The sequence below is a fragment of the Hibiscus syriacus genome, unplaced genomic scaffold (assembly GCF_006381635.1).
Source record: "Hibiscus syriacus cultivar Baekdansim isolate YM2019G1 unplaced genomic scaffold, ASM638163v2 tig00004810_pilon, whole genome shotgun sequence".
Taxonomy (NCBI): Eukaryota; Viridiplantae; Streptophyta; class Magnoliopsida; order Malvales; family Malvaceae; genus Hibiscus; species Hibiscus syriacus.
Window position 1 is genome coordinate 1483 of NW_024062033.1, and position 144179 is coordinate 145661.

General features: G+C 33.8%; 4 protein-coding genes, 1 non-coding gene and 6 pseudogenes across 6 annotated transcripts; 7 read left to right on the forward strand and 4 right to left on the reverse strand.

Annotated features, from left to right (window-relative positions):
• The first annotated feature begins 4986 nt into the window (after window positions 1–4986).
• LOC120198824 (E3 ubiquitin-protein ligase RDUF1-like) lies at window positions 4987–6304 on the forward strand. Its single transcript, XM_039200086.1, has one exon. The coding sequence runs from the start codon at window positions 5021–5023 to the stop codon at window positions 6143–6145; it is 1125 nt and encodes a 374-aa protein (XP_039056017.1). The 5' UTR covers window positions 4987–5020; the 3' UTR covers window positions 6146–6304.
• A 4311-nt stretch (window positions 6305–10615) lies between these two features.
• On the forward strand, window positions 10616–13469 carry LOC120198815 (E3 ubiquitin-protein ligase SDIR1-like). 2 transcript variants are annotated; one of them, XM_039200082.1, is made up of 9 exons: window positions 10616–10676; window positions 11731–11890; window positions 11988–12042; window positions 12161–12213; window positions 12304–12532; window positions 12678–12792; window positions 12871–12919; window positions 13002–13127; window positions 13208–13469. In XM_039200082.1, the coding sequence occupies exons 2-9, from the start codon at window positions 11813–11815 to the stop codon at window positions 13331–13333; spliced, it is 831 nt and encodes a 276-aa protein (XP_039056013.1). In that variant the 5' UTR covers window positions 10616–10676; window positions 11731–11812; the 3' UTR covers window positions 13334–13469. The 2 variants fall into 2 exon arrangements, with proteins under 2 accessions (XP_039056013.1, XP_039056012.1); XM_039200081.1 differs by having other exon boundaries at window positions 10674–10793.
• A 31744-nt stretch (window positions 13470–45213) lies between these two features.
• TRNAL-UAG lies at window positions 45214–45293 on the forward strand. Its single transcript has one exon. It is a non-coding gene; the product is annotated as a tRNA-Leu (tRNA).
• A 14731-nt stretch (window positions 45294–60024) lies between these two features.
• On the forward strand, window positions 60025–62838 carry LOC120198826 (abscisic acid 8'-hydroxylase 2-like). Its single transcript, XM_039200087.1, has 7 exons — window positions 60025–60336; window positions 60422–60740; window positions 60823–61242; window positions 61334–61423; window positions 61518–61703; window positions 62017–62135; window positions 62485–62838. Exons 1-7 carry the CDS (start codon window positions 60086–60088, stop codon window positions 62579–62581), a joined length of 1482 nt encoding a protein of 493 aa, XP_039056018.1. The 5' UTR covers window positions 60025–60085; the 3' UTR covers window positions 62582–62838.
• A 19168-nt stretch (window positions 62839–82006) lies between these two features.
• LOC120198819 lies at window positions 82007–94521 on the forward strand (annotated as a pseudogene).
• LOC120198814 (suppressor of disruption of TFIIS-like) lies at window positions 83131–83911 on the forward strand. Its single transcript, XM_039200080.1, has 4 exons — window positions 83131–83293; window positions 83404–83528; window positions 83626–83743; window positions 83825–83911. The coding sequence occupies exons 1-4, from the start codon at window positions 83171–83173 to the stop codon at window positions 83909–83911; spliced, it is 453 nt and encodes a 150-aa protein (XP_039056011.1). The 5' UTR covers window positions 83131–83170.
• A 551-nt stretch (window positions 94522–95072) lies between the features above and the next one.
• LOC120198829 lies at window positions 95073–96955 on the forward strand (annotated as a pseudogene).
• Window positions 96956–97719: 764 nt separating this feature from the next.
• On the reverse strand, window positions 97720–113462 carry LOC120198820 (annotated as a pseudogene).
• A 1002-nt stretch (window positions 113463–114464) lies between these two features.
• LOC120198827 lies at window positions 114465–117350 on the reverse strand (annotated as a pseudogene).
• Window positions 117351–120111: 2761 nt separating this feature from the next.
• On the reverse strand, window positions 120112–122585 carry LOC120198828 (annotated as a pseudogene).
• An 8319-nt stretch (window positions 122586–130904) lies between these two features.
• LOC120198830 lies at window positions 130905–135544 on the reverse strand (annotated as a pseudogene).
• Between the last annotated feature and the right edge of the window lie 8635 nt (window positions 135545–144179).

The window sequence follows — 144179 nt, forward strand, 5'->3', positions numbered from 1 at the left end:
AAATCATCAGGAGCTACCTGATGATTTAGAAAAAATTAGGGTACTAATCGATCAGAATACTGGCACACATGTATGAATTTTAATGTTTAAAAATCGATTTTAGATTATAGTTATATAATTAGATTATTATTTTGATAAAAAAATATATATTATTTGTTTTAGTTTGAATGAGTGACATATTCTACTGATGATGTGAGGGCGGTAATCCCACCTGAGTTGAGGGGTCCATTAGATGTTTGGATGGCGATGGTCCCTCTGATCTGTTATGCGACCATCGAGTGGCACTCCACTGATTGCGTGCTCCTGCAGTTTGGTTGTTTTCAACCAATTTCGGAAGCACCTCGCAATATGAACGAGTTGCATAGCTTAGATAGACGCGGCAAGACAGATACAGATTGGCTGGTGAGGCATCATGAGTAGGTCGTGTTGTGGGAGGATCGACATCGGCGCCTTCCACGTAGAGAGCCCATTTTTTACTGACTTCTTGATGTATGCTGAGGATTATTATGAGTGGTTCAACAATAACGGGAAACCGTTTCTACTTCCCGATGTGCACGAGGGCAGACCTTTCCACGACGTCGATAGAGACGTTCACCGACACAACACCATCGTCCCCCAACTCGTGGACGGAGAGCAGGTGCTTCCGGTTCATCCTCAGCTAGACCAGCAGGATCTTCACAGCAGCCACCGTAGCCATTTATGATGTCGTAGCCATATATGATGCCGCCATCGCATTTTCATTATCAGATGCCGCTGCCGCCGCCTTCACATGGTTTTATGACCCCGCCGTCGCCACTGTCACAGATGACCCCTCCTGAAGGCTATTATTGGTCTATTTTTGTAGATTCGACTTGGGGTTCATATGCTGGATATTTGGCGGGTTCAGCCTCATCACCCACGGCCACAGCACAGACACCTCCTGTACAGTTTTCACACTCAGCGATGTCTGGGTTTTCCCAGTTTTCGTAGGCCGGTGGGATAGTCAGTCATACACCTCCAGGGTCCTTATTCTATGGAGGTGCTTCATCATCATCAGCTCCTCATCAACCTAATGTATCTTCTCAGAACGACGACGACGACGACGATGGTGATGATGATGACAGCGAGGAGTCAGAACTAGTGATACGAAGAAATCCTCCTCGAGGACCGACAGCCACCGCCCTGCGAAACACATTTGCGTCGCAGGCATCGATAGATTTTTTTTATATTTGTATTTACTTTATTTTGTTAAATTGTAGTTTTTTTATTATTTCTCATTTAATACTTACTTTATTTTGTTAAATTTGTTGGACTTTTTTTAATATATTTCAGTTAATTTTGTTTATTACCATTTAATATCAGTTATTGTAATTTGGTTATCATTTACCATTTAATACTTATTGTAAGTTTCTTGTATTTAAAATTATATTCAAATACCAATTTGGTTATCATTAACTTGAAGTAAATGTAAATTAAAGTACAAGAATTATTATTTGATAAACAAATACATCATTTCCTCATCAATTGTTACTTGATGACAACAGAAGTGGACATGTTTTTCTCGTGTGTCCTGGGTTTCTACAATGCCCACAACTTCTGTACTGTCTAGATCTTTCTCGAATATCCATATCGCAATAAATTCGATTGGATTTTGGACGACCACGCTCTCTCAATAAACTCGGATTTGGTACAATCGGAAGCCAATCTTGAACCTCATCAGGGTCTTTGTCATTACCTATGGGGGGAACACAAATTCATATACCTTAAAAACTTCAGATAGTAGGTATACGAGATCCACAAAATGGTTATAGTTTTGACGTGTGTGCGAGCAAGACGTTATCACATGAGAGCATGGATACTTCAGAGCTTGAAAAAACCCGTAGTCGCAAGTTCTGTCCCTTAGATTTGCTCTTAACGACACATCTTCAATCCCTTGAAGAGGTCGCGGCAACTCTGTGACACGAAACATTTCATGCCTTCTAGAGAATCTTGTTACAGACATTCTATTTGATGCAGTAATTTTTTTTTGTAGATCTGTAACTAATCTAGGGTGATAGACATGACCGCCTTGCATCTAGGTTTGAGCTTGTCCCCCAAGCTTCGCAAAAAGCACCCCCAAACAAAAATATGTAGTTTTTACCAAAGCCGCTACAGGTAAGTGACGTGCACCCTTTAAGGTTGAATTGATTGCCTCAGCTAAGTTGGTCGTCATGTATGCGTTCGTCCACATTTCTTTATCGATGTGGCTGATGTAATCGTATCTTTCCTCGTTCTTCGCCCGTAAATCTTGAAGCATTGATTCAAACGTTCGATGAAGTAGTTCGTAACATGATCAAAAAATGTATAACTTACTAACTTGCTTTCTTTGCAAAATTAAAATGATTAAAAAATGTATAACTTACTAACTTGCTTTCACTTACCCATGCACACAATTAATTGTCGCTCATCATTCTTCTTGTACCTTCCATAATAGTTCGCAGTAATGTGTCGGAGACTACCTATGTTGGACAAAGGGTGATTGCCACATTGGACCCAAAGACTCCATTGTTGCTTTGATCCCAGCTCCGCGATTTGAAATGACATAGATGTTTTCCCTCGTGATAACATGTGCACGTCAATTTCGGAGGAAAAGAGCCCAAAAATCTGTATCTTCTCCTTCGACAAGAGCAAAAGCAACTGAAAGAATGTTGTGATTGTCATCTTGGACAACTTGTTCAGTCAGCCCATAGTGGGAGCTTAATGATTGACTCCGAACAACACGCACTTGAACAAAATATGCATACATCTCAATAGCGGCGTCTGAATAATTACTTTGAGCTTCAATTATCTTTTGAACATCATCATTGTTTGAAAGTTCGAACGCTGTATAAGTTAATGGCAACAATGATGTTGGAAATATGTACTGCAACGACGACATTCTTCTACTACTTCCAACATGAATCTTCCTCGAAATCTTCATTATCAGCTCCTCAAGAGTTATGTTTCTTGAATGATATTTTACGCTCATTTGATACGAAAACAACGCCAGTTTCATTTTCTCGAATTTCACCATCATAATAAACAATAGCTGAAAGTCACACCATTCTTTGAGTTTAAAAGTGCGACAATATTATATCTGCAAAAAAAATAACTGAAACAAACCTGATTAAATAAATTATATATGAACGAAAATATAACACAATACATTTTTTACACATCAACGTAAATAATTTAAATAATATAATTTTATATTATTACCTGCACCGCAAAATTATTTCGACGTATGCTCTTGCTTTTCAATTTTATAAACATAAAAATTAATTGGAAATAATTAATATAATATTTTTTCAAATAATGATAATAAATAAACAATAAGTATAATTAAAAATTATAACAAAATTAACTTATAACGAAAAATCGCATGAACTTCTAAATCAAATATGAGAATATTGCCAGAATGATTACTTGTTGACGAAATTGTTGTATTAATTTATAAGTTGAGAGGAGAGATGAGAGGAGATGTGAGAAACGTAACCAGAGGAGGGTATTTATAAACATATAAGGCGCGGTACCTGCACCGCGTTATACATAATTATTATATAGTGCGGACCAGAGACAACGTTAAATATAATTTTGGTACAGCGTATAGCGCGACCCCTAATCCGCGCTATACCCTTACGTGGCGTATAGCGCGGTGTAGGGGGCACGCTATACCCACGTGTAACCCAGTCAGCGTATAGCGCGGTACAGGAGGCGCGTTATACTCCACGTGACGTCAAATTAGCATATAGCGCGGTTCAAGGGACGCGATTTACTACTACGAATGTTAGACCAAAAAATATAATATGACCTATTATATCGATAAATATATTGATCACCGGTGATTTTTTAGGAAAAATACCTTAAACTTTGACCCATACACATTGCTTGGTCTGCTCTTAGAGACATCTTATTAGTAGTACTATCTGTTTATTATCATTATTTTGTAAGTATAAAAAAGTATTTTGGGTAATAATTATTTTATTGGCATTTTTTTATTTTTTAAAAAGAGAAAATTAATAAACAAAAACACTAGTAAATGTCATCATTATAAATTGTGATGCACAAATTGTCATTTATAAAATAAATCATAATTATGGACTGGTTTACTGCTTTGACTGAGTAAATTAGACTTTTATTTAAAATATAAAAAATCATACCTAATAATGATCGTAAAATATTGAAGTTACCTTGTTACACTTCATATTAATACTAAAAGTGATACTCAAAATAAAAAAGTCATTAAATTTGTATCTTATTTATCAAACCTATTAAGCGATCCTAATAATAAAAGAGAATATTATTTTCTCTAGAGATATGATATTCGAGTAACTACGTGTATAGAATATATATACATTATTAATAGATAAAAAAATATATATATATTATCTTATTACTTTAAACTATTTTAAAAATATATCTTATTTATATATAAAAAAAAATTTGATTTATATTTTCGATAAATAATCATTTAGTTTTATATTTTTAAAAAATAAACTCAAATTATATGAGGAGTTTGTGGCCACAAAATTTATAGTTTGTATAATACCAATTGATAAGAGCGTGGGTCCATCTCACGCGCCAAACAAACACAAAACAACTGAACAAGACCTCGATTGCCTCGGTTTAAAGAATCTTCCCAGTAGTTCCTGCCAGCTGTCCACCCACGCTCCAGCACGTCACACGCGCCTCTCATTTCTCGTCTAAATTGTTTGAATTTCAAACTCGGCGTCCCGACGTTTTTACAGCTTAATTTTTCAGCTCTTTTTAACCCGCTCCTATACCCCACTACCCCAGTTTTTAACTTTAACATCAGTCTCCTATTGAACGGTCAATTCCTTAACGCCGTTAAGTTTTTTCTTTTCTCCACTCCTAAACCGCCACGTGGAATATGACACCTTACGGCGTTTAAACTTTAAGCCCGCCTCGTCTTGCTTTAAGAGCGAGTGAAGCTCGTTTCAGACCCGAAAAATCATTTTTTTATTTAACTTTTTCTTTCTCGCTTTTGCTTTTCTTTCTGGATATGGAATTCTCGCCGGAGGATTCAAGCATGTCTTCAACGTCGTCGTATTGGTGTTACAACTGTACCCGTCTAGTTCGTGTGTTGGATTTAGATGGTACAAACGACGCGGTTGTATGTCCGTACTGTGATGGTGGTTTCATCGAGGAGATCAATTCGTCGGATAATCACAACAGTCGATTTCCTGCCTTGTATATGATCGCCAACAACGATAACATCCGTCAAAATTCGAATCGGATGCGAAATCTCGTCTTTCGTAGGAATCGTCGAGGCTCCGTTGACCGGTCAAATATCAATCCGATCATTGTCCTACGTGGTTCAACCGATGATGAGAACAGCACCGCAGATGGAAACAACGGCAGCGGCTTTGGATTCTTCTATGACGATGGATCTGGTTCCGGTTTAAGACCGATACCGACTTCGATGTCCGAAACTTTAATGGGTATGGGTTTCGATCGGTTATTGGAACAGCTTTCGCAGATCGAGATAATCGGACTGGGTCAACCCGAAAACCCGCCAGCTTCGAAGTCAGCAATCGAATCAATGCCGATCGTTGAAATAGAGAAGACCCACGTTTGCTCAGAAACTCAGTGTGCCGTTTGTAAAGAACCTTTCGAGCTCGGTACGGAAGCTAGGGAGATGCCGTGTAAGCATATTTACCACGAGGATTGTATTATCCCATGGCTGTCTCTTCGAAACTCGTGCCCGCTTTGCCGGCACGAATTGCCGTCGGATCGGAGCGAGCCAAACGACGACGTTTCGGAGACGGTTGGGCTGAGTATATGGAGGCTTCCCGGTGGGGTTTTCGCGGTGGGAAGATTTAGGGGAGAAAGGGAAGTGCCAGTTGTTTACACGGAGATGGATGGGGGGTTTGGAGAATCGGGTTCGGAGCATGGAGCACCGAGGAGGGTGACTTGGGTCGGGGTTAGAAGAAGAGAGAACGGGTTTAGGAGAGTTGTTAGAAATGTGACATCGTTTTTGAGGAGAGGTTTGAGGTCTCCGAGTCAGACTCAGTCTCATAGTGGAAGGGAAGAATCCGGTGGGTTGACCAGGAATGGTTCAACATCAATGTTCCGTAGGTTTACGAGAAGCATAAGTTCAAGCTCCAATTCTGTTGTGCTGGAATAATTATTTTTTTATTTATTTATAAAAGCAAGTAATTTTTGTTTTCTTCAAATTCATTATGGGTTTTGAATTTATGAAAAAGGATTGTAAATACCATTTAATTGTCGAATTTGTGATATAGTGAATTAGCAATTTTCATGTTAATTTCTTCTGGATTGTTTCTGATACACAGCAAGAAGAAAGGATACCCAAAAGAAGAGTTTTGAGGAAAATGATTATGGTGAAATTGCACATGCAAAAAGGGTTTGGGATTATTTAATAAAAATATTACGTAATTGACACTATATAAACCTGATTGAATATTCATGTTGGTTATTTATTGGTTTAAAATATTCCAAATTGTGAGTATTTAAGTCAATAAAATCTAAAAGGACCATACACGATCCTTAATTCTCAATGCAAAATTAAGAAAATATGAATCAAGCTGGCAAACATATATATGAAGTGTTGGCATATATAATCCAGAGAAGGAATTAGTCAGATTCTCCTGGTGAATCCACTTGGCCGCGTTACCCAACACCTCATCCCCACCACATGGTGTGGACTACTTCCATTGTCCAAGCCCTACGAATTTCCTTCAAAAAAAAAAAAAAACGGTGAAGCTGTCTTATAACAACTCTCAAAAGTTTGAAACAAGACCATTAGGCCAATGCCCAAATGAAAGGTCACGTGTTAAAACAGGGTTAGGGTTTTAGTTTAGGAGCATTGAACATTTGGAGAGACAGAGAGAAAGAAGTTCCACCGACCCAACACAAATCACCGCTTCCACACTTCACTTGTTTTTAAATATCAACTGCTACTCAACCATCAATTTAGTGCCTTGCTAATTGCAATCTATCATCAATTTATCATCCATTATTTCATCCAACCGTCCGTAATTTACTATAGACACCATTCGTTAGTTACGATGAATTAACCAATGGATCATTTAAACCTATATGATGTAGGCTAAAATAAAAGATAATTAGGATTTTACTTTCTGTCTATCAATTACATCATTATTTATGACAATTACATCATTATTTCTAATGTAGGCTAATTGCAATCTCTTTGGGTTTATCCATTCTCTTAATTTAATCATATTTATCATACTATTTTATTATAAATCATATGACGGAAACGATTAATATATAAAATAATAATTAAATCAACCATTATTGTCAAATAATTCATGATAACGTTCAATTTTCATTAATCATACGATATCATCTAGAGAATACTGTTTACTCTTTTATAGAACTATGATTCTATATCTATAAATACAATTATATCATGTAGAGTTACATTCCCAACATACCAACCACCAGCTTACTACCTTGAGACACATCAGTTCTTGATGTATCAAAGAAATTAACTTGCTCTAATAATCAAGACATACTATATCTTTTTCGAACTTTAGATAACAGAATAATCTCAATATAAATTATTTAGTTAGGATACGCAAAATATAATCGTTAATAACCATTGCAAAAATATAATCATTATAAACAATGCTAAACTATATAATTTAAATATTTTATAACAATAAAATTGACTTTTCCATGATGTAAGATCAAGGACAGATGTAAAATTTTATGTTAGGAGTACGAACTTATAAAATTTTATGAAGGACAAAGACATATTTTTAATAGAAAATAAAAAAAAATTAAAATATATATGAATTTGAAATTTATCATTCCATCCACCCCTATAGGTCCATCCCTGTGTGAGAGTCTGTTTGCATTACTAAAATTATGAATCCTTGTCCTATGGTAGCAACTTAATGAAAGCTTTGGTTATGTTAACTTAATCAAGTAATAAAACTATTTTTGGGAAGTTGTTTATTAATTTTTAAGGGTAAAGTATAGTAATGGTCACTGAACTTTTTAAAACTTACATTTAGGTCCCTCAACTTTTAAAACTTACAATACATTCCTCTAACATTTAGTCCGTTTGCAATATGGTATCCGAGTAACCGGTCGTTTGATGCCGTTCGCAATATGGTCACTGAACTTTTCAGGCACTTGCATTTATGTCTCTCAACTTTTAAAACTTGTAATACAATCCTCAATTTTATTCTAAACCTCAAATTCTAAAATAATTCAATTATATTCTAAACCTTAAATTCTAAAATACTTTAATTTAGGGTTTAGAATAATTAAAGTATTTTGGAATTTGGGGTTTAGAATGTAATTGAAGTGTTTTGGAATTTTGAATATGAACATGCTATTTGACAGTGTTTACTTCAATATAAATTTGAGGTTTATTGCACGCACATCCAACGGCTGCCGTACTTTGAACATGAAAAGTGCACCTATCACGGTTATTACATAAACGATGAAGTAAAAGTAACAAGGCCAATTTATCTTGTTCGTAGCTGCCGCACTTTGGTATGACAATCCAATATGTTTGGATGGAAACATAGCATGCACATCTAACAATTGTGAAAATAGTAAAGAGTTTTAGTTCATAGGACTACAACATACAACCAAACAATAACTAAAATAAACCAAGAATATCAATTAATAACTTATTCAAAAGGAGGACTTAATAAATAAAGGGAAAGAGGTTCGATCATAGTCACTCCAAAAAATAAGGCGTCAAATTTCAAGATAAACTTTAGATGCCAAATACAACATTACCAGTTGCAAATGCATTAATGGCCTACCCTTTTAACATATAATTGTTTCTAATGCTCCATGTTTAATGTTCCTCAATAGCCAAACATGTTGAGAATCTAAAGTAGATAGCGGAACTAAAATCATAAGACCCATAATTCTTGTAAATTCATGGCATGTCAGCAATAAAAGACATTGTAAAACATAAAGAACACTGCAATAAAAATCTATATGCCAGAAATAAAGATGCAAATGTGCAATGACCAGGCAACATATCAAGTAGCTGCTCCAAATATACTACCCTGTCATAGTGCCTTTCGAGTTGCATGCATGCATAATTGTCTTCTAAAGCTATAATTCAATACATATTCAACTGTAAAATTTCCAAAACATGTAAAAAAAATCAATTCGTTCACACTATATCAGTCCCATAATCAACTTTTAAAACTTATTAAAAAGAATACGAGCTCACAAGACGCCGAAAACCTCAGGTCGGATCAATGCAATTCCCAGTAAACTAGTACCAACAGTCTCTCGGATTGAGCCTAGCGATTTCACTATATCGATACTCACAACCAAATCCCTGATTTAAAGAAAAACCAAACAAGAAGATCAAAAAAAGTTAGCCTAGGACCCTCTTTCACTTCTATTATGATGGATTGAATATCTTTCATAAGGAGTACTAAAAGTTTTGATTAAGAAGAAAGAAATAAAACTGAATATCCATATCCTTGACATGCAGTTCCAGAAACATAAAAATTTCAACAAAAAACACACAATGCGAGATGAAAATGAGAAAGTGCGAAAGAGAAAAAACTTACTTCCGGATAGCCCAAAAGAGAAAATAAATACCTTCTTGCAAGTGAGGGGAGAGACTAAGAAATAAACGCAATTGGTGTTGCGTTCCAACAATTCTTCCTCCATTTTTTTCTTTGTAAATAAAAAGCTGAAAGACAAATCACTGTTTGGGTTTACAATTTTACATGGCGGAAAACTGAAGAACAAAAAACCAAACGAGAGTGCATGTGAGCGAAAGAGACTGAGAGGTGAATACGTTGTTTGGGATTTCATTATATTTTATCATCTGTTGGAAAATCTTTAACCACAAGGATTAAACGAAGAAATTATTATATGTCATTTATATAAAATAGTTCCAGCTTTGTTGGTGACTTTCAACAATGATACTTAGTTCATCTTAGTAGTATTTGTCAATCCTGCATTTCTAACCCCATTTTTTCTCACAAGCATTTCATCGAACATCTATGATTCACCTGAGTTGACATGTATATAACATTACACCTTGAATCGTTGATGGTCTCGATAGTCTCTTGGTCGAGTCTTCTCTTAATGGACCCTTATTTAAGTCAACACCTCCACATAATTCAAAGTTAGATTAAAATTTTTCATACATTCCCGACTGAAAAGTTACACGGGAAATGAGAAGAGAGAAACAAAAAAGAAAATTCGAGATCAAAAATGAATTTAGGGTTTCGAATGAAATAGAAGACTATGTTGAAAGTTTTAAAAGTTGAGAAACCTAAATACAAGAACCTAAAAAATTCAGTAATCATATTACAAACGACGTCAAACGCCGATTACATCATAGACCATATTGCAAACGGTTACTATACTTTACCTTTTTTTTAAAGAGAAGGATGAGATATTTGGAAGTTTGGATGCCGACTTAGCGATGAATCATAAATCACAAATCTTAGTGGGTGCATAAATGAGAGATCCAACGGCTGATGTTAATTCATCAAGCTGTTAACAAGATGTGGCAACGGTTAGATTCAAATTGAGTGCACGTGTCATTTTCTAGAGCTTTCTCTCTTGATATTAAAAAAAGAAAAATGAAGAACAGACAAGTAAATTGCTATTTTCAGTTTTGGACAAAGACACGGAGGGTTCAATCGCGCGACAGCACACGAAGAAACAAGGTAAGAGAAACAAAGAAATTTTCTTGCATTCCTTATTTTGTTTCCTCTCAAATCTCTCCTATTTTGCAATTTGAAGTATGGCCGTTGGATCGATCCATCGATCTTCGATTTCCTTGAGTAAGTTTTCTGTGTTTCTTCGCATCAAATTCTGTTTGTTTGCTGAGAAAACGGTGGAAAGATGAGACTTTTTCTTTTGCTTTTACCTTACGCTTTCTCTTCATTCACTAAAGACCTGGAAAATCGATTTTTCCCTTTTTCTTGTGATTTTGATTCATATAGGCCAATGTAGGCCTCTGTGTTATTTTTTTGTTCATTTCTTTTAAATTCCTTTATTTCTTTTGCTCATTTTTCGGTTGATTCAGTCTTTGTGTGTTTTTTAAAATAATGTTAAAAGATTTAGAAAGGAAGGAATTTGAATTAGAAACTCTGAATCTTTTGCTTCTGAGTATCGTAAAGTATGTCTGAATTAATTGTTAACTATACTTTAGAGGATGGGGCTTTAAAGGTAAAATTTAATTACTAAAGTAGTGCAAAAAGGAATATGTCATTGCAATTTATAAGCAATTCGATGAAATGGCTTTTTTAAGTTACTTTATGTGAGAACTGAGAAATAAAGATATGGTGGTATTAAACCTTGAACAAATTTTGTATTGGATATCTTTAGTGGGTCATATTTGTTAAGCTTTAACACCATTTGAAATTTTGAATCAGTAAATTGGATGGTTTGGTCTTCACTGGTTTTATCTGTAATGGCTTATTGGGATTAGTACTAAATCTACTATGACTTTGTTTCCACTGAAAATTTCATGATATTTTATTCCTTTCCCCTGTTGGATTCCAATTCCTTATGTTGGATTTCTAGCGTTTTCTGGTCATGCTTTGGAATATTGTATTGGTTTCTTTTTTATCAGGGAAAGTGGTTTTAGCTTAATAGTAGACAATGGCAATTCTAAATTGAGTAAATTTCAATTTAATAAAGGATGATTTACTGGCTATCTGTGTTTTATTTGATTGTAATGACTTGTAACAGTGATTCACATTTGTAATGTCATAGGATTTGAACGGTTTCAAGAGAAGAAGTTGTTTGTATCTGCCGCCGCCTTTTAGACTATTGTAATTTCTGCTTTTCTGCAACTATGAGTTTTGTTTTCCAAGGGACTAGAGGGGATATTGAGAGCGGGTTTTCAGGATTTATCCCTGAACCTCCGGCTGTGGTATGCTTGCTTTTCCACATCAGCACATTTTATCTGTCAGTTTTTTTCATCCTATATAATGGGGTCTGAACTCTCATTGCACTATTATTTTTACCAGCGTATACATGCTGCTCGACCAGTTAACTCCAATTCACTGGCCTTTCTTGTTACAGGTAATGTTTCTAGTTGCATATGTATTTGTCCATTGCATTTGTTAGAACTTTTCCTCTAATAGTTCCTTGTTGTGCCTTTAACTTGCATTTCTAATATATTCTTGTTTGTTGTCAACAGTTCTTTTGCTGTTCATGATTTTGAACTCTCATCAAATGTCACCAAACTTTCTGGTATGTACACACTATACATTCAACGGGAGCATGATGCGGCGTCTGTTAATTCATTGCATCCTTGTAGTTAACTTCCGTCTCTTTGTGCAGCTTTGGCTAGTAGTGGGTGTTTTTCTGATGGCTACGAGTCTAAGGATGTATGCAACTTGTCAGCAACTTCAAGTTCAGGCCCGAGCTCATGCTGCAGCAGCTAGTGGCTTACTTGGTCACACTGAGTTACGCCTGCACATGCCACCATCAATCGCTTTTGCCACTAGAGGACGCTTACAAGGACTAAGACTCCAACTTGCACTTCTTGATCGGGAATTTGATGATCTAGGTATGGCGCTATTTTCCAAATTTACTTGTAAGATTCCATGAGTTGGTTTTAACATGCATGGACAGCAGGACAGATACTCAAATGAGTTTTGGTGGTATTTCGTTTGGTTATATGAAGATTATCATTTTCTTTCCTTATGCTCCAGATTATGACACCCTGAGAGCATTGGATTCTGATAATATTTCCACAACCCCTTCAATGAGCGAGGAAGAGATAAATGCCTTACCTGTGCACAAGTACAAGAGTCCTGGTCCCGAGTGGTATGCCTTGCCACTAGCATCCGAGTTTCTTTTGACCGAATTCGTAATCAATCACATTGATTTCTGTTATTTTTACAGTGCTGGATCATCACTGAAGCAGGCATCATCTTCGTCTGCCTCTGTTGAGGTATTGATAATCATAGAGGGTGTTTATGTGTTCAAGATGTCTTTGTCTGTGTATTTTTCTGAATTATACCTATATATTGCAGGCAAAGCAAGATTCTAGGACTGCGGATGGGAGTATGAAGGAGTTGGAAGATGACCTAACTTGTACCATATGCTTGGATCAAGTTAACAGGGGGGAACTTGTTCGGAGCTTGCCATGTTTGCATCAGGTTCTATTTTACTTCTATGTTGTCATCTAATGATTATACGATCTCAAAATAAATATATCGATAACGATCTCATCTTGCAGTTTCATGCCGGTTGTATTGATCCGTGGTTGCGGCAACAAGGCACGTGCCCAGTATGTAAGTTCAAAATGGGTTCAAAATGGCAGGAAAACAGGGAGAGCGAGTCGGATGATTCAGACATGGTTTAATTTCCCACCTTAGTAATATAAATATGTATGCATCAAAGTATATGAAACACGTCATATTTGCAGATACAAACAATTTATGTTCTTTTTTTCTGAAGTGGTGTATCATAGTGCAGGAATTCAGGGAGTGATTGTGAAGGATCTTTATCTGACTGATTGGAACAGTAATAGTATTTGATTAGTTATCCTCTAAACATGTCCGGTTTTGGTTTACTAGTCCAACCGAGTTAGAATTTGTTCTTAGTTAATTTATAATAATTTTTTTAAAAAATGTTTTATATTTAACTTAGAGCAAAGTAAAAATCATCCAACTCCTGAGTAGCTATACGAGAACCCTAAACATTTGTATAGTAGCTTAAAAGGAAGGTTGGTCAAAAGTCGGCTATCCTTGGCTATGAGACTCATCCATGGGTTCCTTTTTCGTTGGAGAGAGCTGTTCTCACCAACCCGTGCATGTCCCAGTGAGGAGGCTTTCATGGCAATAATAATCACCATCAATGTAAAATCTGGTATTCATTTGCTTCATTGCCAAGATATAGTGTAAAATCTGAGATTCAGTGACTTTCATTGCCAAGCTATGGGAAGATAACCTTTTCTGATCATATATACAACTAAACCTTTTCTGTCAAAATTTGTTCACATATCTATGGCTAAATTAATGTTTGTCTGCTGGCATGAAGTTCGACAGCTTCGGAGTGGATGGGCGGGTGGGTTGTTGTACGTCGCAGAATGTTCCATTCAACCTGGCCCGTCTTATGTGTACAACTTCACCACTACTGGCCTAATAGGCAGCGTTTTTATGTAAAAAAACCTCAATAATTAATTAAATAGAAAAACAACCCCAAAATAGCATTATTTAGAAAAATAACATTCAAACTGCCAACGTAAGATTGCATCGCGTTTTACAAAATGCATTTTAAAGACTTCACGTTTTGCAAAACGCGAAATCTATTAACTTTTCAGATAACTTCAATTAATTTATGGAAAAAGTGTACTATAGATGCTTGGAACTCGTGTTTCATAAAACGTAAAATTTTAATCGTTTTTTTTGTAAAATGTGAGATTTGGAAGTTATTTTTCTAAAAATAAATTACGGGTTCTTTTTTTAAATACTGTTTTGGGGTTATTTTTTTAAATAATTAATTATTGGGGTTTTAAAAATAATAATGCCCCAATAGGCACCCTCTTCTGGCATGGCCACTTTTCATGGCTTAGAGCAACTACTTATGAACCACTTATCATCCTCCCAAGGCCAAATGAGTCATACCCTTTTGTCAAACTCTACAAGCAAATTTGAAGAACCGTCCACTTCTTAAACCAGGCTTGCCTGCTATCAGTGCAACAAATTCACATGCCAAGGACCGAATGGACACGAAACTCCCAGCTTCGATGAACAACATCTCGTTTGCTCTCCGCACAACTGCACTGCTCCAATCCTACTTCCCCCCCGCCCCCAATTTAATGGCGTTTAAACCACTGATTTCCCAGCTTTCCCTCTTCATCCATTCAATTACACGGGTACACCACCTAATAACACACTCATAAGTAATGGCAGTAAACTCGTGGTGATACCGTTCGATACGAGTGTGAAGTAGTGTTGCAGGATACGAGTATTCTCAGTGCCGAGAGCCACCGGTTCCATCTCCATGGCTATAATATTTATGTTGATGGTCAGGGTTTCGGAAACTTTTGACCCTGAAAATGACCCTCCCAAGTTCAACCTGGTTGATTCTGTTGAAAGGAACGCTATAGGTGTTCCCTCTGGTAGTTAGGATTGCAATCCGTTTTCAAGCTGACAATCCTGGTAATTAACAATAGATCATACAAAATATAAATATATGCATTTAATGACTTGTAAACTATACATATATATTATATAATATATAATGGTGCAGGATTTTGGCTGATGCACTGACAATTTGATGTCCATTTGAGCTGGGGATCAAGAATGGAATGGATAGTCATAGTCTTGGATAGGAAGCTCCCAAACCAGAAGCTGCCTCTTCCACCTTTGATCTTCCCTCCCTTGGATTTGAACCATGAAGCTTCAAGCTTGACATACATACATGACTAATTTTTTTGTTAAACCACAACAACTTAAAACTCATCATAATTTAATTTCCAAAATAACAAAATACTTATATTTACTGCAACTAAATTTCGTAACAAAATAATAATGATAAATACAAATAAAAAAATTACCAATCTAAGCATCACACATGATGGTACTTGTAACTCTCTATAGCACTTGGTGTGTCACTTTAAAACTTATTGTTAATGTATTCAGAATATAGAAAAGTTGTTTTTTTCTTTAATTTCCTTAAAATGGCTTGAGAATGTCACATGAAAACATGTGAACTGGACAAAGCATGGGCAGATGAAAGCATGGTATTATTATTTATTTATTCCAACGAATTAAGAAACATGGTAGTAGTCCATTAAAAAAAAGTTGAAACAGGGCCACAAACCTAAAGAAACTTTTTTCAATTCTGATTCAAGCTTAAAAATAATAATTAATTAAAATTAAAATTTAATTTGATCATAAGTTTAAATTTTAAATTAAATCTAAAATTTATTTGAATTAAAAATTAATTTAAACTTAAAACTGATCCAAATCTAAAATAAAAAATATCCGAACTCGATAAAATCCATCCTGAATTCATGAGTCTATCTAGTATAAAATGTTTTCTACCTTATCCAATGTCTTGCTGGTAGCCAACTGGATAATGCTTTCCATTAATCTCTTGGGAACCTCTTGTCTGACAATTGGTCTTATTTTACACCTTCATGGTTTGCCATTCATGGAATGCAATTTGAAAATATACAAAGGCATATTGGTGTGAATCTGATCAAGATTCACACCAATATATAAATGCTGAAATATGAACCAACAACAATATCGATTGTATTTCAGGTTGTTCCAAAAATGCATGATAAAAGTTCAGAGTTATTCAAACACTAATCACGTGTGCATGCGTTGTCTGTGTGTATAATATAAGACATGCAAGGATGATTGTGACAGAGTCGTTATCCTTCTTTTCAAAATACATATTGAATAGTATAACACTGCTTTTAAAGTTCAGTACTTCTCTATTATTTTCAATGTCAGATTAATGCAATTTGATACTCCTGTAATGACATAATGGCTTATTTTTCATGTCATTCAGTATAAGAATTGGATTCACTAAATGAACAATTTATAGGTAATGCATTAAATGAATATATTTATATCCAACATAACACATCTGAGTCAAAGTAATATAACTTGGGGGCTATGGAGAAGGAAGAATATAGATGTTTAGTGTCAAAATCTACATATATAATATGTTCTAATAACTACTATTTTCATGACCACAAAAAAGGGGGGGGGGAATCAAATCATTTGCTATTTTTGCCTTTGTTAATGTGCAATGGCATTTCATATACCAGAATATTGGATCACATTCGAATCTTTTAGCTTATGCTTTGGTGTTTATAATCACTTCCTTATTTGAATTTTAACTATTTGATTAACAATTTTTTTGTTCATTTTCATCCTTCAGACTAAACAAAGCCTAAATTTCTCTATGTTGCATTTCTATATGCATATTTCTATAGACATTTTAGTAGATAAATACAAAACTTAGCCATATCCTTTTTTTTTTACATATATCAATGATGTAAACCCTAATAATTAAGCATCCTTCATGTTGACCCTACTACTATTTTACAAGAAAAAGTACAAGAACTTCTTGTAACTTGGAATTTCAGCTGACCAAAATAAAATTAAAGAAGTACTGCCAAGATCTCCAAGATTATTAGATTACTGGCTCTTCATATATATATATATATATATCAAGAAAACCCTAGACAGTTTATTAGATTATCACTTGTTTCAGCAGCAGTCCCCAACAAAGCGAAAGGAGCATGACTAGAAGAATCGGTCAAAAGATGAGAAGGATGCTAGAGAGAAATCATAAATACCTTTGCTATAGTCTTTATTTCACCCCTGGAGTGGCATCTGTAACAGGAGTTTCTCATGGATCGAAACTGGGAATTTTTCAGTAGAGAAGTGAGAGTATAGCCAACATGTTTGCTGATGCAGCATCATCAAGATTCCCACATCTGAAAGGAAACTTTGTCTCTCCAAAGACACCCTTACCCAAGTTTGTGAATCTTGATAATGTCGCATCTGCAAACACTGACCCTTTGATTATCACAGATGATGAGATCTATCTCTCCCCATGCAAAGTGAAGAAATATGGATAAAACCCTAACCCTTTTTAAAGGAAAAAGAAAATCAACCTATACTAAAAAGTGGTAAACAAAAGCAAATAAAGCAAAACAAACCCACCCCCAGAGATCATTTTGCAACTGCCCAGAATTAAAAATAAAAAACACCCAAAGTTCAAATTAAGGGGGGAGAAAAAGAATACCCTAGCTATCTAGGTTGGGTTGACCATGGCATCACATAATTGCAGAAAAGAAAATAAACCAGCTATAGGAGAGAAAATATTGTGATCTAAGAGAAAATAATGACTCTTTCAACATAAACCAAGTATATATATACCTATATATATATACATAGGGAGTCGTTGTGAGGAAAATTAATGGGGGTGAAGAAGGTATATATAGAGAGAAATCTTAATGAAGCAGAAGAACAATATCTTTTAGGGGAATCCATGTTTAAACAAATACAGGTGTCCAATGGGGAACTGTTTAGTTGAGTTTCAGAGAGTGAGAGAGAGATAAAAGATTCAAAGCTGATGAGTTTTTGATTAATTTATAAGAAAGTGATGCTGGGTTTGGGTAATCAGAGAGTTAATTAGAGTATATAATGATGATTCTGCAATACAGAAATTAATTATAAGCTAACAGTCTGGCCCTTTCTTTATTATTATTATTCCCTTAAAACAAGCCTTCAATTATGTTGATTATATTATGGGAAGAACAACTTTATTAGGGATTTTCAAAAGGGATTCCTGTACACACTAAAATTAAAATCTAGTAGTTTAATGATTGATTCAGCTTCTAATCATTTAGATTTGTATTAACTGGATCAAAACTTTAATTTCATTAGAATTTTAAGTGTTCAAGACTAGTGTTTAGGTTTATTAAAAGTAGTTATGTGATAGTAATTAAAAATAACTTTGTGAAATAAATTGTAATTAAATAACTTAGTGAGCAATTAAAATAGTTATTTAGAGTATAACTTAGTGAGAAATTAAATATATTTTAAAAGAATTTAAAAATAAAGATTATAGATTTTGCATTTAAAATTCCATAAAATGAATATTTATCTATTTGATCTGTCTTATTTATTTGTTTCCTAATTTTTTGTTAGCTTATTAATCTATTTAGATTCCACGTGAAGCTAATAAGGTTGCGGATGCTCTTACCAAACTCAGGAGTACGGATGACAATGGCTTTATCTTCAACAATCCCCTTTCGACCATCTTGAGGCTTCTTACAAGAGAAACTTAAGGATCTTCTTATATAAAATCATGATGTAATTTGTTTCTCTCTCAATTCAAAAAAAAAAAAAAAATCGATTATCCGACTTAATTAATTTTAATTTACTTATAATCTCTAAAAGTTAATGTTTAACTATGTTAATTATATGAAGAACTACTTTATTAAGGATTTTCAAAAGAGATTCTTGTACGCATTAATGTTAAAAGTTTAGCTTCTCTGGACCTATAATTTAATAACTTATATAAAACATATCCACTTTTATGTCATTTTAAAATGGATTTTTGTTAAAAAAAAATTCTTTTGATCTCATCTTTAATGGCACTATTATGATGATGGTGACGAGAGTTCCATTTTTTAAGGTAGGTGAGTTCAATTTTAAGTTGATTGAAATATAACAATATTAAGCACGTTATTCGTTTTAATTTAAGAGACGAAATTAAGATTTTTATTAAGTGGGGTAAATTTAAATTTATAAATGTTTGAAGGGGTTTAAGTATAATTTTTCATTATATTAATGAGTTAATTGTGTCATATGTCCCTAAACTATAATTATCATTTTAAATTGGTCCCTGAACTTTTTAATATTCCAATTTCATCCCTAAACTATGACTCTCATTCTAAATTAATCCTTAAAATTTTGAATATTCTAATTTCATCCCTAAACTATGACCCTCTTTTAAACCAGTCCCCAAAAACTTCTTGAATATTCCAATTTCATCCTCAAATTCATCGAGGCATTTAATTAGTTTCAACCATAGTTTAACATAATTTTTTGTTTTTTTTTTCAAACATATAATAATATAACTTGACCTAACAATTTTATTAGCAAGGGATGTGATTAATATATATGTATAGTTTGGGATGAAATTGGAATGTGCAAAAAGTTTGAGGGCCAATTTAGAATGAATGTCATATTTTGGGGATGAAATTGAAATATTCAAAAGTTTGAGGACTAATTTAAAATGATAGTCACAGTTTAGGGATGAAATTGGAAAATTTAAAAGTTTAGGGACCAATTTGAAATGATTGTCATACTTTAGGGACATGTATGCAATTAACTATTAATTAATTAATTAATGTTAAATAGTCTGGGTAATTACAAGATAACATTTGTTTAGAATTTTTCTTAATTGTTGAAAATACACACACCTACAAATAGTGGTGCATCTATAGCGTACTCAGGACAGGGACGTGCCCACCCTGAAATTTGATTTTTCTTTGATTAGTTACTTATTTTATTGAAGGTACATATCCTGAAAATTTATTTGTGCCTACCCAATTCAAAAATTTTATGTTGTTAACATATGTGTGTCCATTCTAAAAAAATATTTCTATATCCGTCACTGCTTACAGATATAGTTGCTCGAATCCAATACTTTTGAAGAGAATAACACTTTCTTTTACTATAAGGTCACTTGATAGATTCATTTCAAATCGAACTTTCCTTTTTCTAACTATAGATTTTTTTAATAGTTTGAAATGATTATAAGGCTATATTTATTCAAAATCTTCTTGATCAATTGACAACATACACATCCTATAAACGTAGTTACTCAAGCTTAAAACCTTTAAGAATAATAAATTTTCTTTTATTATTAAAATCACTTGATGAGTTCTTCTAATGATAATTTCTAATTTAAACTTATACAAGGTGTTCATGTTTATTTATTTATTATTATTAATATAGTTATTAGATTACGTGAACTTTAAAATGATTTATATGACACTAGAAATTCATAAGCAACTTGGATTTTATTTTCGAAGTGATAATATTTTTTTTGTTACATAAAGTTTAGGTAAGGGGTGACTCCCCCAATCTACAGTCAGTACATACTTATGACTCAATTGAGATTTATATAAGAATTTATAAATTACTCACAAAGAATGACGATGATAGAATTCGAAGTTATAATAATTTGATGCATAATAATAATTAAAAATAAAAAGTGAAGATTCGAAATTTATAACGAATTTCTTTTAACAATATATATATATATATAAATAAACAAGTGACCACTTGGTTTCAATATTTTTCTTCAGTGGAACCATAATCAATGGATAAAAGGAGTAATGATCGTTGCCAACTATTCCACTCCTGCTTTCCTCATATTTGATTTTTCTAATAGATTATGGTATCATTTGTTAGTTCAATCGATCAATCAATTTAAAATAGTTAAATAAAATATGAAAAAATGAAAATAATTTTAATTCCATTTAATCCACCAATTTTAACAATACTATATATTATATCCAAAAAACAAGTACGCAAAAAAAAAAATACCATTAGACATCTTACACATTGGTTGGGATATAGAAATTTAAAATAGACGGACAAAATCACACACACATATATATATATATATATATATATATATAATAATAATTGTTATCGTAAATCAAAATCCATGAGGTAACGAGTTTAAATTAGTTTGGGATGCTAAAGGTACTTTATATATATAATATGCTTAAACTCTTTAATTTTTTAAGTATTAGATTAATGAAGGATGTAAATTTGAACACCTTTACTCTTAAATACTATAATAATAATTGTGTTAATTAAATTAAAATTTAATAAATTAATATATGATTTATTTTTGAAAGTATATATAAATATATAATCTATTAGGATTTGATTCGAATTTAATTTAATTTAATTAATAAAAATAGAAGGGAAATTAAGTCAACAATGGCGTCAGGGATCCAGGAGCCGAGTCGTTTCACCTTCTCGCCTGGGCGTCACCGTCTTCGTCGACAACGTGAGCAAGCGAATCCATCAAGCTACGCTAAAAGCTGCTTTCCAGACGCATGGCCAGGTCCTAGATGCCTTCATTGCGTAAAGAAATCAGAAGAAAAGATCAAGTTTCGAGTTCGTCAGGTTTACAAAGAAGCATGCAAGAAGGGCTCTGGCAGAAGGGTACAGAAGAATGATGGATGGGTTTAGCATCAGAATTTTTTGGGCAAAGCGTTATAACTCTCAGCCGAGTGGAATTTATAAACAAGCTCCATTACCTCCTAGAAGGGTCTGGACATGAAGAGACGAGAGGTCGTTTAAAGAAGCCCTAAAGGGGGTAAGCAAGTAAGCTACAATGAAGGCGTCAGACAATTTAGCTGATCCTTTAGGGAAGGGTATGCCTCGGTCGCTCCAGCACGATAATCCTTTGTTAGTGAGTGTAGGAGAATTCTACTCAGATAACCAAAGTATGCTAAATCAAGATATTGTTGGCATTCCCACTCAAGAAGTAACATGGAGACAAAGATGTTTGATAAGTACCATCAAAAGTATGTATAACATTGAGGTGGTTCGAGCATTCTTTCTTTCTGAAGGGTTCAAAGTGATCGTAAGCCCTTGGCATGAACTGCTAGTAGTAATCTGTTTCAACTCAGTAGAGGAAAAGAATAGATGCCGGAGAATGAGAAAAGAGCTACTTGCACAGTGGTTTAATGACCTAGAGTTGCTTGAAGGTTTCGATGGTAAGAGGAAAATAAAAGTATGGCTAATATTAAAAGATGTCCCTTTGCTAGTCTGGGGTGACTGATTCTTCTCGGAGCTGGGTAGCAAATGGGGCTCCGTCTTCATGGTTGATGAAGAGACTTCTAAAATGCTAAGGTTTGATGATCGTGTTCTATTGGAACTTTAGAAGATTTCGATCATTCTAGAACGTTTGAAAGTTGTCATCAATAGCGTTAGACACACAATCCTTCTCTCAATAGAAGTCTACAAGGAAGTCAGGCAGTTCTTAGATGGCGGCGGGCCGACCGGAGATTATCAGCAGGAAAGCCCCATTGTCTCGAAGTCTCCTCTGTCCAATGATGAAGCATTTAATGTTATGTCTCTAGTAGATGGTGTGACCGTCAGGCAGGTGGATCCTTCTAATGATGGTCTGTCCAAACCGTTGTTTCCCAGTCCCATAGGTCCACTCATTGAAGAGTCTCCATTTCAAAATGCACCTTCTAACTCAAGCTGGACAGGCCTTAACGAAGTCCCAATCTTGGCCGATGAAAGGCCCATTATGGCTCTCAGAGAGCCCGTGAATAGAGAGCCAGTTATGAGTAGAAAGGACACGTAGTCCATTTCTAATGAAACTAGCTTGTTGGATGTCCAGGTGGACTTATTGGAGGAGATCCCCGACCAACAAGGTAGGCCCCCGTGCAACATCGTGTTCTCCGCAAGCCCAGCAACAATTCCTTCTGCAAAGGGTCGATCATCACCAGCTCAATAGATCAGCTCTGTTAATCGAAAACGCAAATCAACAGCTCCAAAAAACAAGGCTCGGTCAAGTGATGCAACGCGAATGGAAGCTAAGGCCACTTTGGAAGTGAGTAATCTACTGGGGGTTCATTTTGACGCTTCGGATTCGGCATTCCTAGCTCAATTGGAAATCATTGAGAGTGCTGATCTTTCAGAGGCAGGCAGGTCATTCTCCTCTTGCACATCGTGTTCTTATTTATTGATTTTATGAATTTTGCTTTATTATCTTGGAACATTAGAGGTTTGATTAAGTTAGAGAAGGTCAGGGCACTGGAAACTACTTTGACTGACTGTTCATATCCCTTTCCCTCGGAGCCTTTGGTGGTCTAATATCTATAACATTACGAGTCTGAGATGTCACATTGACATTTCAAAACCTTTATTCTTGCAAAATAACATAACATTTGGATTTATATTAAGAAAATAAGATCATATACGATTAAATTGTGTTTTATTATAAAAATTTAAGTAAAAAACGTTTTTATGAACAATACTATACTGTATGAACAATGCTGTGAACAGTACTGTGAACAACACCATGAATAATACCGAATGTTAAAATTTTCCAAAATTGAACAATGGTACCGATACCCTGCTACAGTGTACCGATACCCTTGCTACAGTAACTTTCGGCAAAACATATAAAACTCACAAAATACTTAAACTTTCAATACTATAAGTTACCATTTACATATATACGTTTAAAACATTACAAAACTTGTCAGAGCATATACCATTTAAAACATTAATTACATGCCGACTGCTTTCACTATCCAAAATACATATGATTCAAAATTCCTTTCTGATTTGTTTTTAGGTAAGAAGAAACGGTAAGAAGAAACTGACATGTCTTGCTTCACATTTCTCTTTATTCTTCTCGAAACCTACGTGTGAAACAACCACATGTTAAGTCTACAACTTAGTGAGGCAAATAAACATATAATGGAAATCATAAAACATTTCCTATAACAAAATGTATACATGCACATATACCATCATTATCATGATCTCTATCATAATCATTAACTAATTTATCATTTGATCTTGTACTTATCATTTATGTATATCATGTATCATTTCATATAACCAATTCACACATATACATATATCATTAACATGCTTATTGGTACTTATATTACTATCACTAATTTCTTTTTATCATATAAGCATATACTGAATATTTCTATACATATCATGAAGCACATACATCATTTCACAAAAGAGCACCCATAATATCACATCAATTGATTTATTTACTCTCTTAAAATCCCATGTATTAGTCCATGTATACTTTTGAGAACTTAAAGTATGTGAGTACATTGAGGTTGTACACTACTATGATGTCACCACAACTCGTATAAATATCCCGAAGGACTTATCCAGAGGTCATAAAGAACCTCGACAACTGTCCATTGGTCCTGAAGAACCTAGGTAAACTGTCCATATGTTCCTTAGAACATAGGTATACTATCAATATGTCCCGAAAGACATAGGTAATTCTGTCCATATGTTCCGTAGAACATAGGTAAACCCTCGACTCTTGGCATGCCAACTATACCCCTAGCTCTTATATCACATAACACGGGCATTATCATTTATGACAGTTCACATCACTTGTATCATATAAACATGAAATCTCATATCTCGTTCTCATATAACTTGTATATCATTCTTGTCATATAACCTATATCACATAGGTTCATATCATGTGACATATATTACATGTGCATGTAATCACGTAGTTTACTTTCATGTCACTTTTCATATTCATATGTCACATAACTCGTATCACTTTGCATGATTTCACATAAACATATTTATCATATCTCATTCACATATTTTTTTCCATATAACTTATCTTACATATTCATATAATCACTTATGTCTATGTCTCCTAACTTAAATAATGTTCTCATAGAATTTCATAACCTTTTTCGTGTACTCACTTATACTATATAGTATAAATTATACTGAGTCAACTTATATTCACATGTTCATTTCATTCCTTTTGCCTTTATCACATAACTTATTTCATATTCTTTTACCATCATATAAATCATTTGTATTGTTTCATATAACTTATCACACTAACATATATTTATACAAATCATATAACATACATAATAACATGTTAACACATATACTCATTCATACATATAAATCATGTATCATCTATCAAATAATGTAAACACATATAACTTATATATATGAATGAGTATATGTGTTTACATGTATCGAATAAACATTGGCTTGCGATGTGCCAAGACCCTACATTTTTAACCTTAATTTATTTGAGAGGTTTTGGATCCACATTAGAGACAAAGTGATGAAGTTTTTCAAGTCTTTCTACACGGGTAAATTACAGGATAGGTATATCAATCACACCTTCTCGACGTTAATACCAAAGAAAGAGAGCCCGTCTCGAATTGAAGACTTTCACCCAATCTCACTTGTTGGCAGCATGTACAAGATCCTAGCCCGTGTCTTATCTAACAGACTTGTTGTGTGCCTGCCCGAATTAATTGGCAAGAACCAGTTTTCTTTTGTAGCCAGTAAGTAGATTTCTGACTGCTCCCTGATAGCGAACGAGCTGATTGACGAGCTAAACCAAAAGAAAAAACCCTCAATTATCTTCAAGGCTGATTTTAAGAAGGCCTACGAAACAATTGATTGGGCCTTTCTCGACTTTATTTATGGTTCGCCTACTAAGTTCTTTTCCATCAAGCGAGGGCTAAGGCAAGGCTGCTAGCTATCACCATTGTTATTCAACCTTGTGGGTAAAACCCTTAGCTCCCTTCTACATTGCGTCTCCTTATTGGGATTATTTAAAGGCCTATCCATAGGAAAAAAATAATCTTCGCATCTCTCACCTCCAATTCGCGGGCAATCCCATTATCTTTTCTGAAGAAGATGAGGGCCATGTTCAAAACATCAAGAGAATCCTTAGAACTTTTGAGCTAGCTTCGGGTTTAAAACTCAATCTCAAAAAGGCAGCTTTATTTGGGACTAACGTTGAGGAAAATCTCTTGGCAGAGTAGGCAGCTTCTATTAATTACATTGCTGATGTATTCCCTACTACTTACCTTGGTTTTCCCCCAAGTGCTCCCAAGAATTCAAAAGCTATTTGGGATCCAATAATCACTAAATTTAATAGGCGCCTTGAGGGTTGGAAAGGCATGACTCTCACTCCTGGTGGTCGTATCACGCTAGTAAAATCCACCTTAGCAAGTCTTCTGGTTTTTTTCATCTCCCTTTTCCAAATGCCAATAGCCTTCGCAAGTTCTCTCAACAAACTCTGTAACACCCCCAACCCGTATCCGATCCGGATACGAGTCTGAAGTGTCACATTGACTTTTCAAACATTTATTCGTATAAAATAGTGAGTAATTTAAAAACTTTGATAACATTTAACTCATTCAAAACGTTTACAAAATATATATATTTTTCATACAATTTATATCTTTAGACTACATGCCAACTACACTCTATATACCGTACATATATTTTCTGATCTGACAATTGGGTAAGGAGAACTGACCTGTCTTGCTCCTCTTAGCTCTTTACTCTTCTCACTTCTGTAACCTACGTGTGAAACAATCACACGCTAAGTCGTTGACTTAGTGAGGCATAAAACATATAATAAAACTCTAACTCGTAATCATGCTTGAACAATTCCTACTAACATATCACCTGTAAGCATCATACCCACATATACATGTAATGATTCCTACTATGCACCTTTCATATAGATATATATATATATATATAATTATCTTCTTTCCTATCATTATCATATTATTACCTTTCATATTTCTATTCTCTTGTTCATATAATCAATTAACTCATATCATATATCTTATAGCATATACAATAATCACTAACACACATATATCATCTACGGTACATTCCATGTTATCTCTTATTAGCCCATGTGCACCTGTGAGAACTGTAGATATGTGAGTCTATTGAGGTTGTGCACCACTATGCTGTCACCACAGCTCATATAAATGTCCCGAAGGACCTATCCAGAGGTCACAAAGACCCCGGTAACTATCCAGAGGTCATAAAGATCCTCGGTAACTGTCCAGAGGTCATAAAAATCCTCGGTAACTGTCCAGAGGTCATAAAGATCCTCGGTAACTGTCCAGAGGTCATAAAGATCCTCGGTAACTGTCCATATGTTCCTTAGAACATAGGTATACTGTCCATATGTCTCGAAAGACATAGGTAAAACTGTCCATATGTTCCGTAGAACATAGGTAAACCCTCGACTCTTGGCATGCCAACTATACCCCTAGCTCTCATGACACATAACATGGGCGTTATCATTTATTTCATTTCAAATATTCACAGGTCACATATATCATGTTTTCATATAATTTCTATCATTTCTCACCCAATCACCTTTATTCATATAACCATACTTATCATATCTTGTTCACATAAGATCATATACTATGGGCATTTATTTATACATTTCGTATCACTTGTTCTTTCTCTTCTGTCACATACCACAGGTATGTGTAACCATATATCTCATATCATATCACATGTATTCACGTAGATCGTTTCATATGACTTATATCATTTCTCATTTGTTCATGTAACTTGCATGTCATATCATGTAACATAACTTATCTCATAACTTATTTGATATTCCTATATATTCTCATCTTATAACTTATATTACCTATGCATATAACCTTATGAGCTATTCTTATATTACCCTATATCAACCATACTTTGTTTATCTCACTTTTCATATCATTCATTCAAAAGCATGTTAACACATATAATCATGCATACATACAATTTATGTCATGCATATACATATAATCATATATTCATGCATTAAACATAGGAAATAGACTTGTCACAAGTCTTGTTTCCATTTAGCACCATAAATGAATTAATATGCACTCACTTGGCCTCACTAGTCCATTTCAATCTCTTATCTTCCCTTTTTATCGATCTTACTTGTCAATGATTCCGGAACTCGTTTAGGCTCTGAATCTACATAATTATACAATTTAAGACAATTATTAGATACCTACACCTTTTAATTGGATACTAGCAACTTAAACGAACTTATTAAACCAATATTAACATTTTCCTTTAGGGGGGAATCGGTTCCCTCCTGTGGGGGTATCGGTTCCCCTCTGGCATTCTGGAATTCTGTCGTTTGAAGGGGTATCGGTTCCCCTTGAATGGGTACCGATTCCCCTTGCCCAGAAATCATATTTTTAGCTCGAAAATCACTTCATTTTCTCTCAAACACTTCATATATCATCCCCTTTTCATTTTTAACTCTAGTACACATACTTAAACCAATCTATATTCATTTATTTCATCTTAAACCTCAAAATCCTATCATCCATATAAGATTCAAAAATCATACCAAATTTTCAATGTGTTCTAAATCAAATTCTATCACTCCAAATCTCTTAATTTAACCATTGACAAGTCAAATTTAACTTCCAATTCTACTTATCAATTCTTTTCCAAAGTTTCATATAAAAACTCCAAATCTTTAATCTCTCTTAACTCCTCCATTCTTTGATTTTTACTGTAACCCAAGCTTTCCTTATGTTTATCCATCAACTAAAGATCAAAACCAAGCTTAAAATTCAAATAATAATCAACTAATAAAACTCTCACCTTTGCCTTTCTCTCCCACGCATGAAGAAGAAGAAAGGAGAAGAGAACTCTGGATATTTCTCCCATTTCCCACGTGTATATAATTCCTTAAATGATCAAATGACCATTTTACCCTTTATTTCCTTTAACAATTACAAAATAACCTTCATCATATGTATCCAATAATCATTGGACTATTTTATTCTTATACTTTAGTCACCAAATTCTGAAACTTTACAATTTGGTCACTAACCCGATATTGAGGATGTTACAAACTCATTGCTAAATTTATCTGGGGGGATAGTTGATGGCAGAGGCATTCACTTGGTTAATTGGGATCAATTGTGGAAACCAAGATTATTCGGAGGCTTAGGGCTCGTCGACCTTAAAGTAAAAAATCGAGCGTTGCTCAATAAATAGGTGTGGAGATTCGGGAAAGAGCACAATTGCCTGTAGAGAAAAGTCATCGGTGAAAAATATAAGTACGATCATGATCCGTGCGCCTTGATCCCTAATCCGATTTCGGGCCGTAGATGTTCTTGGATATGGAGAAACATCACTCGTCCTCTTTCAAATCCAGACGATCATTATACAAATAATATAAGGCTTACTCTTGGAGACGGAAAATCAATCGACTTTTGGAACGGCTTGGACTGAAGTCCGCTCCTTGAGAGCCATCTTGTAACACCCCAAATTTTGTCTAGTGACTAAAATGTAATTTTTGAAAGTTTAGTGGCTAAAGTATAAATTTTGAAAATTTAGGGATTAGAATTGTAATTTTTAAAAGTTATATATTTTAGCCTATAAATGAACGGTTTGGATTAAAAGAGAGATTTTAGTGGGAATTAGATTTTCGGTACGAGATTTGTGTTAAAAACTATAAAGTGGTAAAGTTCGGTATTTAAATCGAATATTCGGATTGAACCGAAACTTTACGAAAATTTGAAAGATGTTAGAAAATGGTTGGAAATATTATTTTCATATTTTAGATCATAGAAATTTGGCTCATAACAGTGCAATTTTTCAGATTTGACCGAAACAGTGAAATTTTAGTGACTAAAATGTAATTTTTGAAAATTGCATGGTCAAAGTGAAAAGTCAAAGCCAAGTTGATTTATCTTTGACTAAGGAATATTTTAATGGAAGACAATACAATGGAATTTGGTAATTTTCAAGATTTATTAAGGGTATTTTTGAGATTTTTCATTAATTGATTATTAAATTCAATTAATTAGAAAATGCCATATGTTTTATCTTTTAAATACTAGACTAATCATGAAAATTAAGCCATTTTCAGCTTCTTTCTTCACCTGAACCTCCCAAGCAAAAATAGGTATGATTTTCATTTTGATTTTTCAAGTTACATGATTAGTTTTTGGATTAAGCTATCGGTTGATATAAATATTTCACGGTGAAGATGATTGAGTGATGAGATTTGATGATTAGGGTTTTGAAGAGTTTAGTGGTTTTAAAGAGTTGTTGAAGGATTTTTATGTTTTTGATGTTAGTGATTATTTCTAAAGCATGTATAATTATTAGAATTAATTGTACATGTGTATATAAGATTTGGCCATGTTAGGGTTTATGGAGAATCATGGGATTTTGATTCAATTTGATGTTATGATGATTGGAAATACATGAATTTAATCATAGGAGGTTGAATTCATGCTTCAAATTGAATAAAAGTCCCCCTAGGTGAGTTAAAGTATTCAGCCATAGGGAAGAAAATTGGGGGAAAATGTTGAAAATTTTCCTATGGATTAGAAATGATATTAGAAGTATTCCATGTGATTTGGAGATTGGTTTGGATCAATTTGGAACCTTGGAAGTGTAAAAGGGCTAGTTTACAAGTTCTTGGAATTGTAGGATATTATTGTAAGAATGTAATATTTGAGAGATTTAATGTTGATTTTGATATTTGTAATACTGGAAATTAAGTTGGAATGTTGTTTGGAACCAAATTGCAAATTTGGAAAAATTGGAGGGGGAATTCGAAAGGTCCCAAAACCTTGGGGATTTGTTTGCAAGTTATTTAAGGTAGAGGTATTATTTGGGTAAATTATTGAATGCTGAAAAATTTATTAGTGTGTTGAATTTTGAATTAAATATTAAGTTGAGGTTGAATTATAAATTTATAAGTTAGGTGATTGAAAATCGAAAATTAGGAAAGTTTGAGTTGAAATTACAAATATTTGAAATATTGAAGTATTGATTTGAGAATTTTATTAAAGTGTTGTAATTGTTTTAATTAATGTGTAATGATATTAATGGTAAAGGACCATTATGAACTAAATGGAAAGGTTGATATGAACTCTAAAAAGAATTCACAATTTATGGCTTATTTGTGTAAATTAGCAAAAGACGAAAGGTTAATGATGAAAATAAATATTCATGGATTTGAATGAATATTTTGATAAGTTAGAAATTATAATGGAGATATGATTTAGTTTAATATCGTTTTAATCCTGATTTTTATTTTATAAAATTTCGAATGTTTAAATCAGCTTATGTTAGTACTATACTGATATGTAGTTTGAATACTTTATGTTATTATTTGGTATTGTCAGACCACGATAAATCTAGCAATCTGAACGATTCGAAAGGAAAAGAAAAGCTCGTGATTAGAAATATCACGTAAAGGGTACTATAGTGAAGCAAAGGTGAGTGCATTTATTTATTTAATTATTTTGATCGAGGACGACTTGCGATAAGTCAACCTCATTCCAATTTACAACATGATTTATAAAGTTTATAAAGAATATTTTTATAATATTTTATATCAGTTTTATGAATGATTTAGGGTATGAACTGCCAAAGTATAAAATTTTTTATGATAGATTTTATTATGATACATGAGTCTATTGTATGTTATAATGAGAATTGTTGGTACACTTGGCATGTCATTAGTGAGTATTTTTCGGTTATTAGCTTTGGTACATTCATGTACCAATGTTATCAGTTTTCATATCAACTTTGGTACATTCGTGTACCAATGTTCAACACAGTTGGTGTTCATGTTATGATTGCACTGAAGTGCTTCATATCTCAGTATCAGTTATGATTTGCATCGTATTGTGCATAGTGCGCACCTTACTCACATATCTTATATTCTCATAAATATGCATTGGTCTATGAAAATGAATATGAAAGTTGTGAATGATTTCCAGTTGACAGAAAGCATGATATGATTATGTTATCATATATTGTTTATCAATCTTTTCGTGAGCTCACGATTTAAAGGAAATTTCAGGTCTCAGTGAAGAAATCGACTTGGATAAGTTGGTTTGTCAATTTAATGTTTTAATTAGAATTATTTTATTTATGTTTATGATATTTTCAGATTTTTCTCACCTTAGATTACTATTGCCTCACTAAGTTATACTTAGCGTGTGATGGTTTTTATGCGTAGGTTTTAATGAGGATAAGTTCAAGCAGTAATGAGCCACCAGAGCATCTTTTTGGAAAGACATACCTATCATTAGTATCAGTAAGACATCTATGATGTTATTTTTTTTACTTTTAGTGGCATGTATAATTATGTCAACAATTCTATTTATCTTTTTTATTTTAAATAATCTGTAATAGCAAACTATAACTACTTTAGTTTATTTTACTTAGTTTAGTTTTATCAGTATTTATGCATGAAAATAACATATTATATTATTATGTTATGAAAAGATTTCACGAAAAGACATTATTTCGTAAAATCACTGATTAACAAATGAATTTATTTTCCTACGACAATTTAGTTTATTTTACTTAGTTTAGTTTTATCAGTATTTATGCATGAAAATAACATATTATATTATTATGTTATGAAAAGATTTCACGAAAAGACATTATTTCGTAAAATCACTGATTAACAAATGAATTTATTTTCCTACGACAAAGTATTTATTTATAAGTTGAGATATTCATAAAATAGTTTTTAAAGTTAAAATAGAAACGTTTTAAAATGAAATAAAATTTTAGGCAAATCTCAGGTTAGTAAATGTTTTATGAGTTGATGTAACATCTTTGATTTGTATAACGAGTCGTATATGGGTTAAGGGTGTTACATGTCTTCCCTTACATCTGTTCTATTGCTACCAAAAAGGAGGGTATTCAAGTTGGATTTTGGTGCTAAACCAGGAGGTTTTTGGTTGTGGAATACCAAACTTCGCTGGTCCCTATTTTCTTGGGAAGCAAACACTTAGGAGCAATTCATGGCAGTAATTAACAGAGCTTCTATTGCAAACGCCTCCTCCTATTATGTTGGGTTGTTGATCTCCTCAGATAGATGTTATTATCCAAAGGTCTAATACGAGTCTCTTTCAACGAGAGGTTTAGAAGTTGATAGTATATGGAAGTTTGTTTGGTCCAACCTCGTTCCTCCCAATGTCGAATCGTTCGTTTGGAAGGTCATTCATGGTAGAATTCCTACTTTTAACGAACTTCTTAAGCGTGGTATGAATATAGGTGCAAATAATCGTTGTGTGTTATGTTGTAAGTATGAGGAATCCATTCCCCACCTATACGTTCATTGTGAGATTTCGTGGAAGGTGTGGCCAAGTGGTGGAGTATTTGGAATGTTGAGTTCACAATGTTAGGAAATAACCCGAGTACAAGTAATTTCCCTATAACCAGATTAGTGAGAATGCGAAATAAAAGCGGAAAAATAATACCCGAAATTGATAACGGAGTTCAACCAATTTGCTTACGTCTCCGGACTGCTGCAGATCTTTTACTAAGAGAGAAAATTTACAGGTGTTTACAAAACACTCACTGCTCACTAGAAAACTCTCTAGTATTGGGAGAAAGAAATGATTTGGGATTTTGGGATGATTTTGAAGCTAAATGGGTTAGGGTATTTATAGTTGAAGCTTAGGGACTAATCTTATAAATACCCTAAAAAATGCAATGACTAAAGTTGTAATATTCCTATTTCCATTTCAACAATAGCTGCCCATTTATTGATTTTCAAACAGCCGCCCATGTTGCCAAATAATTTCACTAGTAGCCGGCTGCCACATCCATTTTTGACCAACAATCTTCCACTTGAAGACTGATTTTAATCTGTCTTCACACCTTGATCAATGCAGCAGTATTTCTGGTTTTGTTATTCTAGCATGCCAACTGAAGCTGAACACAACTTCAGTTTTTCCATAGTCACCGTCTTTGTCAACATGTCTGCCGGATTTTGAGCTCCACTAATCTTTTCAAGTTTTAAAATCCCATCTTCCAGAAGAGACTGGATAAAATGATATTGCAATTGTATGTGTTTCGTCCTGGAATGAAAAGACGTATTCTTTGCTAGATGGATAGCACTTTGACTGTCGCAATACAAGACATTGTTTTTTTATTCTTGCCTAACTCTTCCAAGAAACTTTGGAGCCAAACCATCTCCTTGCTAGCTTCCGTAACAACGACATATTCTGCTTCAGCTGTGGAGAGAGCAACTATCTTTTGTAGTTAAGAAACCCAACTCACTGCGGTTCTTCCTAGAGTATAGACATACCCTGTAGTGCTCATTCTGATGTCAACATTTCTGGCTAAGTCAGCATCTACATAGTCTGTTAGTATCATATCTCCACCTTTGAAACAAAGTGCTTTGTTTGTAGTACCCCACAGATATCTGAGGATCCATTTGACTGCTTCCCAGTGTACCTTGCCCGGATTATTCATGTACCTACTAACAACTCCCACTGCTTGAGCAATATCTGGTCTGGTACAAACCATGGCATACATCAGACTTCCAATTGCTGAGGCATACATCACCTTCACCATGTGTGCACGTTCTTCCTCCGTCTTTGGTGACTGTTCTTTGGAGAGTTTGAAGTGAACACCTAAAGGTGTACTTACTGGTTTAGCATCTTGCATGTTGAACCTGGAGAGTACTTTGTTGATGTACTCAGCCTGTGATAATATCAAAGTCCCCGAATTTGTGTCTCTCTTGATCCTCATCCCAAGAATCTGCTTTGCAGCGTCCAGATCCTTCATAGCAAACGGCTTCGATAATTTTTTCTTCAAGTTTATAATCTCTTGCATGTCTGAGCCTGCAACGAGCATGTCATCAACGTAAAACAATAAAATAATGAAGCTATTGTCGAACCTCTTGATATAGCAATAATGATCTGCTTGGCATCTGGTAAAACCATTGCTACCCATGAAGCTATCGAACTTCTTGTACCACTGTCTAGGAGCTTGTTTTAAACCATACAAGCTCTTCTTCAACCTGCATACCAGGTTTTTCTTGCCTGCCTCTGTGAAGTCTTCTGGCTGCCTCATATAGATTTCTTCCTCAAAATCACCATGAAGGAAAGTTGTCTTCACATCTAACTGCTCAAGATGTAAATTCTATGCAGCTACAATTTTCAACAACAATCTAATTGTAGATAGCTTCACAACTGCAGAAAAAATTTCATTGTAGCCAATACCTTTTTTTTGCTGAAATCCTTTGACAACCAATCTTGCTTTGTAGTGTTTGCTCCCATCGTGCTCTTCTTTGATCCTGTAAATCCACTTGTTATGAAGTGCTTTCTTACCTGGTGGTAATTCAGCTAATTCCCATGTCTGATTTGACATAAGCGAGTCCATCTCATCTTTTATGGAAGACTCACACTTGACTGAATCCTCCACCTGCATTGCTTCCTCATAGTACTCTGTTTCACCATTGTCAGTCAGCAATAAGTAGTACAAAGAAGGCAAATAACGCTGGGTTGGTTTAGGAATTCTGGAGGAACATCTCAGTTCTAGTGTGCCTGGTTCTTCTTGAACTGCTTCAGGACTGATTTAAACATCATTTTTCAGAAATCTCCTCGAACTCAGCAAATTCCTTTGTTTCAACTTCGGTATTGGAGCTACTTGATTCTATGGTTGCCCTGTCTTTGTACATCATATTCTCATTGAAAATAACATCTCTGCTTCTGATGATCTTCTGATTTTCATAGTCCCAAAACCGGTAACCGAACTCATCACCACCATAACCAACAAAGACACATTTATTGGACTTGGCATCAAGTTTACTTCTTTTAGCAGAATCTATCTGTACATAAGAAATACAACCAAACACTCTTAAGTGTGAAATGTTTATTTCTTTCTTGCTCCAAACTTCCTTTGGTATTCTGCCATCCAAAGGAACTGAGGGCCCATGGTTGATCAGGTAAGCTGCAGTGTTGATAGCTGCAACCCATAGAAATTTGGGTAATTCGAAATGTATCCTCATATTTCTGGCACGTTCATTCATAGTTCTGTTCATACGCTCTACTACGCCATTCTGTTATGGTGTCATGGGAACTGTTATCTCCATCTTGATCCCATTATTTGCGCAGAAATCTCTGAATCTACGATTTCTATGCTCTCCTCCATTATCATACCTCAATCACTTAACTTTTAGACCAGTCTTATTTTCTACCATTGCCTTCTATTTTCTGAAGGTATCAAAGACTTCTTATTTCTTCTTCAGAAAATAAACTCACACATTCCTTGTAGAATCATCGATGAAGGTGACATAATATAATGAACCTGCAAGAGATGGAACTGGAGATGGTCCCCATACATCAGTATGAACCAACTCTAACTTTTCAGCCTTGGGTGTCTTACCAATCTTTGCAAAGTTGACTTTCTTTTGTTTGCCAAAGATGCAATCCTCTCATAGTCCAACATCTACATTCCTTAGATCTGTCACCTTCGCTTTTGACAAAAGTGTCTTCATCCATTTCTCGCTCATATGACCAAGCCTTTGGTGCCATAGGTTTGATTTTTCATCAGCATCTGCTGCAGCAATGATATTCTCTAAGTTTGAGGTTATATAGAGAGTACCAGTCTTCTTACCACGAGCAATGACGAGTACTCTTTTGGTAATCTTCCATTCACAGCCTGAAAAGGTTGTACTATAACCTTCTCTATTAAGCTTTCCTACAGAAATCAGATTTCTTTTGAGGCTAGGAATATGTCTCACTCCTTTCAGCGTCCAGGTGGTCTGATTTGGCAACTTTAGTCGGATGTCTCCTTTTTCGACGATCTTCAAGGTTTCATCATCAGTTAGATGAACCTTCCCAAAATCACCACTGACATAGTTCTCTATGATTTCTTGGCATGGGGTGGAGTGGAAAGATGCCCCTGAATCCAAGATCCACGATTCAATCGGACTGTTGATGCTTAAATCATGGCATCATCTGTCTCCTCTGTCACATTGGCAGATTTCTGTGTGCCGGTATCTTTCTTCAGTGCTCGACAATCTCTTTTAAAGTGACCCTTCTTGCCACAATTATAACAGGTAAAATCTTTCTTTTATGTTCTTGATTTTCCCCTTCTGGATTTTGATCTGCCACGATTTGAATTTCTTTATGAAGTTCTCCCTCTGGACTCCGTGTGCAAGGCTGAAGAGGTTAATGCTTCACCCGATTCTCTCCGTCGAATTTCTTCACTCAATACCAGATCTCGAACATCGTCGAATTTTAATTTGTTATTTCCCAACGAGCTGATGACTGCTGTAACAGTAGCATTCCAACTGTCTGGTTGAGATGATAAGAGAATTAAAGCTCGAACTTCATCATTGAATTCAATTTCCACTGAACTCAACTGGGTTGTGATTGTGTTGAGTTCATTTAGGTGTTGAGCCACTGATGCCCCTTCCGCCATCAGCAAATTGAATAATCGTCTCATCAAATGAACTTTGTTTGAGGCCGATGACTTCTTGTACATACTGGAGAGAGTCGCCATAAGACCCGTCGTGGTCTTTTCCTTTGCTATGTTGAAAGCAACATTGCGGGATAACGTCAGTCGGATAACTCCGAGGGCTTGTCTGTCGAGAAGAGCCCAGTCTTCATTCTTCATGCCCTCTGGTTGTTTTCCTGAGAGAGGTTGATATAGATTTTTCTTGTACAGAAAATCTTCAATCTGCATCTTCCAAAAGCCAAAGTCCCCACCATCGAACTTTTCAATTTTCACCTTCCCTTCGTCTGCAGCCATCGCTCCCACTCGAATCTGGCTTCTTCGGATCGTTTTTGACAATTTGTGCGAACCACCGTGTATTATAACGCCTCCGTCGACAAACTCGTATCGCCGACAAATTTTTTTACTATTCACAAAATTTACTATTCATGTGAATAGTAATGAATAGTAACCTCACAAAAAAATTGACAAAATTCACAACCAAAAGCTCTGATTACCAGTTGTTAGGAAATAACTTGAGTACAAGTAATTTCCCTATAACGAAATTAGTGAGAATGAGAAATAAAAGCGGAAAAATAATACCCGAAATTGATAACGGAGTTCAGCCAATTTGCTTACGTCTCCGGACTGCTGTAGATCTTTTACTAAGAGAGAAAATTTACAGGTGTTTACAAAACACTCACTACTCACTAAAAAACTCTCTAGTATTGAGAGAAAGAAATGATTTGGGATTTTGGGATGTTTTTGAAGCTAAATGAGTTAGGGTATTTATAGTTGAAGCTTAGGGATTAATCTTGTAAATACCCTAAAAATGCAATGACTAAAGTTGTAATATTCCCATTTAAAAAATAGCTGCCCATTTATTGATTTTCAAACAGCCGCCCATGTTGCCAAATAATTTCACTAGCAGCCGGCTGCCACATCCATTTTTGACCAACACATAGTCCCTAATAGCATCCGTGCTTTGATAACCTTCTGGAATTCCTCACCGATTCCTCGGGCCTCTAAGTCAATCTGGAAACTGGCATGGTTTGGTTTTATAGGAACGAAACTGTTGAAATTCAAACCAAGCAGTCGACAGCTTATAATTAAACAAGTGGGGGGCTGCTAAGTTTTTATTATTATTTTGTAATAGGGATAATTACAAAATTGAGTCATTGAACTTTAGGGTATTTTCAAAGATTAGTCTCTAAGTTTCAACTATAAATACCCTAGCTCATTAAGCTTCAAAATCATCCCAAAAATCATTTATTTCTCTCAATACAAGAGAGTTTTCTTGTGAGTAGTGAGTGTTTTGAAAACACCTGTAAATTTTCTCTATTAGTAAAAGATCTGCAGCAGTCCGGAGACGTAAACAAATTGGTTGAACTCCGTTATCAATTTCGAGTATTATTTTTCCGCTTTTATTTCTCATTCTCACTATTTTGTTATAGGGAAATTACTCGTTACTTGTTTATTTCCCAACAGAAACATCCTTTAGCAATAAGATATTTTCTGCAGATCAGCTATTCGACATAGCAATGTCGCATGTTGGTTTCTGGGCGAAGAGCAAGTGGCTGCTTGTTGTGGCTTCAGCTCTTGATATAACTAGTGATCCCTCTTCCATCCGCACTCTGAATTTTGATCGTTGATTTTCCATGCACTCCAGGTTTGGTTTCTACTGTGTTGGTGTTGGTAGGTCGTCCGTCTCTTCCTAGGCGTGCTGCCTCTTCCTTTGCCAGTGCGTTTCTGTCTCGTTGGTTTTAAAATGACTACTTTACTGTGTTTTGCTTTCTTGTTCTGTGGCTAGTTTAGCTGTCAATTGTTGGATGTTACGCAGATTCTGTTGTCGTGTTGTCTTGTGGGGACATTGAGTTCAGTTGTAACTGTGATTTGAATATTTCGTGAATATATACTCGGGCACTCTTTACCCCTTTTAGGCGTTAACGAGGCCCATTACCTTTAAAAAATAAAAATATAAATTAAGATAAAATTAGAGAAAATAGATAACGAAGAAACATCAAAGATTTAATAATTGTGGATGTGAATACAATATAAGAGGCTTGGATGTAATAATGGCGTCTATACCTAGGATGAGAAATGAAACCATTTCATTTGGGTGAAGGTGACAAGTGGCAGATAATGTTATATAAATAATTAAAAGAAAGAAACATGAAATCTAGTATTTACCAAACTATACTCATTGTTTAACTGTCTTGTACAAAAGAAAAAAGTGGAAATGTAATATAATTAGGGTAAGTGGATGTATGCCATAGTTTGATATTTATTTATAATAATCTCTCTTTAGTTATGATTGATTGTAATCTATGAGTTAATTAGGGAGTCCCACGCGTGATCTACGAGTAAAGTCCGTGACATATCAATCCAAAATCACCCTCACCCTTGCTTTTTAACAAACCCAAATTATAGTATTGAGTAATTAATCGACACGGTCACATTTTAGTTTATGTTTTCCCTATCATATTTATTTTATTTAATAATATATTACATTAATAAGAACCAAACGACTTCGGTGATAAATAATTTGTTATTATTCCTTGAGTTTTAGGTTTGAGCACAAAAAATGTCGAGGTGTAAGTGTTTAATGTCGAGGATTGTGGTAATACGACCCGATAATACTATAAACTCTAATTCTAATAATAATAATCAACATGCTATTCATTTCCATGATGTTTAACTCTAACAACTTGATTCTAATAACTTAAAATTCAAAATAAATAATTTTTCAAGTTAAATGGAATTTTGCTCGGCCTTTTTCTAGAAATTGTTTTTAAAGGTATTATATAAATAAGAGAGAATCGCCTCAGTGACCAAAAAAAAGTTATAATATACGATTTTAACCAACTTTTTTTGGATTTGCCAAAATGACCAACAAAATCGCAACGCGAAATAAAAATCGCAACGCGATCCCCAGAATCGCAAATCAGTTTCCAAAATCGCAACGCGATTCTTGAAAATCACGATGCGATAGTACAAATTCGCATTGCGATTTTCCATAATCGCAACGCGAATATGAAAATCGCAACGCGAACACATAAATCGCAACGCGTATCCGTAAATCGCAACGTGTATCCGTAAATCGCAACGCGTATGGGTAAATCGCAATGCGTATCCGTATATCGCAACGCGTATCCGTAAATCGCAACGCGTATCCGTAAACTGCAACGTGTATCCGTAAATCGCAACGCGTATCCGTAAATCGCAATGCGTATCCGTAAATCGCAACGCGTATCCGTAAATCGCAACGATAATCCGTAAATCGCAACGCGTATCCGTAAATCGCAACGATAATCCGTAAATCGCAACGAGAATCTGTAAATCGCAACGATAATCCGTAAATCGCAACGAGAATCTGTAAATCACAACACTTAAATTTTGGGTATATAACACTGAAATCATAAACTAAATCCCTAAATCGCAACTCATTCCATCTCCATCTATCACTCTCTCCGGCGACATCCGTTCCTATATCCAACGACATCCTTCCCAATCCGGCAACAGGTTTTAGTTTCGCAGCTCGTCTGTTTAGTAAATTAATTTACAACCATGAAATCATCTAATGTTGATCATGTTTGGATAGATTTGTGTTTTGGAGGGTCATGGGATAATGTTCATGGTGTTTTACAATATATGCCTTTACCCATGAATCTTCAACTAAAATTGTCTTTACAAAAGTTAACTTATGAAACTCTAATGCTACGTGTTTCAAATAAATTGAATTTAGAGCCCCTAAGTGGATTTAGGCTATCTTATCAGAGAAATGGTAAAGTTTATTTGTTAACCGACAATGAAGATGTTGAACGATTCATTGCTTACATTAGTGTTTCACAAGATGATGTTACATTGTATGTTGTTGAACCTAGAAGTAGTATTGTTGGGTCAGTAGCGGGTAGTAATCAACTAAGTTTTTCTCAAAACCCACAACCTTTCTCTAATCCAAATCCCAATCAACTTTCAGCACCAAATTCCGGTTTTCGTATTGACCAGTTAGACGATGATGAGCCAACAGAAAAAATTGTGAGTACTAGTCAGTATTCGAAATTTGGTCTTGGTCAATATCCGGACTTTGATATTGGTCAATACACGGATTTTGATGATGTTTCAGAAGAAGAAACAGACCATGCGTGTAATGATATTGATATTGGTCAATACCCGAATTTTGATGATGAAACAGCCGTTGCCGAAGAATGTAATGTTGATGATAATGAGGAGGAAGTTACGACTGTGAATGAACATGTTGAACATCCATTCTGTAATTCATATAATCCTGAAGAAGAAAAAGAAGAAGAAAAAGTCCCCGAAGAAAAGAAAATGCCACGGGCGTATAACTGGAATATGCCAGAATTACTTCAGATACCGGAAGAAGAGTTGATAAAGAAAGCAGTTGATTGTTACACAAAAGTTATTCGTATCAAGAAAGATGATTGTTTTGATACAAAGGAAGACTTGAAGATAGCTTTATATACGAAATGTGTGGAAGATGGCTATCAACTAAAAGTTAACAAATCAAGCAAAGATCGTTTCGAAACAAGGTGTATGATTGACAAAAACTGTACGTGGCGTATGATTGCAAAGAGAATAAAAGATTGCAAAATGTTTCAAGTTAGGACTTTTATTGATAAACATACATGTTCAAGAACCCAAGTTTTTCCTCACCATAGACAGGCAAACAAAAAGGTGTTGGGTGGTTTTCTGGCTGAGTTAATGTTTTTGAATGGCAGGGTATATCGGGGACATGAAATTATGACTGACATGAATGCTCGGTTCAAGATTAGTATATCATATTCTCAAGCTTGGAGAGCCAAATGTTATGCCTTGGAATTGTTGAGGGGGTCGCCAGAAGCATCGTTTGCCCAACTGCCGGCTTATTGTCACAATTTAAAGCTGAAAAATCCTGGGTCGGTAACTCATATCAAAACAGATAGAGATGGACGCTTTGAGTTGCTGTTTATCGCCATTGGTGCTACGGTTAGTAAATCAATATAATTTTGTTGACTCATTTTTGTTAGTTACATGCATTTCACATTTAAATGATTATATTTCTTGTGTATATTATTTGTAGATTCGTTCGTTTATTACTTGCATGCGCCCAGTTATTATAGTTGACGGAGCACATTTGAAAGGTCGATACCTTGGAGTAAACTTATTAGCAGTAGCCATGGATGCTAACAATGGGATATTGCCAATAGCTTACGGGGTTGGCAAATCTGAAACCTCTGATTCATGGACATGGTTTATGGGGCATCTTAGGGATTGCATAGGTCCTATTAGCAATCTGACAATCATATCCGATAGGGCAAACTCAATTGACAACGCTGTTAGAAGGTGTTTCCCAGATGCTTTTCATGGACTTTGTGGTGTTCATTTGTATAGAAATCTAAAATCAAGGTCTGCTGGTATAAAAAAGCACAAATGGACATACTGGAAGGCTGTAAAAGCTTATCGGGAAGTGGATTTCAATAAGCATATAAATTGTTTAAGACGTGTTTTGCCTCAGTGTGCTCAAACACTAGAAGATGTCGGGTTTGAAAGATGGTCAAGAGTACATCAACTTGGAGCAAGATATGGTTTCATGACGTCTAATAGTGCAGAATCAATCAACGCTCTAAGTCGTCATTCCCGGAAATTACCCATTACTATGTTAATGGAGTTTTTTCGAGCCTCTATTCAACAGTGGTACTACAAGAAAAGAAACCATGCAGGTATTATTTCTTTGAATTCGTAACTTATCATATTTATATATTTTACTAAGTATTGTTTATTTAAATTTACAGGAACATTGGAACATCGTGTTACACCATGGACTGAAAAAAAGATAACGAAACGTGTTGTGAAGTCAACGTCATGGAGAGTTGAACCATGTTCAAACACTTTGTTTCAAGTACTGGATAATAACTTAAATGGGCTAGTCGATCTAAATGCAAAGACGTGTAGTTGTGACAGTCATTCTCTCGTTGCGATTTTCATTTATCTCGTTGCGACTCTTCTGCAAATTGAAACTTGAATGGATTGCATTACTTCAACCAAAAGACAGAACAAAGACAAAGACAAATACTAACTTGAAAATCGGAACGAGAGAATAGCAACGCGAAATGAAAATCGCAACGACAGAATCGTAACGCGAAATGAAATCTAAGTGAAATGGTTAATCTATTATTGAAATGACCAGTAAACTTATCATCAGTTTCAATATGAAAAACCTACAATAATGCAAACATTTCAAAATAAAAATAATTAAAAAAACTAACCCTCGGAGGTTGATTTTCCATTTCTGAATATTGTGAGGGATTTCTGACCGTGAATGGTTGTGAGGGATTTCGCCGGAGATGGGGACGGAAATCTTCGGAGATGGGGACGGATTTCTTCGCCGTAGAGAGTGAGAGATGGAGATGGGACTGAGTTGTGATTTTAGGTTTTAGGTTATGAGTTGCGATTACGGGATTTTGTCTTAATATTCTTTTTGTAATTTGAAAATAAAATACGCGTAGCGATTATAATGGCGCTTTAAATATCGCGTTGCGATTTACGGATACGCGTTGCGATTTTATGTATTATCGTTGCGATTTACGGATACGCGTTGCGATATACGGATACGCATTGCGATTTACCCATACGCGTTGCGATTTACGGATACACGTTGCGATTTACGGATACGCGTTGCGATTTATGTGTTCGCGTTGCGATTTTCATATTCGCGTTGCGATTATGGAAAATCGCAATGCGAATTTGTACTATCGCATCGCGATTTTCAAGAATCGCGTTGCGATTTTGGAAACTGATTTGCGATTCTGGAAACTGATTTGCGATTCTGGGGATCGCGTTGCGATTTTTATTTCGCGTTGCGATTTTGTTGGTCATTTTGGCAAATCCAAAAAAAGTTGGTTAAAATCGTATATTATAACTTTTTTTTGGTCACTGAGGCGATTTTCTCTATATAAAATGGTGAAATTCACTATTATTTATATGGGTTTATTATTCTATGCATTTGGTGTAAAAAAATTATTTCATAAATATATTTATTTGAATGACATTTAATATATTTAACAAACCTTAAACTACAACAGTTAAACTCTAAGGATAAATTACACTCATGACCACTTAATTATGAGAGTATTTTATTTTGATAACTGATTTTTTAATTTTGTCAATTAGATCACTTAATTATTTAAACATTGCCAATCAAACCATTTATCGGTAACACTAACGAAAAAACTGACATGAAAATTAAATAATAATATATTTACAAATTTAATTCTTATTATTTACACATTCAATATATTTAATTCTAATTTAATTTAATAATTTTAAGTATCAATTAAATAGTGACACATGACTCAAATAAAAAGTAACACATCACTATTTAAAAAAAAAGGTAACGCATCACTTATAACTTGAAGGGGTTACGCGCATCTCTACCATCGGGTAACCCCACTGTTATTAATATTTTAGAACATATTTTATATATCTTATTTAAGTTTTTTTTTAAACAAAGTTACTTAAACCCGATATATAAAGGGTGATTGACAAGTCTTAAGTCTTAACCAATAGGCCAATTTCCTATTTAATAATCGGTTATAACATTGGATAAATATATATTATAATTAATGAATGAGAAATAATTTATAATTAAATATATTTTTTATAATAATTTTTTGAGATCATATTACCCATTTCTTAAACTCTAAAATAGTGACTTCGTTTAACGGATAGAGTTGGGAATTCTAATTCATCATGCTTTTTCTTTCTATTCATTTTCCCTTTTAAAGGTGGGTCCATTTTTATTCTTGTATCCAAACTCCCATTTACAGCCCAACCATGTTTTAAATGGACTTCATTTCCTTCGTTATTTTATTATATTTTTTTGAAAAATCTGCTGCTTTATCGGTCTGACAGTTTGGCCGAGTGGTCTAAGGCGCCAGATTTAGGCTCTGGTCCGAAAGGGCGTGGGTTCAAATCCCACAGCTGTCATCATTATTTTATTCTCTTTTTTCAACGAGAAACCTGTATCCAAAAATAGTACACTAAACCGGATACTCAGTCCAAAGAAAATGTTTTATGCAACATGGTACAAGTTACAATTACGTAACAAAGCAGAAGCTGTGATTTTTTAGTTCCGCTTGCGAAGAAAAAATAAAGCAATTCAACATCATATATGGTTGAACATAATGATTTAAATTGTGGCTGTGGATATGTTTTATATTTTGTTGTTTTTCGCGATTGCAATAATAACAAATGTTATTACAGTCATTGTCAGTGTCATGGTCGTACAATAATAATTTCGGATGAAATTTTTATCACTATATAACAACCGTTATTTTGATAGTGGACTGTTATTCGAGTGTCCCCTAATCTAACCAAATGAAAACGGCTTCTTCCTCGAAGAAGGCGAGCACGCTTCCATCTCCGGTATCCGACAGTCCCCACGTGTCGGCGTCGACCAACTCTTATCCTCGTCTCGGATCACCACATCCCCGTACAACACCACTTCACCCTCTAAATTTTGATATATTTAACCCATGATTCAGATTTTGGAATTATACAGTCACTTCGACCCGTTATCTAAAACCAGCCCACCAATGGACTCATATGTTCTTTTTGGTATATATCAACGACTCATGTTTGATGCTTTTATAATTTCTTTATCCTTTTTATGTTCTAAATATAACAGTGCAGTACATGTAATTTAATAAAAATAATTAATATAATACTTGTAATTGTACAATATCCAAGACGATATACGTACTCTCATAAAATACTTAACATGATACTTGAATTCTAGTTTTATATATTATTATAATATACTGAACTAACATAGTTAATAAATGTTTTAAATCAACCGAATAAAAGTTTGTTACATATTTTTTTCCTTCAAATCAGTAAATCCAAGTCAATTCTTATTTTTAATTTTTTCTTGTTTCATTTGAATTTTCAATCTCTCCATCATCAATAAGTTGAATAAAAATTTTGGAGAAAAATGATTCTCTTTTGTTTTATTTATGTTTTATCACATAATAAAATAATATTTGTGTAGATTTATTGATTTAAAGAAAAAAAACATGTGTTAAATTTTTATTGAGGTCGTCCAACAAAGGGAGTCATCACTAATTTTTTTATTTAGGCATGATTAAATCATTAAAAAAATTATTATCTTAATAAAATCTTATTATCAATTAAAATTTATTAAAATAATATTTTTCATCTACGAAATCATTAGATTTAAAGTTATTGTTAAATGTCAAAAAGTATTTACATCCTCGTAATGCTTATAATTAATATCTTGTCAAACACGTGTCACCTAATGAAAATTATGAGTTCAAAATTATAAATTTTAGTATGATCCCTTAAAAATATTTTAAAAGGTGATTGAGCTTTATTTTAGAATAGAAAGATCTAAAAGTAAAATTTTATTTTAAAATATTAAATTATTTTTTATTAACCCAATTCTAAAAAGATATTCTTTTATCAAGAATAATTAAAGAAATCACACTTCAACATTATACAAGACTATCTAGTAAATTTTAACGTGGAGCAGGGTTGTAGGAACTGTGGAGGGTTGGGTCTGGATAAACGAAACCACGTCTTCTTTAAGTGTTTATTTTCAAAGGTGTGGGAGGTTATTCTTGATCAGTGCAGGGTCTGCAGAACTGTGGGAAGCTGGGAGGAAGAGCTGGATTGGGTAAATCTCTCATTGTATATATTTTAAAGGTGGCTTGGTGTGTTTATATATATATATTGTATTTGGGAGGAGAGAAACCTTAAACAGTGTAGAGGTGAGTATAGGAGGGTAGGAGATATTGTTGACATTATTAAAAGAATAGTTAGGATAAAAGTCCACGAGGCAATTCTTAGACAGGATGATATTAATCGTTCCCTTTGTATAGTTTGGGGTATTCAATGCACTTAGGGGGTTAGCTGCTTTGTAACTGGTTCTTTGTAGCAGCATTTTAGCTGCTTCATGGATAACAAAGAAAGAAATTTATCCAATAAAACAAAATGAGATCCTTAAAAATGATATATGAATGCATATTTAATACGAGTAGTTAGAAAGAGTATTATTCGTCTTAGAGGTTCTGGGTTCGAACATTTGTTCTATAGGGTGTGTATTCGTTGATAATGATTAAGAAAAATTCTAAATAGATATTATCTTATAACTGTAGACTATTCAAAAGAAAATGATAAAAGAACCGACCTGATTAAGATAGTAAAATCATTTAATGAGAAAAAAAATGAAATAAAGAAAATAAAAAGGGGAAGTTTATTGATGTCTCATGATAGGTTGTTTTCATTAAAAAAAATAAAGTATCTAAAATGAATTGTTTGTTATTTTCATGCCATTATTATTTAATTATTTAGATGATACTTTTTTTAATAGTATAGGACAATTATAAGAAATTACTTCTTTTGACCCCTAAAAGATGTCCGTTATTGACTTTTTTTAGATCAATTTTTTAAATTTTGACTAATTATTATTAAAAATTTATTGTTGATAAAAATATGTAAAACATATTTTAAAAACCTTCAATAAAATAGTTTTCAAATATATATTTTATAAAATTTAATTATTTAAAATAATCATGGTTAAAATTTAAAAATCTTGATTTTTTAAAAATCAATAAAAGACATTTTTATAAGACAGATGGAGTATATGTTTAGAATTTTTTTAATTAATTAACAATGCACATAAACCATACAGAGATAACTGCTTGAACCCTTATTTTCTAAAAAGAATAACATTCTCTTTTACTACGGTTAAAATCACTTAATGAATTGTAATTAATTAAATGATGTTGTTTGCTTACATCAAAATTTTTCATTAAAAAAACAAAGTATATGATTTTTTTTTGTTCGGCAAAAATTTATATTAAAAATAGAAAGGCCAAATAAGTATATAATCATCTTGTCAAAAGCGCTAAAACAAAGACACGCCCTTAGAATGGGATTGACATGAGATTCGAATCCGACAGATTTCGACTCGATTTGATTGAGTCAGATTAAAAAATCAAGTTTAGGCCGAGTCGGGTTGATTGATGGTAAAAATATCTGATCTGACATGACCCGATAAAAACATATAATTTTACTTATATATTTAAGGATAATTGTAATAATGCTCCTCTATATGTTATTTTTCAATTAAATCCCGATTGTTATTGAATAAAAATAATATTTTTTATAAATATATTATTTTGGGTTGGGTTGCATCGATTTCGGATTTTATCTCAAAAGATCGAGTCGGATTCAGGTTGGATGGAGGGTGTACAATTTTCCAGTAAGGTCGAGTTCGGGTGGAAAATATATAATTTTCAGGTCGGTTGACCGAAAATTCGACCCAATCCGAACTATGCCCAACCCTATAAACATATCAAAATTACTAAAATAAAATACTGAAGAAAAAAAGCAATGAACTTTGGATTGAAATGTTACTACTAACTAACATAACATCATTAGAATATTAAATATAGTGTTCAAATTAAACTCGTACATAAACTAGTCGTATGGGCTAAACTTTAAACAACATGATTTTGACTTAAGACTAACTCGACTCAGTTTGAATAATAAAAATATTTTTAAACATTTTTTAGTATACAAATAATAAAACAAGTAGAACCCATCAAGTATCTTCAATGTTATTTTTTCTAGAGATTTTAGATTCGAACAGTTGTGTTTGTAGAGTATATGTACATTATTAATTGATTTAAAAAGTAGTAAACATACGTTACTTTATAATCACATCAAATTATTAAAAAATAATAAAACAAATAATTGAAAATCAACGTATTAAATGTATAGAAAGTACAAAATGGCTAATGAACGATGCAGAAACCAAGAGTAGTTTTCAGTGAGGATTGCTTCGGGACAAGGCTAACGAAAGATGGGGAAATATTTATGGTTAACGTTCAGTTTGAATGGAAGGGAACTAGTTTGAGTCGTCAATGGGACGTTTTAACTACCATATATAAAGTCTTCATCCTTTTCTATCAACAGTTCCAACTACCACGACAAAATATTCTTAGGCTTACATCCTTTTATATTAGCTTTGTATAATAAAAATTACATTAAGTCGTAATACATGCTCAAAAGACTTTTATTTGTTTAATAATGAATGTTCAAATGTTCTTGCGTAAATCATATTTAAACCCATGACTTTTAACAATAATAAATTCCCTTAACTATTAAGGTCGCTTCATTCGTGTTATAATAATTATCTTTAATATAATTGATGCCTTCGATCTTACGGGTGATATCCATAGCTTTCATTTTGTATGGACCCCCATCTAAGTGATGACGACAAAAGACATGCAACGTTGTCAACGAAGTAAAGTAGTATTATAAGTTGGAAAATTGCGACGGATATATTATTTGGCAAAGCTACGTGGATGGGAAATTATGACACATTTGTATCAATGGACATGGCTGCTGGTTGGAATAATGTATCATTCATCGTGAAAATTCTCTTCTCTTACGTCCTTTTCCATCGAATGAGCCAAATATTCATTTTCCTTCAATTTTATGTCTCATTAATTGGATTTTACCGATTTTCTTTTTAAATACTTCCATTGAATGGTCGGTTTGTGATAATAATGTGGAACTTGCAATAATGGTCCCGTTGGCTGATCTTCTAATCCGTTCCTACAGTCTTCACTAAGATATTTATAAAATATCTGCACTGATTTTAACAAGTATACACTAAAAAAAACCAATGATATCTTTATTTAATAAATTCGAAAAGGTATTTGATTCATAAAATATAATGTTGTCTCTGAGAATATGATTATTAAAATATAATATTATCTTAAGAAAAATGATGACAGATCAAATGTGATTATACAATTTAAAAATGATTGCTTTCCTTAATAATGATTTTTAATAATAAAAAAAATTCGCAAACCAAACTCTCCATAAATAAGAATTTTTATCACCATAGATAGAATTATGATGAAAAAATTAGGAGGATTTAAAATCTTTAAATTAAAAAATATAGTTTTGTTAAATACTTAAACTCAAAAATTTTAAAAATATTTATTTTTATTAATATTTAAATTAATAAGGATCTAAAATATTGTTAGACAAAATATTAGGGACTGATGTCACTCCAAACCCCTATATAATTTATGTTTAGAAATCGTTATTTTTTTTTTAATAATGACAACTTGATTTCATTAATAAAACCAATGGAATAATTCATAAAAATTATTTCCTATTGTCGAACGAGACGTTTTACGAATTGATAAAGGAGTGGTGAGCGAACTAAACTATCTAGCAAACTGTTTCGCTATACAATTCTGATTATATAGACAAATAATTTTTTTTACCAAAGAAGGGATTTGACTATGCATAACCACTGACAAACCAATCAGAAAACAAATATCGTGAAGGTCTTTGTGCGAGCACCAAAAGGACCACAAATGTATGTGAAAAATGTATCAAAAACCATAAGGAACGTTTACAGTAACAAAGAAAAAACGTCTCACAAGAGTAGAGAAAAATATATTAAAGGACAGATATTCTTATTCAAAACTGGAAAAAAAACTCAAGATAAAAGGAAAACAAAAGACATTATATAAAGAACAAGAGAAATAATAACCAACGACAATATTAAGAGAATAAAAAAATAAATTTTTTGAAGAAAGCCTAAGGAAAGTATTGAAAGAAAACCGTGACTTTTTTCTAATAATATTATTTCCAAGATTTGGACAAGAGTGTAATATATCTTATTATTGAATCTAATACTTTGTAAACTTTTTAATTAAATATAAAAAAATAAGAAATCAAAGACAAAATTGACAAAAAGAATATATTCAAAATAAGATGAAGAGTGTTAACAAAGGTGAGTATAATAAAGTATTGGTTGGTGCAGGTTCCTCCAACGGTGCTCTAGCTAATTTACGGACTTTATAATTAGTCACTAATCCCGATGATCATAATCGTACTTGTCTGATTAGGGCATAAGAATTTGTTGGTCCCTTTATTCTTTCAACAAATTAACTTTCGGCACGTATGCATATATCACCACCGAAAAGTTAGCAATCATCCAATATTTACCAGCCTCGTGGCATCTTGGGAAGTCTAAAGTTTGATTCGTCCTTGTTTCTTTAGTTAATTTGGATGGTTATGAAATAATACCTATTTGAAAATTTTATTATTTAAATAATTAAAATTAAAAAATATTTTTAATTTTAATAGTCAAATTAATAAAATTTTCATTCACATATTTTCGTTAATAACGGACTAAATGTTTTAGGGTAAACTGCACGCTCAGTACTTAAACTATCAATTTTATTTCGTTTTAGTATCTAAACTTTCATTTATTTTAAAATCATACTTAATATTTATTTTTAGTTTCTTTTTGGTACCTCACCGTTAAAATTTTAACGTAATTGCTACAACATGACACTTTTTATTTTAATTATATATTAATAAAATAATAAAAATAAATGTCACGTCACAAAAAATTATTAATAAAATAAATTAGAGTGATTAAAACATGAGCAATTTGAAAATTTAGTAGTTAAATGGAAAAATTTTAAACTTTATGACCAAAATAAGAGTGAGAAGATAATTAAGTGGTGAATGAGGTAATTTACCCATAAAAATGTCATGTGCATTATTTCTATTAATTTTATAGCAACGGTACTAAAATGAAATAAAAGTAAATCTTATTGAAAGTATTAAAGCTCGATTGCATCAGTGGTCTGGTAGGACTTTAAGTTATGTTGGTAGACTGGAACTTGTTCAAGCAGTATTATTTAGCATCACTAATTATTGGTGTAGGCAAATCTTCATTCCCTTCTCTGTCATTAAAAAGATTGATCATTTATGTTCAAGAATTTTTTGGAAGGGAATTGATAAACCTACTGCTGGTGCCAGAGTTAGTTGGCATAAAATATGCAAGCCTAAATCCGAGGGAGGTCTTGGTCTGAAAGACCTGAAAACTTGGAACAAAGCTTGCATGATGCTCCTTATTAAGAGTATTCTGGCTGGAGAGGGTTCCTTGTGGGTGGCTTGGCTGGGTCAGTACATTTTTAATACTAATGATTTCTGGTCTGCAATTGTAAAAAATAACATGAGTTGGCCCATAAAACATATATTGAAACTTAGAAACGAAGCTTCCTCTATTTTGCTTTCTGGCTCCAAGAAAACTAATGATTTATGGAATGAGATCATAGTTAAGAAACCTAAAGTGCACTGGCACTCTCTATTGTGGTTTTCGCTCCTCATCCCTAAACATAGCCTAATTGCATGGATGACTTTCCTTGATCGCCTTCCTACAAAAGAAAGGCTCCATCGAATGGAGCTAGTTAATGACTTTCAATGCACTCTTTGTGGAGTTGGATCTGAAACTCGAAATCACTTATTTTTTGAATGTCAGACTACCACTGCTTTATGGTATGCTATCTTTGACATCAATTATATTCGACTTAGGCACACTTCTTGGGAATCTCTCTATGATTGGGCTATGGCTACATGGAAGGGCAAATTCCTCCTCACTTCTTTAATGAAAATCTCTTCTAATGCACTAATTTACACAATCTGGAAAGAAAGGAACAACAGAATCTTCCAAGGTAAAGCTTCCACTGTTGATGTTATGTTCAAAGCTATCAAGGAAACTGTTGGATTTCATCTAAGGGGGAGGACTATCAATAGATTAGATGTTGTGAATATTAATCTTTGTAATCAATGGGGTATAATTTGATTGTGCTTGTTTGCCATCTTTGATTTAGGACAATCCTTGTACTCCAAACACTCATTGTTCTTTTGAAGCAGTTCACTGCTCTTGGGTAATAAAACAAAAATTATCCAAAAAAAAAATAAAAGTAAATATTAGATATGGTTTTGAAACAAAATTTAGGTACTAAAATTAAATAAAATTAATAATTTAAGTATTAAATATATAGTTTATCCGTGTTTTATTTTTCAAAATCATACATATAATTATTTATTTTAAAATTACATCTAATATTTATTTTTTTATTTCATTTTAATACCTTAAAATTTAAAACTTAACAAAAGTGTTACCTCAACTTTCAAGGACACGAGCACAAGTGCACACGTGTGAAGTACGTAGTGCATTGTACGGATGGGACCACGTATGACACGCGCGGGGGTGACTGTGGGGTGGGAATCCGAAGAGATAGATAGAAACGTGAAAACAAAACTTAATATTACCAAAATGAAAGGTGATCTAAGGCGGCGGCAAGGGTCATTGGAGACAGGTGTACAATGGAGCACTTGCTTTTAGGAATTGGAGCAATGGCAGGTGATGCCACGTGGACCTCTTTTACAGGTGACACGACCCACGTTCTTACTTCCTTTTCCTTCACCCTCCTCTACTTTTTCTTTATTTTACTAATAAAAAATTTGGTGTCCGTCTTCGCACGCAAACGAAATATATAAGTGAAAGGGAAGAATGAAAAAAAAAACATTATTGCCTGCTCGATCTCATCTCATCTCATCAAATCTCAAAGCTACACCAGAGCCACAATTGATGGTTAAAGAACATAAATAATAATCGACTATAGATATTATTTTATTAAATTTTATAATTATTAAAATTTATAAGATAATTTTTAATTATAAATTATTAAAAATTTTAATTATTAAAAGTTATAAAATAATCATTCGATTATTTATATATTATAAAGTCATTATTATTTATTAAAAATTGACGATTTTCTAACTTGTATTTAATAAGCTAACTAAGATATAATAAAATATGACCGTTTGAAATTGTGAAATCAGATTTTATATTATCTAAGTCAGTAAGTTAACGTCTAACTCTAACGACTATATATTTTTAACAAAAGTAACAAGTTTGGAATATATAAATAATCTAATGATTATTTTATAATTTTTAATAATTATGAGATTTAACAAAAAAATACCTTATAATTAAGGGATTATTTTATAATTTTTAATAATTTGAGATTCAATAAAACAAAATCATATAATTATAACATCATTTGTGCACTTTACTCATAATTAAGTAACTATCCACGTGGATTTTATTAGTTTTTATTAATATATTTTTTTCGAAGCCGAGGCAGCCACCTATTTGTTGACACTAAAAAATGCCCTTTATTTTCGAACACCGCCAATCATTAAAGATGTTAATGTTAGCAATATATAGTATTTGGTTGGAAAAGTTGGGTAAAAAGCTAAAGGCTTCGCGTTTTGTCTTAGATGTTTGTCTATTTTTTTTCCTTTGCCTAAAATAGCAAATTCGAAGAGTGTGGGGCCCCGAAACTTTCTTTACTTAGCACTAGACTTGAAGAAAAGGGACCCCAAGAGTACAGATTACACGAACCTGAGCTGGGATCAGGACACGTGTGAGGTCCAAGTCCCGTCTGTTTTGACCATGTCAGCTGCTCTCTGTTCTCAACCCAACCCTTCGCCTTGCCTTTAGGCTTTAAACTTTGACGGACTTACGGAGTAAAGTTGGGGTTTCAAATATTCACGCGCCGCTTCATGACGTTCTCCTCGTTTTTTTACTATTATAAAAAATTTAGGGTAAAATATATTAATGATCTCAAAATTATAAGATATTATTTTATTAAGTCTCCTAATTATTTATATGTTTTCAGCTTATATTTTTCGCACAACGTCTAGTATCCATCATTTACGGGTAGAATTGCAGGGTTATCTAATCCATTCACTCCCCATGCTTTTGTTTCTCATTATTGTTCGTTTGAGCTAAACATCAAACTTTTGACTTGAAAATTATAAAATCTTATCTTAAAACTGTTTGAGTAGTATTTTGCGGGTTAAATATTTGTTTATATTATATCGTTGAGCCAGTGCTTAAAATATTATACCGTCGAGCAAGTGCTTGAAAGCAACAATGATGCCAATAGAAATCATTAAAATATGATTTTATCATATCTCAATTAACATGATAACATCCAGTTTGGACGATTTTCAATTTTTTAACAAAAAAGACAAATTTGAAACATATGAACAGTCTCGTGATCATTCTATAACTTTTAATAGTTGGGGGACTCAACAACTCAACATCTTATAATCGAGAGACTATTTTGTAACTTTTAATAATAGAAAGAATTAATAAAACAAACATTATAATTAAGGGACTATTTTATAAATTTTAATATTTGAAGGACTCAAAAAAGTAGTACCCTCTAATCGGGAAACATTTGTGTATTTTACCCAAATATTTAATGAAAATTGGTTTTACGAGTATAATTTATCGAAAACATCATATAATTTAAAGAAAAAACCGAGTCAGAACCAAGTAGTTTTGTTGTACGACAACTTAATATAATACTAAAAAAAGACTCTACTGAAAATGTTAATGTTTTTTAGCATTTTCGGTAGAGCGCTACATAAAATATTTTTTTTACAGGAAATGTTAATTTCACTATCTAAAATGAATATTTCCGATATTAACATTTTCGGTAGAAAAAAATAACATTTTAGGTAGCACTCTACCAGAAATATTAAAAAAATACAAACCTTTTCGGTAACGTCTTTTCTTAGCCTTATATTAAGTTGTCTTTCCTTAAACATCCCCGTTAGAGCCGAAACAAAGTAAAGTTGCAATGTGCTTTATTATTTATTTATTTATTTCAAATATTATTTGTTATAATATTAAACAATTATCAACAAATAAATAAGATTAAAAATGAAACTAAAAAAAAATACTCAAATTACGTGAAAAACTCAAAAAGAACAAACTATAGGAAGAGGAAAAGAATTTCACTAATATGAAGGGAAAAAAATATAAGTATCTATTTATAGGGATAAATACTTGATTATAAGGGAAATTGAATAAAGTAAAAATCTACTTTAATAATATTATCTATTTTTTTATCAAACTAGATTTATTATTTTCCCAATTTAATCGTGTCACTTCGAATTTGAGTTAAACTTTAACATTATTATTAGATATTTTTCATATGATTTTTTAAACAGAACCTCAGTTATATACACGGATGAATAAAATTAGATCTGATTAGAATTTTTTTGGAATTTCAAATTAACTTAGTAGATTCAAATTATAATTTTGGATTTTGATTCGAAATCGGATCTTACAAATCCAAAAAATTAAATTTAATTGTTTTAGAATTTAATGGTTGATTTTCTTATTTATTCAATTCATCCTTTATTTTAAGTCAAATTTTAACCAAATTTGAATCATAGAGTCCTAAACCATTGTAGGATACATATGTAGCTTCAATTGATCATTTTGAAAACTAATTCCTTGTTTGTTCAATCTTGGCCCTCAATTTTGTATGATTTTTCTTGTTTCTTCAGTTACTCGTTTGTTTTAAGGGGATTGTCTCAGGAAAGACGGGATAATATACGGTTAATATACGGCGTTACCGGATACATTATAATATATTTAACAAATTTGGTTTAGCGCTACTTGAAATATCGAGTAATAACAATGTTGTAGGTGGAAATCATGAAGAAAATATTAAAAAATTTGGCAACCGGCAAACTTAGCTTGTCGGTTTGTGTCGATACAAATTAAAAATGTATCGATCCATAGCAATATAACATGTAAAAATATGATAAAACCGGTGTCATTATGATAAAACCGGTAAAGCGCTACCAGATATATTGAAAGTGTCGATAAATTAATATAAGTGTCGACACTTTTGTAATTTAAAAGAGAAGAAGTTATAGCGCCTAAAAGGTGTCAATACTTTATAAAAATGTGTCGATCTATAGCAATATAACAGGTAATAATATGACAAAACAGGTATCGAAATGATAAAACCGGTAAAAAGCTACCGGATATATTGAAAGTGTCGATAAATTAATATAAGTATCGACACTTTTGTAATTTAAAAGAGAAGAAGTTATAGTGGTTGAAAAGTGTCGATACTTTATACAAATGTATCGATCCATAGTAATATATCCGGTAATAATATGACAAAAGAGGTATCGAAATGATAAAACCGGTAAAAAGATACCGGATATATTGAAAGTGCCGATAAATTAATATAAGTATCGACAGTTTCGTAATTTAAAAGAGAAGAAATTATAGCGCCTAAAAAGTGTCGACCATACAAATTATCTTTTTACGTTGTGTCGAACGCAATTACATCACCGAAGCATATGTAATCTGATCTCGATGTAGAATCCGACCAAATAAGATTATGCAACTCCCCTGATTCGTCTACCGAGTATGTCACAAAAAACCCGGGATCATCATGTTTCTTATAATCAAAGTAAGCAATAAGCGCATTTAAATCCCCATCGACGATTTCCTTTGCTTTGCCTCTTTGAAGTGCATTATAGAGATCTTTATGTGTAAATCCAACATTATGATAGCCCCCTGCCTGCTGCGTTAAATAGTTCATTACTTGTGACGTGCCAACACCGACCTCTTTCAATGTTGTTGCCTCATCGATATCAGCCTTACTTACAGCTCTATTAGAACGAATAAATGGTGTCATAGCAGGTGTGCACAATGCATGATTATGTTTCTGATAAGACTTACTTATAACCCACTGATCGTTTATATTTGTTGTTGTAACTACGATTCTAGCCTTGCATCCTGTTCTTGTGATTGGCGTATGAGCACGTTGACGATCAACGGTATTGACTTTTGATACTCGAAACCCTTCTTTGGAACAACAAAATTATTGTGTCTTCACATTCCCTTCCATGTCAAGCCGTGTTGTTCCCCGACGTGCACTAAACCCATGTTCCCGTGCGAATTCATTGTAAAAGTACCAAGCTTGATCACGTGAAGAGAAGAGCTTACCAACCAATATGTCCGATTCATCAACATTATGTACTTTATTGCATTCCTCGGTTGGCTTAACATTGTCTGCATCAGTATGATCCATGGTAAAAATTTTGTTGTGCAATTTCAGTGGTCCCAACAGGAGTTGATGGAGATGTATGTAAGTAAAGGTTCATTGAACAACATGTTTCAGTGGTGCTTTCAATAGGATGTGGTATTGGTAGTGGTGGTAGTTGAAGGGTGGGTACAATATTAAATTTGCAGGACATATTCAGGTACGTACAATAACTACAGAATTCAATAACTTTAAAGTAATAGGTAAAATTACAATGTAGGTGGTAAAATTAAACTATTTTAATGACAAATTATATAATGTAATAGGTAAATTGACAATGTAACCAGTACACATATACCGTTTAATTATAAAACATGTTAACATAAAGTATCGACACTATTAGATTTTGTGTCGATAAATATAATGTAATAGGTAATTTTCAATGTAACCGGTAGAAATATACCGGGTTCATGAGAGAATAGGTCAACATAAAGTATCGATACTTTGTTTAATTTGTGTCGATACATTTTTTCAAAATGAATGGCAAACGAGGTGTACGCATAAAGTGTCGATACATTTTTAAAAAGTATCGATCCTCAAAACATCGAAATCGATAATTATTATGTAACAGGTAAATTTACAATGTAACCGGTTAAAATATACCGGTTAATTAGCAAATAGGTATACATTATGTATCGACACTCTTTAAATATGTGTCGATACTTTTTTCCAAAATAAAACACAAACGAGTTGCACGCATAAAGTGTCGATACATTTAAAATTGTATCGATCCTGAAAATATCGAAACCGATATTTATAATCTAATAGGTCAATTTATAATGTAACTGATTTAAATTTACCGTTTTTATGAGAAAATAGATCAATATAAGCGCTACCTATTACATTATATAAGCGCTACCTAATTTGTTATTGTACTTAATAATATTTCCGGTTAAATGCCTATTTTATTATATAAGCGCTTCCTATTACATTATCTAAGCGCTACCTAATATGTTATTGTGCTTGATAATATTTCCGGTTAAAGATATAACATAACCGGTCTAAATTTTAACCGGTCACGCCGTTTTTTAGCCGTTTTTAGGCGCCGCACAGCAGAAGTTCCCTTGTTTTAAGTTCATTTTTCTACTAAATTAAAACCACATGATTCACTAACATTATAAAACACATATGTAAATTCAATTCTATTATTAACAATAAATTTATTCTTTTTTCAATTTAGTCCTATTCTATTTAATCTGGTCCATTGGTTGATTTTTTTTAAATATTCTTTTCCCATCAATTCATTTAACTCCTTTAATCTCCCATAAAAAAATATATCTTAAAAAATCATTTATTTATAAAGTTATATTATATATATGTTTTATAATTTTAAATGTTATTTGATTTATAAGATAACATTACAAATCTTGTTAATACATGTGGAGAAGAATATGAAGAAATATATATGTATATTTTATATGATTAGAAAAAGTCGTTTAACCAACAACCAGGTTGTCTAGTGGGATGAGGCATTAGGTCCCTTAAGCAAGGTCAGGGGTTCGAATCTTGGCGTTTGCAAATAGAGCAAACTGGGTTGGGAGGGTCACCCTCGTCTCTGTAGTACCCGATCTGTATTAGTCTGTTAATAAATCAGATACTAGTGATTAATTCAAAAAAAAGTTGTTTAAATTTAAACCAATATGTATCATAATATTATAAAAAATACAATTGAAAATACTGAGGTGGAGTGACCAGAAAAATAACAGTATAAGGTAGGACAGATCTGCTTAGGAAAAACAAACAAAAAGGAAAAAAATGAAAGAGCTTAAAGCAAGGTGTTCCCAGAAATGTGGTGATGTCTGTTATCAAACAAGCCCCAAACCCTTCCCCTTCAACGTTATATAAATCCCACTACCTCCATTGATCTATTCTTCAAGTAATTCACCCTTCTATCACCTCTATCTCTTTGAATCTCTTCCAACACTTATTGCCACCATGCAACAACTACTATTCTTCTTCTCATTGTTGCCACCCCACACTTTTCTAGCAACTTTCACAGCTTTCTGTGGCTGTCAGCTTCCCTTTCTGGTGGCTTTGGTGGTGGTGCTGTTGTTGTCTATTCATCAATGGCGGCATCACAAGGACAAGCGTTTGCCACCTGGTTCAATGGGTTGGCCTTATATCGGTGAAACTTTCAAGCTTTACACCGAGAATCCGAATTTTTTCTTTGCCAACCGACAGAAAAGGTTTCTACAAACGAATAAAGAGATTATGAATTTATGATGGTATATAGAAATTGTAAAAACTGATTCGGATTGTTTTTTTTATTAGGTATGGAGATATATTCAAAAGTCACATATTGGGGTGTCCCTGTGTGATGATTTCAAGCCCTGATGCAGCCAAGATCGTGTTGGTGACAAAGTCTCATCTTTTTAAGCCAACTTATCCACCCAGCAAGGAGAAGATGATAGGCCCCGAGGCTATATTCTTCCACCAAGGTGCTTATCATTCCAGGCTGAAAAAATTGGTCCAGGCTTCCTTTTTACCTTCTGTAATTCGAGGCTCGGTTTCGGAGATCGAGCAGATTGTTCTCAAATATCTACCTGCTTGGAAAGATACCTCCATTAATACTTTGCAAGAAATGAAGAGAGTATGTTTCTTTTCTCATAAGTTTTAAACCATTTTTAGCTTCTATCAAGAATCTTAACCAAAGTGTGTTTTTGTGTTTTTAGTATGCTTTTGATGTGGCGATCATTTCTGCCTTCGGCCATAAACAAGACATGGAAATGAATGGAATCAAGCAACTCTATCACTGCCTGGAAAAGGGTTACAATTCCATGCCTTTAGATCTTCCGGGAACTCCTTTCAATAAAGCTATGAAAGCTCGGAAGCTGTTGAATGAGACCCTGAGAAGATTGATAAAAGAAAGAAGGGAAACCGAGAAACAAAGTGATGGAGGAGGGGGATTGCTGGGAGTTCTGTTGGGGGAGAAGAACCACCAGAAGGTCGAGCAACTCAGTCGACTCAGTGATTCTCAGATTGCAGATAATGTAATCGGTGTAATCTTTGCTGCTCATGACACCACCGCAAGTGTCCTAACATGGCTCTTGAAATACTTGCATGACAATGGAGAGTTACACGAAGCGGTGACGGTAAGTAAAACTGTTTTCCCTCACCTCGATGATCAAAAAGGAAAGCAATCGAAAATTTTCGAGTTCTCAATATAAATCATACATGTTGCAGAGAGAACAAGAAGGTATTCGACGCAGAATAAACGAAGCAAATCGCCGGCTTACGTGGGATGATACAAGGCACATGCCGTTGACTACAAGGGTACATTAATTCTCTTTTATTGTTTATATATATATATATATGTATGTATTCATACTTTAAAGATGATAAGTAAATTGTGTGATTTAATCTGCAGGTGATTCAAGAGACATTAAGAACAGCAAGTATACTCTCATTCACGTTCAGAGAAGCAGTGGAGGATGTTGAGTTTGAAGGGTATTACATCCCCAAAGGATGGAAGGTTCTTCCTCTCTTTAGAACCATTCATCATTGTGCAGATTTCTTCCCTCAACCCGAAAAATTCGACCCTTCGAGATTTGAGGTCAGGCTCTAAAAGATATTTTAGATTCGGATCGATTTGAGTCTAAGCATACTTGATCCTTTTTGTCTTGGGAATCATATGCATGTGTGTATGGTGCCATGGTATCCCTGAGAAGGTGGGTCATTGGACCATCCAGATTCAGAGTAAATATAAGGTTATCAATGGTTGAGCTGATATGCTGCTGTCTTTTTCATTTGTTTCACTGTGAAATCTTGCCTGTAATCGAACCATCTTTTTTATCAAATCTTTCAAAGTATCACACCACGTGACTTGATTTTGCACCATATGTTAATGTTGGTGATGTTATTTGCAGCTACCACCCAGACCCAACACGTTTATGCCGTTTGGCAATGGGGTTCACTCTTGTCCAGGCAGTGAACTGGCTAAGCTTGAGATGCTTGTGCTCCTTCACCATCTCACCACCAGATACAAGTAATTACACAGATCATAATCACCATCATTACTTTTTTTTTTGGTTTTGAAAACGTAAGATGAACATAAAGCCACGTTGATTGATGCAAAAGAAAGATTTTGTTTTAAAGTTCTTTTGTCGATTAAAAAAAGTGGTCCTCTTGGAGTGCTCCTTAGGCTCTGCAAAATGGTCCTAATTAGTCCCCAACACTGCCCTTGGGGTTTGATTATAATTTGCACAGTCTTCAACAGAGGATTCAAACCAAGTGAATCAAAATGAACAAATGAAAAACAGGGGCTTTATCTTGAAATTTTTTGATTTTAAATATCTTTTTCTTTTGACCTGCCATTTTCATTGAAATGGATGCAGGTGGCAAGTGGTGGGAGATGAAGATGGGATCCAATATGGTCCTTTTCCGGTGCCCAAAAGGGGCTTACCAATAAAGGTCACTCCTAGAAAAATATAGGCACCATGAAGAACAATACACCATTTCTGGATTTTGGACTCAATGAAGACTGAAACTTCCTTGACTGGGGGATAAAAAATCAAGATAACCCCATTGAACTTTTAATTTGTTTTTTTGGGGTTGTCAAATTTGTCCCTGGGAACCTTTGTAATTGCTCAAAAGCTTTCTTGAGGTAGGGTTTTTATCCTTGGTTTGTTCAAGGTTTTTAAGTAAATCTATTGTATGAAAACAAAAACAATTAGCAAAATGCTAATAGTGAAAAAGATGAATAAAATAAAATTTATTTGCAGGAATTACAGATTATTACACATTTCAAACCCCACACATGCTGTAACCAATGTTCCAAACCCTAAACCATTAGTGGGGTAAAATAAAAGGACATAACACTACCATTAAAAATGCTCCTTCAGTCGAGCCCTTCCAACCAGCCTGAATTCTGCTCTTTCACGTAATCCAAGACAGGACCAATTATTATTGTCTTCAAGTGCATGAAATGTGGAAATCATGGAAGGGCACACAAAGAGAGTGAATGGTTTTTTTTTTTAAATATAATCCCCGAAATCTAATTTATTGATCAAATTATATTATAGAGTTTTATTATAGGATGATTCTTTTAATTCAGTTTGTTTCATCCATAACGTTAGAATCTAAAATTTTAATTTCATTTAAAAAATATAATATCTCATCCAAATAAAACAATTGGTTTTCAGTGCATATATATATATATATATATATATATTGTCAATCATAAATGGGTGATTTTTGTTTTTGGATTTCCATAATCTGGAAAGGAAAAGGGATCTACAACGATGATATGCGAGAACGAGTGTGTATTACATGGACTTAAACTTGTAGCACGTTGTCTTCCTTTCTAGTTATTAGTGCCCTATACACCTAGCACTTATACAGAGAAAATAACTCAATCAAACATGGGTGTGTCCAATTATTTTTTTTAGAGTACTTTAATATTAATTTTAAAAAATAAATAAGTAATTATTAATTTATTTATTTCGTTCTTACATAAAACGAAAAAATAATTATAGATCTTGACTTAATGGTTAAACATTTGGTTTCTTTTGTAAGGGATCCTTGGTTTGATTCATCCAAATTGCATTTTGAGATAATTTTATCATGATAACATAGTATAACTTAGATCAGATTTTGGATCTTGTTTAAGGGTGTAAAAAACTGACCCGACCTGTAAAACTGACTGAAACCGACTCGAGTTAAAACTGTTTTTGACCTGCACTGTGACGATCCGAAACTGGTGTTGACCTGAACCCGAGTTGGACCTGGAAATTGTGGATCTGAACCCGACCTGCATCCGACCTGAGAACGAACTGAACCCGAATTGAACCGAAAAATATGATACCTGAACCCGAACTGCATCCGACTGATATGAACCCGAACCCGAGATTGACCTGGTAAATAACTGGTATTACCCGACCTGTTTTCAACCTGACCTGTTATGAACCTGACCTGTAATTGACTCAACCTGTAAATGATCTGACATGTTGTTAAAGTGATATGATATTATCCTGACTTATAAGTGAAGTTACAATTAATAAAATTATGTTATTTTACATTTATAATAAACTTAATATGATTATTTTTTGAAATGGTATCATAAATTATTATGATAATCAAATTAATACGATTACTTTTAGAAATTTAGTTTTATATTAATTATAATTGTATATTATAAATTTGATTTTTATGTTAATTCCAATTCATAAATTTCTTTATATTTCTTATATTATAAATTTTATTTAAAATCACTAAATTAAATTTAAATATTATCTTATTAAACTTGATTTTATTAAATTATATTAACTAAGTTAATATATTCATAAATCTAATTTACTTTAAATGTGAAAATTGAATAATAATTTAAGTAAATTTAACTTGATATTTTAAAATCAAAATATATTAATTGAAATAGACTTATTAAATATTAAAAACTTGAATAACTTTACAAATACTAAATAAAATATTTATAAATGAAGGTAATTTTATTACATTTGAAAACACTAAAATTACAATAAAATCAACTAAACAAAATAAATGTATGTTGAAATAAATGCTCTCAGATCTTATAGCTAATGTTTACAAGGCTAAAAAGCCTAACTATACTACCAGAAATATCATCATCGAGCATATACCTAAATGCTGCCAACATGTTTAATTATGGGCAACTTTCTAGCTTTAAAAGACAAAATGCCACCAACATAATTAAACATGAGTAACTATTTAGATAAGAATTTATAAGGTTCTAAAATTGATTTAAGTCGGACCAACAACAATAATTTACAAGGCATCAGTGAGTAATAGACAGCAACAACCGACAAGCATCAATGTACCAATTTAGCAAGCATCGTTGCATCGATTCATCAAGCATCCTGCATTAAGAAAGCATACAATCAGTGGTAAAGTCAAAGGAAAAGATGTATTAATAAACAATTTGAAAGTTTTATTAAATAACAATTTAGATTACCTTTACAACGAAGACTCGTTAACCACAGAAAGGTATTCTTCGTCCTTATCCTCCGACTCAAAACCATACAACCAATTACGAGTTGTTACAAAAATCTCAACATTTTTAGGTAAGAGTTTAGATCTTAATTTGTTCAAAATTCGACCTCCCATACTAAGGAGGATTCGGATGCAACCAAAGTAATTGGAATAGCCAATATATCTCTCGCCATGCGAGAAAGTACCGGTTATGAAATACTTTGATTTTTCCAATAATCCAAAATATCAAATTCAGTTTCTCCAGTACGAGGTACAAGAGGCAAACTGATGTAAGAATCAACATCAGATCGTCCACTCCTTGAAGCAGCTAAATTGGCATCAAAAGTCTAAAAAATAAAAGACAAAAGATTAGTAAATGAAAACAAGAAATAAATAAAACAAATTCAACTTAAAATTGTAATTACTAACCTGAAATAAATCTGATTTTTAAAAGCTCGAGGCCGATTGGAACTTGACTCACTTATGCCCAAGGATTTGTCACTTTGGACAGAAGAAGAAGAGGAAGAACCACAAGATGCATGTTTTGAATAAAATACATATAAGTCAAGAAACTCATTATAAATGAGACTTACCCTCCTTTGAACCTCATCCTCAACAAAAAGAACATTGTGCAACTCTTTCAAAAGTTGTAATTTATATCGAGGATCAAGTAAAACAACAAAAGACAAAATCATTGAGTGATCAGACCAATATTTCTCAAATAGTTCAAGCATGGGTCTAGCCATTGTAGAAATACCTTCACATGGATCATTATGAGCATCACACAATAGTTTTTCAATTGAAACAACATTAGTCAAATACAAGTTAGAAGTGGGATACTTAGAACCAGAGAACAAAGTAGTAATTTCATAAAAAGGCTCAAGAAAATCACAGATTGTTTGAACAATTTCCCACTCTTGATCAGTAATAAAATCTAACTCATTTTCCCTATTAACAAACAAATTAATTGCTAATATAGCCTCAAGTGCCCTATGAACCATCAAGTAAGTAGAATTCCATCGAGTAGGAACATCCAATACTAACTTACCAGAGAAAGAAGTATCACAGTCTTTAACAGCTAATTCAAATGCACAAAGTCGAGAATCAGAAGAATCGATAAACTTAACAATCTCACGCAATTTATTAACAGAAGAATCAATTACCTTCAAACCTTTTTGAACTATCAAGTTCAAAATGTGGGCATCACATCTTATATGGAAGTACTTACCATTGCATGGAAGAGGAGAAATGACATTCAAATCTTCTTTCAATCTCCTGACCATTTTATCATTTGCAGAAGCATTATCAAGTGTAATGGTAAATGCTTTTTTCAAGACCCCACTCACATATCATTTTTTTAACAAACTTAAATATTGACTCTCCATCATGAGGAGGAGGAAAACGACGAAAATTAAGAATTTTAGACTGAAGTTTCCAGTTATTATCAACATAATGAGCAGTAAGAGCAAAATAAGAATGTGAAGTGCAGGCAGACCAACCATCACATGTAAAACAAATACGACTTGAAACAGTATACAATGAATCAAGTAGCAATTTCTTATGCTTTTCATGCTCCAACATGCAATACTTAGTAACAGTATACCTAGATATATCCTTAACAGAAGAATTAAGGTAATGATGTAAATCCCTAAGTTTGTCATGCTCAACAATACTATATGCATAACCATGACACATAATAGCCTCAGTAAACAATTCACAGTATTTGTTTTGATCAAAAGAAGTTATACTAACAGGATTTTTAGCAAGAAAATTCTTATATGCTTCGCATTTCTCAGTATGCCTTTTAGGGTTAGAAGTACCAATATAAGAATCAGCTTTATACCTTTTAACTTTGCAATACTTACTCTCGGCATAAACAGAACCATCATCATATTTGGTGAATGTGTAATGGTCCCAAACATGAGAGGTTCTTCTTCCAAATTCGGATGAACCAGTAGACTTCCTCTTAGATGATTTACTTAAATCATTTGCTTCGGACAATACATCATTGACATCCCCTAAAAAAACATGGTTAGTTTACATTTCAGCAATAAACGAGTATATCATTTACATCAACAACAATAAACCAATATACATATGTGTATATATATATATATCAACAACAATAAACCAGTATATATATATCAAACATATACAAAGAAATGAATGGAAAATTTACCTCTTTCAGAATGATTGTCATTCTGATCTGCTGGGTTTTGACCTACAAAACAAATAAATAATAAATTAATTCGAATATTAAAATAAAATTAAAAAAATGAAACAAAAAGGAATGGGAAATACCTGAGTAATTCAACTCATACGAAAAACTATCCATGAAACTGTAGGAAAAAAAATAAAGGTTTCGAATAAATGAACACGTATGAACAATAGATGAATTTGTGGATGTTTGATCGAAATAAACACGAAATGGTTTGTGTTTAGGTGTTTTTTAAAATCAAAAGAGAGTTTTGGGGAAGAACTGGATGAACAGATGAAGAACAAAGAATAATATTTGGGTGTTTTCTGATCGATTACCCTGTTGTTTTTTTAGTTTTCTGATCGAAAACCCCCCATATTTACTGATAAGTGTTTCCTTACTTTTTAATTGGGTTGCTCGAGTGATGTCGGGCGTGCTCGAGTGATGTCGGGCGTGCACGAGCAGGGCGATGCTGGACTTTTTAATTGGTATAAGATTACAAATGTATAAAATATATATATTTGAATAACTTTTTTGTTAGGAGTGGTATTATTATATTACACAATATATAGGTTATTGGCTCTTATTTTAATTGGTCTGATGTGCATTCTATTTTAAACCAATTATTTTAAATTTATCATTTAAAAGTCATTTTTATATTTACAAACTATGCTTCACGTGGATACATTGATACTTGGAGCCTGGAGGAGTGCTTCACGTGGAGCAGGGCACGCGGGGAGCAGACAGGGCATGGGTGATGGGGGAACCGAGCTTCACGTGGGGCTGATTTAATTACATCTTCTAGTTTTAAATTTGTTCAATTTAGTCCAAATTTAATAATTCAATATATTAATTTAAGCTTCATATTTCAACTTTTTTCAATTTAGTCCAAATTTAATATTACAGTTTATTAATTAAACTTCATATTTAAAATTTGTTCAATTTGATCTTTATATATATTTCAATTCTTTCAATTAATATATATGTTTATATTAATAAATTAATATATAGGTTATAATACATTAAGGAACTTTTCAATATATAGTTTATATATACTATATAGTTCATATAAATATAAATTATAGTATGTATTAAATATAAATATAAATACAAATATAAACCCTAAACCCTAAACCATATATACTATATATATAAACTATATAGTTTATATTAATAAACTATATAATTTATACAATATATATTATTTATAATTATGCATAATATATAAATATAAATTTTATAGTTTATATATAATTCATATATATTTTATATATAAACTATGTAGTTTCTATATAGTTCAATAGTTCATATATAAACAATATAGTATTATAGTTTATACATGGTATATAGTTTATACATAATATATATATATATATATATATATATATATATATATATATATATATATATAAACCATATAGTTAGTTTATATATACAATACATATACTTTATATATATTATATAGTTTATATTATATATATAAACAATATATTTGTAAACCCTAAACCCTAACACATATATTCTATATATATAAACTATATACTTTATATTAATAAACTATATAATTTATACAATATATATTATTTATAATTATACATAATATATAAATATAAATTGTATAGTTTATATATAATTCATATATAATTTATATATAAACTATGCAATTTCTATATAGTTCAATAGTTCATATATAAACTATATAGTATTATAATTTATACATGGTATATATAGTTTATACATGTAACCCCTAGACCGATGCGGGTAGCCCGATCCGATCCGGGAAGTCACATTAGGCCCACCGGAGCGACCCACTGTAAAAATAGCGGAAATTTTAAAACTTTTATTGAAACATGTAACTTATAAAATCAGTTGTCACTATTTAAAAATAAAACAGATTTCCAGACTCGTATATAAATCAAAATACAATTACATGCCCCCTAATCACATGTACCATACTCTGCAACAACACCGGAAGAACTCCCTTACTGAAGTCAATAGATGCACTGGTACAATTCTTTTAACCTGAAAATGTGAGTAATAGAGTGAGCTTTGGAAAGCTCAGTAATACAGAACTACCAGATGATGCTGAAAAACGTGCAGATACAGATAAACATATTTTCCTTATTGGTTCAGATATTTACAGATTTTTATGTTGAGCAGAGATCCTACTGATATTTCAGGTGGTAACGGACAATGAGCTTTCGTTTCAGAGAAATATTTCGGATGACTGAGTTCAGGAGATCAGAATAGGTTTTCTAGTGTGTTCCCAAAAAAAACCATGTAACTTTTCAGATCTTTTTAAAACATATATATATATATATATATATATATATACCCCCATCCGTCACGAACAAAATGTGTAGGTTCCCCAGAACCATACAACCCCGTCACTAACAGTAAGGCCCTGAGCACACAGCCGAGGAACCGGTAAGTAAGGCCCTGAGCACACAGCCGAGGAACCTCCAAGTAATCTTCCTCCAACAATACCCCCCAATAAAACATGTTCCGTCCATAAACGGATATATCAAAAATCAAAACATAATTCAAGTCAAGTATCATATCAGAATCCAGGTCATGTATCAGATCAGAATCCATGTCAATATCAGATCAGAATCCAGGTCAGGATCATAACAGAATTCAAGTCGGAAATCAGATAAAATATTTATATGATTAGGGAACACACCAGAGTTTACAGATATTATTCAGAGGTATTGGATAATCTTAACAGGTAGAGAAACATGAATATTCAGTATACCGATAGGATATCAGAATTTAGAATCACTATTTGAAAGAGTTCATTAACTGACAGAATCATCAGTTATTCAGAATGTGAATTATCAGGATATTATCTTATTCGGACAGTTTTCAGAAGCTGTACGTAATCAGAAGGGTATTCAGAATCCTTTACATCCATGTCGATTGATCGGATAATCGAACAACTTGAGAACGAAGATTCAGAATCTTAACAATCTATGTCGACTGATCAATTCATTTTTCTTCTAGGGTATTTACTCTTTAATACCACAAATTCTTGTCCGTAGACCATTTTCAGAATTATCGCTGAATAAATCTTCCAATGACTTTATTTCATTTCCACGCTTCCACAATATCATGAAATGTTGACGTACTTGATTAATTTGTTCATAACCCATTATAATTGTACACTACGTAAACTCATCAGAGTTTCCAGACTTATCCAAATCACTTACTAAATCCTCAGTCATTGAGGTTACCTATTTCATTTAGCAGTCATCTCCATTCCAGTTACTTCAGAATTTTCCAGAGTAATTCAAACGTTATTGAATTTCAGATACATGTTGTACTTCCATCCCATTCAATTTGGTCTTCGTGGTTGATTGTTGAACAAACGTCCAATTCTTAGTACTGAATACGATCTAGATCTGAGCTGAACTGAATACTTCCAAGATTCATCATCGAGCCAAACTTGAGAAGACGAACATATGTTCCAGTAATATCTATGCCATTCAGGTATTGACATAGCTTTAGGGTTGATCTACTCACTTAAATTATTTTCCATTACCTTTAAAGGTAGTCCAATACCTATGCTTACTTGGATTCCTTAATTAATCCAAGACATTTACTTAATTTAGGCCATAAGGGTATTTTGGTAATTTTGATGTTCAGTTTTATTCCATTCATTTCAGAACTCGAGGATATTCAATCATTCCTGAGCTTGGTGATATTCTTGGGTCATTTCCATTACAGGGGTATTTTGGTCATTTTATAGATCTACGGTATTTCAATCTTTTCCTTCCATCCGATCTTATTATTTAATTCAATCTTATCATTTACTTCAGTCCTTTCGAACCATTCTGACAGCAGAATACCCCCGATAAATTACTCTTCCAGTATTTACTCATTATTCAAATATTTTCAGGTCAAGTGTCTTCTCAGACTTTACAAACGGAATATCATAAATTTTCCTGCACTAAGTCGGGATCTTAACAATTAAATCCGTACTTATTCGAGTTAAGTACGAATCCTCTAAGTATTTTCTCATTCAGAGTCATCTCAGACTATTCTACCTCTTAAGGCATTTCCGTAATTTCTTAGCCAGATAAGTTCGATATTAGCTCTTAACGAAAATAATATAATTTAGAGATCCTATGATTAATTGCTTTCTTGAACAATCTCTGATCTTGAAATAATTCCCTTAACACACTTCTAGTATCTTGCATAAACCTTCTTGGGGTTAAAAACCGGTTCTCCATAATTTCCAAGTAAAACTAACATTTCTTATGCACATCAATAGTTTTAGCAGATCAATAATTCTTTTCAGATTTATTAATCCACTTCCAGAGACAATTCTTATCATTTTCCAACATAAGGGTAATTTCGTAATTTTCCCTAATCGAAATATTCTCTTAATTTATCATCTAAGTACCTTTAATGAGATAAATTATAATCTACAATCCATGGTTAATTCTTTTATTACTTAATTCCAGAACTTGTAATTTAATTCAAACCGTCCTCCAATTTCTTATAATAATCATCTGAGCCATATTCAGTTATCTACTTTCTACCGTATTCGTACCTAGTGTAGATCTTCATTAATTACACATATGAGACTAAACATTTCCATTCATGCATTTATCAATACCAACATGTTCCATAAAGCATAAAGAGGTAGTAAAGTATTACCTCGATTTTCGTGCAATACTGATCGACCATAAAAATTCCATTCGAACGCCTTTGATCTTCAATTCAACTTCCAATAATTCCTCAGATACATATCAACAAAAATTATATCAGAAACGAAGCTTAATTACGATAAACGGATCGAATCGGGTGATAAATCAGTGAAAGACGGCTTACCGGGTTCGAATTTGGCGAAACAGACTTCGGATTCAGATTCAGGACGTCGAAAGCATAAAATATGACTTTTTGGAAATTTGGAATTTTCGGTCAAAATCAAAGTCAACGGGTTTGACCGACAATTTCAAGGCCTTCGGGTTCGAATTTTGAAAAACGGACAGCGGAATCAGATTTGGGACGTCGAAAAATGTCAGGATAGGTATACTCGGTCGAAGTTAAAGGTCGTTTAATGCCCGATCAAAGCCGGTCAAAGTTTTGGTCAACAATGGTCAACGCCAGTCAACGGTCAACGGGTAAACGGTCAACGGGTCAATGGGTCGGGTCAACGGGTCGGGTCGGGTCAACTGGTCGGATAAACGGGTCGGGTAAACTGGTCGGGTCGGGTAGGGTTATGACAGGTCAAACCGGTCAACTATCCACCAAAACCGGTCAAACCGGTCACTTTTGTCTTCCCCACGCGCAGTGGCGGCGCGTGGGGGCCCGTGAACAGTGCTAAAATCCCGGAAAAATTTCTAAAAATTATTTTGAGCGATTTCGAGATACTTACAAAGCTCGGTTCACAATTTTGAACGGCGGAGAGCTCGATTTCAACAAATCGGGAAGTTTGACCGGTTCACCTCCCAACGCGCCGCCACCCCCGGAGAAAAATGAGAACACCGGTGGACTCGGAACGGCACAAGGAACACGATGGTGCGGGAGGTGTCGTAAACGGATGACCCGATCGTCATGAATCGATGAAAAACCAACTAAAACTGAGTTATTACCGACGATACTTCCGACTGAAATTCACGACGAACGGTGATGATTCACGACGAAAGGTTTGAGGGGTTTTGTTCCTCGGTTGACAACAAACACGATGGTGGTTTTGGCTCGTCGTTTGGAGGTCGGACGACGAGTAGATCGGAGTTCGAAGTAGGGAGAACGGGAGAGGAAAACTGGAAAATTTTCCAGAAACATACGGGAGTCTGGGGGTTTATAACATCTCATAATTAAAAATGGCTAAACCAAGAGTTTAGCCACTGAACTTCCTGCACTTCTTAAAACGGTTTGCCATCTTTGAAATCTTACAATTTAATCCCCAAATTTCTTCCAAATACCAATTAAATTCACCATTTTATAATTTCTTAAATTTAACCCCTAAATTGGGGTGTTACAATACATAATATATATATATATATATAAACTATATAGTTAGTTTATATATATAATATAGTTTATAATATATATATAAACTACATATTTCTAAACCATAAACCTTAAATCATAAACCTTGAATCCTAAACCCTAAACCCTAACTCATATATATTATATATATACTATATAGTTTATATTAATAAACTGTATAATTTATACAATATATATTATTTATAATTATACATAATATAAATATAAATTGTATAGTTTATATATTCATATATAATTTATATATAAACTATTTAGTTTCTATATAGTTCAATAGTTCATATATAAACTATATAGTATTATAGTTTATACATGGTATATATAGTTTATACATACATATATATATATATATATATATATATATATATATATATAGTTTATATATATAATACATATACTTTATATATAAACTATATAGTTTACATTGATCCCTCATCAATGTGTGTTGTTTAATTTATTTAAATTTTTATTTGTAATTTCATATTTATTCAATTTTATCCTCCAAATTTTATTTGCATCTGAAATTGACCCGTACTTATTACTTATTTCTATTTTTAAATTGGCCCATAACTTTTTAAATGGGTATAATTTAGTACTTTTTTGTATTAATTTCAACATCACAATTTAAAATTATTTCGATTTGATCCCTCATCAATGTGTTGTTTAATTTATTTAAATTTTTATATATTTGTTCAATTTAGTCCTCCAAATTTTATTTGCATATGAAATTGATCCATACTTATTACTTAATTCTATTTTTTTAATTAGCCCATAACCTTTTAAATGGGTATAATTTAGTACTTTTTTATATTAATTTCAACCTCTCAATTTAAAATTATTTCGATTTGATCCCTCATCAATGTGTGTTGTTTAATTTATTTAAATTTTTATTTGTAATTTCATATTTGTTCAATTTAATTCTTAATTTTGCATTTTTCATAAATTTGAACCATGATTATTTATATTCTTAGTAATTTACTCTAAATCATATACAATTACAAATTGCAATTCAACGTTCGCGAAAGACGAAAATAATTAATCCAAAAAAAATTAACCCGATTTGAACTCAATCCGTATCTGATAGAGATCTGACCTGAATTTTATCTGCCAATGATGTGACCCGATCTGAACGAGATCCGCCTGAAGTTCATCCGAACCTGAATTAACCTGCTTTTTAACTACTTCGGACCTGAACTGTTTTGACCTGAACTGACAACGATCCGAACTGAAAGTAACCCGACCTGAACCTGAACTGTATCTGGTGTCAAATCAACCTGAAAATGACCCGACCTGATTTGACCTGGACTCGACCTGATCCGAGTCGAAGCATCAAATTTACCTGACTTGACCTGTACCCGATTTTACTTGACCTGCCAGGATCCGACTGAAACCTGAACGATTACCTGATTTTACAACCCTAATCTTGTTAACTCAGTCGTTAGGCGTTAGACATCTATACGTCCTCGCATTAATTTTTTAATGTTTGCATTATGCCAAAAATGTAATTAATTTATCAGAATTCTATCAGTTCGAAAACGTCTGAATATGTAGGTAATATATGGGTAGTTATGTTGTAGAACAACCTTAATATACGATTAAAGAAAAATCCTATCGGAAATGTTAATATTTTTTTAACATTTCTGGTAAAGCGTTATATAAAATATTATTATTTTTTACCGAAAATGTTAATTTTGTTACTAATTTCCGGTAAAAAAAATAACATTTTAGGTATCGCTCAATATTAACATTTCCGGTAGAAAAAAAATAATGTTTTAGGTAGCGCTTTACCAGAAATGTTAAAACATTTTAGGTAGTGCTCAAAATTAACATTTCCTGTAACACCCCAAACACTGGGTTAGTAACCAAAATGTAAGAATTCAAAATTTAGTGATTTAATTAAAATAACTTGAAAAGTTCAAGGATTTATTTTGGAAATTTTGTTTAGGACTTGATATCAAAGTTGGAATATTGGAAGGGCATGATGGTCTTTTCAAAGGAAAGATTTTTTATGGGATATAAGCACGTGTGGATTGATGGGATAAAGGAAAAATCTGGAAACCTTAATTATCTTCTTTCTCCTTGCTCGTGGGAACCCTTTCAAAGGTGAGTTGATTTTTAGTTGTTTGATCATTGAATTTTTAAGTTGGTTTTGTTCTTTGGGTAGTATATAAGCTTAAGAAAAGCTTATGGTTGAGTAAAACTAAAAGATGTATGAATTATAAATGAATTTGAAAAATGGGGGTTTAAGGGATATGTTGATATGGTTGAGTTTTTGGACTTCTATTGATAAATTTACTTGTCAAGGGTCTAATTAAGGAGTTAGAAAGATTAGAAATGATTAAGAACATGTTTGAAATTATGGTATGATTTTTAGATTCAAGTGTTTTACTGAGATTTTGAATATTTAAGAGTGTTAATTTAAGATATGTTGGTCTTGATAAGTAAAGTTGAGTTTAAAGCCACTAAATGAGATTAAAGTAGGAGATTTGGGTAAGTTTTGGTTAAATTTCAAAATAAAAATGGTAATTTATGGGCAAGGGTATCGGTACTGGAAGAACAATACCGATACTTCAAGGTAAAATTAGTTTGAGTTGAGGATCAATATCGGTACTGATTGAAGGAGGTATCGATACTGAAATGGGGGTATCGATACCATTATCAAGTTTGAAATTTCATAATGCCAAAATGGTATCGGTACCGAAGTGGGTATCCATACCATAGAAGGGAAGTATCGGTACTGTAGGAGAAGTACCTGAAATGGTGAATTAAGTGGTTCTTTCCGTTTAAGTTGTTATGATTTGTTATAAACAGTATGAATTGCAGTATCCATTTTAAATTGTTCTTATGTAGACCTTGAACAACGACAAATTTCGGACAATTCGATGTTATAAATTATCGATCGAAAGTGATAAGGATTTCGTTAGGACTTCAGTGAGGCAAAGGTGAGTACAACTCATGTGTTTATATTAGATTCGAGGGCGGCTTGTGATAAGCCAACCTCAGAGTTTTCGATCGAAAACCTTTCAATTTTTTTATGTTATATTTTTACAATGTTTTATTCAAGTTATATTACTTAAGTTATGTTTTAATGGTTATGTGTACATGATTATGCGAATGTGGTATGTGGATATGTGTATACGAAATTACTCGATGTGAAAGTGCCTATGTGAACAAGATATACATTGAATAACGAAATGATGAATAATTATGTGGTTAAAAGCCCAATGTATATGTATGAGGATTAGAGGTATAGTTGGCATGCCAAGAGTCGAGGGTTTTATGTGGTTCTTCGGGACAAAACTATGTGGTCCTTCGGGACAAAACTATGTGGTCCTTCGGGAGAAATATGTGGCACTTTGGTGCAATTATGTGAGTTGTGGTGACAACAATAGTGCACAACCTCAATGTACTCAAATACCTAGAGTTCTCAATAGTATACATTGAGCATTTAAAAACAAAGTTATATAAAACGAACAATGTATAAGAGTATACAATTTTGTTATGAAAACAATTTGAATCCCTTATGAAAGGTTTCTAAGAAATGAATAAAGATTTCGTTTATAAAGTTTTATTTAGCTCGTACTTGCCTCACTAAGTCATCGACTTAGCATGTGATTGTTTCACACATAGGTTTGAAGCTATAAGGAAGTTGAAACTAGTTGAGGACATCATACTCCCGTGAAGATCAGATCAAGACAATTTAAATGTAGGTTTTCTTGTAAATTTGTAATTTGTTGGCATGCACTACAAATTTAAATTGAAATACTCTGATCTATTTTGTAAACTCATATTTTTGTATTTATGTGAATATTTAAATATAAATGAGAGTTTTTATGATTTACTCTAATTCAAAGGTACCACCCTTGTACTACAAATAAAAGTTTAAAATTTCCTATTTTTTTAAGAGTCAATGTTTTGAAACGTCAATGTGACACCTCAGATTCGTATCCGGGTCGGGTATGAGTTAGGGTGTTACATTTCCGGCAGAAAAAAAATAATATTTTAAGTAGTGTTTTACCTGAAATGTTAAAAAAATATTAACATTTTCAGTAGCGCCTTTCCTTAGACGTATATTAAGGTTGTCGTACCTTAGACATCCCGTTAATATATACATAAGCAAATCATAAGGAAAAAAAGGCAAACATGTCATGTTATTGCACAAGCAAATAACGATTAAATCATAATTTATTAACGTTGCTTATTAAAGATTCAGTCGCACACTCATAATTTATCTTAAAGTATATGTAAAAAAAAAAACAAAACACGAACCAAGTCACTTCAGTTATAAAATAATTGTTGTTATTTCTTGAGAGATCTCAAGTTTGAGCACCATGAATTCCAGAGGTGTTAGTGTTCAATACCAAATGGTTGAGAGTGTTTTTTGAATACATTATTCTTTGTACTCCATTGTAAAATAATTGTTGTACTTCTTGGATATCACCATGGTTCAATTAATCTTTAAGCATTTAATTTTTCCTTTATTTTTAGTTTAGCACCTAACTTTCACATTTTTACTTAAATTTCCAAATTCTTCATTTAATCAATTGTAGCCAATAAACCCTTATTCAAACTCAGTTATTCTTCAACTAATAATGTAAAACTAAATTAATTGAATTCTCAAAAATGTCAAATACTGAAATAACACACCGAAAAAAATTCTCAACCATTGAACGCAGGAAAATAATTCTAGACTAATTTAAAGAATGTTACAATTCTTAATCCACAGGTCCCACGCCATGGCCTTCCTTTGTTAATAATTTTATGAGAAAGTTTCTTTTACTATTTTTCTAGGATAAACTATATGTTTAGTCATCCAATTGTTAGCGTACTTTTATTTTAATCAACCAATGATCAAAATATCAATTTGACCACTAAATTTTAAATCATGCTCGTTTAGGTCACATGAATATTAAGTCTTTATCGTCAGTAAGGATGGAATTAGAATCCCAGCTTAATTTTAAGAACGTATGGGTAATTTATAATTATCCCTTCTATATTCGAATTATATATATAAATTAAATGTAAAAAAATTGCGGGATGAGGGCTACAGCCCCTCCCGTGTACCAAGTACATCCATCCTTGCACTTCAACACTAAAATGTTATGTTAATGTGTTTTTTATTTATAAAATTAACCTAAAAGTTTAATCTTCTTCTCTATGATCAACATTCTTCATCATCATTTAACTACAACTTATTGTCGTTTGTGACGTAATTAGTAATAAGACATTCTACTTTCTTCACTATTTCTTTTTCGTAGTTTGACTTTTTTCAGAGTCCTTTGAAATCGACGAAAATCAAATCAAAGCTTTGATCTTATCTTGGTTCAATCTATAATCGTCATGGTTTGGTCAGTGTGATATCAATATATATTATTTTTCTCTACTTACTTTTTCGACCTACCTACCATTTGAATTTGAAAGAAAATACACTAGTACTCTGAATATTCTAAAAGAATCCAAAAATCTAGTTGTAAAAGAAAAGTTTTAGTTTTTCCCATAAATTTATAAAAAAAATTAAATGACATTAAAAGAAACGATTGAGTGACTTAAATGAGTAATATTCTAAAGTTTAATGTCAAATTGAAAATCTGTATAGTTGAGTGACCACAATAGACAAATGCTGAAAGTTGGTTCCTTTACATGGAGTTTACCCATATTCTATTACGAAGTCACACCTCGTAACCTCTAGTAAACCAAAAATATTTAAAGGTATTTCTTTTTTATTAATTAACAGTAATGAATATTTACTAGGGACTAAACGCGTTCAACTATGCTAAATCAAAATAGAAAATCCAAATTTCAGCATAATAGAGGGGGGCATTAAATTATGTATGAGCATGGAAAGTGGTTATACCTAACCTACAGGTTTAAAGAAAAGACTAAATTAAGAATCTTATGGTCTCTTTCAACTGTCTCAAATCTTTTCCAATCTGTTCATCAGCAATCGATGCTACTATTTCCATGGCTTCCCTTTCCCTATGTAAATTACCATCTTCGCCCTTTTCATTTCTCTTTCTTGTTAGCACTATGAGTCTGTGCACGCCAACACTTCTAGAACATACAACATGAATGATTCTAGAAGCCTTCTAGGAGTTAAGTTGTTAAAGATCTGTTGAGGTTGTTAGCAGTTAGTTACAAATTCTGTAGCAACCTTGTAAAGTTGTATATAAGAGTGTAAGAGGTGTAGATCAATAACATACTTCTTCATCTTCTTCATTCTGTTTTCATGTGTTCATTAGCTTAGATCATATATCCAACATGGTATCAATCGCCATTGATCGTGGGATCAAGTGTTCTTACTTCTGCTCGTGAATTTAAATTCTTGCAGATCAACTCAACCATGGATCTTACCTCCACGTCGTCTCGAAGCTTCTCCAATAAGAAAGTTACCGTGGTTCTTGATGAAACCAATTTCTTGCTTTGGAAACAACATATCTTACTTACAGTCAGGAGTCATCGGCTGGAGCGACTGCTAACCGGTGATGTCTCCTCACTACCCATGACGGTTATTGATCCAAATGGTGAGACTCGCGTAAATAATGAGTATGAAGATTTTGTCGCGCAGGACATCGCACTGGCATCATGGCTTTTTTCAACGATGAGTACACATCTGCTTCCTCAATTTGTTGGAGCTGATACTGCTGCTGCCGTTTGGGAAACGGTTCTAAAGTTCTTTGCAAATCGCTCAACTATGTCTGTTACGAGTCTGCATTATAAATTGCAGTCTATAAGGAAATGTAATGATAGTATGCGAACTTATCTCACACGCATCAAGAAAGTATGTGATGCTCTTGCCTTTTGTGGTAGTGCAGTTCCACCAGTTGAGCAAATTGTGACAATCTTGAAAGGTCTTCCTCGTGAGTATCAGCCCTTCATGGCTGTTGTTTCTACCATGAAAGAGGATCTTTCAATTGATAACATACATACAATGTTGATGGATGCTGAGGTCCAAATTGCAAGATTTGATGAGCAGCAGGAAATTTTGCCAATGAGTGCCAATTATGCTCTAGGAGACACTGATCGTAGCAACACTAATCGTTCAGAACATAGGAACAGTCGTGCTCCGTCATCTGGTTCTGGATCGAGGAATGGAGGTCGAGGGCGTGGCCGAACACGTGTCCAATGCCAACTTTGTGGGAAGCCATGTCACTTGGTTGACCGTTGCTGGCACAGATTTGATGAAGACTTTAATTGTGTTACTACCAATTCTCACTCTCTTAAAGAAAGTTCCTCTAGTTACTACTCCTCGTCTGGCTCGTCTTCTGCCAGTAACCAAGGCTGCGAGTGTTGCTCACATATAAAGACAGACTCTCAAGCGAATATGGCCACTGCTTTTTCTAAACGCTGGGTGGTGGACTCGGGTGCCACCCACCACGTTACACTAAACAAAGCAAATCTTACCAATGCCACTGATTTCCATGGATCAGGTAAGATTACAGTTGGTAATGATGTTTCTCTTGACATTCGAACAGTTGGTAGGGCTGCTTTACCTTCTACATCCAGAATTTTAATGTTGCATGATTTGTTGTACGTCCCTCATATAACGAAGAATTTGCTTTCGGTTTCGAAGTTTGCTAGGGACAACAACATCTTTTTTGAATTTCATGAAAATAACTGTTGTGTTCGTGATGAGATTACCAAACGTGTGCTCCTGACTGGTGAGGAATCTGGTGGGCTCTACTCATTTGTGGCAAATTACACTGGAAAAGAAGACAGGTGCACTGCTGCTGATGCTAGTTTAGCTACTAAAACTATGACTAGTGAGCTTGAGAAGTTATGGCATAGAATACTTGGCCATCCCTCCACTGAAACACTAAGACAAGTAACTAAAGAGCTCGATGTAAAACTCTCTTTTGATATTAATAAAACATGTACTGCTTGTCAAATGGGTAAAAACCACAAATTACCGTTTATGCAATCAACCACATTCTATGAAACTCCATTTCAACTTATTTTCACTTATTTATGGGGACCTCCACACATATCCTTGAATTGCTTTAGGTATTATGCCTCTTTTGTCGATGCTTGTACCAGACACACATGGATTTATCTCCTCAAATATAAGTCTCAGGCCACTAAAGCTTTTTTACTCTTTCAAAAGATGACGTTAACACAGTTTGGTGCTACTATTAAATCTGTTCAGAGTGATTGGGGCGGGGAATTTCGTAGTCTTTCCCCAATTCTAACCAAAGCTGGCATCACTCACAGATTAACATGTCCCCACACATCTGAGCAGAATGGGATCGTTGAGAGAAAACATAGGCATTTAGTCGAAATGGCTCTTGCATTATTAGCACAAGTAGCTTTGGTCGTATGCTATCATTGCTGCAGCTCAGCTGATTAATAAACTACCTACTAAGGTTCTTCAGGGGCTCTCTCTTACTGAGAAATTGTTAGGACATAAGCCAAATTACAGTGAACTCAAGGTGTTCGGGTATCAATGCTTCCCTCATCTGAGACCCTTCCAGACTCACAAGCTTGCGTTTCGGTCACAACCGTGCACCTACTTAGGTGTTAGTCCCCAACACAAAGGCTTTCTGTGCCTAGCTGCTGATGGGAAAATATATATTTCTAGGCATGTTTTTTTTAATGAAATTGTGTTTCCTTTTGCAGGAAAGTCATCCCTAGTTAAATCATGTGTGGTACAGAATCATCTTTCTCAACCTCTTGAGATCGTGAGCAATAAATAGTTCGCACCTATGCAGCAACCTGCTCATTCGGGTACCTCAGGCAGTTTTGAATCAGGAGAAACCTTGCCATTTAACATGGAAGGTGTCAGTGAGTCGTTGAATTCCCCCACAGAAGTACGTACTGAGTCTACTCTTGTGAGTACTGCTAGTGGCTCTGCCGAGGGAGCAGTTCAAGAATCCACCGGTGTAGCTGCTTCCAATAGGGACTCTAGTGAAATAAATGGAAATTTTGAATTAAACTCTGAAATTCCTGCCAGTGGAGTCACTCATGCCAGAGAAAATGCTGGTGGTAGATCGCATACGAACATACACCCTATGCTTACAAGAGGTAAGTGTGGCATTTACAAGCCCAAAGCTTATTCCTCTCAATTTGATGAGGTCGTTCCCTCGACTATTGATGAAGCTCTAAAATCACCTAAGCGGGCTGCTGCTGTTCAAGAAGAATACGATGCACTTAAAAGGAATAGGACTTGGACACTTGTTAAACTACCTTCAGGTAGTGATGTTGTCTGCTGTAAGTGGCTTTTCAAAGTAAAACAAAACCCTGATGGCTCAGTGCATAGGTACAAGGCACGTCTGGTTGCCAAAGGGTTCTCACAAGTACCTGGGCATGATTACCTTGACACTTTTAGTCCTGTTGAAAAGTTTACAACACTCAATGTTATTTTGTCAGTTGCAGTAACTAATAATTGGGAGTTAAGGCACGTTGACATCAACAACATATGATGTGCCTCTTGTGTGCCAACTGCAGAAGGCATTTTATGGATTAAAGTAGGCTCCTCGCAACTGGCATGCCAAACTGAAGGATGTGCTTCTTCAAATTGGTTTTCAAGTCTCTCAAGCTGATAATTCATTATTTTTCATCACATATGTTCAGGGAAGGTTTAGTTGTTCTTGCTGATATCAGCATGTTGCAGAAGCAAAATATGATTGTCTTCTCTTTGGTAAGTCTTTTATGATGTATATCAGACAGATCATTGTAGTTCTGCAAAAACGAGATATGCCGCTAACATTTATGAATATGTTATAGTTTGAGATTTTGACGATACCCTTTATCCTCCAAGTTATGGTTTAGCCAATGGAGACACCAATGACATCGAAAGTATACTACTGCATACTTGATGTAGATTCCAGATATGTTTGCAAAATTACGTATCTTTTTAGACTTATAGCATGTTGAATGCATCTCTTTGTGAAGATTTTATGGTTCAAAAACTTGGTATAGAAGCAAACAAAGTCTCGGAGATTAAACGTGTGCTATGCAGAAGCTATGGGACAACAATGGTTGGTCTCTTGGTAATCTCTTTGATTCTTTCTTTTGGTTGATTATTTTTGGTTCCAAAACTATGATGATTGAATATGAGTCATATGACTGTTATTGTGTTTTGATGATGGATCATTTGCAGGCACTTGGCTACAACTTTGACTATGATGAATACCACAACTTTATTCATAGGAGAATGCCTTATGAGATCCTGAAACCTGATCATGTTTTGAGGGATCTGTTACTGAGCTTGCCAATTCGCAAAGTTGTAAGTTTTCTTCTTCTTCTTTTCCAAGTATTATCAATAAGGTCAACATAATCATTTTACCTGGGAACTTTCTTATGATATTATCATATTGAAACATATATTCTCAAATGGGGACAAGATCCATGTGGCTGAAGTTTTAAGGAAGCTAGAATTGGAGGATTGCTTTGAAAGGGTCATAAGCTTTGAGACCCTTAATCCCACTAATGGAAGCAATCCTTTAGATGATGAAAAGAGCTACAAGTTGAGAGAATCAGTGGTTGAAATTCTTGATAACTCCCAATCAGTACTTCCAGAGACTCTAATTGTCTGCAAACCATTTAAAAATGCATTTGAACAAGCCTTCAGGATTGCTAACATCAACCCTCAAAAAACTATAAGGTAGCGTTTGGTTCGCTGTAATATTTCTGAGGTAATTTGAATCTATGAAGGAATTGGAACCTGAAGGAATTGAAATCTGAATCTGAAACCTGTTTGGTTGGCAGGAAATTGAATTGGAATCCAATTTCATATTCTGTTTGGTTCGCAGACATGTCAGATGAATTTGATTTCAATAATATAAAATGACAGAATTGCCCTTCTTGTTTTTTTGCTTAATTTTAGTTTGTTTTATAACTTACATGTAGCAATATATTATAAAAATTTTAAAAAATTTAAAATTTCATTTTATTGATTATTCATTTCAATAAATTATAAAAATCATACTAATAAATATTATAAGTTAAAATCATCCCAGTTAGGGATGGCTATGGGTCGAGTTGAGTCGGGTTTTTGGTCCACTCGACCCGACCCTAGAACAAGGGAACCTCTACCCGAGACCTAACACGACCCGAATATATGAATTAGAAACCAATTCTATCATGTTATGGATGTAATTTACTTTCATTCCCTTGATGGAATTGGATTCTAATTCCCCCTTTGAAAACTTGAACCAAACATGGGAAAGTGGTGGAATTGGATTCCAATTCCCCCTAATTCCAGCAAACCAAACGCCACCTAAGTCTATCAAATTATCAATCTAAACTTAAATTTCAACGTAGTAGAGGGACTGAAACTATAAGTAGACCCTTTTATATTGACCATTTTGTCTTTATTATTTATCTGTGTTCTAACAACTCTTTCTTGTTTACGTCAGCTCTTTTTCGACGACAGCATCTGCTACATACAATCTGAAAAAGAAATAGGCCTCCACACTGTGTTGGTAAGTTGATAAATTGCAGAAAAAGGACTTGTATTTTTATGATTATATTGCAGAACATGGTTTGATATTTGGGAAATATCCAATGAAGGTGGGCACTTCCCATAGAATAGAGGGAGCAGACTATACATTGGAGAGTATACACAACATCAGGGAAGCACTGCCGGAGCTATGGAAATGAGATACTAAGAAAGCAGGTGTTATCTTGCAAATTCAGACATCAGTTAAGGCTTAGCTGATGTATATGGATAGATTGTGCTTTTGATTTGTCTTTATGTTATGGTTCAAATGTATGTTTCCATTGAAACGTATGCTTGCAATCTAGTCTTTAGTTTTAGCAGGTAAATTTTGTTTAAACCTTGATAGGCCCTACATGAACGCATGAATCATTAAACCATTCTATGCTTCTTCTTTCACATTTTAATCATTCCATAACCTGGTTCCCTTAACTTTTAGAAATTGATCAAATTACAGGGGTTCTCATATACTAATAGAGTAGAACAATTTTACCTCTAATAGCTTGCTTGAAAATTTGATCCAAAAATTAAAATATGAAAACTCAAACCTTTTTCAAATTTGTTTCATAAGTATGGAATCGGGGAAGAAGATGATAAATTTTACCATGTTTTTCCGTGAATAATATTACTAAGCCTTTTGGCTTAGTTTCAATCTTTCCTTTATTATTTTCTTTCAATCTTTCCTTTATTATTTTCTTTCAATCTTTCCTTTATTATTTTCTTTCTTTTCAATTTAGCCTATTTCCTTTATATATATACAAAGGGGCATGACCCAATTATACTCGGTGTACAACTAAAAATTTTACACGTTTTAGGACCATTAGATGGAATAAATCAAATATTAAGATTAACAGTAGGAAATAAGAAGATATTCACTGAAAAAATGATTTAATCTTAACATTTGATTTCCCTCATCCAACAGTCCTAAAAAAGTTTAAAACTCTTTGTTGTAAACTGGGTGTAATTGGATCCTACCCCTATATATATATATAGGGATAAGATCCTATTATATAAAGTAAAACTCTTTTAGTTTTACACATATTTACAACCGTTGAATGAGTGAAAATAAACGGTTGAGATTGAGATTAATAGTAGAAAATGAAAATATATTCGTTGAAAAGGAAAAATAAGGAGTTAATCTCAATCGTCTATTTTCATTCATCAACGATCTTAAATATGTGTAAAAAACTAAATGAGTTTTACATTATGTAAGTGGATCCGAACTGTTGACGGGGATTGTGAGGGTTCTGCAACAACGATATAAGGAAAAATTATTTTAAGGATTCATTTGATATTTAGCGGTGTTTGGAGGCCTCGCCATTGGAATGGAACAAGGAAATTTGAGGAAATGATATTGATTGTTGTATTCTGAAACTGACCAGTTACTGTATTGAGATACAATCTGGTTGATTTGTGCGAACACAACCAAGCCATTACTCGAACATGTAGTAATGCTTGAAAAGATTAATCTCGAAGTATAATTATTTGTCTTCTCAAAAGAATGTTTCTCAATATTTAATTTTCTAAATATATCTCAAAACCCTCAAATCAAAGAAAATCCATACATTTTTAAAAATAATAATTTTTTATGTTTAATTTTGTGAGTTAAATATATTTTCAAAGAATTTAAACTGATAAAATCATTAAAGATAATGAAATGAATTTATCAATATCTAAGGTGAAACAAAATTAGAAAATAGAGATTTTCAATTATAATTAAAAAATAAATAAATTTTAATTCTAATAAAATAAATAACAAAATGAAATGAAAACAATAATTTTTAGAGTAAATTGTACGTTTATTGTCTAAACTATTAACTTTTATTTCATTTTGATATTTAAATTTATTTCTTTTAAATTATACCTAATGTTTAGTTTAGATTTCAATTTAGTATCCCCATCATTAAAAAATTAATAGAACTATTGTCACGTCACCATTTTATTTTTTTCAATGATGATGTGATAATACCTTATGATGATACATCAATATCATCATCAAATTCTTAACAATTGGGAACCAAATTGAAAATTAAACTAAATGTTAGATATATTTTTAAAAAAATAAAATTTAGATATGAAAACAGAAAAAAAATAATAGTTTACCCGAAATTTTAACTTCCACGTGTTTAATACGACTATATTCTCTTTAGTAAGTCTTTTCTGTTGTATATAAGACAGATCATTGTTCTGCTAAAACTAGATATGTTACTAACATTTATGCATATGTTCCATTTTCAGATGTGGACGATACCCTTTATCATCTGAGTTCTGGTTTATCCAAAGCATGCACCAGAAACATTGAAGGTATGCTACTGCATACTTGATCTAAATTCCATATATGTTTGCAAAATTAGGTATCTTTTTAGGCATGTAACATGTTGTTTATGCATCTATTTGTGCAGATTTTATGGTTCAAAAGCTTGGTATAGAAGCAAACAAAGTCTCGGAGATTAATCGTGGGCTATACAAAAATTATGGAACGTCAATGGCTGGTCTCAGGGTAAATTCTTTTGGTTGATTATTTGTGGTTATGAAACTACGATGATTGGATGTGAATGTTAATTGTGTTTTGATGATTATTAGAGGTATATACAGTGTACGTATACGTATGCATACAAGTAGTTAGCTGAGTCCACAATTGTTAGAAGGTTGTTAGCTGTTAGTTAGGTTGTTAGCTTGTATACATTAGCAATAACTGTTTACAAAGCAGTGTATAAAGAGCCTGCAAATGTACAACTCATATATGCCTCTTGATCAATGAATATACTTGTATTCTGTTAAGTAGAAGCATCTCAATATGGTATCAATCACCGCCAGTTCTGGGTGATCTTGAGGAGTTTCTTTCCGCTGTTCGCAACACTCTTGGTGTCTCGTTCTTACTATGGATCTTTAGCTTGGATGTGCGAAGAATTTCTCGAACAAGAAAGTCAACATCGTTTTTTATGAGACTAATTTCTTGTTATGGAAGTAACAGATTCTGTTAACAATTAGGAGTCACCGCCTTGAACGGCTCTTAACCGGAGTCCTGATACCTCCACCAGAAATTGTGCTTGATGAAGATGGCGAGGAACGCGTTAATGAAAGCTATGAATAATTTGTTGTACAGGACAGTGCTATTGCTTCTTGGCTGGTATCGACCATCAACCCTCATCTTCTTCCTCAATTCGTGGGAGTAGAAACTACTGCAGTAATTTGGCGAACAGTGTTGCAGTTCTTTACTAATAGATCCAAAATAGCGTTAATCAATATCCATTACAAACTTCACTCGTTAAAGAAAGGTGGTGACAACATGCACACTTACCTTACACGGGTAAAAGAGGTGTGCGATTTGCTTGATTCTTGTGGGAGTGCTATATCTCACGTTGAGTACATTTTTAAAATCTTGAAAGGTTTGCCACGTGAATATCAGCCATTCATGGCTATTATAACTACTATGAAATAAACATTGTCACTAGATAGCATTTACACAATGCTAATGGATGTTGAATCTCAGTTGGTGGGATTTGATGAACAAGTTGATCTATTGTTTGTTAGTGTCAACCTAACTCAGGGCAGTATAGATCGTGGGTCCTTCAATTCTTCTAGTCGTCAAGATTCCAGGCCAAATCGTTCTGCTAATGGACCTGGTGTGAGAAACCATGGCATGGGGCGTGGGCGAACCAGGTTACAATGCCAACTCTGTGGCAAACTTGGCCATTTAGTCGATCGATGCTGGCATCGATATGATGAAGAGTTTACCTGTGTAAAAACTGACAACTATGGCTCAACCAAATAAGGCTCAGGGAACACACGCTATTCTTTTGGGAAAGGTAATCCAAATTGTGAATGTTGTTCTAAAGGATTTTAGGTGCTTCTTCTTCTAGCATGCAACCACAGGAAAATGTAGTTACTGCAGCTACTGATCGATGGGTATTGGACTCGGGGGCCACACACCATGTTACCCCTGATGCATCCAATATGATAAACCAGTCTTAATTTCTTGGACCAGGTAAGCTTACTGTAAGTAATGGAGTAGCACTTGATATTGATAAGGTTGGCAAAGCTGTCATGCCTTCTGTTTCTCGCGTGCTATTGCTAAATGATTTGTTACATGTTCTCTAAATAACCAAAAACCTTCTCTTAGTCTCTAAGCTTTCTAGGGATAACGTTGTCTTCCTTGAATTCCATGCCAAGAAATATTATGTGCGTGATGAAGCAACTGGCCAAGTTTTATTGAGTGGGGAAGAAGTCAATGACTTATACTCCTTTAAGAAAATCTGTGCAGTAGTGAAGGGAGATGTTAATATAGCTTCAAAGTCTTTTCCAGATGATGAGTTGTGGCATAGACGATTGGGTCACCCTTCCTTTGACACTTTAAATAAAATAGCAAGACTAGTTGATGTAAAGCTTTCCTTTGATGTAAACAAAGTGTGCTCTGCCTGTCATGTAGGCAAGAGTCACAAACTACCATTTTCTCAATCGAATACTGAATATAGTTCTCCATTTCAGCTTGTTCACACTGATTTATGGGGGCCTCCTCATGTTGCTTCAAACGATTTTCGGTATTACATATCATTTGTTGATGCCTTCACTCGACATACATGACTTTACTTGATTTGCACAAAGTCTCAAACTGTTGTGGCTTTTCAACTGTTTCAGAAAATGGTGCACACACAATTTGGAATATCTATCAAGGTAGTCCAAAGTGACTAGGGTGGGGAGTTTCGATCCTTTACTGACATTTTGGCCAAGGCTGGTATTGTTCATAGGTTAACATGCCCTCATACGTCTGAGCAAAACGGTAAGGTCGAAAGAAGGCATCGTCGTCTAGTTGAATTGGCGCTGGTTATACTGTCTCAAGCCTCAATGCCCATAAAATTTTGGTCTTATGTCGTTGCTACTGCAGTTGGCCTTATTAACAAACAGCCAACAAAGGTGTTATAAGGAATTTCTCCTTTTGAGAAACTGTATGGAAAGCAATCGGACTACAAAGTGCTTAAAGTATTTGGATGCCTTTGTTTTCCCCACCTTCGACCGTTTCAGAGGCACAAGATGGACTTTCGGTCTCAACCCTGCACATATTTGGGTGTTAGCCCACAACACAAAGGATTTAAATGCTTAGCTTGGGATGGTCGAGTTTATGTATCAAGGCACATGGTGTTCAATGAATGACATTTTCCTTTTAAAGAAAGATGCAGTGGCTCGAGTCCTCCTCACAAAAATGCATGTTGTCCTCAGGAACTCGAAATAGTCTTAAATGTCAAGCAACTTGTAAACATGCAATGTGACAGTAATCAAAGTCTGTATGAATCTCTAAGGGGTAAATCAGAAACGTATGAGGAAAGTAGTAATATACATGGAGAGCACGACCCACATGTGGGAAACAGTCTTGACCTGCAGACTAGTAGCAGTGCCCATAATGATCAGCATTCGGGACAACCTGATCAGCACTCGGAGCAACCAAATAGTGAGGAAGAACGTGCTGATGAGGCAGACATTACTATAGACTTGGAAACTCATGGTGACACCAGTGGATGTGGACAAGCAGTAATACAGGAGCTTAGCGAACACACTGGACTAAGACAGGTACAAAACATCCATCCAATACTAACGAGGAGTAAATGCGGTATTTTTAAACCAAAAGTATTCTCGAGTCATTTTGATGATGCTGTACCCACAAGTGTACAGGAGGCAATGTAATCTTCAGAATGGAAGAATGCAGTTCAAGCAGAAGTTGATGCTTTGCAAAGGAATGAGACATTGTCACTAGTTAAACTTCCACCTGGAAGAACGACATTTGGCTGCAAATGGATTTTTAAGGTAAAACACAACCCTGATGGCTCCATTCATTGTTATAAGGCCCGATTAGTGGCCAAGGGATTCACTCAAGTGCCTGGACATGATTTTTGTGACACTTTCAGTCCAGTAGTTAAGTTCTCCACAGTAAATGTTATCTTTACCTTGGCAGTTTCTAATGCATGTGAGTTGAGACATGTAGACATAAATAATGCCTTCCTTAATGACGATCTTAAAGAGGATGTATTCATGCAGCAGCCACCATGTTTTGAGCAATTGTCTGAGGATGGCTCTCCCTTGTTGTGCAAATTACAGAAGGCGCTGTATGGATTAAAGCAAGCACCTCAGAATTAGCACTCCAAGCTGAAGGAAGCCTTGTTGGAGATAGGCTTTCAAGTTTCACGAGCAGATCCATCCTTGTTCTTTAAAGACAGTGGCAATGGTCGAGTGTACCTATTAGTGTATGTCGATGACATACTGATCACATGAGGGTCCTCGCATGGAATTAAAGCGGTTGTTGATATGCTAAAAAGGAAGTTTTCTCTCAAGGATTTGGGAGCATTGAGTTATTTCTTAGGGATTAAAGTGTTAAGGAGCAGCAAGTCCACTTGTACTTAGCAAAAAGAAGTATGCGTTAGAATTACTGGAAAAAGCTGGTATGAAAACAGCTGCTACATGTTCTACACCTTTGACTTTGTCTTGCAAATTGTCTTGTGAAGAAGGAGAAATGTTAGAGGATGCAAGTGAATATTGAAGTATCGTTGATTCACTGCTTTATCTTTGTTACACTCGAACTGACTTGTCATTAAGTATAGGAAAAGTTGCTCAATTTATGCATGCACCCCTAGTGACGCATCTTGCTGCAGTGAAAAGAATCCTTAGGTACCTAGCAGGTACTGTAAACCATGGATTATTTTTCTCACCAGTTGACAGCAGAACGTTGGTCTCAGCCTTTGTAGATGCAGACTGGGGTGCCAACTTGGATGATCGAAGGTCAGTATCGGGCTATGGAGTGCTCATAGGCAAATGCCTTGTTGCGTGGAGTTCGAAGAAGCAACGGTCGGTGTCTAGATCAACCATGGAAGCTGAATACAAAAGTGTTGTTGATGTTGCAACTGAAGTCACATGGATTAGCACATTGTTAATTGATCTTGGTGTTCAGCAGCAAGGGAAGTCAGTGATTTAGTGTGACAACACGAGTACAATGGCCATGAGTGCCAATCCAATTTACCATGCACAATCCAAGCATGTTGAATTGGTTGTGCATTTTGTAAGGGAAAAAGTGGCTATTGAGCATATTTGTGTTAATTATGTGCCTGGTGCACACCAAGTGGCAAATGGACTCACTAAACCAATGTCAAAAGAAGCATTTGAGGAATTTTGAGACAAAGTGTGTGTTGTGCTGCGATGAAAGAATGAAGGTGAAGATGCAGGGGGAATATTAGAGGTATATACAGTGTACGTATACGTATGCATACAAGTAGTTAGCTGAGTCAGCAATTGTTAGAAGGTTGTTATCTTGTATACGTTAGCAATAACTATTTGCAAAGCAGTGTATAAAGAGCCTGCAAATGTACAGCTCATATATGCGTCTTGATCAATGAATATACTTGTATTCTGTTAAGTATTAGCATCTACAACTTTCACTATGATGAATACCACAACTTTGTTCATGGGAGATTGCCTTATGAGAACCTGAAACCTGATCATGTTTTGAGAAACCTGATCATGTTTTGAGGAACCTGTTGCTGAGCTTGCCAATTCGTAAAGTTGTAAGTTTTGTTCTTCTTCTTTTCTAAGTATCAATAAGGTCAACATAATCATTTTACTTGGGAACTTTCTTAGGATTCATATTACCATATTGAAACAGGTATTCTCAAACGGGGACAAGGTCCACGTGGCTGAAGTTTTAAGGAAGCTAGAATTGAAGGATTGCTTTGAAAGGATCATGACATGCGTCGTTTTCGCGTCAAAATAATTCCTTAATCCCTAAAGAAATATAAAGAAAATATAACAAGTGGAAAGTAACGTCCATCCCACAAAGACTCTGCAGTTTCTGATTTAGTTATCTTCTTGTTATTGAACGGTAGAGTTTGGATAGCGATGAAATTTAAGGTAAAAAATAAAAATATAAAAATAAAATATGAGAAGAAAAAAAAGATAAATAGGGGGTTTTGAGTTAATTAAAACTGTTTGAAGACAAGATAAAGACAAAGTAGGAAAAATAATAAATAGAATGAAATAATAATTAGAGTTTGAAAAGAAGACTTATTGTAAAAAGTAGCATCAGACTTTCAGCTTTGACTCAGTTTCCTCGAATCATTGAAATAGATCTTTACTTCAGGATTCAGGCCGGTTACTTGTCTACAAGAAAAAATCCTCGTGACTATGCTTTGTATATCGAATACTCAAGTGCAATTTTTAATATCGGTTTGTGGATTGATCTAAGCAACAACAATGTTGTAGATCTAAAAACGTTGAGGCTCGAAAAGCTGCCGACTCGGATTATGTTGTTTTAATAATAACTGGTTCCGATCTCAGTTTCCTCTTAGCAAGCAATTTTACTAAGTGTGTTCCCAAGAAGTCGAATGTGCTTCAATAAGCCGATCCTTCCTCCCACATTAACCATAACAACATCCAGACCAACGTCGACTTTTTGGTTTTGAAAATTGTTTCGAATTGAAAATAAGCCCAGAAAACTGAGAGAGATATCCGAAGCGATTTAAGTGTTTTACAATTCTCACGTTTGGAATTGAGTTATTGCTTTAGCCTTCGGCTTAAAAAAAATTAGCTAAGCATAACCAAAGTTATACTTAGCATCTTTGAAAATAAAAATAAAATTAAAACAAAGATGAACTTTGAAAAAGAAAAGAATTTTTTTTATTAAAAACTAGAGAAAGAAGAAGAGTGATTTCTGAATGTGTTTTTAGGCTTACCCTGAGAGGGTATTTATAGCCTTTAAAATCCTAAAAATAAGGAAAAATATAATTCTTAAAATAAAGAGATAAATCCTAATGAAAATACTTAAATCTATTTAAACTAAAATACTAAAATCAAGGATAAGATAAGATATAATATTTAAACTAATATCCTAAAACATTAGTTTAACTCAAATTCGAATTGCAAAAACGTGCGGTTGATTCATTCGTTCTTCCAGAAGCGCTGATTGAACCTTCTAGAAGGTGCTGACTCATCGCCTCGTTAGATGTGTCATGATCGGAGTAATGCCCACTAATCCAGCCTTGCTTTGGAAAATAAAAAATTTGCATAATTCTGTACTTTTAGTGCAATTTTCAGAATCTAGCGTCTTACACAAAAAATGAATTAAAACGAACAAATAAGCCACAAAAACCAACGATTAAGAAATAATTTAAAAGCAAAATAATAACCAAATAAAGCACCTATAAGGTCATAAGCTTTGAGACCCTTAATCCCACTAATTTTTTGCAAACCATTTAAAAATGCATCTGAACAAGCCTTCAGGATTGCTAATATCAACCCTCAAAAAACTGCAAGTCTATCAAATTATCAAATTGGACTTGAATTTCAACATAGTAGAGGGACTGAAACTATAGTTAGACCCTTTTTCCTATAGTCTTTATCTTTGTTTTAACAACTCTTTCTTGTTTACGGCAGCTCTTTTTTGACGACAGCATCCGCAACATAAAGAAAAAGGCCTCCACACTGTATTGGTAAGTTGATATTATTTGATAAATTGTAGAAAAAAGACTTCCATTTTATGATTATTGCAGAACAGGGTTTGATATATGGGCAATATCCAATGTAGGTGGGCACTTCTCATAGAACAAAGGGAGGGGAGCAGACTATGCATTGGAGAGCATGCACAACATCAGGGAAGCACTGCCGGAGCTGTGGGAATCAGATAGCAAAAAAGCAGAAGGTGTTATTGCTTACTCCGGGAAGCTTGCAATTCAAACATCAGTTATAGCTTAGCTGATGTATATAGATAGATCACTCAACAACAATAGCCAAAAGAAAAACCCAGATTTTATAGTTTCACAAATACTCTAACGGATTGTTCTTTTGATTTGTATCTCATCTTTATGTTATGGTTCAAATGTATCTTTCGATTGAATCATCTTTCAATAAATAAATAAAAAGAATAATTTATTCTTTTATCAAGTCTTAGCAATCTGGTCTTTAGTTTTACCTGATAATGTTTGTTGAAACCTTGATAGAGACTACATTGACTTGGTCCAATTTTATAACAACGGTAAAAACAGTCTAATGCAGAGACCAAAGAAGGTTTTGTCAAGTACATCATGGTGTTGAATTTGTGTGGCAAACTGAGTTAACTCGTTGAAAACGTGTCCCCATCAACGCATCTTTAATTCGACCTTATTCAACGCTTCAGTTCCTTCTAGATCCTCAATTTTCCCTTCTCCAGAAGCATTCCCAAACGACTTTCCACAACTACTCTATTTAATGCCCCTTGTGAAACGTCGCTTCTGCCATCCTTTCTTCTCTCTCTCTCCTTTAGCCTTGGTTTCTCATTAAAAGCTTACCAAGTTGTGTGTTTTTTTAGCTTGCAGCGTTTGATTACTTTCAATCTGGTAATGTTCGATTCTTTTACATGTTTTGTTCTTCATTTCATTTTGTTTGTTTGATATAATAACATTAAAGGCTCTATTTCTCTGGGTTTAGTTTGCACGTTTTGTGTATCAAAGTATATTCCTTTCTCTGGTATTTCTATATTTTTTTTGAATCTTCGTTTTGCATTATGCTTGAACTGATAGAAGATTTTAATAACGTTTTTGTGAAGATAAGAAATGGAATGTGAAGATCAGATGAACCAGACCACTGACTCAAAATATGAATGTCTTTTATTTGGTAAATTTCCAATCTTTCTTTTAAACAAACGTCTCTTAATATATTCGAAAAGTAAACTTCAAAAAAAATGATTTCTTTTGCTTTTATGGTGTGAACCATTTTTGAAAACTTACAGATCTAGATGACACTCTTTATCCACTGACTTCTGGCATTTCAAGTGAAGTTACCAAGAACATTCAAGGTATTCTCATTGTTTCATTGAAAGGGTCTTCCATATTTTAACAAAATTGTTAGCTTCCTTTTCAAATTCATCACATTTTTTGGTACACTTTTTCTAGAATATATGATTAAGAAGCTTGGAATAGAGGAGGCAAAAGTTCCTGGATTATGTGCTTCACTGTACAAGTATTATGGCACAACAATGGCTGGTTTAAAGGTAAAAACTATTATAACATTCTTTTGCTTTTGGAAATGTTTAGACCTAACTGATTTCTTTCTTTTTCTCTCCAGGCTCTTGGTTATAACTTTGATTATGAAGATTTTCACAGGTACTGATTTTTTCTCCTTTTCATAAATATTTCTATGGATGGTTTTGTGAATGGTTCTAATTTGTTTACTGCACAGTTTTGTTCATGGGAGACTGCCCTACACAATGCTAAAAGCTGACCCTATTTTAAGGAAACTTATGCTCAGCCTACCAATCCGGAAAGTTGTAAGCTTGTTGTTATTGTTCTTATGAAATTGCCATTTATGATCATTTGGAGCACTGTTTGTAAACCTTGTTCTGGGTTTGTATACAGATTTTCACCAATGCTGATAAGAACCATGCTGCCAGGGTGCTCAACAGGTTGGGATTGGAGGACTGCTTTGAAGGGATTATAAGTGTCGAGACTCTGAATCCCATAAACAAAGACAACTCTTCTGCTGCTGATGATCTCAAATCCAACACTGCCATCTTCGACATTGATAGTTACTGCGGTGCCGTTTTGATTCTGAGTTTAAACTTCCAATGACTCCGGTTGTCTGCAAACCATTTGAGAATGCATTCAAGCAAGTTTTCAAGATTGCCAACATCAACCCCCAGAAAACTGTAAATATAACCATCGAATTTATTGATTTACAGATGATTTCCAATGACTTATATTGTTGTTATGGGTGCTTTTGCAGTTGTTCTTTGATGACAGCATCCGCAATCTACAAACTGGCAAAAACATGGGACTTCAAACTGTGTGGGTAAGTTAAATATTCTAACATGCTGACATTTTGTGTTTGGTTTTGCCTTCTATTTGTTTGAGAATGTTTGGCTCATTAGTTTCCTCCCATGATATGCATACAGGTCGGGACTTCTCACCGCACCGATGGTGTAGATTACGCGCTAGAGAGCATTCACAATATCAGGGAAGCAGTGCCTGAGCTCTGGGAAGCAGCCAATGAGAAGGATGAGAACTTTCAGCAGCCTGGAAAGATTTCCGTTGAGACAAAGGTTAGAGCGTAGTGTTCTCTTATGCCACGTTTAGAGCTTAGCTCTTTAAGACCATATGTATTAACTAGTCTTTTACAATCACCAATCCATTTTGTAGCGTGTAAGACAGTGGATCATAGAAACACAATTTTATTCTTATTTTAATAAATATCTCCTTTTACCATCTTTCGATTCAACAATTAACTTCATACCCCCTACTGGTTTAAGTAGTAGCAATAAAAAACTATAGCAGGCAGAGACACAGCACGGAATTCGTTATTTGAACTTCATATAATAAAACATTAATTATCGAATTCTGAGAGGTCTGTCTTCGAGCTCAGTTGCATGGTCCCTTGGCATAGCAAAACCCTGCAAGGCATCCGCAAGGCTTACAGCAACCATTCAGGTTCGACCAGCACCACAAACCTTTAGCGATACAGTTTATGGGACTGTTGTAAGCCTCAAAAACCATGGCCAAAGGGTTTCTGATATTACTAAATTGATTATTTGGTTCGGCTTCGACATCATAAGTCAAGATGACCTCGCTACGAGTTGCGAATGCAGTCGGAGGCACTGTGGCTAGAAGAACCTTGCATCGTTGCCACGATAAGAAAAGTGAGCTTCTTGCGGAACTCCGTTTCTCGCGGTAAGATTGAACTGATTTCCTTCATCTTATGGTGTGTGAAATGGTGTGAGCAGAGGGTTCCTTTATATAGGAAGGATTGATGGCCCAAACAGGTGGGTAGACCATGAGATTTGAGTTCTTTACGATTCATGGCTTTCTCATGGTTGGGAACATCATCAAAAGATCCTTTCAAATCTCTATTATTTTAATGTGCTTGTAAGAATACAGAGATGAAAGTTCGGGCTCTTTTATATATATATATATATAAAAAGATAATTGTCTTTTTTAATAAAAATCTCCAGAAATAAAAGTTCGAATACAGTCATCATATCAGTGAATACTTCTTCCCGGTGAAGGCTTGAGTTGTCTCTCTCTTTGCTGCGTTCTTGACTGTTCTTCATGGCAACCTACAGAAAGAGTTCCGAATATACTTTTAAAATATGCATAATCTGAACGAGATGAGTAACTTCCAACTATTAAACTAGTATATCATAACATACATTTGCTGTTTCGTTTCGGGGCCGAATACGAGCTTCCCAGCACGTTGACTTGAAGTAGAGCTTGGTGATTTGGAAGCAACAGTTTCAATACAAGCACTGGAATGATGTTGTTTAAGCAACGGAGCAGCTTGTTTGCCATCCAAGCGCCTTGGCGAACCACTGAAAAGGATGAACTCGATTTTGCTCGGCGGCTCTTCTTCAACTGAAATATTCAGAGTGGTCATTTGTTTCATGCAATCATAAAAGTAGATTCAACAATCAAATTGAACAATGCCATTATTTATTTTCTCCTAGAAACTAATAAACAAAAAAGAATAACTACCTTTAAGCTTCTTGTTTGATTGCAGAGGAGCAAGCTTTTCAATTTCTTTATAATCAAGAGGGGGAGCAGAGTCCACTTCAAAATCAGTTTCAATTATACTGACTGCAGGGGAGGGTTTTGTTTCAACTATATTGATATAGTAATTCTTATTGTTGTAGGGGATCATGATCGTGTCGCCGACGGTTAAGCAAGAGTAGCTCCTAAATGTAGTTTCCAAGCTGCAAACAAACACAGAAGAATCGGATTTAAGATGTTGCCAAGAAGATTGCTAACATTGCTTTGGGGTTGGAGATGTCCAAGAAGTCCGTAGTATGCGGTTGCAGCTTGACATAGGTTGCCTTTGCTAAGCTAGCACTTTTCACCTGCACAATATCTCCCTCTTCAAGATACATGTTCTGCATCATCTGAAAACAAAATTGCAGGAAAAAGAGAGCAGACACAAAGTCAACGAAACACCGTCTCGAAATAGATGAAGACTTCCTACATGATTGATCAAATTCATAACTTTATTTAAAAAAATTATATGAAATATTTTTTTTTTTAGAAATGATTTTATGTTAATCGGTATAATCATGAAATAGATGAAGACTCTAAGATTAACAAGACGCTTTTAAATTTGTGCATATGCATAAGGAAGATAGAATTCAAAAAGATTATTGTTAATTTAAGAGAAAGAATAACCAGAAAAGGGAGAAGAGAGAAAGATGATGTATGTTTATATATATATATATATTAAATAGTAAACTCAAATTTTGTATTTGAAAAAACAAGGATGAAGACGACTATAAAAGATCAATAATGAATTAATAATAATAGAATATTTTTTCTTAATATCAATAATGTATCAATAATGTGCAACTAAAATAATCGGGAAATGTTGGCCGCTTGAAGTTGAACTTTAAAGAGAATATTATTAGTGTGATTGTAACTGTAGACACCTGTTTTTGTTTGAATTTCATTCATTCATTCATTATTATTATTATTATTTCTAATAATATTTTTATTTTTACAGATTCAAATACAAGCCCGATGGAGATCCAAGCCCAACCGAAGCCCCAAACCCAGATTACATCAGAACCGACTCAGCAGCCTACCGGGAACCCAAACCGGCCCAGGATCGGACCCGAACAGGTATAAAATCAGTAGGCCCAAATAGATTAGGGTTTTACCCTTTTGCTTCAACCACCTCTTTCTATGACCGTTGGATTAGATTTGATCCAACGATCCAAGTAGACCCATAATAGGGTTTTGATTTTAACCCTAATATGATCTGTCGCTGCCGCAACCACCAAGGAGTCACCAACTGGCGCGTGCACCCCACCGTACAACTCCCTGCTCATGTGTGTTGCCACCAAACATCCCATCGCCAGTCGTCGTCGTCGTCAATAGAAGCCAAACAGTGCACAAACATCACCAAATCAGAGAAAAATCAAACCAAATCGAAGAACCTATTAAAAATACTTAAATCCCTAAAAATTCAGGATTTTACCAACCCAAAATCAGAGATACCATGCCCTGATTCTATCTCATCATATCTACCTAAAGGGACAACCTTAAATCGGGGCAATCGCCATTAAAAGGAAGAGGACAGAGAGAGAATATGGAGGATTCGGGGGATGAGAAAAAAATAAAGGAAAAAAATATAACCACAACAACAAAAAAAAGAAATCGAGGGGTTCGAACAAAAAAGGCTTAGCTTAAGCAAGGGTTAGTCGTTGACTACTTCACCGGCGTTCATCAGCTCACTAACCGAAGGAAAACTTAGTACCTTAGGGACTAAGTTGGTTTTTTTTTGGGTTTGGATGTTGTGGAGGCTGAGTTTTTAGGGGTTTAGCTAAGGAGGGGTTGTTTTTGTGAGGAAGGTTTGAGCGTTTTGTGTCTCGTGGCCACCGATTTGCGGTGGCATGGGTCTTGGTCACCTCCCACGGCGGTGAGGTTAGGGAGAGCTCTCTCCCACGGGTTCGTGGTGTAACACCCCTAACCCGTATCTGACCCGGATACAAGTCCGAGATGTCACATTCACTTTTAAAAATAATTATTTTTACAAAAAAATGAAAATGTTGACTTTTATTAAATCAAAATGCATACTTTATACCATTTCCATCAAGAAGTTTACAAAACTTATCAGAGCAGATACAATTCAAATCTTTTGTTTCATGCCAACTACATTCTATATAGCAAAATACATATTATTCAAAATATGCTTTTCTGATCTGATCTTTGGAAAGGAGTAATTGACATGATTTGCCTATGCATGCTCCTCTTCTTGCTCACGAAACCTACGTGAAACACTCACATGCTAAGTCGATGACTTAGTGACGTTAACTCCTAACAATGCATGAACATATAATTCTATCATATCATACCAATTCATACGTCCTTTTATGCAATAAATACATACATACATACATATATACTATCATTATCATCATTCACATTCTTATTATTATCAATATTATTTTCATTCATTCCTTTACTCATGTGATCTTATCATTAATATTTATGCACATCATATCATACATTTCACAAATCAAAACACATAGCATCACATAATGTTTATTTAAGTTAACTCTTTTGTTTTTCCATGGTACACTTGTGAGAACTAAAGATATGTGAGTACATTGAGGTTGTGCACTTATGCTGTCACCACAGCTCGTATAAATTCTCACTAGGGGCACATAGAATTTGTCCCAAATGACCACATATATGTCCCTAATGACCACTTATATGTCCCAAAGGACCACTTATATGTCCCGAAAGACCACTATATGTCCCGAATGACCACTCCTTAAGAACCACATACATATTCCAATAGACCAAATAGGTGTACCAAAGTACCGCATATATGTTTCAAAGGATTACATATATGTCCCGAAGGACCACATAGAACCCTCGACTCTTGGCATGCCAACTATACCTCTAGTTCTTGTATCACTTAACATGGGCATTATCATTTATGTTTGTCACATATTCACATCACATAGCTTATAATCATATGGCTTATCTCATAAACATGTATTCACATGTTCACATAATCACATAGGCATATTATCATATAATCACATAGGCATATTATCATAGCTCATGTCATTTCTCATGAAATCACTTATATCATGTAGCACATATAGCTCATATCATTTCTCATATGTTCATATAGGTCATCTCATATGTCTCATATCTTTTCATATAGTTTATGTTTTATTCTCTTATATTCACATAAGTCTCATACATGTAATACATACAAGGCATATTCACACAATACAATCATAATCATTATTCTACTCATAATCATATTTCCAAAATGTCGGAAACAGACTTGTCGCAAGTCTAATTTCCAACAAATTATATTTCCTACTAGTATGCACTCACCTGGCCTCACTAGTCCATTCATATATGTACAACTCTTGTATACTCTTATAGCTTTGAACCGTCTTGGACTTATCTTCGACTAATATCTACACAATACATATAATCGATATGGATATCTTAATTCTAATCACTTATAACCAATCATCAATAATCTGAACTAAAATAAGTATCTAATTCACATTTCACTTTGAGTAGTATCAGTATCCAAGGTATGGTACTGATACTTCCTTCACTGTGGCATCGATACTGCTAATTGGTATCGATACCCTTTCCCGATTCTAGAATCCTTATTTTAAAATGGTATCGATACTTGACTTATGGTATCGGTACCCCATGTACCGACACTACCCCTAAGGTATCGATACTCCTTGTGTAACATCCCAAAATACGGGTTAGTGACTAAATTGTAAAACTTCAGAATGTGTTGATTAAAGTAAGATATTTGAATAGTGTAATGATTTGTTCGGAAATATTTCCTGAAAATAATTAGTAATTATCAAAGGAATTAAGGGGCAAAATGGTCATTTAACATGAAAGATATTTTGTTATCTCTTTATGAAGAGATAAACGTTGGGGGAGAGTATTTAGAAAACTCTTCTTCTTCTTACCTTCTTCTTCTCCAACGTGCAGAGCATAAGGTGAGTTTTCTATTTGTTGGTTATTTGTTAAATTGAAGATTAGGTTTTGATCATTAGATGATAACTAAGCTTAAGGAAAGCTTAAGTTGTCTTATAATCAAAAGATGAAGAAGTTATAAGAGATTTAAGAAAACGAGTTTTTATATGAAATCATGGAATAGAGTTGATAAGTTGAATTTGACTTGTCATCTATGAGAATAAGAAGATAGAAGTGTTAGAATTGTATTTAGAACATATTGAAATTTGAGTATGATTCTTGAATTACATATGAAGGATAGGATTTTGAAGTTATAGATGATTTTCATGGATATAAGTTGGTTTAAGTAATGGTAGTTGAGTTTAATGACATGATAGGGGTTTAAAATAGAAGAATTAAGTGAAGAATTGATGATTTTCGGGGTTAAAATACAATTTCTGGGTAAAGGGAATCGATACCCTATGAAGGGAATCGATTCCCCCTCTTGGACGAAAATTCCAGTATGTGCAGGGGGAATAGATTCCCCCTGGGGGGTATCGATTCCCCCTAAATGAAAAAATGGAATTTGATTCATTAAACCGATTTAAGTTATTAACATTAAGTTTAAAGTTTAGGCTTCTGATAGTTGTTTTGAAATGATATATTTATGTAGATATTGAGCCTAAACAAGTTCTGGAATAATCAAAGGATTATAATCGAATCAAAGAAAGGCTAAGGTGAGTGCAATTTTAATTGTACTTATATTATTGAACGAACATTGGCTTGCGATGAGCCAATGATGGAGTTACTACGGTAAGAAGTGACTCCTAAAATGTTATTTGATATGTGATTCTTATATGTACATGAATACATGATATGCATAAACATAAGAGCATGAAACATAAGATATATGATATGATATACATGATTATATGCATATGTGATATATGCTATGAGATATGACCAATGTGAAATAAAATAAGCTATGTGAATATATGAAATGACATGAATATGCAATATGTGATATGATATGAAATATATGGTTACACATACATGTGGTATGTGACAGAAGAGAAAGAATAAGTGATGAGAAATATATTCATAATAAAAGCCCATAGTATATGATACGAGAGCTATAGGTATAGTTGGAATGCCAAGAGTCGAGGGTATTGTAGTCCTTCGGGACGTAGTGGCCCTACGGGACATTTATAGCAGTCCTTCGGGACGAATACTGAACAAATGTTCGGTGCCCCATGAGGGAATTTATACGAGCTGTGGTGACAGCATTAGTGCACAACCTCAATGTACTCACATACCTCTATTCTCAATAATATACATGGGCAACAACAACAGCAATTGAAATATAAATTAAAGTGAAAGTGATGCAAAAAGGTAAGTTTCATGTGTGCATGACTTGATATATATGTCATAGGAAATATATCCATGCATATTGAAATATCATGATCAAATAGTAAGAATGCATATTCATGAATCTACTGTTACATGTTTATTTATTGCCTCACTAAGTCTATGACTTAGCGTGTAAGTGATTTACACGTAAGTGCCAAGAAACGTGAAGAGCAAGAATAGAAGTAGTAAGGACATTATTATTACTAGAATATCATATCAGAAGTAATCGACAAAGTATGTATTTTGTTGTGTATAGAGTGTTGGCATGTAATAAGTCATTAATTATGAGTACTCTGATCAAGTTTTATTTTATGGTCTCTTTTATGTAAATTAAAGTATTCTGTTTTAAACAAGTTTTAAATTCCCTGGGGTTTTTCTTTAAGTGTCAAGGTTTGAAAAGTCAATGTGACACCTCAGACTCATATTCGGGTAGGGTACGGGTTGGGGTGTTACAGTTAATGGCATCAGAGCTAAGGTTTAGTCGATTCTCGGTATAAACCGGAGTCTAGAGTGTTTTATAAGGTATACATGCCAACAAAATAGTGAAAACTTCTGATCTGATGGAATAGTAAGTGTACTGTCTTGCTAATAGAATTAAAATATTATGTTATATTAGATATGATCATAAGAGTTTCTAAAGTGAAATACAAGGTGATAGACCTTAAGGTAATAGCATTCACCTGCCCTGGCCAAGCAGGGAGAAGAGCGAAAACCTCAGGGAATGCCTGTATAAGATTAGAGAGTGATTCATGATGTTGAATGATATTATGATTTGTTTTAATTTTATACTTCTATAATTCATATAATTAATGTATTGAAAAGAGTTGAGAACACCCGAGTTTAAGGGTGAATTTGAGAAATGTTCCATTGTTATGGAAATTTGATTAAATGGTAGGAAGATAATATTAGAAAATTTTCATTTCTCCAAAGTGGAGAAGTTAAATTGAGTAGTTTTATTACTACGTAGGTAAGCTAGAAGTATGGTGAATAAATGTCACCATAAGAATGTTAAATATCAAGTGACGTGGTTATCAATTGTAGAAGAATTTATGAATAAGTACATGAATGATCAGTTCATAAAACAAATGAAGATCGAATATATGAGATTAACAAAGAAGTTATACATGCATGTGTATGAGTATAAGTTTAATAAGTTAAACAGATTTATTGTTGTGTTAATTTTGATTAGGAAGGATAAGGAAGAACATGTGATTGGTTGTTTAGGGCTTGTACCTTAAATTAAAAGAGTGTTATTGGTTTTGAAATTGTTCTCAATTCAAGAAATGATTAATCGCGTTAAAATTCTATAGAGAGCTAAGAATAAAAGGATTGGAGAACAAAAAATTCAGATGATTAAGAGAATTAGTGTTTAATAGAGTTAAGCACCATTAAAGAAAGATAGAGATTTTAATTTTCAACTTCAAACCAGATATGAATTAGTTGCATTCTCCGCCAGAGAATCAAATCAGATGAGAGTCAGACAAACTAAAGCGGTAGGGTCTGATATTTGAATATTAAATAAGGAGTTAATTGATGATAAGTCAGGGTTAAAGACAATCTTTGTGAATTGGGTTAAAAGCTCTGTTAGAAGTTATGAAAATTGAAGGAAAAAATTATTTTAAAGGATATAAATAAGTTTAAGTATGTGTATGTGAGATAAGAATTGAATGTTCAAGAGAAGATATAGAGTAATAGAAAAGTTTGAGAATGAGTAAGTCGGTGAACAATTTATAAGATAAAGGAAGTTATAATGTTCGATTTTAATCAGAGAAATAATATTGCGTGTGAGTAAAAGTCCAAGTTTGAAAAGTTGAGTAAGATATCATTGAAATATATATATATATATATATATATATAATAAATTGATTGAAAATATGGTATATGATTGAGTGGATAAGGGTTGTACCCTAGATTAAAAATTAAAGATTTTGTTTAAAAAAATTAAGATGCTATTAAATAATGTTAAAGGATATCCACTATTATAAAGTGGAGAATTTAGATGAGATAATTTAGTTGCTATGCAGTTGAGCTAAAATATGGTAAATAAATGTTGTAATGGGAATAATGGAAGATTTATTGATGTGAATATTGTTTCGGAAAAAGTTTAAGAAATAGATATGTCAGTAATTATTTTATAAGATGGAAGATGTTGAAATGTTGAGAGTGAACAAATAAAATTTCATGATACATGAGAATGAATGTGGATTTGATAAGTTAAGTAAACAATTGTTGAGATAATTCTGATTGGAAGAAAATATAAAGTGAATTAATCAAGTATGATATGGATTTGAATATGGTTAGGTATTTGGATCATATATATATATATATATATATATATATATATATATATATATATATATATATATATATATATATATATATATATATATTAAGGCAATGAGAAGAGTATTTACAGGTTTTAAAAGGCGCTTTGAGAAATAAAAATAATGCAAGTATAAGAAAGGATAAAGAATAAAGTTATGTGAAAATAATGTTAAATATTAAGGTTATGAAAATGTGATAAATATTAGTAATCAAATATAAGTATAAGTGTTATTATGATGTTTTTCATATAGATATGAAAAACGTAATGGAGTAAAAAAATGAATGAAATGATTTAGATTGCAAGGAGATTTTGATTTGTGAAGGAATAAAGAGATAAGGAAATTAAATGATAGAGTTTAAAGGTTTAAGAATGAAAAGGGTTATGATAAGGTGTAAGTATAAGTTTGGTATAAAAGTAAGAATTTTTCAATTCTAAGTGGAAAGGATAAAGAGTTATGAATTTGTATCAGAATTTCAGTAGAGACTAAATTTGGAGGTTTATGAAGAAACTGATTAAGTTAGTATCCTTTATCATACTGAGGTAAATATTTCTTGGATAAGTATATAAGGTTATATGAAAAGATTGTTGGATTTTGTAAATTGCATGTCTTAATTATATCTGATGAAGATTTAAGATTATCTCAAAGTTGTGGAAATCTTTGAAAAGGTCTTAGGAATTTAAATTAATTGTAGCATTGATATTATGCATAGACAAATAGTGAGTTTAACAGATTATTCATACTTTAAAAAGGGTATGTATGATTGAGTTCAAAGAATCATGGGAAAATTATTTACCTTTAGTAGAATTTGTCTATAATAATAATTATCAATTGAGCATTAAGATGACTCTGTATGAAGTTTTATTTGGGAGAAAATATCGGACATCATTAATTTGGTTCAAGTTAAAGGATCAGAATTTTATTTTCCAGGATTTATTGAAAGTGGTTGAGGATAAAGTAAAGATAATTTAAGATAATTTCAAGATGACATCTAATCGACAGAAGTATTAGGCAGACTTGAGACAGAAATAAATTGAATTTTATGAAGACGATAAAGTTTTCTTAAAGTATCGTATTAGAAAAAAAATTAATTATGCAAAGGGGAGCGTATAATAGAGTTTAAAAGATCGGAAAAAGAATGTCAGACTAAGTTAACCAAGTGTAACATGTATTGGTTTAAGGTTGTGTTTCTTAGCCATGTAATATAGTAAAAGAGATAAGGATTTATTATATGTATGAAGGAAACTTGAGATATATTTAATGATAGTATTCTCTCTAATCAAGTTGTTAAAGATAAGTATGTTACTTTTGAGATGAAAAAAAGAGTATTGACATCAATTTCAAGATTGATATGAGTAAATTTAGAAAGAAGGTGTATAATAATTTGGATGAAGATGGTATAAGAATAAATGTTTGGTTTATGTTATAAGTCATTAGAGATGGATGAAAGAAATCAACGGACTCATGATGTTGAGTGATAAGGATTGAGATTACCGTATGGATGGAACCTTATTATTTCCATGATGAGCGACATTATATTTATACGAATTTATAAAGATTAAAAGGTGTAGAATCGAATGAGTGAAAATATAGAAATGAATGTAATTCCTTGTTGATTGAAAATAAATTTAGTAATTACAAACACGAAGGGAAAGTTAAAGATTTAAAGTCAGATAATATTTTCATAGGAAGAGTTATTATTGAGTTTGTTTAATGAGTAGTAGGTTTGCAAGTAATGAAAGATATCAAAATAGTTTTTTTGTGACATTGTGTAAAAGAAATGCTGGAAACTATTAAGTTAGTTGAATAGAAATATTGAGATTTTGTATGGACGGATTGGATCAAAGAAGTTGAAGAAAAGTGAAAAAAAATTAAGATAGTGGATAGTTAACAGAAGTTCTATATATATTTAAAGAAAAAAAATGGAATTTCTAGATAAGTGATAAAGTATTTATTAATGTCTTGTTCTGAATAAGATTCTCTGTATAGTATAGCTCAGTCCTACATTCATTAGACCTTATGGATATTTAAAGAGGTGGATCTGTAGTATAATATGGAAGTGCAAATATGATATAAGTAGACAGTTCCCATATATTTGTACAGTGAAAATTCGAGGACGAATTTTCTTAAGGGGGAGAGATTTGTAACATCCCAAAATACGTGTTAGTGACTAAATTGTAAAACTTCAGAATGTGTTGATTAAAGTAAGATATTGAATAGTGTAATGATTTGTTCAAAAATATTTCCTGAAGATAATTAGTAATTATCAAAGGAATTAAGGGGCAAAATGGTCATTTAACATGAAAGATATTTGTTATCTCTTTATGAAGAGATAAACGTTTGGGGAGAGTATTTAGAAAACTCTTCTTCTTCTTACCTTCTTCTTCTCCAACGTGCAGAGCATAAGGTGAGTTTTCTATTTGTTGGTTATTTGTTAAATTGAAGATTAGGTTTTGATCATTAGATGATAACTAAGCTTAAGGAAAGCTTAAGTTGTCTTATAATCAAAAGATGAAGAAGTTATAAGAGATTTAAGAAAATGAGTTTTTATATGAAATCATGGAATAGAGTTGATAAGTTGAATTTGACTTGTCATCTATGAGAATAAGAAGATAGAAGTGTTAGAATTGTATTTAGAACATATTGAAATTTGAGTATGATTCTTGAATTACATATGAAGGATAGGATTTTGAAGTTATAAATGATTTTCAAGGATATAAGTTGGTTTAAGTAATGGTAGTTGAGTTTAATGACATGATAGGGGTTTAAAATAGAAGAATTAAGTGAAGAATTGATGATTTTCGGGGTTAAAATACAATTTCTGGGTAGAGGGAACCGATACCCTATGAAGGGAATCGATTCCCCCTCTTGGACGAAAATTCCAGTATGTGCAGGGGGAACAGATTCCCCCTGGGGGGTATCGATTCCCCGGGAATAGATTCCCCCTGGGGGGGTATCGATTCCCCTCTAAATGAAAAAATGGAATTTGATTCATTAAACCGATTTAAGTTATTAACATCAAGTTTAAAGTTTAGGCTTCTGATAGTTGTTTTGAAATGATAAATTTATGTAGATATTGAGCCTAAACAAGTTCCGGAATAATCAAAGGATTATAATCGAATCAAAGCAAGGCTAAGGTGAGTGCAATTTAATTGTACTTATATTATTGAACGAACATTGGCTTGCGATGAGCCAATGATGGAGTTACTACGGTAAGAAGTGACTCCTAAATGTTATTTGATATGTGATTCTTATATGTACATGAATACATGATATGCATAAACATAAGAGCATGAAACATAAGATATATGATATGATACATGATTATATGCATATGTGATATATGCTATGAGATATGACCAATGTGAAATAAAATAAGCTATGTGAATATGAAATGACATATGAATATGCAATATGATATGATATGAAATATATGGTTACACATACATGTGGTATGTGACAGAAGAGAAAGAATAAGTGATGAGAAATATATTCATAATAAATGCCCATAGTATGATACGAGAGCTATAGGTATAGTTGGCATGCCAAGAGTCGAGGGTATTGTAGTTCTTCGGGACGTAGTGGTCCTACGGGACATATATAGCAGTCATTCGGGACGAATACTGAACAAATGTTCGGTACCCCATGAGGGAATTTATACGAGCTGTGGTGACAGCATTAGTGCACAACCTCAATGTACTCACATACCTCTATTCTCAATAATGTACATGGGCAACAATAACAGTAATTGAAATATAAATTAAAGTGAAAGTGATGCAAAAAGGTAAGTTTCATGTGTGCATGACTTGATTATATGTCATAGGAAATATATCCATGCATATTGAAATATCATGATCAAATAGTAAGAATGCATATTCATGAATCTACTGTTACATGTTTATTTATTGCCTCACTAAGTCTATGACTTAGCGTGTAAGTGATTTACACGTAGGTACCAAGAAACGTGAAGAGCAAGAATAGAAGTAGCAAGGACAGTATTATTACTAGAAAATCAGATCAGAAGTAATCGACAAAGTATGTATTTTGTTGTTGTATAGAGTGTTGGCATGTAATAAGTCGTTAATTATGAGTACTCTGATCAAGTTTGTATTTGTGGTCTCTTTTATGTAAATTAAAGTATTATGTTTTAAATAAGTTTAAATTCCCGGGGTTTTTCTTTAAGTGTCAAGGTTTGAAAAGTCAATGTGAAACCTCAGACTCGTATTCGGGTCGGGTACAGGTTGGGGTGTTACACCTTGAATAACTTATCATCTTTTTAGCTCTACTCTAAATATCATCTATTTTTCCTTAGGAGTATCGGTATTGTACCGATACTCCTTGACAAAAATACATTTCTTTACCCCGAAATTTACCAAAACTTACCTAAACATTTCATTTTGAACTCCTTTTATACCATTAACCTCAACTATACTACTCATACCATCTTATATCCATATAAACACTTCACCATCTTCAATATCACATTATAATTCCAAAAATAGGATCTTACTAAATTTCCAACATGTTCTTAATTCATTTCTATTATTTCTAACTTCTTAATTAGATCATTGACAAGTCAATTTCACTTCAAAACTTGCTTACTAACTCTTTCTCAATAATTCCCTTATAAACTATTTACCTTCAATCTACATAACTTATTCATCTTTGATTTTAAGAATCTAAACTTCCTTTAAGCTTTCTTATCACTCCAAGAATCAAAGAAACTTTATAATGGAAGGAATAACCAACTAGAGCCCAACCTTACCTTTAACCAAGCTCTCACGGTGAAAGAAGAATAAGAAGCTAAACTTCCAGAGTTCTCTGATTTTTCCTTCTTCCTATCTACACGTGTAAAATATAACACCAATCAAATTTTAATTATTTTCTTACCAAATGACCAATTATACCCTTCTATCTTTCATCTTTTACTAATCAATCCTACTCACATAATTTCCAATTAAATCCATGAACTTTTTAATTTTTCAAAATCAGACCTCAAAGTTTCAAAACTTATTTTAGTCACTAGCCCTGCTTTTTGGGATGTTACATGTGGTTTGCTGTTGAGAGAGAGAAAGAAACAAAAATGAATTAGGGTTTTGAAATAACCTATAAAAGGGATTATATCCAACCCTTGTTCGACGTCGTTTAAGGGGTCAGGGCATGCATGTTTCAGCGTATGGGGAAAATAGCATGTTTGGTCCCCATGTTTTGTAATCTTGATGTTTAGCCATCAAATGAAATTTGTAATGTTCTGTTTTGGGCACTCATTCTTATTCATTTATATTTAAGTCACCATGTTATGCATTATACCATTTTCGTTTATGTTTAACTCTGGTTATAATATTGCAAATCTTTCATTTCAGTCACTGAATGTAACTTACTTTATTTATAATTAGTTTTTTTAATTTATTTTGTTTACATTTCAGTCATTGTTTTGGTATAAATACCTTTAGGTAAAAATTATTGATTGTCCTTCCGAATTTTGTTGTTTCATATCATTTTAGTCCCATAATATTATCATGGTTTATTTTTGCTTTTAAGACCTTTATTGTTAATGTTGATGATTACCCTGATTATTGTCGATATTATTGTTTAATCACTCAAGTTAATGTTAATATTATTTTGGTCTTTTTAATCATCAAATATGTTTTGTTTCTTTTGTTGATATAGTCTCCATTGATTCCATGATTTATTTTAGTCCGTTATAGTATTCTATATTGGACATACATATTCCATTGTACCACATTTATCAAATATTTTATAATTACGTATCAAATACATATATATATATATATAAATCAAATAAATGTGTTAATTACATTTGCACCTTATTATGTGCGTGTATATATTAGTATTATATAGATATTATTATTATTATTATTATTATTATTTATATTTATATTTCATTTATTATTTTTATTTATCGTTTTTTGTTTTATTCTTTACTATTTACTTTGTTAATATTTTCTTCAAATATTTTCAACAACATGTAGAATGGGCGTGGAAAGTATTGCTTGATCGAAGTAGTGCGATCTGATACGACGTTCGAACAAAATGTGAACTTGAAATAAATCAACTTTATTTTGCTAATTAATTGATTTTTAGTCGAATAATGCAGTGCATATCTCTCTAAATAGAAATTATTTTATTTTATACAAATGTAGATGTTCAATTTATATTCGATTAGTGTTTTTAAAAATCAAAGAGGGAATATTCTTTTAAGAAAGAAATAAGAAGAGATAGTCTTCCGTCGGAGGATGTGAGAATCTCGATGTTTCTTTTCGAATTAAAGGATTTTTCTATTAAAAAAATTGAAACAAATTAATTAAACTTTAATAAATGGATCATACTTTGATTATCGATACGAATTCACAAATTCACCATTACGATAACGTGTAAGCGACTAAGTACTAATTTTGGGCGTTGTGGGGTGTTAATCATGCCCACGCGTAATCGACTCTCGAACCCGTTTAAATCGAATTTTTGGTAATTGCAGACCAATTTTTGTCTTAAAAACGATTGTTCTTTGTTTTAAAAGACGCTTTTAGGTATTCGACCCTACCTAGCTCAAAAGTCGATGACGACTCCTTTCAGTTTAATTCAAATAATTCAAAATCGCTAAAATTTCAAAATAATTATAATGTTTTTTAAACTAATTAAATGTTTAAAAAAAATGGTTATGACAGTAACATAGAAACCGTGATTCGTATAACCGGGGAATAAACTGTAATAAAGCGACTTAATACATAAAAAAGGTTGCAAAGCAAAAAAGAATCAAAACGTCGTATAGTTATAGTAACCCTTGCAAGATATTTATCAAAAAAATGGTAAACCTTATAAGATAGGAATATTAAACCCAATTGAACATTGTACGTTGTAAAATTTTAAACCATACCCAGTATGGTAAGTATCATGCCCTCTTCTGCAAACAAATTCTAGAACCCACAGTGGGAAACTCGACCACGGGAGGATTAGTCAACTCGAATAACATCGGGTACTCAATGTCCAAGTACGCTGGAAAGCAAGAGTGTTGTTGATATTGGGATTAAACTACGTTTTCACTCATTAACAGAGATACAAAGAAGGAAGTCGACTACACTTACTGAGACGATCGAGAGCAGAGGCAGGCATAAGAACTGCAAATAACAAGCAAAGCAATCATGATATTTAGTCAATTCCATGAAAACAAAACTTAGAGAAGGAGATTAGAGTGATGGTGAAAGATCAACAAAACCCTATCTCCTTTCTCTAGATGTTCCTGCAAAGATCCGAATGAATTAGAATCAAAGTGGAGTGAAAACTTGGGGAACAAGAAAAGATCATTTCTTCAAAAGCAACCTTTATCCAAAGTTAACCCTCTAACCTTATCAATTAGAGAGACAGGGTATCATCGATAATGCTGTTCAAATATTGAATTACCGCGGTTCTGCAATGAAGAAACAATACATTAATAGAAACAACTTATGAAAAAGCTTATGGATTCATCATTGGTTTTCGAACTAACATAAAACCAAAGGAGACTGCAAATCATTAAGCGTGCCGTGTCCATGATCACAGAGTTCGAGTCCAAACAGTTCTCGGCGGAGAATAACTAAAAAAATCTATTAAAGAGGAAAAAGAAGACGTTAAATCTTGAAGATAAGTGATGTTAATAAGAAATAAACGAAAACCAGTTCCAAAAACAGCCGTACAATCAAACCAAAACTACCTTTGTGTTAGCTTTGACAAGGAATTGTTAAATTTGTGTTTTTCTTGATGACTACGGCACCTTATAGTTTTCTCATAGTTTAAATGTAGGTCGATTACCTCTTGTATTTAACGATTAACATTATTTTATTGATATATGTTCTTTAATTGATAGAGAGAATAAAAGATTATTTATTAGAATATTATTTTTATAATATACTATTTTTTAAATTAATTTTAAATTTTTATTGAATTTTAAATTATTAATAAAATAATTTATCAGATTAACTAAGGAATAACTTTATTTGATTTTAATAATATGCTTTATGTTTTACATGCCAGATTGTACTTTTAATATTATGTTAATTTTAATGATATGCCCCCACGCATGTTTGTAATTGACCTACATATTTATAACATATTTCAAATCAAATCTCAATAATATATGCAGTTTATTCTAAATTATATTATATATAATATATATTTTAAATATTTTTTATTAATTTTTTTACTTTCTAAAATTTTATAAATTCATTATATCATAAAACTTTATGAATTTTACCTCTAATTAGGCCCTGTCTTCTCTCCCATTGGATCATCAACTGACAGATTCATTCTGTACTGTTTTGACAAGCTCCGGTGAAAGCATAAAACACGCTTTTGTTTCCCGACCATCACTCGAAAGTTTTTCTTAGTAGTCTGGAATAATTACAAGTATAATATTCGTTCAGAATTTATCACTAAGAAGTTAAAACAGAAGAATCATATACAACAAAAGGGTTTTCTGCATATTATCACTTCCATTAATTAATATCTTGAACTAATGCAATACACTACAAAATGCTGGGACGCCCCACATGGATGAAGGATCACACCCCACTAACAGAGAAATAAACTATTTGATTACACAATATCTCAATATGAAAGCCAGCAAGCATGTATCTATACAAATGATGCGCATGCACGCGTGTGTGTGAAATCGAGTGTTAGCTTCGCCCATAGTTTGAAGTTGATTCTTTCCGGAAGGAATATATTGATCACGATCTCGGTTGTTGTCGATATCCCTGTCGAGGCTGCTATGCAGGTACCCAACATGAAGAACCATAAAGAATCCTGCCCTTCCATCCCTGCAACATCCAGTTGTTGTCATCATCGATTACAAAATCTTTGTGGTACAAGCCTTCAATTTATCCCCAACTATCTTCATCAGTTCCTGGTCCAACGAAAGAGGCTTGAATCCTGCCCTTATCATACGAATCTGCCATTGCTTGTATGTTTCCGGCCTCTGAACCCTTGCCGAGCCCTCACATGCTATAACATTCATTGCTTCCCGGCCGTAAAACTCCCTCTCAAACATCAACCTTGCTGGCTCTTCACTAGGTAATGTGTTCTCAAATACATCGAATATAGCAGAGATATGGAATAGAGCCTCCTTGAACCTTGTAACAAAGAAGGGAGCATTGTAAGCTCCATTCATTATGTTGTGAACAAAATATCTGGGTTCATTTTCCTGATCAATTTTAACACAGCATTCCTCGGACAGTCCACCTCTGCGGTCTCGTCAAGTAGATTCTGAAACCGGAAAAGAATTCACGGCAAGCATCTCATTGCTATTGATCTTGATGTCCTCAATCCGGATGGTTTCCCAGTTTTCAACTGCTATTGGGTTGTACTCAAATGGAACACCAAAACGCTGGCAATACTTTGCCAAGCGACGACCTGTCTCTTCAATTCTTTCAGCTGGGCGGAAACCACGGAGGGAATATCTATTCCGGTTAGGCGCAGCTTAGGAGGCCCACCGGTCTATTTGAGAGATGTTGGATAAGAATGGGCCATTGGAAACCATACAGGATACCAAAATCTACAATATGAAGCACACTTGCTTTCTGAGACACACGGCAAATAGTTTTGTTTGCAAAGACAATTGCTAGCTTTGAAAACGGACAAGCACAGAGGTAAGCTTTATAAGCTTTCAAGACATCAGCAGCTGTTCTTCTTGGAAGCCAGAGAAGCATAGAAATTGTGAATTAGGGCTCCACTGCCATCCAAACGTGCCTCGAGGCCATCTGCAAAGAAATAGGCCAACCTCTGAGTTCCATCACCATGAGGAGAAGAGTGCTCTTTAATCTGCTTTAGCAATTCAGCTGCCGTCCTACGATCGTCAGCAGAAAACAGCCTGTGAACAGAGAACCAGAAGAGTTCCCAAATCCACCGTTTCTTTCTTCTGTTTTCTTAGAACGTGATTTTCCAACACCAGATCCATTCGACTGCTCTTTCTGCTGAAAGGTATCGGTTTCTCCGTGCCACACAGTTCCATTGATACCACACATAGTTTTTCCTTCAGTACATAGTAACACCTTATCAAATACTTCAGACAAATCACTTTCTTCAGTATAAGTTGCCGATTGCTTGGTGCTTCTTTCATCTTCCAATTCTCGATCATCACGTTCATGATTCTTCCTGCCAATCAACCCATAGGAAGGACTCTCGCTCTTGTCCTTCTCCACCTTGACTACAATTTTCGGTGTATGTCCCTTTTTCCCTATGGGAAATGTGTTGCTCTCTAGGTCAATATCTAGTTGTTCATTACTAGGGATGAACTTACTTGCTTCATCAAACCCTCTCTGGAACTGCAACATCGATTCCTTATCACTAAGATGTTCTTAACAAGAAGCTCACTAACCGAAGATTCCATCAATCCATTACCGATATTACTCAAGCTATTAGCCGAGTTCACAGAAATTGTGATCCAGATTGTTCCGAAATGGCTGCAAAGAGTAAGGAGCTTGTGACAAGGAAAGAGCAGGCCCTCCAACTTCACCAACACCACGATGATCAAGTAATTACTAGTCTCGCTATCAATGCTAATAGTAGTATTCGAATGGCCATTACTACCAGAAAGATTACTATTAGGACTCTCCATTTGAGTGTTCGGATGATATTGCTCACCGATGACTTCATATAACGATTTCTCGGTGTCTTCGAGAGCCAAATAATCATTAAACATATAAGGCTTGTCTTCCATGTTCTCTTCATAAGCATCTGGCTTATGTACCTGAGAACTGGATCCGTGGAGTCACAGTCATTGGGAGGTGAGTAAGACTCCCCCATTGGACTCCAGCCCGAGGAAGCTGAAAAGGAGCTACCATCTGAACTTGTTGTAACGTATGGAACAAAAATACCAGGGTCGGGTTCGGTAACAGGAGGAATATTCATGTTCATAAAGTTAAGATCTGGAGATGGGATATAAAACTGAAATCCATTTCGGAATGAATCTTCAACTTTGAAACCGTTTATGTAATCAAAGGTTTCATTGGAATTTGGATCCATGATCATCTAAACATCCCAAATCCTACAACCCAAAAAAAAAGTCAAAACACTTGAAAAACAATGGATTGCACTCAGAAAAGACATACTAGACCCAGGAAAAAAAGCTTGGGATTTGATCAAACGAAAAATAAGGTATGCATCAAGGAGCAAGCTTTATGGTGATATCTAGCCTAGACCCTTTGAAGATTCAAACTTTCTGAGATTCAAAAACAAAATATGACCTATAACAAAGAACACAGAGAAACAAATGAATCATGGAAAGGGAAGCAAGTAACGGAAGAGAAAGACCAATTCAACAAAGGTGGAGAAGAAGCAACAAGAAACAAGAGTTAACGTACCTTAAAGAGACTCCCTTGAAGGGAAGATGTAGAGGTGAATGATCAATAGAAGAGAGGTTTGACCCGTGAAGCCCAAAGAAGAGAAACCTTCCTTGAAGGAGATGACCAACTCAAAATATTAGGGTGAGACTCTTATGACAAACAATTGGGACAGCTGCTATTGGTTTGTCAACATCTTAATCCCCACCGTCGCTACTTTTTTGGGTTCATGGTACTTGTATCATTTTTCGATAACTCTCCCCAATTGAATAATAAAGAAAATAATTATTTTCTAAAAAAAATTAGATTTAAATAATTAGATTTATATATATAATATATATATTAATTAAATAAAAAATTTAATATATATTATTTTATAATCGTCTCATATTATTATCAAACATGTTGCAATTATATAACTCTTGCTATACAAACCAAATTAAGATAAGCCACAGTAATCGATAAGCAAAACAATAAGTCGTCTTCTAAATGATTGCAACAAATTTCAATATCATATCAAGAGAAGGGCCCGTCTTTTTTTCTTTACAGAAGTTGACTGAATATTGTGGTTGTTTAGGTATAAGAAATTCCTTTGAATGCTTACTATCTATTTTTTTATATATATGGGTAAATTACATATTTAGTTGTTCATCTTTTAATAGGTGCTTGTTTTGATCATTTAATTATATTCATGACTAAACATGTAGTTAAACCTATAATGTATTGTGTGGCCGTCTTTTTCCGTAAACGACGTTGAAGTTGAATTAACAACTGAAAGAGCAGCAGTAGCGCTACATGTCAACCTGCAATGGGCCACAATCACACGGTTTAAAAACATAACATGCTTACAAAATTTTAAAAATTTTCCTCCCTTGATCAAAATACAAAATATTGATAAATTTAACCTATATAAAACATAACATGTCAATATCTAAGGAGGATTAGAGCTTTCAGCTGTCAATAATATGTAAAGCTCTCTTAATTTGTGACTTGTGAGTTTAATATTCATTAAGAGTAAAAATTTACACTTCATTTCCTATAAGAATTGTTAAAAAAACTCTTTGTTGACACATCTCTTCTCTCTTAAATATAAGTTCATTATTCTTAGGTGCAAAAATTATTTTTTCCTTTTCTCTAAGTAAGAATTATTCCAAAAAAAAACCTATATGACAACAAAACATGCTTATAAAATCAAATTTCGTTTTATATGAATCAAAAATATAAATAGAGTTATAGACAAATACATATAAGGGTCATATGGATATATATAATCATTAAAGTATTCGGATATTATACTCCTAATGACTCAATAGTATACTAATAATATAATATAGATCATAAAATTCATAAACATAAACATGCTAGAAATATAAGCAATAAGCATAAATAACACATTTCATTAATCTAAGGTACATCATGGTTATGATCAATCAATTGGGAATTGTTTTAGTAATAATATTTTTCATATTTTCCTTAATCTTTGTTCATTGGGTATAACCATGAAATTACATCATCAATGATCGAAAAATCGATATTCAATTATAACTATATTATATTATAACAATATCATTTAGTTAATTAAACAATCAAGTGACATAATATAATAGAGATAATACTTGATCTCATGATGCATCAATATCATTCACATATATCTAAATTATTCTCCCCACTAAGGCCACATAATAAGTAAATCTCTTGTCATTAAGATCACATGCCAATATTTGCCCTAGGTCATTTACCCTTTTCTATGCATTTCAAACCATCATTTTTACTCAGTTAGTTATATAGGAGTATTTTCATAATTTACTATTATAAGAGTATTTTAATTTATACCTTTTAATGACACTTTACTCATCTGATGAGTTAATACATTTTATTAATTGCATTTAACCTTGTTACACCAATACATTTTAATCTTAAGTGATTAAGATAAACAAGCTTTTTCCCTTAACTTTTAGTATCGATACCAAACAAAGTGTATTGATACTCACATTATGGTATCGTATTCTTGAACAATCGATACCAAATTGACACACTGAATTTTCTACTCAATCGTGCGTCTGAATTAGATAAAAATTACAAAATAACTAAATTGCTCATATTTTTATCCTTAACTATGTTAATAATTTGACCTACTAATAACATATGAAAAAAAAACAATTATTATAGTACTAAATAACTCTATAGTTTAGATGCAACAAGCACATCATTCATAAATAACGACAATTTATCGTTAAATAACCATGTTTAATTACTCGCATTTCAACAAGAAAATAACCGTGTTTTCTATGCATCATGTTTTAAGTAATAAATTCTTTTACAATATTTAAATTATTTAAAGTAGTAATAAAAAGATTCTACGAAAACAAAAAATCCCGTTGAAACTGTGAATGTTTTGAGGGCTAAAACGATATATATATATGCATGCATGCATGCATGCAAGTGTAGCTTAATCTAGAAGCTTGCTTTCTGTTCATATTGATAGGATCAACAATGGAATCTGATACTACTTTATGTATCCAACTTTTATCATCAGATTAATATGCTTTAATTCCCATTAAAGAACAAGAACATATTTCCATTGTTTTAGCAGAAGTATATGGAAATGGCCTTCTAGATGCCCTTTCCTCCCCACTGCAATATCCTCTTTTAATCATAAAGATTCTTTCTTTGAAGTAAAAGATGTGCTAATGACATTTTCCTTGCCAGGTATGAGTATTATTTCTACACAAATCAGATCCATTAACTGCGTGTTCAGTTTATCTCCTTTGTTTAATGTTTTGATTCTAACAGAAACTGTGACATGAATTACCAAAAGATACAAAGGCAAAATGCTAGTAATAACCACCACTGTCTCCATTTCTATGCTGTAAGAACAAGGGCTCCGGGATTATGGATAAATGATTGTACTGTATCATCTTCATCTATGTAGTTATACTAACAGCATTAGGGTACAACACTAGGTCAAAGGCTCCAAAGAGCAGATGTACAAAGCCAAGTAGTCCTAAGATCGATGTCGGTTCCTGGCATGAACAACAATGGCACCGAGCTTTGTCTCTAAGACTGGAGAGATCTCCGACAGTTGCCCTCTGCATGAGGTTCGGAGTCTTATGCAGGTATCCACGCAGAAGATGCATAAATGATTCGACCCTTCCATCCCTGCAACATCCACCTGCCATCCACGTCGATCATAAAATCACTGTGGTAGCGCTGCTTCACCTTAGCTTGCACTCTCTTCATTAGTTCAGGGTCTCGTGGAAGTTGCATAAACCCGGCCCTCATGTTCCGAACCTCTCTACTTTCTGTGCCTTCACAAGCTAAAATTCATAATTTCCGCCCGTAAAACTTTTGTCGACCAATGTCCTCATATGCTTCACGAGGGTATTTTTTTGTAGCCATCCATTAACTTAACAACACTGTGAACAAAAACATCTGGATTTATTTTCCGAATCAAATTTAGGACACTATCCCTTGGACTGTTCAACACTACTGTCTCATCAAGTAGGTTCCTAAACCGAAACAGACTAGTAACAGCAATGACTTCATTGGAATCAATTTTGAGGTCCTCAGTTCGGATGGTTTCCCATTTCCGTGCTATAGCATGGTACTCAAATGGAACATGGTAACGTTCACAATACTTTGCAAGCGATGCCCTGTCTCCTGGACTGCTCAGCAGGCCGAAAGCCACGTTGGGGGAACTCTATTCCCGTAATGCGTAATTTTGGAGGACCACCAGGTCTGTTTGCAAGGCGGTGGATTAAAGCAGGCCACTGAAAACCATAAAAGATACCGAAATCTATAATATGGAGTGTTGTTGCTTTCTCTGCTACCTTCAAAATATTGTTATTTGCAAAAATAATAGCCACCTTCACAAATGGGCAGATTGAAAAGTAAACTTGGTAAGCTTTCAAACATATCAGCGGCTGATGTTCTTTTAGCACCAGAGAGGTATAAATTTGAGTTCCAGTGCCAGCTAAGCGTGCTTCAAGGGCATCTACAAAGTATTGAGCTAATCTCTGAGACCCATCACAACAGCCGAAGAATGCTGCCTAATCTGCTTTATCAGTTCCTTAGCAGTCGCATTGTCATTGGAAGAGATGGCTTGTGCACATAAAATCAGGAGAGTCCTCAAATCCACTAACTCTTTCTTATCATTTTCTTGCCACGGGCCTTCGCACCACTGGATCCATTTGCTTGCTCATTCGGCTGCAACATCTTGCTAGGTTTATTCCGCAAAGTCTCGTCAGCATTGCAAGAGGGAGACTCCCCTCTTCTCCCAGAACAAATCAATACCTTATCGAACATGTCTGATAGCTCACTCTCATCCCCAAACCTGCCCACTGTTTTCTGTTCCTCTCCTCTTCTAAATCTTCATCTTCTCGCTCATGATTCTTCTTTCCGATCAACCGAGTGGTGAGTACTCCTTCCTATCATTCTCCACTTTGACTACTGTGTTCAGACCCTTCTGCTTCAACTCCGAAGTCAATGCATTGCTCTTGAAATCAAAAGTCAGTTGATTACCTTTGGGTAGGAACTTGCTAGCTTCGTCAAAGCCCCTCTTGAAGTGCAATGCCAATTCATTTTGACTAAAGTAATTCAGAACCAAAGCCTCACTCAAAGATGACCCCACCGGTCCATTCCCATTATTAGCACTGCCGTTTTGTGAACAAGCTGAAGACTGTGAACCCGAATTCACGGTAGACCGAAAAACAAAGTTTTCAGGAATACTTGTTTGTAACAAAGATGATCTGTTGTTGTAGTTTTCACCAAAATCACCGTTCCATCGAGATTCAATCGAATAGTTAGTACAGGAACTAGAACCACTATGAACGCTATGATCACTAGAAGTACCAAAAGAACAGTTATCTGGGCTCTCAATACTTAGATCAAAACAAACAGGAGCTTGATTTCTTGGAGGATAGCTTTCACCGAGAACCTCATAAAGAGATTTCTCTGCAGCTTGTAGAGCCAATGAGTCATGGTACATGCAGGGTTTCTCTTCCATGTCCTCTTCCAAAAGCACCTGACTTATGTACTTAAGAACGGTGTCCGAGACATCGGTGTCATCGGTGGGAGAAAAAGTTTCTCCCTCTTTGTCCATTCTCAAACTTAAAGAAAAGCTAGAATTATCCAAACCTAAAGAAGGTAAAATGGCACACCTAGAGAGCTGAAATCTAAAGATTTTTCATTCAATTCCAGCGGGAATCCCAAATTCTGGGTAAACATTTGAATAAGGCAAAACAAACCCATCATCGATCTTTAAACCATGAACTGAGTGAGGATATCCATTGAACTGTGAACACATAATTTAATGTATTATTTCTAAACATACCAGGAAAAACCCATATAGAGAAAACCTGCAAATTTGGAGACTAAAAATCAAAAATCAAAACCTTCCCCAAAATCTAACAAAACTAAAGAAACCCAAACATTCTAGGAACTTACAACAATTATAAAGGAAAAAAATAAAATCAGCAGAAAGGAAGAGTTAGTTCATACCTGATAGAACAGAAGAGAAAAGCCTAAGATCTAAAGCAGGCGCTATAAAGCAGATCGCTTTATTCACTTATTTATTTATTTATTCTTTATAGAAGAGGAAAGAAAGTGTCTTTATCAACACAGGGTATGGGTATCTTGAAAGTTCCCCGGCATAAAAAAAAAAACAAACTTTTTTGGAAATAAATAAATAAATGGGTTTTTGTGTGAAAATACTAGGGACGCAAGTGGCGATGTCACCGCACCTGCCAGCCACGAGCTTGACATTGGTGGGCTCAGTTTTGGGAGTGCGATCGTGTGATTGGCATGTGGTTTCGTGTTATCCAATGGGGGTGCTGGCGAGTGTCGGAAGGATCAATCAACCACTGTTTCTCTCTCATTACAATAAGTCAACACTATAGGACATGATTTTTACGCGCAAATTGACTCTCCTTACACGGCTTAAGGTTTAAGTTTTAATTAGTCATTATTCAAACAAATATCCCTAATATTTTACCATGTATGTAAATTTGTTTCTATTATTTTTTTTAAAAAATTTGATCCCATAATATTTTATTTTGATTCAAAAATTAATTATGTTAGATAAAAACTGTTAGTCAACTTTATTAAATAAAAATTATTAGTCAACTAACGTTCAACGCCTCCAACTAATTAAACAATCATATGTGGACACAAATAATGTCCTGATGTGTCCACATCATTAATGTATACGTCTTAAAATTGACACGTCACATTTTTTATTAAAAAATTAATAATTTTTGAAAATTTTATACAAATAATGACGTGACATATCACGTCACACATGCTTTCTCAAGCTACTCCACCCTTTGAGTCAATGCGCACAACATCCGAGTCTGCGTTTCGTTCCTCTCCGACAACTTCTCCATCAACCTCATCATCTTCTCGTTATCCTCTATTATCCTCTCTAACATCATCTCCTTTCTCCCACTTTCTCATTTGCCAACAGTATTCGCCCTTTCTCTTCCTTCTCGTGTTCATCATTTTTCTTCAATCGCATTCTCATGATTGGCAAAGGAATCGATTCAACTAGTTTCTGACGTCTCCTCCTCGTTCCCTTGAATTGCAGCATCAGCAGTAGTGCGTTCCGATTCATATGAATCAGGCAAGCGTTCAACATCATTGATTGTTTCGTCGAGATATTACGACTCCAGAGACTGAATACAATTATCATAAGAATGGATAATATATTGCCTTCGATCCATAAACCTCGACATTGCTCGAATTCACGGACTGATCACCGGAAACAATGGTGTCAACAAGCACTTGCAACGCAATCGCCTTCTTAATAATGGATTTCCTTAAATCCCTAACATGTGAATCCACTCCACTTACGGAATCCAATTTAAAACGCAAGCTCATCAGAACCTCGTTCACTTTCAATCTCCCTTGAATCACTCTGAATCAAGTTCATTCTCTCTTTCTGGAGAACACTACGCTCCACTTCATTCACTTCATCCCTTATTGCCATGATCTTCCTCATACTTTTTCACACCAAAAAACCCTAAGGGAGTGTTTGATTCAAGGATTGTGGGATTCTCATATTTGGTTGGCCGGGAATCTCATTCCCGGTAACGTTTTATTACCAATAGTAGATTTTTTAGGTATATTACTGAGAATTTCATTACATCCATTTCCTTAGGTATTATAACATTATCGGCATTTTGGACTAAAATACCCTTAAATTATTATTATTTTTCAAAAATATCATTCTTATGTCATTGAATAATAAAAATTCTACGAAGGTTAAATTACAAATTTATCCTTAAATTATTTTAGATTTACAAAAAAAATCTATAATTAAAATTTTATATAAAGTTCAGGGGTTAAAATTTTTTTTTACCCTTTCACTAACCTTTTTTTTATATTTTTAATTTTGTAAAAAAAATTATATAAATATTATGAATTTAAATTTTTAAAGAAAATATATAAATATTTTACAATTTGTAATATTATACAAATATATAATAACAACAATTTGGTCAAATATACATTCCAATAATCTTTTATTCCTTTAACCAAACACGGTAATCTTACATTCCTGCTAAACCAACCAAACACAAAATACAACATTCACAGTAATCATATTCCCTGGTAATCTTTTATTCCCACTAGTAATCTTACATTCCGTGAACCAAACGCACCCTAAGGACCTTTGGGATCTTGATTGTCAAGTCGGATCTGCCCTAGAAATCCCATCATTGGTTCCGCTGAAATAAGCTCTTCATATGTTAAAACTTAAAGAAAACAAAAACCCAATTTTAGCATCCGATTTCAGGCCCAGTGGGCGAGTGATGGACGGTATTATCACGGTGAAAATTCGCAGGTCGATGAAGAGGGAGAGCAAAGAGGAGGAACAAGAATAGACCATTGTCGTGTACGATATTAATGTTAAAGAGGGAGAGTGACACATGTAGCTCTCTCATTGGTACAAACTTTTCAAAAAATATTGATTTTTTAACAAAAAAAATCTGGCGTGTCAATTTCACATTAGTATACATTAGTGACGTAGACATGTCATATCATCATTTGTTTCCACGTGTGCTTGTTTTGTAACACCCACAACCCGTACCCGACCCGAATACGAGTCTGAGGTGTCACATTAACTTTTCAAACTTTGAATCTTGACAAAATTCAAGGAAAATTTAAAACTTTCATTAAAATAAAGGAAATTTATTTACATAAATTGACAAAATAACCAAAATCGATCAGAGGATTCATAACTGACACTTTTCTTACATGGCAACACACTATACACAATAAAATACATACTTTATCAGTTACTTCTGATCTAATCTTCTAGCAGTTTTTCTGTTCTTGCCACTCCTATTTCTATTCTTTCCGATTCTTGGTACCTACGTGTAAATCACTTACACGCTAAGTTACAGACTTAGTGAGGCATAACATAAATATATGTATATACATATATAATAATGAATTCATGAACATGCATTCTTACCATTGATCATGACATTTTAACTTGCATGTATCTAGTACACTATAACATATATGATGATAATATGCACATATATAAGACTTGTATTTTTATGCTAGTTTCACTTTAATTTATCTTTTGATCGCCCATGTACGTTATTGAGAACAGAAGGTACGCGAGTACACTGAGGTTGTGCACAATGTTGTCACCACAGCTCGAATAAAATCCCACTAGGGGCACTGAATATTTGTCCCGAATGACCACTATGTCCCGAAGGACCACTGATAATCCCTCGACTCTTGGCATGCCAATTATACCTACAGCTCTCACATTAAGTAACATGGGCTTAATTATATTACAATTCTCAATTTCATATTTCTTCTATCACTTTTCACACATAATTCACTTCATATGAGTACACATTATCATTTTCATTATTTCCCATACCTGAATGGATTCTCATATAATTGCATTCATTCAAAAAAGTTCATATTAAAGCATGAATAAATTATGCATGAAAGCACTATAGCATTAATACATATATAAATATGCATGTACATGAATGTGAAATCATAAGTTTTAACTATAAGAGATAGACTCATCGCAAGTCTTATCTCAATACAATTTCATATGAGATATGCACTCACCTTAGCTTTGCTTTGACTCGATACTAATCCCTTCAATTGTTCCGGAACAAGATTACGTTCTATATATACATAGTAATACATTGATACATATCAGTATACTAATTGATATATTCTAAATTATCACTTCTTAGACTAAAAGAAAAGGCTAATTTCATCTCTTAATGAAGGTATGTATCGATGCACTCTATAGTGTATCGATGCATCCCTTAATATGTGCATCGATACACTATCTATGCATCCCTTAATATGTGCATCGATACACTATCTATGCATCGGTACACAAATCGCATTCGATGTTTTCATTTTAAGGGGGTGCATCGATGCACTCCTTATGCATCAATGCATTAATTGCATTCGATGTTTATTTATTTGAGAGTGCATCGATACACATTGAAGATGCATCGATGCACATAACCCAAAAATTCCATTTTAAGCACGGAATTCACTCTCTTTTCAGCTCAACTCTTCATCTTTCACCTCCTTTAACATTCTTAACTCTTATACACCTATTTAAACTAATTAATACCCATTCAATACCTCTTAAACTTAAAAATCCAATCCTCCACATAGAATTCAAGAATCTCACTCAAATTCCAATATATTCTAAATCTAATTCTAACACTTTGTATGTCTAAATTAAGTCGATGACAAGTCAAATTCAACCTCCAATCCTAATTATGAACTCTATTTCAAAATTCCATTTAAGAACTCTTAACCTTTAATTCTTCCTACACTCTTCCTCTTGTTGTTTTAAAGCAACTTAAGCTTCCCTTAAGCTTAATTAACATCTAATGATCAAAACAAAACTTAAATTTCAGCAAACAATTAGCTCATGAGAAATCTCACCTTTGTTTTGACCTCTTCACGTGTGGAGAAAGAAGAGAAGAATAGAAATCTGGAACCTTGTGTTTTGCTTCAATCTCTTCCACGTGTAGCTAATATATATCTCTTCTTTAATTATTTTCCATGCAAATGACTATTATATCCTTCAATTCCATCTTTCTTGCAATTTAACCCTATACCAAATTACAATACTATTCAATTATTCTACTTTAGTCACCAAATTCTCAAATAAATAAACATCGAATGCAATTAGTGCATCGATGCATAAGGAGTGCATCGATGCACCCCCTTAAAATGAAAACATCGAATGCGATTTGTGTACCGATGCATAGATAGTGCATCGAAGCACATATTAAGGGATGCATTGATACACTATATAAAGATGCATCGATGCACATAACCCAGAAATTTCATTTTAAGCACGGAATTCACTCTCTTTTCAGCTCAACTCTTCATCTTTCACCTCCCTTAACATTCTTAACTCTTATACACCTATTTAAACTAATTAATACCCATTCAATACCTCTTAAACTTAAAAATCCAATCCTCCACATAGAATTCAAGAATCTCACTCAAATTCAAACATGTTCTAAATCTAATTCTAACACTTCGTATGTCTAAATTAAGTCGATGACAAGTCAAATTCAACCTCCAATCCTAATTATGAACTCTATTTCAAAATTCCATTCAAGAACTCTTAAATTAGCATCTAATGATCAAAACAAAACTTAAATTTCAGCAAACAATTAGCTCATGAGAAATCTCACCTTTGTTTTGACCTCTTCACGTGTGGAGAAAGAAGAGAAGAAGAGAACTCTGGAACCTTGTGTTTTGCTTCAATCTCTTCAACGTGTAGCTAATATATATCTCTTCTTTAATTATTTTCCATGCAAATGACTATTCTATCCTTCAATTCCATCTTTCTTGCAATTTAACCCTATACCAAATTGCAATACTATTCAATTATTCTGCCGAATTGTGAAGTTTTACAATTTAGTCACTAACTCGGTATTGAGGCTGTAACATGTTTAGTCAACTGGAGGTGTTGACCGTCAGTTGACTAACGGTTTCCATCCAACGGGGGTGACTTTTGAATCAAAATAAAACGTTGTGGTGTCAAATGTTCCAAAAAAACAATAGAGGCAAATTTGCATATATTGTCAAATGTTAGGGGTATTTGTTTGCATTATGCCTTTTAATAATTATATAAATTTTAAATAATTATATTTCTAAATATTTTATAATTAGAATTATTTGTTGATAAAACCATCGATATCTAATTTAGTAGTTAAACCATGTTTTATAACATGATTAAGTCTTTAGTCTCACTGTCATTATCACTAGAAAATTAATGAGATGACAACATAGGATTTTAACATTTAATTGTAAATAAATACAGTTATAACTAACAATAGGTTGAATCTATGTTATATAAAAGTTTAATTAAAAAATAAGTATTTGAATTATATTTCTTATTTATGTTAAGTATTTTTTTCAAAATTAATTTTTTTAAAATGATTATTAAGATTTCATTATCCAAAGAAAGTAGAGTCTCACTACAACAAAACCAATGAACTCAAACAAAACAACTAAACCATACAAACAAATCCCTATACAGAATCATACACCTAACTACCAGCACTCCACTCATTACACAATCAAGTATTTAACTATCTCGGCGAACAGAAACGCTCAATAACCGCAATCGAATCTCTTCTTTAATCTCCGAAACCAACTCAACAGTACTCCTCTGAAGTTCCCAAAAAATTCTTCCATTCCTGACCTCCCAAACATGATAGATATGCGCACTCCAAGTAACTCTCAACAAAATGGAGCAGAAAGCCTTACCTTTGAACTTAGCACCCGTCCAGGAAACCTCTTGTCTCCTCATCATTTGACACAATTTCAGGACAATCTTCATACCTCCTCCGAATAACCACATCAAAAAAATAGGCGGTCTCTCGACTCCCTGCCATCAAAGCAGAAGTAGTAGCTTCCCTCAACCTTAAACCCTCACTCTAGCAATTTGTCATTTGTAGGCAACCTGTCCAACAACGCAAATCAAGCGATTGTAGCATTTCTAGTCTAGAAATCTGAAGAGGAAAACAAGTGAGTCTCACCCGTGGATTGATCCACAAATTAAGAAATCATGCTTCGCAACTTAAGCAGCTTCTTCCATAATTAATTGCACACTTTAGGAGCAGAGAACTTCATAAATGGTCTCCCTTTTAGCACTTATGTATCATACCATTGCACTCGAAGAGAATTAGTCCTGACCACCGATGCCCAAATATGTTGGATAATGTTCGCATGATTCGAAGGGTTTTAGCTCACGGAGACCCAGACCGCCCTCCTTCTTAGGCTTGCAAATCAACTCCCAAGTTATCCTAGCACCCTGAGCTTGTTGATCACTACCCATAAAGAAAAACCGCGAGCATAGTTGTTCCATTCTCCTGATAACAGCCTTTGGATAAATTACAGCCTACCAGCATACAATAGAAACCTAGAGGATCAACCAATTACCTGAGAGGCAACCTTCTCTAATAGCGACGCATAATCCTTTTAAATAAGCCTCCTAGTAACCAATGGGACTCCAAGGTAGCACACGGGTAGCCGCCTCATTTGAAATATAATGATATCATGAACACAACGTATTTCCTCCTCACTCATACCCAAAGATAACACTTCAGTTTTGAGGAGGTTCAACTTAAGAACTGAATACTTGTAAAACTCATGCAAAATCCACATAATCCAACCAAAGACTCCACATTCCCTCTAGGGGAAAAAAATGCTTAAATCACATAGATCCATAAATCTCAAATCTCTAAATCTTATATGTCACCGTCAAATCAACTATCACCATTCACCCCTTATGTCATCAAACTTCTATCAATCGGTCATTCACATATCGTCATTTGTCGTCAATAGAAATGGATTTGAAGATTCATGATTTATTTTTAAAAAAATTGTAAAATTTAGGATTTTTTTTTTAAAAAAATTAAATTTAAAATGTATTTTTTTTAAAAAAATTGAATATTAATAAAATAATTATTGTAGCATGCAACTATTAGTTGAGAAATTTTTATAAAGGTTGTTGAAGGTATGACCTTAAAATGATAATGAGATGAAACTTTAAGCACAAATGATAATAGAGTAAACAATAGACACATATTTTTACAATAATTTTTTTAAGCAAATAAGAAGTATAGTTTCATTTGTTTTTCATATAAATGATTAATTGATTTCATGCCCTAAGTTAACTCAATATTATTATTATATATAATGATAAGAGCAAAATTTCATAGAAAAAAAGGATGAACTGAAAAATAATATTTATGAAATGCAACAATGTTAATCTAGAAATCCAAATAATTAAAACTACCTCTAAAACTCAAAACAACTCCTGAGCTATTTATATTAAACAAGTGGACTATTATTTGCTGGGACAAAGTTAAATTCCTATAAAACAAGGGATAACATTAAAGACATGTGGGTGTATAAGGGAAGATTTGCGATTCCTCTTTAGCATCATGTAGATTATGAGAATTATGAAGGTCAAGTAGTTGAAAAAGTGAATTATGAAACATTTTATGTTAATTTAGCAAGCTCTTATTCCACCAACAGCAATTTACAAAAGGGACACATGCCTCTCTCCATTGTAAGAGAAGAATCAGTGCCAGAGCAGATAAAATATTACATATTTCTTCCTTGTTTTTCTTTTTTAGATTATCACATTAAAATTACAAGAAAATTATAAAAGTAATATAATTAGACAATCCTCCATCATCAGCCCAAGTTTTTACCATCACCATCACATCTGCTACTGGCTCTCATTGTTGAGTTATAAAGGAGAAGGCAGCTCTCTGCTGCTGCTTGGCTTGTTGCTGTGACCAGTAGGCGTGCGCTGTTAAGACCCTGTCCAAGAGCTCCTGTGGCACCGGCTCTCCCCGCCTTTGCTGCGGCAATATTCTCGCCGTGTGAACAAGCGTTTTCCACTTATCCTGCACGATTCCAAAATAAATACCATCACAATCGTAACAAAAGCAGAAAGGTCCAACCAGTTGTATTATCGATACATTAAAGCTAAAACCAAAAGGGGGGGGGAAGTGTCATTGGGACAACTACATGGGGAGAAATCGTGCAAGATTAGGATTCCAATGATTCCTTGTAGGGTAACTTTTATTTAACAAATGAAGTTGCAAAAGTTTAGAAAAAACTTGTAAAGGTTATCTAATCATTTTACCTTTAGTACAAGCAAACTATGTGACTTAAAACTGTGTCCTGGTGGTCCCAAGACATAAAGTGGACCTTATGGATTTTTAAACAAAGGGTTAGGAAACGGACAAATAACCTTTATAAAAGGGTTAGGTATATGACATACAGATGTGGATTTATCAGAGCAGGTGTAGAGTTTTTACTTGCCTTCAAATCCACATAAGTGCGATGCTTTGCATTACCGAAAGCTCTCAATTTAACATCGCGCCACCTGCAGATTAATAAAGACATTAAAACATACCTTCCGGTTCCAAGTTTTTCAACTATTGCCTTCAGCAGGTTCAAAACATACCTTCCGGTTCCAAGTTTTTCAACAGCCTGGACCAGAGCTTCAACTTCAGCAACAGAGAAAGGTCGACGAATTCTACGTTGCACAACTTCAGATCGTCTTGATTTCCTATGAGCTGGAACCACATCTAGTGCCTCCACGCTCATTGTTGGTACTGGTACCAGAGCTTTAGTATCGGTTGTGCTTTTGTCAAATGACATGTCAGTAGGTGAGGGTGCAGAATCATGATCGCTTTCAACAAAGTTGCCCAAATTAGGCATCTGATTCTCAGGTGAGGGATCATGAGTAACACGATTAACTAAACCAGGAATTGTTGGATACCTGGCAATAAACAGTATTACATCTTAAACTGAATCTGCACAGTAACAAGCTTCATGCATCTAATCCATGCAGACTCGTGAAAAAAATGATGTAGCCAAACAAAAAATCAGCCTCTTCTTTAAGGCTGTAGTTACAAGAAAAAGTAGATCCTAGTGTTCAATAATTGCTAGCACTTGCACCATTTTCATTTCTCCAAAACAGAGAAACCACCTAATCATAAATTATTGTTCCTTCTGTTTAGAAATAGAAACAACAAAATGACACCAGATTTTAAACCATCATCTATGGGTAGATATCTGCTAAACTTGTAGAATTATTTCTGTTACCTAGCAAGAGGTAGAGTCGTGTCACAGGGAAGCGTCATTGGAGAACCTCCAGGACATAGGGATGGAAAAGTTTGCGAAGGGTTAGGCTCCAGGCTAAAACCCAGTGCATCCATCTGGTTATCACTGGAAATTCCAGTCTGCAGCAGAGTTTTATTGTCATCTCTAACCTTCTTTCCCTGAAAAAGTACACCAATGCGCAATCCACCTCCAAGTACCGCAGTCACTGCCTCCATAACACTTGTCTACATTAAAACAGTTCATGTCATGAGAAAGAAGTCCAATGTGCAAGCAGCAATTAGACCAGTCACTAGAATAAAAATTTACAACAGAAGCTATCAAAGTGTCCATCATGATTTGAAGCAAGATGTTGTGCCTGGAAAGAAAATAAACCTTCACACAGCGGAACAAGTAGAACAGATAATTCTTCAAAGTCCAAACGTAGCTACGAGCAGTAAAGGAAATCCAAGATAGTTCCATCAGCCAGCACAGAATAAAAATAATAATAAAGCCATAAATATCTCCAAGTATTTTGTGGTTAATACCAACATTTGACTATGATGAACAGAAACCAAACAGTTTGACAACAATGACATAGATCACTTGTCATTACCTTCAATGAACCGACAGTTGCAGATTCTGGAATTTCGATAAACAATTCTGGCACCCTGAAAGATTTGATCCTAAACTTCACTGAGTAAAAGGAAAGACATTTTGATGTAAGAACATCTTTGAATGTTCAAGACCAATAAGTGAAAAGTGTACATGAGTCACTCCAAAGGGTCTCATACCGTGAGAATCCCTGGTGTGGAATGACTTCTGCTGGTCTGCTAATGAAGGTGATTCTCCGGTGACTGAATATAGATTTAGAATAAGTTAGCAAAGTTGCTGCTGCTTGCTTGAAATACCAATAAAATAATACAACGGCGAATAAATATGAAATCACCTCCCTGCATCTTTGGATATACAACTGAATCATTTCCATTGATGCTCTGCTCAGGTGAATTGGAAATACCCTCACTGCTTATTCCTCCATCTGAATTTGATACTGAGCTATAATGTAAAAACTTCCGTTTTTTGAAAGGGTAGTTCCTTTCAGATCTTAAGCGCCTGTAAGAACTCCTATCGCAGTAAGCAGATTTCAAATTCTCATCTGAAGCATGTTACATAGTTGTCAATATCCCATTCAACGGTACCAAACAATTTACTCAAAGTTGAGATGATTTAACTTTAAGAAGACACATACCAGAATTGGATAAAATCTCCTCCTTCAATCTCGGAGCTAATTTTGAGTATTTAGAAGCCAGTGTCTTCTTTATTCTTCGGTCTCCGATAACTGGAGCTGGCCTAAACAGCTTTTTTATGGGGCCAGGGTAGGTACACCCTGAAGATTTTTCGTTATCATCTCTACTAACTACATTTACATCATCCCTCTTTGCGGGTAAAGAACTAAGGTAATTATTTAACCCATATGAATGTGTTTTCCCACTACTATCTGAACTAACTAGATCTGGAGGTTTACAATCCAAGACTACTGGATCCTCTAAGGGGCACATATCAGCTGTTTTTCTGATAGAAACCTTATCCGTTCGATTCAGCTCCTCACGTATCAGTCCTTTATTTTCAGAGTCTAGTTTAATACGACCATCAGATGTCCCACACATAAAGGCTGTCTCTACCTTACAAGGCAAACTTTCCATTTCATTCTTGATTTTGCTATTCATCAACTTCAGAACATTCAATCTTTCTGAACAACCAGAAGTTGTTACAACAGAGGTAAATTCAAAACGGGTGTCATTCTTAAGGTTTGGTGGTTCCCAAGAACTATAGTTTAGGTCATTGGTTTGCGAGACAAGTTGAGAAACCACAAATTCCCTATTGGTGCCACCTTGATTGCAAGGTTCTAGCTTCAATGATTGAGCTTCATCCAGTCTTTCCTCTTTTACAGTATTCTTTTCAACTGCAGATCGATCGTCAACAGTTGATGTATTACTAGATGCAGGAATACCTTCTTTATCTAGTAATAACTTTCCAGCTATGGTGGCCAGTAAGTCAAAAGCGCTTATTTGGTTGTCTTCAACTCTCTTTCTAAATGGAACCCTTTTCTATAAGATAGTAAGAGTGGTAATTTAAAAGTGATCAGTGCTTCTGCAAAAAGAGAACGGAGAAAGGTAAACACAAAATACAATACCATCAACATAAAAAACATTACCCGGGCTGATCTGGTTGCCCGTGGTGTAGCAGGCAACGTATAGCCATTGAATCCATAGTCTAACCTCCTCTGCAACACCATGACTCAAAGATCATAGCATAAAGAACACATCATATGCAGTTCACCAGAACTTCTGAATCGATTCCAAGAGACACAAGTATTTCATCTCAACTAAAGCTTAGACCCTGAAAATAGACGAATTCGAGAGTTAGTCCTAAATGATATATACTGTCATTTGTGAAATAAATTTGAACAGTAGATACATCCAAAAGCCACCACTATATTTGGATCCACAGCTACTCATACAAAACAATCAAAACCGAAAGCTGTGCTTGTGATTTCAAGCTTTTAACGGTTATCTTCAAATTTTACACAAGAATTTAGGCCTCTAACTCCATTCATTCACCCAGAAATGAAAACCAACAAAATAAAGAGTAACCAATAGATAATTTATCACAATTGTGAATAATCTCAGAAGCAAAATGATCTGATGAGAAACGGAAAACCAAGCCACCATCAACCCTTACCTCCAATAAAAAAATCAAAAGATCTAAAACCCTTAGCAAATAAAAACTTAGACAGAAAAACCCTTATACCACGAGAAAAACACCGACACAAGGATCCAATCCCAATTCCAAATACTCAAGCTTCGATATGATAAATTATGCATAATTTAGAAAATATTCTTTTATGAAGATCTAAAACCCTGAACAAAAGATTCATCTCGAAAAACTCAAAAAGGAAAAATTATATAAATAACTGATAAAAAGAAAGAAACCGAGATCATCTCTTCGGCATTTCCAACAAATTGCCTCCAAAATCCCAGATCGAATACGTTATAACACAATCTATCGTCAAGCAAAAGAATTCGACGTCAAAAAGTGACAAACGCTAAGAATTTTACAACGAAAACTGAAAAGAGTGAAACAGAAAGTACAGGCATTTGATTGCCTAAAAACTGTAATGCTTATGAAGATCATATGGTCAGGGTTATCGAACAGCTTCGTCCTAGAATTATAAAATAGCACTCAATCAAAATTTTCTTCCACTTTATAGCCATTTACCGACAACCAAACACCTCGACCACATTAAACCCATGGAAAATATCAAAACTTCAGGCGAATTCGCAAAGGAAAATGAACAAAAAAATCGATCCTCACCTCTAAACAACGAAATGTTCGATCAATGTACAAAACTCCCAACCAAACATACGATCGCTTAAAGAAACATACCAATTTGGAACTTTTTCTTCACAGGAGGAAAAACAAAACAAACCTTTGTTCCATTTTTTATCCCATTATTTTCCCGACCAAACAAAAGGGGAATTTTTTTCAATGCGTTATCCAGACAAAAGCCATTTGGGATTTTCTCACAAAATTCTAAATTTCATTTTCCTGTCCTAAAAGAAAATATTTTTTTCTCTCTCTCGGATCGCCAAAACCCTCTGAAAACCACTCAACTTTTTTGCTTAAATCCCCAGCGCTTATAACATTGACCCTGGTTACCGGACATATCGGTAGTTACCATAAACTTCACCGGTTAATACCGGTAAGAAGGAACCACATAAGACTAGTTCCTCGTTGATGGGTGACCCGCCCGTGTTTTCAGTCCCCTTTGATCTTGTAACACGTGGATCTAACTTCAATCCTACGGCTACAAGACAGTTCCAGGATCGACAAAAACGTTGGGTCACAAAGAGAGTGACTTTATTTTAAGTCTTTTGGATTTGGGTTTTTTTAATAATTTGTTGAAGAAGGTAAGGTAAGGTAAACCATTCACACTTCCACTCAGATTTTGTTTCTAATTAATAATTAAATTATTATTTATTAAACATGATTTTGAAAACTTGTAAATAACTTTATTCTACTGATTAATTTTAAAAAAAAAAATCCTACAAAAATAATTTAGTTGAATCTTGCAGGTCCATTATTATACATTTTTTTATAGATTTAATCCTTCTATTGTAGTTTGATTACTTACTGTCTTATATATTTTTAAATGTATATTTTTAATGTTAGGTCACTTTTTTAAATTGATTTCCTAAATAATCTAATATAATTTATTTTTTAAAATATATAATGATGTCACATATATACAGGAACAGGCTCATGTTATAGGTGGGAGGGCAATGGCCCCTCAACTTTGATGGTATAATTACTTTTTAAGTCATCGGTAGTTTTGAAACCATTGCAATCAACTCCTTGCCTTCCTAAATATTTTTGGTATAATTATTTTTTAGGACACTTCAATTTTAAAATTAATGAAATTAGACTTTGACCCTAAATTTATTTGGTTTAATTACTTTTTAAAACCTTTGAATTTTAAAATTAGTGAAATCAAACACTTAATCTCTTAATTTTATGGTTTAATTATGTTTTAGACCCTATTTCTTTTAAAATTAAAAAACTTAGCCCCTCATAATTCAATATTGAATCCGTCTCTACATACATATATTGATATTATTTGTATATTTGAACATATATTAAAATTTAGACATCATTTTGTTTATATAGATGTGCAAAATAGTTGTATAATTATAAGAAGGGTAAACTACACGTTTATCACATCAATTATCACTTTTGTTTCATTTTGGTCATTCAATTATTATATTTTTCAAAAGTATACTTAATGTTATGTTTTGGTTTTATTTTGATCACTTGTTAAAAAAATTAACAAAATTACTAACGTGACTTTTTTCTAAAAAAATCCAATGATTATGTGGTTTTACCTCATGATGTCACATCAGTATCACCGTTAATTTTTAAGCATAATGTTAGATATGATTTTGAAACAAAAAATAGTTGAGCGATCAAAACGAAGTAAAAGTGGTAGTTGAGATACTAAACATGCAGTTTACGCTTATAAGAAAAATGTTAAGATTTTTGTTAAGTCATTTTTTAACAAAAAAGTCACATCAATTTATTTTATAAAAATATTTTTACTATTGAAATTATATATTCAAAAAAGTAGAAGAGTGAAATTGATTAAATTATAATTAGATATTAATATTTGATTTCATATTCTTTTATACATTATGCAAATGATAATATCAAATAAATTAAATTTAAAACATTTTTGAATTAAAAAAACAAATTATTAAAATATTTTTTCCTTCATTTACAATTATTTATATTATTGGGCATCAAAATAAAATAAAGGGTAAAATCGTCATAGTGATAATCGCAGTGGAAGGCTGGAAGCGTGCTGAAGCAAATAAGTACATTACGAACTTTCTTTTTTCGTTTTTTTTTAATTTGCGGTCTTTTTTTTTAAAGAATGAGTGCCACGTAGGAAAAGGTGTAATGATCCTACGTGGCAAAAAGAAAGAGCTTATTGGTCCAATTTTGGTCCGTGTCACAGATAAAGTTGTGTGGTCACATTTTTAATTTTTTTAATTGTAAAAAACTTTGACGGCGATATTGGAATCTTCGTGATGTTTAACGTTGACGGCTTGGTTACGTGGACACTCGGAGCCCAGATGGGGCAAACGGTCGTTAAAGTCGATGATAAGGGGGTGTGGGGTCCGTATCGGGTCCCACACAAAGTAGACCCCATGTTTTTTAGAAAAATATTGCTCTGTGTTTATCCGAGAGATGGGTTGGGTGACACATGTGAAGCGTGCGAGAAGAGTGCGGTGTAAGAGAAGGTGATTTAATTTCTCTTACCGTGCCGAGAAATAAGGGATACACGTGGTGGGATGTGGAGTGGGTAAGCAATACAGATATTCTATTCACTTGGCGTGAGTTTAGAAAGATGTTAGTTACGTGCACTAGGCGAAGAATGGCAGTGAGAAAAGTTAGTTAAGACGAAATCTGGACCGCCCATCTCACCCCCAAGAAAATGAATACAAATTTATTTGAATAAGGAATTAATTAGTACATATAAGGGAGTTCGTTGTTCGATCTTAATTAAATTAATGGAATGAGCAGAAATTCAATTTAATTAATTGGTTGATTAATTTGACATTAATTTAATTAATATTTAATATTTTTTTAAAAATTTAGTTATCGGTTAATTCAAATGGTGGATCCAAAATTACTTTTAGGATGAGTACATATGTTAATATCGTAAAATTTTTTAATGGGATGATCATCGGTAAAATGAGAAATTAACTAAAAAATCAAATTTTAGTGCCCACTCTCGAATACATGTGGATCTGTCGCAACCGTCTTTCGGTTGGGTCCCGGAATTGGGCTTCGACCTAAAAAATGTGGATTGGAGTCGCCACCGATCATTTATTTAAGAATAAATAGGTTGATCGGATACCCTATTTCTTACCTGATCTGCATCTTACCAGAAATATGTCGGGCTCGGGAGTCGGTTACGGTCAAGGAAAGATTAGCACCCTTGAACTGTCCTTTCGGAACTACGTAATTTCCAGTTGTCTTTAATTAAGAAAATTGAAAGTTAAACTTTAAAGGTAACATATGATCCCAAATTATTTATCTCTGATGGATTTAAATCGTGCCCTTAAAAAAAATAAAAATGTTAGATGAAAAGGGAATGAATAAATGAATAAAATAAATAAACCCAAGTAAAACAGAAGGAAGAAATGGTAAATAAATGACTTAAAAAACAAGAAGTAAAAAAAGATAAAACAAACAATAAAAAAATAAGATAATAAACAAATAAAATAAAAATAGACAAATAAACAAATTAGAAAAACCAAATAAAAATGAAAATACAAATATTAAGTAAAATAAAAATAGTAATAACATAATAAAATATGAAAAGAATACTAATATATAGTTATTAGGTAAAAATAATAATGATAATAGTAATAAATAGTAAAAAAAATTGAGAATAATCCCACCGAAAAAAAGAAGAAGTCTAAGTTTGGTGAAGCATGAATAACGGGACGGAAGGAAAAAAAAAGAGAAGGTGGACCCTAGTTAATAAATGTGAGGTGATGTATATATAATAAAGTGTTTAATAAAACATGTAAATATATATATATATATATATATATATATATATATACTATTAGTTAAAAACAAAAATAATAAGTAAAATATATATATAAATAAAATACCTAAAATAAGAAATAATATATATATAATAATAAATAAAGAAAAAAAAATTAAAAAAACGTATATATATATATACATACATAAATAAGTAAAAAAATAGTAATAATAGAAATAATAAGGATAATATAAAGAATAATAATAATAAAAATAAAAATGGTAAAAGAGTATAAAAAGAAATAAGTAAATATATATATATATATATACATATAATAATAATATATATATATATATAATAAAACGTAATATATAAAAAAAAGATTTAAAAAAATACGAATTGAATTTAACAGGGACCAAATTGAAAAGAAAAACGAATTGAGTGGTCGAATTAGAATAACGTTGGAGTTTGAGAACCAGATTTGGGATCAAAATAACAGAATTTTAAAATCGGACGGACCAAAAGGGTATTTACCCTAATTTATTACAAAATACGCGGATCTGATATAAGCATGGGTCGGGCCAGTTTGATCTGCTGGGCTCACTATATGACTCAAATATTTTTTTTTAAAGTTTCATTTCTCTCTTCTTCTCTCGTTGAGAGCTCCCTCCCTCTCAACATTTCTCTCGTCTGTTCTTTAAAAGTAAGAACATGGTCGGGTTCTCGCATGAACCCAGATTCTGGCCACCTTAGCACTGCCTCGCCGCCGCCATGGATCCGCGACGGCCGTCGTTCATCGGCGGCCAAACACGAAAAGGTAGGCTTTTTTCGAAAGCTCTTCTTGCCCTCGACCCAAATCTTAAACCGGTTTTTCGAAATAAGCCTCGGGGGAGGGTAGATCTGAGATCAAAGTCTCGATCCTCCCCCTAAAAGTTCATTGGCCAAAACAGTTTTCTTTGGTATTTTTCGAATTAAGAACAACAAAACAACAAGCATGCAAGCCTCAAAACGAACATGGTATAGACTTTACCTTCTGTTACTTTCGAGAATCTTGAAAAATGTTTCGGTATCAACCCAATATTGCTCGTAGTTTTTGTGTAATTTGTGTTTTGTATTCTGTATCAATCGTCCCCCTCAAATGCTTGGGTTTACACTTATTTATAACAAAAGAAAATCCTATTTTTAGACTCCTAGTTAAATTAGAACTCTAATGTGTTTGGGTTGTTGATGTGTTTCACATATGCATGCCGTTGGTGAGGGCCGAGAAATCCGACGTTATTGAGAGACGCGCGGCCGTGGGAGGTTGAAGGGGGCGTGAGGCACGACTGGAACCTTGGCTAGGGTTTGGAGGCTACCCGGATACCTTTGCTGTGGACCGTTGGATCTCACCTAGATCCAACGGTCACTATTGCTGGCGGCTGGAACAAGAGTGGAGTGAGCTAGGGTTCTGGGGACCCCTAATCTGTTACGTGTTTTGGACCTGGGTTGGACCAGAATCTTCTGTTGGGCTTTGTAGTTCCTTGGGCATGTAAAATAAAATAAATAAATAAATAATATATTATTATAAGGTCGAAATAAAGCGTCTACAACTGCCCCTCTTTGTTCATTGTTGTGTAACGAAAATAGAGCAAAGATTAAGAGACGCAAATTTCGGCCATATCAAATACTCTCTGTCGTAGAGTTAAAATTCAATATTGAAACTAGTTTAAATCACAAAATAACTCCCTCGTCGTGAGGTTGAGTTGAACTGGAAACTTCTGAGCACGATATCCTTCGTCGTGAAGTTGAAATCGAAATCAAAGCTTTTGGCAAGTGGCTCCTAGATCATCTTCTGGCTCAAGATACTTTGTCATGATGGTGAAACTCGACTTGAAGACTTCGGTGTTGATATGTCGCAGATGACTCATTCGTCTTGAAGTTAGGTCAACCTGTTAGGGTACGATACCCTTCGTTGTGAAGTTGTATATGTATATGGCCCCTCCGTTGTGAAGCTGAGCCTGAGAATTGGATATTCTTCGTCGTGAAGTTGAAATCCAAGTATTGTTCCGAGTCCAATATCCTTCGTTGTGAAGTTGAAATTGGCTCTAAATTTGAGAAATGTTTGTTGACAACCAGTGGTCCCTTCGTCGTGAAGTTGAACTTGCGTTGTCTGGAGTCCAATATCCTTCGTTGTGAAGTTGAAATTGGCTCTGAATTTGAGAAATGTTTGTTGACAACCAGCGGTCCCTTCGTCGTTAAGTTGAACTTGCGTTGTCTGGAGTCCAATATCCTTCGTTGTGAAGTTGAAATTGGCTCTGAATTTGAGAAATGTTTGTTGACAACCAGCGGTCCCTTCGTCGTGAAGTTGAACTTGCGTTGTCTGGAGTCCAATATCCTTCGTTGTGAAGTTAAAATTGGCCCTGAAATTGTTTATTGACAACCAGCGGTCCCTTCGTCGTGAAGTTGAACTTGCGTTGTCTGGAGTCCAATATCCTTCGTTGCGAAGTTGAAATTGGCCCTGAAATTGTTTATTTGACAATCAGCGGTCCCTTCGTTGTGAAGTTGAACTTGCGTTGTCTGGAGTCCAATATCCTTCGTTGTGAAGTTGAAATTGGCTCTGAAATTGAGAAATGTCTGTTGACAACCAGCGGTCCCTTCGCCGTGAAGTTGAACTTGCGTTGTCTGGAGTCCAATATCCTTCGTTGTGAAGTTGAAATTGACTCTGGGTAAAACCTGCAAAGATATGCATATATGCGATGTTATGGATGTCATGCTCTTAGGTATGCCTAAAATGTATATGCAACATATGTTATTCTGGGCTCTGGAGAGAAATATCGATCTCCGGTGGCCTGTCGTTGTTGACTCTTGATTTTGAAAGCTTGAAGTTCCGATCTCTGATCTTGAATTCTTCAAATGTTTGAATTTTTTTGGGAGATGCTTCTCAACCATCTCAAGCATGTGCATGAGCCTTGATCGGCTTCTGGGTACCTGTACTTTTCAATGAATCTTTGTACAGTAATATGCGATTATCTTTCACAAAAAATAAATAAATCATTAGGTTTAAATCTAATTCAAGATGCTCAGAATGAATTAGAGGAAATATTATCTTTATTCATAAGGGAGGAGAAGAACAAATAATACATGGCAAACATTCTAAAAAACGAATACACGAAGATGTGTAAATGAATGTCTTAGATCTCGATAACGTGGGCACTTCTGAGCTGAAAAGCCGTTTGGTGACCTTGAATGCAGCCTTTGCCAAAGGATCTTTGAAAATGCGACAACGTTTGGGAGGGTGCAACATTTCTCTGATTTGTTGAGTTCGTAGAAGATTCATGTGCCGGGATGTTTCCACCGTTAATATCCAAATCGCCCTTTCCGGGTTTTCAACTTGGACTCATCCTTGGTTGCAAGACGCCCTTTGCAGGTTTTCATCTTGAACCCACCTTATTTTCTCTTCTTTTGTTCTTTTTTCCTCTTTTTCTTTTTCTTTTCTCAATTTAGGGCGCCCTTTCGGGTTTTCACCCTAAACGTTCTTTTTTTCTTCTTCTTCTTTTTTTTAACTTAGGACACCCTCTCGGGTTTTCATCCTAAGCGAAGTATTTCTTGACTGCGTCCGAGTTAATGGGATGTGGCAGTTCAGGTCCGTCCATTTCAGCCAGGATGAGGGCTCTTCCGGAGAAAGCCTTTTTCACGACATAAGGTCCTTCCCAATTTGGCGTCCATTTTCCTCGGAAATCTTTCCGGACTGGCCAAATTCTTTTTAGCACTAGATCCCCTTCGCGGAATATTCTCGGGCGCACATTTTTGTCATGTGCCCGGATCATTCGTTTCTGATAGATTTGACCATGATGAATGGCTTTCAGTCTTTTTTCCTCTATCAGATTAAGCTGATCATATCTGGATTGTACCCACTCTGCATCGTCTAGTTTGACTGCGTCCGAGTTAATGGGATGTGGCAGTTCAGGTCCGTCCATTTCAGCCAGGATGAGGGCTCCTCTGGAGAAAGCCTTTTTCACGACATAAGGTCCTTCCCAATTTGGCGTCCATTTTCCTCGGAAATCTTTCCGGACTGGCCAAATTCTTTTTAGCACTAGATCCCCTTCGCGGAATATTCTCGGGCGCACCTTTTTGTCATGTGCCCGAATCATTCGTTTCTGATAGATTTGACCATGATGAATGGCTTTCAGTCTTTTTTAACTTAGGACACCCTCTCGGGTTTTCATCCTAAGCGAAGTATTTCTTGACTGCGTCCGAGTTAATGGGATGTGGCAGTTCAGGTCCGTCCATTTCAGCCAGGATGAGGGCTCCTCCGGAGAAAGCCTTTTTCACGACATAAGGTCCTTCCCAATTTGGCGTCCATTTTCCTCGGAAATCTTTCCGGACTGGCCAAATTCTTTTTAGCACTAGATCCCCTTCGCGGAATATTCTCGGGCGTACCTTTTTGTCATGTGCCCGAATCATTCGTTTCTGATAGATTTGACCATGATGAATGGCTTTCAGTCTTTTTTCCTCTATCAGATTAAGCTGATCATATATGGTTTGTACCCACTCTGCATCGTCTAGTTTGACTTCTGTCAAGACCCGAAGAGACGGAATCTCGACTTCAATGGGTAGGACTGCTTCCATTCCATAGGCTAGTGAAAACGGAGTTGCCCCAGTCGAGGTTCGTACCGAGGTTCTATAAGCG

Bases quoted from the DNA above. Each gene is read 5' to 3' on its own strand.
- LOC120198824 (XM_039200086.1), top strand. From the start codon at position 5,021: ATGGAATTCTCGCCGGAGGATTCAAGCATGTCTTCAACGTCGTCGTAT.
- LOC120198815 (XM_039200082.1), top strand. From the start codon at position 11,813: ATGAGTTTTGTTTTCCAAGGGACTAGAGGGGATATTGAGAGCGGGTTT. The intron at 12,043-12,160 runs GTAATGTTTCTA...TGTTGTCAACAG, and splicing joins ACTGGCCTTTCTTGTTACAG to TTCTTTTGCTGTTCATGATT. The intron at 12,533-12,677 runs GTATGGCGCTAT...CTTATGCTCCAG, and splicing joins TCGGGAATTTGATGATCTAG to ATTATGACACCCTGAGAGCA.
- LOC120198826 (XM_039200087.1), top strand. From the start codon at position 60,086: ATGCAACAACTACTATTCTTCTTCTCATTGTTGCCACCCCACACTTTT. The intron at 60,337-60,421 runs GTTTCTACAAAC...TTTTTTTATTAG, and splicing joins TTTGCCAACCGACAGAAAAG to GTATGGAGATATATTCAAAA. The intron at 61,704-62,016 runs GTCAGGCTCTAA...TGTTATTTGCAG, and splicing joins TCGACCCTTCGAGATTTGAG to CTACCACCCAGACCCAACAC.
- LOC120198814 (XM_039200080.1), top strand. From the start codon at position 83,171: ATGTTGAATGCATCTCTTTGTGAAGATTTTATGGTTCAAAAACTTGGT. The intron at 83,294-83,403 runs GTAATCTCTTTG...GATCATTTGCAG, and splicing joins CAACAATGGTTGGTCTCTTG to GCACTTGGCTACAACTTTGA. The intron at 83,529-83,625 runs TGTAAGTTTTCT...CATATTGAAACA, and splicing joins AGCTTGCCAATTCGCAAAGT to TATATTCTCAAATGGGGACA.